Below are 134,125 nucleotides of genomic sequence, written 5' to 3'. Positions count from 1 at the left end.
TGCAAGGTGATCAATCCTACGCTCCAAATTCTTGCATATAGGGCCACATGAGAATGAAAATTAAAAAGGATAGTTGATATACAAAGAAGAATAGCAGAAGCAAAGGAGAAGGTAACCGGGGTCGCATACCCGTTCTCACTTGTGTAAGTTGAACACTGCGTTAATGTGTAGGAGTCCCCCGAAGATATCTTAGGAATACCAAATTAATCATACATGGAAATATGTGTGAACAATATTGTCTTTAAAAAATGCTTCTGGTGCAAAATATAAAGTACGCACTTACTGTAAGTACCTACGTACATAATTTTTAATAATAAAAAAATATCCTAATAGATTTTGAATTTCTCAGAAATAGTGGTATTTACTAAGTAAAGTTTGAATTAAACATGGATATACACATTTTACCACAAAGTGACTGCCTAATCGATTAATGAAATTATTTGAAACATTTTGAGTGTGTCCAAATACTTGTTCACAAATCTGGATTAAAACGGATCATATATATATAGAACTTGCAGGAATTTAAGTAATGTGGTTGTCAATCATGGGTAGAATTGGTGAATGTTACACGTGTGTAAAGTGATCACCTAAACCAGCCTATGACGGTCGTAAGCCCCGTAAATGCCCAGAATTCCATATTATTATTCTTCTATGTTGCGATGTCTATTATATTTTTTTTAATTACCTAACGTCCAAGTGACTCTGAAATCTAGCTACGGCTTATGCAACACCGCTTATCATGACCCTACTCAGGCTTAAAAGTTTCATAACCTATGCCTTCTCGTGAGTGGATTTACTTTTTATGTTTAAATTTACTATAATTTCATGTAAGTCGCGAGTGAAAATTCTAGGCAAAAACACTCGCTTTGAGATGTCAAAAAATAATATGAAACTATTTGAATTTAGGTACTGACTTTGTGACTACGTTGAGTTGGTATTTTATAGAAGTGTGTGTAGTTAGTGGCCACCCGGTGGGACGGAAACTGCCCCCCTCTCCTCCCCTCCCCCCGCGCCCGCCCGCCCCGCATCCCGTATCGGGTTACGCAGCGCTAAAAGGATCACGCACACACTAGCGCGATGCATCATCTACCTACCTACCTACCCACTACACATACACGCTCACACGCGCGCACCGCGCCGTGACACGTCACGGGGAGACGTGACATAATGTTGACAGAGCTTTAGTAATAAAAATGTGCAAAAACGTACTTCAATTTACATTCGCTACGAAAAACGATGTCGATGCCGCTCCGTTCAAAAATCAATGCCTACTCGGCTGTCCAAACTCAAAACACAGTAAGGGACATTTTTTTGTAGTACGTTTTTTTTTGCATTTTTGGACTAAGTAGATTCTACTACTACTAAGTTTGGACAGCCGCACTGCAGAGGAGAGACATTGTAAATAGTACAAATATTTATTTTAACTCTAATTATTCTCATTCAAAGTCTTATCCGCATCCGATGGTGCATAGGGCACTGCATCATATAAACGCAGTGTTATTTTGATCGTTAACACATGAAGGAAAGGTGATGAGCCATCCCTTCAGCCCAGAGTGAAAAATCACTTATATTTAATCAATACGTATAATAAATGTATATATGAAATGAATATGTATATTGAATGTATCTATGTATTATGAAAATAAATAAATAAATTTAAAAAATATATATTTTACCCCTCCCTCTGGGAATCGAACCCGGGACCTCCAGTACGGTAAACGAGAAGGCTGACCATGACACTAATAATTATTTTTACAATAGCGTGATTTTTATTATTGTCAATATTGGTTAGAATTGGTGAATGTTACACGTGTGTAAAGTGATCACTTAAACCAGCCTATGACGGTCGTCAGCCCCGTAAATGCCCAGACTTCCATATTCCTCATCAACTTTGATGAGATGTCAAAAAATAATATGAAAAATAACTCCTATAATTGGAGATAATCCAGAGAAGTATTTTAAAGCACTCAAAATGTTGTAAATATCATTTTATTATCTCAACACACCAAATACTTTGGTTGGTTTGAACATAATCGCTTCTTAGCAATAAGCCCGCCAATGTATTGTACATATCGCTCACTCCTTTCAAGAACGTCATATGTCAAAAATCGTCAATTTTCAGTTGTGCGTGTTTTCGGAATGCCCAGAAAATGTACTTTATCCCAGCAAAAGAGGCATATATTTAACTTAATATTTACCCGCTACAGGGCAGAAAGTGTTGTTTTTGCATTTTAAAGAAAAAGTATTGTTTAATTATTTTTTTTAAATATACTAAATATTTTTCAAATGGAGAAAGAACCTTCAGGTTATACCTAAAAAGATCTGTTGCGCAACATAAAGTTCAGTAAGTGGCTTGATATTTATTTTTAATACATTGTATTATATTTTTAAACTTCAAAAACGTTCTTCTGAAAAATCAAGTATTTTGATTTATGACGTTCTTGAAAGGAGTGGGCGATATACATAATCGTTGATTGGCATCACACAAAAATCAGTCATTAAACGTGATTCCGAAAACACAGTCAATTATACTCGGATATGATACGCGGACACTTGTAAGTGTCTCATGCGAGTGTTTATAGAGCGCCATCTCTGTAAAATACTACCGCGAGAGCATTATAACTAACGTAAATTTACGTAGAGAAAAATTCGTATAAGTATACATGTTTCTTCATTTTATTTTCAACACACCCTATTCTACTCTAAATTTTAAATTAAAACATTTAACTTTACGATTTTAAGCAAATAAAATTCGGAAACTGAAGGAGTTGTATTGTATTTTCAACCTTGTCATAAAAATCGGATAAAAACCTACAAAAAATGAACTATGTATATCCACTCAAGTCCTATAATACTGTGAAGTGACTTGAGTCAAGGGACCCTCACCCACCCACGCCGCATTATACTGTATATCGCACAGTACAGTTGGCAGAAATCTGTTCTGGGATAATGCTGCGAGCTGGTGACGCGAACCAGCACAGCGCAGCAGCTGGCGAGGAGCACGTCACGACATGAGCACATGGCGTCTAGCACTTGTGTCTTGCGACTGCGGACTCTACCGGCTCTGTTGGCAGAGTTGCAGGCGCCATCGCGCGGTCGCGCCAGGTTCTGCCCTGAATGAATCCGCGAAACAAAAAACCACGATCCATAGTGCCACGAGACTACTTGTGGGTTGTAAGTCACGACTTATCCGGCAAGAGTAACCTCTGTGTGAGGATGTGTGGCCTCTGCGCGTATCTGGACCGATCCTGCACCATCCTCAGGGCTTTCAAGAAAGCGAGCCCTGTCGTTCTATGGCACTCTAGATCTCTGATCTCTCCATCTACTAGTAGTACTATAAAGCCACTCAGGCAGAGAAGTTGGAACGCCACACGCCTGACCTAACTAACTCCAAGCATGCTCTTACTTTCGTGGATTTTATTATCTATTCATTCTTAACAACAGAAAATAATAAAAATTACATACATCGCTCACTCCTTTCAAGAACGTCATAAATCAAAAATTGTCAATTTTGAGTTGTGCATGTTTTCGGAATGTCCAGAAAATGTAATATATCCCAGCAAAAGCGGCATATTTTCAACTAAATATTTACCCGCTACAGGGCAGAAAGTGTTGTTTTTGCATTTTGAAGAAAACGTATTGTTTAATTATTCTTTAAAATATACTAATTATTTTTCAAATGGAGAAAAAACCTTCAGGTTTTACCTTAAAAGATCTGTTGCACAGTAAAAAGTTCAAGAAGTGACTTGATATTTAATTTTAATACATTGTGTTATATTTTTAAACATTAAAAACGTTCTCCTGAAAAATCAAGTTTTTTGATTTATGACGTTCTTGAAAGGAGTGAGCGACATATACATACATAGTTTGGGAATACATTCTCCCTACCTAATAAACACTAAATAACAAATAACAAAGTGAATGGTGCACTGAAATCAGTTATAGCAAATAAAAACCTATCAGCGGAAGCTAAACTGGCAGTGCACAACGGAGTCCTGGTTCCAACTCTAATGTATGGAAGTGAAACATGGAGTTGGCAAAAGAAGGATGAAAGTAGACTGAATGCAGTCGAAATGCGATCTCTTAGAAGAATGAAATAAGGAAGGAATGCAAAGCATTATCGATAAAATTAAGAAAGGTGTGTTGAGATGGTTTGGACATGTGGAACGAATGAGTGAGGAAAGAACGGTAAAACAAATTTATGAGGCGAATGTTAGCGGGAAAAGAAGCAGAGGAAGACCGAGAAAAACATGGCACGATCAGGTATACCAAATACTTGAAAGTGGTCAGGTTAGGAGTCGTAACAATCGGCGGGTATGTATAAGGAGATGCATGAACGTGGAAGAGGCGAAGAATGTTTGCAAGGACAGAGTGGTGTGGCGCTCTATTCTCTCTGCCTACCCCTGCGGGGAAGTGGCGTGATGGTTAGTTAGTTTTTTAATAAACACTAGCAGCTCTATTAAAGAGGTAACTTGTAATTATTATTTGTATTGTATAAATTAATATTACTTGTATTCATAACTTATATTTAAACACTCAAAGTTATCAAAAATAAAACATTGATTTCAATACCTGTAATTTAGACTTAAAAATCTGATTGGTCTTTCTTGGTCTTCGCCGTCTCATACTCATTCATTCATTTTCGCCATTATTTCGTCGTCCATACATACGCTCCACGCAAATAATGTACCTACTCGTATCTTAGTAAGCCAGTTCCTGCCGCGATCCAGCGTGTTGAGGATGTAAATTTAAAAACCCCAGATACGACAGGTATTCAGGAGGGCGACAATATGTAATTTATAACTCATTCGGGTTCTTTTTCCCTATTAAGGTGTACTTTTTTGTGAAATAAAGTGCTATAAATGGGTAATGTCTTCAAACAATTGAATAGTAATAGCCCGCGGAGCTGCCTGCTTCCAGGTGTAATCAATAACTTTACTATTTAATATTACATCTCTCCGCTCGCCAACTGCCACAGACAACAGACAACAGACCAACCCTTTCTAACTAAAACAATAAAGGACCTATCCAACAATGTAGCGATGTAAAGAAGTAGACACTTCGAGATATCCTATTTTACATATATTCATACGTAACTCAAAATTCTGTTTATAACGTCAACTTGAAGCTCCAGGCGGATGTAGGTCTCCAATATGGCGACTCAATAAGATTATCGAATTTTTCGTAGGTGCGGTTTATGTTTCAAATGATATTATATAAGCATGGGATGGTATTTATGAAAATGGCGCTTCAAATATTTATTCAATTCAAACCCTGGACTGGTACCTGAAGCGGAGGGCTGGTCACCTTTCCTTCGTGTGTTATCGATCAAGATAACACTGCTTTTATGTGATGCAGCGTCCTATGCACCATCGGTGTCCGATGAGGGTTTGAAGAGAAGTCTTCTTCAAGAAGAATATAAATTATAAAAAGAGCAAATTTCGCGATGTCACTGCTGTTGACATTGAACGGCGTTATGTAGAAAGGAGCCAGTATACTCGTACTTTAAGATTACAACATATATTTCAAATTTAATCCTTAAAGTCTAAATTTTAGAGTTGTATCCTAGGGACGGTGAAGTTTGAATAAACACATACACACCTTTGTCTATCAATATACACTCTATCTTCTTCTTCTTCCTCCTCTTCCCATTGGATCTCTCCAGGCTGCAGGACGTTGGTTGGCTGAAGCACTTTGTCGAACTTCACTTCGTCTGCAGCCGCCCTAGAACACGAAAGTGATATGTAAGTCCTAAATCAGGATATACGTCTTCTTCCTTAGCTGTGGGATTACCTTCTATGGAGCTGTTTTGTACTTTTGTTCACAAACTATTTAGTAGAATAACACGAAACGGGAGGACATCATCAGGACTGCATGATTTTACACAGACAATGAGGAAAACTAACCATCACGCCGCAGAGGTAGGCAGAGAGAATAGAACGCCTTACCACCCTGTCTTTGCAAATATTCTTCATTCAGGCATCTCCTCATACATACCCGATTATTTCGAATCCTGACCCGGCCGATATCAAGTATTTGACATACCTGATCGTGCTAAGTTTTTATCACGCTAACTGAAGTGCCGGACGGTAAAATTCCGTGTAGTGCACAAACGCCCTCAGAACTCCACGCACCACTCCGCTCGTGGTCTATGTCTACGTATACGCTCCAACAACCTTAGAAGGTACAAATCTTAGCCACCAACGTCAGTCTGTATCGGTTGGTTTGAAGATGATATCGCTTCATATGTGCAAAATTAAAAAAAATACAAAAAATAAACCAAGTAACCAAGGTTTGTCCCAGGGGGGGGGGGGGGTCAAATAAATATAAGTGATTTTTGTCGCTCTAATATTTATTCAATATCACCCTGGACTAGTACCTGAAGCGGAGGGCTGATCACCTTTCCTTCATGTGTTAATGATCAAGATAACACTGCGTTTATATGCAGTGCCTTATGCACCACTGGGGTGCGGATAAGGATTTGAAGAATGAATATATATATATATATATATATATATATATATATATATATATATATATATATATATATATATATATATATATATATATATATGTATATATATATATATATGTATATATAAATATATATATATATATATATATATATATATATATATATATATATATATATATGTATATATAAATATATATATATATATATATATATATATATATATATATATATATATATATATATATATATATATATATATATATATATATATATATATATATATATATATGTATATATATATATATATGTATATATAAATATATATATATATATATATATATATATATATATATATATATATATATATATATATATATATATATATATATATATATATATATATATATAAATATATATATATATAAATATATATATATATATATATATATATATATATATATATATATATATATATATATATATATATATATGTATATATATATATATATATATATATATATATATATATATATATATATTTATATATATATATATATATATATATATATATATATATATATATATATATATATAATACATACACATAAAAGAAGAATACACCAATTATAGTAAAAAAAAAGTGAAGATAATTGTCTTCAGGTCGACAAAAGGATCTTAAATATCATTGGAATTACAATCGGATTGTTCCATAGTTCCGCAGACTACCCTCATTGATTGTGTATTGTTATTGGGTCCTTTTGTGGTCCTCTTGTTACACTTGAATGGTCCCGAAAAGGGCCTACTTACTACTATCGGCTGTCACTTGAAGGTTGGCAAATCTAGGATACGTTTTTTGCGATCAAACCAGCGGTTCTTAAGGTAATATTTATAAAAAAATAAGAATAAAATCAGAGTTGGTCGAAGAAATGTGCACAGTAGTGCCAGCGTAGACTATTAGTCTAGCTTCCGTAAGATTTTGTATACTGCCATGGACTTCGATGCACCATTTACTTTATTCCTGGCAGTATACGGCGTAATCGGCGTGTGTGTACCTATGAGGAGATGCATAAATATGGAAGAGGCGAAGAATCTTTGCACGGACAGAGTGGTGTGGCGTTCTATTCTCTCTGCCTGGGTAGGCAACGTGATGGTTAGTTAGTTACTCATGTACGTTCTTTCAATATCCTTTTGAAATATATTTTTTTGTGGAATGGGAATTGCATTTATTATTTACTTTGCTTATTGTGGACAAGGTTTATATGTAGATCATTAAGTGGGCTTTTGTTTCTTCTAACTAAATAAAGATTTTAATTTAGACAGTAGATTTTAAGAAATAATGGTATTTACTAAGTAAAATTTTAATTAAAAATGGATAAATTTTACTACAAAGTGACTGCCGATTCCATTAATAAAAATGAAAAAGATGTTTAATTTTCATATGTGCTGGGAACAGAAGGGACATTATAGTGTGGACCAAAAATTAGAACTGACTAACTAACCATCACGCCGCTTCTCTGCAGGGGTAGGCAGAGAGAATAGAACGCCACACCACTCTGTCTTTGAAAACATTCTTCGCCTCTTCCACGTTCATGCATCTTCTCATACATACCCGACGATTATTACGACTCCTGACCCGGCCGCTTTCAAGTATTCGACATACCTGATTGTGTCAAGTTTCCTCGGTCGTCCTCTGCTTCTTTTTCCAACTACATTCGCCTCATAAATTTGTTTAACCGTTCTTTCTTCACTCATACGTTCCACATGTCCAAACCATCTAAACGCACCTTTCTTAATTTTATCGATAGTGCTTATCTCAGCCTTACATTCCTTCCTTATTTCATCATTCGAACATCTATCAAACATCGTTTTGCCACACATTCGTCTGAGGGATCGCATTTCGACTGCATTCAGTCTGCTTTCATCCTTCTTTTGCCAACTCCATGCTTCGCTTCCACACACAAGGGTTGGAACCAGAACTCCATTGTTTACTGCCAGTTTAGCCTTTAGATATATCTTTCTAAGGAAATTACAATTAGGTACTTTAACAGTTTGGGGATGTTCGTTAGGGGTCGTTATAGAGTGCACGCTGCACGGTGTTTATAAAGGAAGTGTCACACAAAGGAACCAAACAAGATGTCACAGGGTACTGTCGCTAGTCACCAGCACCGGGAGGGCGTGATGGCTCCTAAATGCGATCATCATTATTATCTAGTTCTGCAATACAATCTAATATGTACTATGCGAAGATATTTTGTGGGAGAAAAAGATCTAATTTTGACATCATATGCTAACAGCCCGACTACACGTGACTGCTTTACCTTAAATAGATTGCGCAAGTACGCGGGTAGGTTTGCGCAATTAAAAAAAGGAGCAGAAGAAGACCGAGAAAAACTTGGCATTATCAGGTCTGTTAAACATTTGAAAGTGGTCAGGTCAGGAGGCGAAATAATCGGCAGGTATATATGAAGACAGCATGAATGTGGAAGAGGTGAAGAATGTTTGCAAAGACAGAGTGGTATGGTGCTCTATTCTCTCTGCCTACACCTGCGGTTAGTGAAAACAATTATTCAGAGCCATACGAATTTGGTTACGAGCAACAACAAAAAATTGAAAATAATTTTGAAACTTGACTTTGCTAAATCAACCTGGTTAGGAATTCATCTCGGATACTCGGCTGTCCAAACTCGAAACACAGTAAGGGACATTTTTTGCATTTTTGGACTAAGTAGATTCTAAGGACTAAATAGACTTACTGTGTTTTAAGTTTGGACAGCCGTACTATGTTCTGTGTAATGGGAAAAAGGAATAATTTAAGTATTAATTTTAAATCAAACACAGATATTTTGAGTCAACTAAGTTGTATTTTATTAACAAAAAACACATAAAAAATTATATTGTGACAATTGTTTCGCCTTGTTAGGGCATTATCAAACGAATGTCAATGACATTCGTTTGATAATGCCCTAACAAGGCGAAACAATTGTCACAATATAATTTTTTATGTGTTTTTTGTTAATAAAATACAACTTAGTAGACTCAAAAAATCTGTGTTTGATTTAAAATTAATACACAAATTAAAATGGAGTTCTACAAATTAAACGCCAAGTCAATAAATAAAAAGGAATAATGATTCTTTCCCTTGCACTGTTTTTTTAAGCTTCCTAAATTTTAGGTAAACGCCCTGCACTTAGATATGAATGTAGGTAGCAAATACAATAGGATTGTGTAGTTTGGATACAGGGCACAATGGCCGGAGAATGGGAGGCATATTTTCCACCAGTTGCACAGATGACGAGATAAACGTATTACATTTAGTTTAGGGGTACAATGCCGCCAGAAGGTGGTGATTTGTCGTGTTAGCAGTTAGAGAGAACCGAGTCATGATAAGGCAGGACCTTCTCTCCTTAGTAACTGACTAACCATCACGCCGCTTCTCCGCAGGGGTAGGCAGAGAGAATCCAACGCCACACCGCTCTGTCTTTGCAAACATTCTTCACCTCTTCTACATTCATGCATCTCCTCGTACATTTATCCCCGACTATTATTACGACTCCTGACCCGGCCGCTTTCGTATTTTATGTATACTAAAATCAATTTTAGCAAATAGAAATCTATCAGCGAAAGCTAAACTGGCAGTACAGAACGGAGTTCTGGTTCCAACCCTTATGTATGGAAGCGAAGCATGGAGCAGACTGAATGCAGTCGAAATGCGATCCCTCAGACGAATGTGTGGCAAAACAATGTTTGATAGATGTTCGAATGATGAAATAAGGAATGAATGCAAGGCTGAGATGAGTATTATCGATAAAATTAAGAAAGGTGTGTTGAGATGGTTTGGACACGCGGCACGTATGAGTGAGGAAAGAACGGTTAAACAAATTTATGAGGCGAATGTAGTTGGAAAAAGAAGCAGAGGAAAACCTGGCGCAATCAGGTATGTCAAATACTTGAAATCGGCCCGGTCAGAAGTCAAAATAATCGGGGATGAGGAGATGCATGAATGTGGAAGAGGCGAAGAATGTCTCTGCCTGCGGGTCAGCGGTGTGATGGTTAGTTAGTTAGTTAGTTAGTTCTAATGACATTGTAATTGATTGAAATAACGCTATCCTATTTTTTCTACGGAGTGGCATAGGTGCAGATAAAAGAAATATAGAAAATGCATTACATAATATGTAATGCATTTTCTATATTTATTATATTATAAGTATGTACATATAGAAAACGTCGGCAAAAATATATTTATGTAAAAATGACTGATATGCGCCGGCGCTTGTGTTCACTGCTCAGTGACTTCTAGTACTTACTAAATATAATACACACTCGAGTTCAGGTACCGCACAATGCAGATTCAGGTGACGAGGGGGCGCTGGAGGGGGCTACAAGAGGCCCTATGCCGTGCGCCAACTTCCCTTATTATTCCAAGGGCACTTCGCCATTATAGCGCCAACAAGAGTGAGTACTTCACACGCCCAGGTTAATGTAGTAAATACTGTATCTTAAAATCTATTGTGTATTCAAAACATAAATTTAAAATGGACAGATTTTACCACAAAGTGACTGCCGAATCAATTCATGAAATTAATGTAGTAAATTTGGTTGTCATTCTTTTGACATCTCAACATAGATGAAGAAGAATATAGAAGTCTGGGCATTTACGGGGCTTACGACTGTCATAGACCATCTATGTTGAGTTGACGAAAAAATAATATGATAAATAACTTATTTATTGTAACTCCAGACTGTAATGGCAGAATTCCATATTGAATTGTTGGGTAATAAGTATATCATAGGTATATGATAATATGTGATGCGTTTCCTCTTATGACGACATTGTAACATTGATAATGTACTAATAAGACGAAAGGCGTCACATATTATCATATACATATCGCTCACTCCTTTCAAGAACGTCATAAATCAAAAATCGTCAATTTTCAGTTGTGCCCAGATGTCCATATTTTTGGAATTCCCAGAAAATGTTCTATATCCCAGCAAAAGCGGCATATTTTTTACTTAATATTTACCCGCTACAGGGCAGAAAGTGTTGTTTTTGCATTTTAGAGAAAATGTATTGTTTCATTATTTTTTTTAATAAATCAAATATTTTTCAAATGGACCAATATCTAAGCGACTTATACGAGGACATGGGCCGCTCGACGTATGAGGAGCTGAAGAAGGTTTCGGAATAAAGACCAGAATGGCGAAGGAGATGTCATTTGTTATTGCGGACCGATCCATAGGATTGAGACCAGAGAAGAACATTTCTAGGAGTTCCAAAATGTTGAATAGGGTGTTTGTCAATCATGTAAAGTGATCACTTAACCAGCCCATGACAGTTCATAAATTTATGTATTAATATTTAAATCAAACACAGATTTTAAATTAAAATGGAGTTCTACAAATTAAACGCCAAATCAATAAACAGTTCATAAACCCTGTATATACCCAGACTTCCTAATTATTCTTCATCTATGTTGAGATGTTAAAAAAATGTAAAAATAACTCCTTATTGGAGATAATCCAGATTTGTGAACAAGTATTTGGACATACTTAAAATATTATAAATTGGTTATCATTCATAAGTGTCTAATAATTACATAGTTTTTTCTTCTGATCCTCGTCCTCTTGGTTAGGTGGCGTCAGGAAGACAGTGACGCGGTGGACGTCCTCTCTATTTGCAGAGATTCTGCGCCATCCTCTTCTGGTTCTGGTAACGAGAGTCCTGCGGGACTCCACCTGGTCCACTTCCATCGTACATCAGCTGCCGGCGACCAGGTCACTGCAATCACAAATCCTTCTCCATCAGATGGCGCATCTTACAACGGCTAACTAAAGTTTTGTAAATTACGACATATAGAATGTGGATAGACGTTATCTTTCTTCTGATGATGTGATCATTACAGTTACTAGTGAATTTATTTACATTTTCCTGAGGTTTGGTTACTTAATAAATAAATAAATAAGAAACCCTTATCCGCACCAAATGATGCATAGGGCACTGCTTCATATAAACGCAGTGTAATCTTGATCGTTTACACATGAAGGAAAGGTGGTCAGCCCTCCGCTTCAAGTACCAATCCAGTATTAAATAAATATTACAGTGAAAAAATCACTTATATTTATGTTACCCCCCCCCTGGAAATCGAACCCAGGACCTCCAGAACGGTAGCCGAGCGTGCTGACCATTACACTACGGAGGCGGACAAACCTTGGTTACTTAGTTAATTGTTTTTTTTTTGCACATATTTCTATTGACGATCTTATTGCTATAAAGCGATATCATCTTCAAACCAACCAATAACAGACTGACGTTGGTGGCTAAGATTTGTACCTTCTTAGGTTGTTGGAGCGTATACGTAGAGATAGACCATGAGCGGATTGGTAGGTGGAGTTCTAAGGGCGTTTGTGCACTACACGGAATTTTACCGTCCGGCATTTCAGTTAGCGTGATAAAACGATGATTGGCTTGGATTGGCTTGTGCTTTTGTCCATTTTTCTTCGAATTGGTGTTCTTGATCGGTGCGTGAACGCGTTGCGCGTAAATTCGATCACGCTAAACTATCGTAGTCGCTTATATTTTTCAAAACCGGACTGCTGGAAAATTCCGTGTAGTGCTCAAGCGGCTTAGCAAGGTATTTTCCTGTCCTGCTGTCCTGTAGGCTTATCCAGGGCTTTTTTAACAAAAAAAAGTCCCAGAACTTCATGTCAGGCTATTTACTGAAACAAATTATATTCAAGTATCATTTAAATAAAATTTTAAGCAACTTTTTCTATCATTTTGACGAATTATAAAAATACAAATTGTAATTACGTAAGCGTAAACACTGTTTCGTCTAATTTATATTGAAAAAAAAATGTCCGTGAAAAAAAGATGCCGGAACGTTGTTCCACCGCGTTACATGGAAAAAAGCCCCGGGCTTATCAATAATTATGTAAAGTAGAGAGATTGTAGGTTATGATTAAAGATAAATAAATAAAGTTTTTAAAAAATCAGACACTAATGTATGGAAGCGAAACATGGAACTGTCAAAGGAAGGATGAAAGCAGAGTGAATGCTGTTGAAATGCGCTCCCTCAGACGAATGTGTGGAAAATCATTGTATGACAGAATTAAAAACGAAGATATAAGAAAGGAATGTAAGGCTGAACGAGGAATAATTGAAAAGATTAGAAAGAGCTCTTTGCGGTGGTATGGACATGTGGAGCGAATGGATAGCGAGAGAATGACTAAGAAAATATATGTGGCGAATGTGAGAGGGAAAACAGAACGTGGACGACCGAAAAAGACTTGGCACGATCAGATCAATCAGAACCTAAAATCTGGCGGTGTCAAAAGTCTGCGTAATCGGAGGGCATGTATGACTAGATGTATGGATGTGAAGGAGGCGAGGAGTGTATGTCAGGACAGAAGAGTGTGGCGTTCCATCCTCTCTGGCTACCCCTGCGGGGAAACGGCGTGATGGTAGTAGTAGTAGTAGTAGTAGTTAAAAAAATCTTAACATTTTAAACTAATTAACCATCACATTGCCATACTACCCATATTTTTATTAGGTACTTCAACTTCCATTTGAAAGCATCATTTAAAATGACAACCATATTGGCAAAAGAAATCATGAAATTCACTGCTTCAAACGGCCTTTGTGTTGTTTTTTATATTTGTCTAACTCTCTTCTTCATTCCCCCTTTCCGACCTGTAGGCAAGCCACCAACACCGGGGCTTCGCGGGTTACTATCTCATCGTCCACAAAGTATAGAAACTTTTGAGAAAGTTTGTCGATCGCTACTCTATACTCACACTGCTCCAGTGTGGGTACCGGGTGGGTACCTCTCCTCGACCGTATCGAGTTACAACAAGTAATAACTAAATGAATAATTTACGTTTAAAATATTAATAAATTACTCCCATATTAATACAGAACAAAGGAGGTATTCGTTTCTTTCGCTTTACGACTATATCATTAATTTTATATGATGTAAATTTTTGTCTCTGCCCGTTGCGTTAATTTATTTATATTTTTTAATTTATCGAAATCAAATGAATTTCTTCTTTCACTAATTGATTCGGTCACTTTGTGAAATCCATTCATGTTTAATATTAATTTTACTCGGTAAATACCACTATTTCTTAAAATCTATTGTGACACGTGTTTCGATGCCTTCCGCATAATTTCTCCATCAATATGGTGTAAATAACGCGGAATGAATGCATCGGAACACGTGTCACAATAGATTTTAAGAAAATAAGTATTTACTTATTTAACTAAATTTAGCGAATTTTTATATCAAGGAAGCATGTTCACAAGGGATGGAAAAGTGGATAAGGATATTGAGAGAAGAGTGAATGCAGGGAATAGAATAAATGGTGCTTTGAACAGAGTGATTGGGAATAAGAATATGTCCATGGAAGCCAAGCTAGCGGTTCACAACGGCGTGCTAGTACCGACACTAATGTATGGAAGCGAAACATGGAACTGGCAAAGGAAGGATGAAAGCAGAGTGAACGCTGTTGAAATGCGCTCCCTCAGACGAATGTGTGGAAAATCATTGTATGACAGAATTAAAAACGAAGATATAAGAAAGGAATGTAAGGCTGAACGAGGAATAATTGAAAAGATTAGAAAGAGCTCTTTGCGGTGGTATGGACATGTGGAGCGAATGGATAGCGAGAGAATGACTAAGAAAATATATGTGGCGAATGTGAGAGGGAAAACAGAACGTGGACGACCGAAAAAGACTTGGCACGATCAGATCAATCAGAACCTAAAATCTGGCGGTGTCAAAAGTCTGCGTAATCGGAGGGCATGTATGACTAGATGTATGGATAGAAAGGAGGCGAGAAGTGTATGTCAGGACAGAAAAGTGTGGCGTTCCATCCTCTCTGCCTACCCCTGCGGGGAAATGGCGTGATGGTAGTAGTAGTAGTAGTAGTATTTACCTAGTAAAAATAAAATTAAAACTAACCATCACGCCACTTCTCCGCAGTGGTAGGCAGAGAGAATAGAACGCCACACCACAATGTTTTTGCAAACATTCCTTGCTTCTTCCACATTCATGCAACTCCTCATACATACCCGCCGATTATTTTGACTCCTGACTGACAGTCGCTTTCATGTATTTGACATATCTGACTATGCTAAGTTTTCCGTGGTCTTTCACTGCTTCTCTTTCCAACAATATTCGCCTCGTAAATTTGTTTTACCGTTCTTTCCTCACTCATTCGTTCCACATGTCCAAACCATCTCGATACACCTTTCTTAAGTTTATCGATAATCCTTATCTCAGCTTGAATTATTTCCTTATTGAACATCTTCATACATCGTTTTGCCGCACGTTCGACAAGATCCAATTGCACATTGAAAGCTGTCCCACCGTATTCCCAGATCTTATACAGAAGCATCTAGGCTTCCTGACAGTCTTCTCTTGCAAAGCATTAAAAAAAACTAATTTGCAATATTGATTGATAATAGAAACAAAATTGTATCCCAAAGCTTTCGATATCCTTGTCACTGCCAATCGAAATAAATACAATAACTAATTGTACCAGAAGTCTAATTAAGTAAGAAATATTAGAAGGTGTGCAGAAAACATTAGATTGGAGATGTGTTGGATAAGATAGTGAACTAGGCGCCGAGAGACAATGAGACCTCCCAAACAGCGGTGACACGCGATGCGACATGGCCTCAAGAACATCTCGACTCGACCAACTGGCAACTGGTCACCGGTCATTGGTCATTGGTCACCGGTCACCGGTCGCTGCTAATCGGCCATATAATCTTACTCTTTACTTTATTCTGGCAATACGCATCGAATAGCATATCACATTCGCTTACTAAGATATACATATCGCTCACTCCTTTCAAGAACGTCATAAATCAAAAAACTTGATTTTTCAGGAGAACGTTTTTAAAGTTTAAAAATATAATACAATGTATTAAAAATAAATATCAAGCCACTTATTGAACATTTAACTGCGCAACAGATCTGTTAAGGCAAAACCTGACGGTTTTTTCTCCATTTGAAAAATATTTAGTATATTTCAAAAAAATAATTAAACAATACATTTTCATCAAAATGCAAAAACAACACTTTCTGCCCTGTAGCGGGTAAATATTAAGTTAAAAATATGCCTCTTTTGCTAAGATATAGTACATTTTCTGGGCATTCCGAAAACATGCACAACTGAAAATTGTCGATTTTTGATTTATGACGTTCTTGAAAGGAGTGAGCGATATTATGATTTTACATTTTTTCAATCTAGCAGATTTTCGTAACACAAATTGATGAACATTTCAAGTGGAAAACATGTCTAGAATCGCCCATTTATTCTGTTACATTTAGAGGTAATATTTTACATAAAACCTTGGAACGCCCTTTAGGAGTATTTTACGAAAATAGCGCTATATGTATAAATCATCGAAAATTATTATCGTCATTATAATGACTAATAAATAAATTTTAAAAACAACGAATATAACACAAATATTATTGATAAAGGTATGTTGAAATGGTTTGGACATGTAGAACGAATGAGTGAGGAAAGAACGGTAAAACAAATTTATGAGGCGAATGTTAGCGGGAAAAGAAGCAGAGGAAGACGGAGAAAAACATGGCACGATCAGGTATGCCGAATACTTGAAAGTGGTCAGGTTAGGAGTCGTAACAATCGGCGGGTATGTATGAGGAGATGCATGAACGTGGAAGAGGCGAAGAATGTTTGCAAGGACAGAGTGGTGTGGCGCTCTATTCTCTCTGTCTATCCCTGCGGGGAAGCGGCGTGATGGTTAGTTAGTTAGTTAGTTCAGTATTTTTTATAAAAAGAGAATATATTTCGAAAAACAGGTCATCAAAAATGTTCTTGGAAATGAAACGCTTATTACAATAATCTTAATGTGTAGAATAAGCGATGCTAAATGAATATGAGCCTTCAATAAAACGAAGACAAAAACAAACTGTGATGGCTACCTTACTCCCTACTTCAGCCACAAGAGCATTTGAATACTCAATTTATTAATTATTAGTAATGTCAGCACGTAAAATCGACATGAATCGAATGATATTTCACAATATTTCTAACCAGATTAAACATGAATGATTTCTGGAATCCTAATGCTTTCGTTTATCCAAGATGTCGGTTTGTCTCCGATTTTTCCATTGAATAGTTCCTGTTTATTGAACTATGTACATTCAATTTCTAACCAACATTAGATGAACAAACATCGTTTTGATCTATAAAAATGTTCAATTTTTCGTGTAGTAAAAAAATTCGAAAATTTATGGCAATATCTATAATGACAGATTAAAACAGAGACCTTTTTCACAGCTTTTGATAGAGGGTAGACGGGACTTAGGGCGTAAAAGCACATCTTCTTCAAACCCTTATCAGCACCCTAATTGTGCATAGGGAACAGCATCATTTAAACGCAGTTTTATCTTGATCGTTACACGTGAAGGAAAGGTGATTAGGCCTCCGCTTCAGGTACCAGTCCAGGGTAATATTGAACAAATATTAGAGAGAAAAAATCATATATAAAAATCATATTTGACCCCCCCTGGGAATTGAACCCGGGAGCTCCAGAACGGTAGCCGAGCGCGCTGACCATTACATTACGTAGTCGGAAAAGAACAACATGGCTCAATGATCTTGGACAATATTTTAGAATACCGGAGGCAGCAACCCTCAGCAGGATGGCCCGGGATCGTGTGTAGTTTAAGGAGATGGTCGCCAACTTCCGATAGGGTGGCATGAGAAGAAGAAAAAGAACAATTTGGAGTTATCTGAGAGGAGAGTGAGTTTGTGGCACCGCGGATAGGCAAGACCGCGTATAGCGAGTCCTGCAGTACAGTGTGTATATGGCTTTATACTCGTCTCGCTGTGAGACTGTGAGCTCTGCAGGTCTGGCAGTATAAATACTGTCAAGTGACGTGTTGGGAACACAACGCATAAACATTAATGGCCGACCCGCTGGGAACTGGGAACTGGGAACTGGGTGACGTGGAAATATCTACACTTTTTACTATTAATTTATCGACTTTTTTACTCTATCTATATCCGCGCCTAACTGATGCACAGGTATTAGCTGCATTATTAATTATTTTCATTAATTGATTCGGCAGTCACTTTGTGGTAAAATCTATCCATTTTTATTTTAATGTTTTACTTAGTAAATACCACTATTTCTTCAAATCTACTGTGACACGTGGCTCGATGCATTCCGCATCATTTTCAAACACTGAAAATGATGCGGAACGCATCGAAACACGTGTCACAACAGATTTTAAGAAATAATGGTATTCACTAACTAACATAAATTAAAAATGAATTATTTTGTAAATTTCACAGAACAGCTACATAAATACATTTGCATTACATGAATTTAATGGCTAATTACAAGAATGTGAAGGTGGTCGATCTTGCTCTGAATATTCTTGGATCTAGGATTTTTCAACATGCTCGTATTTTATATAATAAAGTAACATCTTTATAGTTTTTTCCACATACATTTTTTAAACAGGTTTCGTTGTTTTCAAAATCACTAGTCTGATGGTGTCGGTGATGACAAAACCCAGTCACTGGTCAAATACAATATATGTCGAAGTTGTTATTTTATTATATAAAATGCAGTCCCTCCAAGAAATGACAGTCTAAAACTGAAATCCAATACTCGTATTTGATGGGATATAGATGGCGTAAATGAAGGAAGTCTGGTCGAAAGACACGTTATATGAGTTATATCGAACAACTGTTATATGAGTTAAGAAATGAAGGTGGAACGTTAGGTAGGAAAATGAGAAAAGCTGTAATAGCTAGGGCACTCAGGGTTGCATACCTGTGGTCGTACTAGCTTGTGTAACTTAGACTGCTAAAAGGATTAGCTACATATGTATATAAGGTAATTAATCCTATGATGATACCCTTGGGGTCAAATAATGTAATATGCTTGTTTTAGATATTAGATGACGGAGAAGTTGAAGTTATAGTGGTTACCAATGCCATTTTAGGATCTAGGAGGATAATGTCATTGATAAAATACAGATGATTTCAATAAATATCAGAATCATAAAAATATTAAATATATAAGTAAGTATAATTAATTTATAGATTTTGCGTGTAATTTGTAGAACTCCATTTCAATTTATTTATTAAATGTTGAGATCAATATTTCATCAACACTCCTCGCTCGGAGACCTCACACTGCAGGGGCTAACAACCTTCGGGGCATCCTGTGGTAGTCCTACACCGTTCGATAAGCATCTTCTCGGAACACGAAACTGTGATAATTGACGATGTAAGATTTGATAATAATAATATAAAATGTATATTATTACACTACAAGTCCTGCGAGACACACGGACACACGGACACACGGACACACGGACACACGGACACACGGACACACGGACACACGCACACAGCCACGCACTCGCACACACACTCGCTGACTAATTGTTATTGGCTGGGGCTGTCGATATTGGAATTATTCCCAACATTAATTCATTTGTCTAATATTTATTCCGTATAAACTACTAGACCCAGACGCATACTTGGTGTGAGCATATTAATATTGTATAAATTTAATTAACAGCGATTACTTTAAGTCCTTTCTTATTTCGGCGTGATGGTTAGTTACTTAGTTCTTAAACTTTATAAAATAAGACAACTTTGTTTTTAACATTATTTTTTGACATTTCATCAAAGATGAAGAAGAATATGGAAGTCTGGGCATTTACGGGGCTGACGACCGTCATAGGCTGGTTTAAGTGATCACTTTACACAAGTGTAACATTCACCAATTCTACCTATTATTGACAACCACACTACTGAAATCTTTGGAAGTTCTATATATATATATGAACCAATTTAGAAACCTTGTTCTTGAATCACTAGAACCACTATTCTATTTAACCACTTTTTCATTGGTACATTTTCTCTCCAACCGGTTTCGACAAGAACCTTGTTATCATCAGGGTTAAATGTATACTAAATATGTACAAGGCTAAATACAGTGGTGGGACTCAACGGGTTCGCACCGGTTCGCTAGAACCGGTGACTAAAAATTTTACAGTTCGTCGAACCGGTCCTTAACCTTTTGTTGTCACACAATATTCCGATTGAGATCATGTATTGGAGCATTCTCAGTTGTTATGTGAATGTTCTGTTTATGTGCAGAATAAAAAACAATTGAATAAATAAATGTGAAAACTATTTTTTATAGGGGGATGGGGTAGAGGTACTACCTAAAGGGCAAACCGGTTCTTGAAAACTTGGCGTGGCGCTCTATTCTCTCTGCCTACCCCTGCGGGGGAAGCATTGAAAGCTGTCCCACCGCATGCCCAGATCTGATACAGAAGCATCTAGGCTTCCTGACAGATCTGCTCTTGCTAAGCATTTTTTTTTTAACTAAGTAGCGAAATTTATTGAAAATGTGAAACCACATAAAATTGTGTCCCGATGAAGCGGGGAAAGCAGCGTGATGGTTAGTTAGTTAGATAGTTAGCTTTTAATATGTAATTACTTTCTTACCCGAAAGCGTGAACATCTCGAATTTCAGCAAATTTTCTTAGGCGCGATGTAGTTGTAGTAATATGCTCAAATTGTCCTTGTCCATAGCCACTGCCCATCATAATAAATAGAAATAAAATAAGAAATGGTTGAAAAATACTTAAAACAATGAGAGAAAAAAAAAACTGGATTACATTACACCACAGGGTGATAATGCAAATACGGATTGTCGCATTTCACTTGCACATGCAACGCCTGATACGGAAGGTAGAGGGGGGGATGAGTCAAGTATAGACAATAATATAGAGTGGAACCTCTCATAACGAGCACCTCTCATAACAAGTAATTCGCATAAGGAGTAAAAAAGTTAAAAAGTTGCTCCAAAGGACATTTCGCATTATAACGAGTTACAGAGAAAGGGCAAGTGTCTTTTTCACGACATTCACTTGTGATCCGGGTCAAAACAAAAAAATGTTTCGCTTAACGAGTAAGATTCTTGAACGAATTATGCTCGTTACGAGAGGTGCCACTGTATTTCGGGCATGAGTCTTTACATTTCACCTGTTGCATTACCAATATTAGAATAAGTGGATCACTCCGGTGACGAAATTTGTTGCCAACTTACGAAACTTACATTTTTGAGAAAGCTAATTTTTTTAATGAAAATAACGCATAAAATTATTAACTGTATACGAGTATGTGTTGTTATAAGCACAAAAAGAGACTCCATTATAGTATAGTACGTTATATTCGATATTTCTACCGAGTGAAACAGTCCACAATCGCTATATAAGAAGTCTTTTTACTTTAGCGGTGTTTTTTTTTCTGCTTTCCAATTGTACATTAAGATGTTTTAGTATGGACACAAGGAACGGATTTCACAATAGACTGAAAGAAAAATGTAAAGAAAACCAACTGCCCAACCTGATAAAATATACAGTCGAAAATATCATTTGTAAATTTCTAAACTAACAAACTAACTAACCATCACGCCGCTTCCCCTCAGGGATAGTAATCTGCCTTTGCACACAGCCTTCGCCTCTTCCGCATTCATACATATTCTCATACATACTCCGATTATTCCTACTCCTGACCTGACCACGCCGATTTGAAATACTCGATCATGCCAAGTTTTACTCGGTATTCCTCTGCTTCTGTTACCAACAACATTCGCCACATAAACTTGTTTCACTATTCTTTCTTTCTATCATTCGATTTACATGCCCAAACCATCTCAAAACACCTTTTTTAATTTGGTGGATGACGCTTATCTCATCATTGCATTATTTCCTTATATCACTATTGGAACATTTACCATACATGGTTTTGCAGTACTGAGAGATCGCATTTTGACTGCATTTAGTCTTCACCCTCTTTCCTTATACCACCACTTTGCCGCACAATTTGTAAATTTCTTGTTGAAAAATCTAAAATGGACAGCCGCGAGCTGCGGCAACCCTGATGAGATGATGAGAAACCAATATTTAAATTTAAATTCAACTAAAATTATATTTTAAATTTATTGCGCCGCGATGTAGGTAGATCCTAAATGACAGATGGTTACTCGGTCATTAAAAAATCCCTTCATTAATTCGTAAGTAATAAATATGAATGTACACGAGTCGTTATAAAAACGTGTTGATAAACACTGGGAAAGGTTCGTCATAATTGCGGTTCCACCTCTTATACTTATATTTCTACACCTCCGTAATTAATAAATCGGTTCGGGAAATCAATTCCCAGCAATTATTATAATATTCTCGCGTCAGGTGTTACTGTTGCTGTTAGCGTGGCGGAGAGATTCATATTTATGAGGGTGCTCGGTTATTAATAGTGATTTATGGCGTTTCAAATCCGGTTCTTTTCGGGCGATGATAGATAACATTATGATTCATCGGTGAAAAGAATCGATTATTTCTATCATTAGATCGAAAGGAATCGGTACAAAATGGCTCCTGCTTTTGAGAAAAATCGTTTGGCTGTCACACTAGGCTGGAGTTGCAGCGAAGAGATAACGCGTTAACTATGTAGTTTAGATTTAACGTGGTGACGAAACAATGTGTCATTTGTTTTGTATATTAAAAACATTGTTAACTTTGTGGTATGGTAATATAACACTATCCTTATCATTTATCGTACTCTTTGTAATACCACTTTAAAAAACACTATTTCGTTACTACTGGGTTCGGAACAATCCTTCCATCATCAGGTAGTCAGTCTAATTTCAATGGAATGATTATCAACGAAACCGTTAGTTATGAAGTAGGGTTTTTTAAGTGGTATTACACAAAGTGAATGATGAATGAATGATAAGGAGGGTGTTAATGTGTAATTTGAACACTTTATAATTAGAAAATAAAACTTAAACTGATAACTACGAACGCATGAATATTTCGTTCGACTGAACTTATTACAAACACGCAATTTTTGTACATGAACGTTTTTAAAAGAAATATTTGTGTTATTTTCAAAAATACCCAAATTTCATACTATTTATGTGAACCTAAGCGGTTCATTATTAAAAATAGGCAAATTGTGGTAGAGTAGGTTCGAACCCAGAAACTCTGACTTAAGAGTCCGCGACACTAACCACGAGACAAAGACAAAGAAAAAAATTAGAAATCTAATTTCTTATACTCTTATATACATGCATTAACCACAAAAACATATAAGAAACGAAAGAGTGTACCAGTACACTTGCATTAAGCTCTTCAAAATATTAGGTATATTTTTGAAGCGTACAAACTTGAGTTTGTCAGTTCAAATATGTGCAGGTATTTTTTTTAAAATCACGAATCGATTCCTTTCGTTCGTTCGAAAGAACTGCTATTTTGAAATAATCGATCCGCGTCACGAATCCGGCTGATCGCCGCGGGAAGAGAGGTTTGCTCGAATGGTGGTTTAGCTGTAGGTAAGGCAATCAGCAATTAGTATTCAATATTCCCGTGGCGACTTGTAATCGTTGGCGGTTTAGTTTATGGCCTTCTCCAGCCCCCCGGACGGAGAACGAAGAACGAAAAGATTCGACTCAAAATATTTATGTAGTAGCTAAATTTATAATGAATCATCGTTTATCTTTCGTTAAATAAAAAAAATCTAAACGGACTTCGAGGAATTTCTATTTCACATTCTTAATTATTAATCAAACAATTTGCCTTTTATTTATTGCGCCATAGATTATTTGATAGTTTTATTTATTCTTTTTCTAAACATTAAAAAATAGCTTTCGAAAAAGGCGATATTAATTTGTAGGTGTAGATCTAGGAGTGTACTATAAACATGTCAAACATATGTACTCGTATGTTGATTTAATCAATCGAATGAAAGCTTTTAAATGATATACGATGGGATACAGATATAAAAATTGATGCAGGAAGTAGACATATAACATATTATTTATATGAGAGGGAAAAATAGCCTATAAAAATATGATCAAGATAGAAAAACAGATATAAAAATAAAGCAATATAGAATAAAGCTCTTAGGTACGAAAACAGAATGAACAGATATTAGAAATAAACTGAGGAAAAATAAAAAAATAAAAAAAATAAAAATCGCATCGGGAGATATTATTAAAAAAAGACGAAAGCAAATAAGTGCGATTGTGTGCGTAAAAGGAAATAAGAAAAAAATAATCAAATAAAACAAATGTAAAAATGGTTTTAAAAATGAACGAACAGAAAAGGAAATTTAAAAAAAGGACAATTTTAGAAATCTTGTTTTTTCTTTGACGATCCATACCCAGATGGTGCATAGGGCACATCATCTGATCGATTACTCCATCATTATTTATACGAAAGCAAGGTGATCAATCGTTCGCCCTAGATTCTTAGACAAAGGATTGGCATATCGCTCACTCCTTTCAACAACGTCATAATATGAAGTATATAAAAAAACTTGATTTTTCTGGAGATCGTTTTTAAAGTTTAAGAGTATAATGAAATGCATTAAAAATAAATATCAAGCCACATATTGAATTTGTTACTGTGCAACAGATCTTTTTAGGTAAAACCTGAATGTTTTCATTCAGAATTTTTTTCTCCATTTGAAAAATATTTTGTTTTTTTAAAAAATAATTAAACAATACCTTTTCTTCAAAATGCAAAAACAACACTTTCTGTCCTGTAGCGGATAAATATTAAGTTTAAAATATGCCACTTTTGCTGGGATATAGTACATTTTCTGGGCATTCCGTAAACACGCACAACTGAAAATTGATGATTTTTGATACATATGACGTTGTTGAAAGGAGTGAGCGATATATTTGATGGGATATAGACAGACGCGTGCACAGATGATTAATTAAGGTAGGCAGTAAAAATGGTATTAAGGTAAGCTGGTTACTTACCTCTAGGGTAGGCAGTAGAGGTAGGTAGTAAGGTAAGCTGGTACTACTGGTTGCGTTTTTATATGTAGTGACAGCAGCGGCTTTTTTGACAGCTGCCAATATGCAAGGCACGCCCCTGGAAACAGACGACTCAAGTGAAGAAGCTCCGGGCAGGACATTACTGCTATTTGGGAAAGGAAATAGATAAGTAAAAGTAAGTGAATAAAAAATGTGTATAACAAAGAAAAAAATAATAATAATATAAAAATTCAGACATACAAATGAATAAAGATGTCAAGGGCCCTAAAAAAGCTATTGTCAGAAAATTAAAATCAAATTGTTACATTTTTTTACTATTTTTAAGGTGTCTAGTGAATTGAGAGGCTTCAATTAATAAAGCTATTATGTCACGTTCGTCGCTCGTCTAATTATTTTCCTTTTGAAACTTATCAGCTGTCTGTTGCCGGAAGAAAGATTCGAGGAAGTCGGTATTGTATGGGCAGAAGTGTCGCACAATGCAGTGATAATGGACGGTTAGCTAGTTAGGGGTAACTGCACAGGAGCGAAGGGTGGGTAAAATAATAAATAATATGTGGAGTAATGGGCGGGGCGGGTAGCGGGACAATGCGCTAACTAACCCCGGTTATTAGGCGCCATTGTGCGAGTGACCTCCTCGTGAAGACACGCCATTTAGCTACTTGACAAATTGTTCACGAGATACAGGGTGTACTTTTATTTATTATTTGCAAACATTTTGAAATTTATGTGTCGCATTTTTTGATGAGAAGAAGAAACTGCGGATAGAATGGACGACTTATGAAATATATTAAGCGACGCCTGGGACATCTACATGATGATTGACAGTCATTTGGAGAGTGATACTAATATTGCTCATTTGGTGCAACAATGGCGTAATTACAGTTTTAGAAATATTACAGGAGATGCCATTCGGACGTTGTAGCAACAGAAATGGTGCCATTTTACTCAATTCTACAATGACACTCGCGCCATCTCGCAGAATTTCACCACAAAATCAATTCTGTCTATGTTTCTTGTGACGAAATGGTCTTTCAGCACATTTTGGCATATTTAACTTGTTTTAAAAAATGTAATTACGTCATTGTCGCACAAAATGAGCGATATCTGAACTGATCCTAACATAAATTTTCTTAATTAAGTTTTGCTTAGTAAGTACCACTGTTTCTTAAAATCTATTGCGCCACGTGTTTCGATGCATTCCGCACCATTTTCAAACACCGTATGTGAGGCCTAAATTTTATAATTGTGTTCTTGAGACCTTGAAGAACGAAGAAGCGGTAGGAGCTGTTTCTCATTTCCATTTATTCATTGATTATTTATTATTTTTAGTCAGTGGGAACATTAACAATTGAAATTCACATTACTATAAATAATAATGAACTTACAATTAACAATATGATAACGAGTAAAACCTCCCCTTAATTTTCTATTTTCCACTGTTAAATAATAAAAATAAGGAACAGCTTCTACCCCATCTTCATCCTTCAACATCTCAAGGACGCAACTCTAAAATTTAGACTTAGCTGTTTGTCCAGTGTTTGAAGATGATTCGGAATGCGTCTAAACACGTGTCACAGTGGATTTTAACAAAAAGTGGTATTTACCAAGTAAAATTAAAATAAAAGAAATTTACATTTTTATATCATTAAAAAAAAATTAAGCAAATGTATTTGGAAAAAGGAGCAGAGGAAGACCGAGAATAATTTGGCATGATCTGTGTCAAATACTTGAGCGTGGTTAGGTCAGGAGTCCAAATAATCGGCAGGTATGTATGAGGAGATGCATGAATGTGGAAGAGGCGAAGAATGTTTGCATAGAGAGAGTGTTGAGGCGTTCTATTCCCTCTGCCTACCCCTACGAGAAGCAGGGTGTTGGTTAGTTAGTTAGATAGTTTGTTTTTATTAATATGTAATTACTTTCTTACCCTAAAGCGTGAACATCCTGAATTTCAGCACATTAAATTTGGTCTTCCGTGCGAGTTGATGGCAATGTGCTTAAATTGTCCTCGTCCAAAGCCACTGCCCATCATAATAAATCGATATTAGTTAAAAATGGTTGAAAAATACTTAAAACAACGAGTGAGAAAAAACTGGATTACATTACACCAAAGGGTGATAATGCCAATTAGGATTTCACTTGCCCATGCAATGCCTGGTGCAGAAGGTAGAAGAGGGGGGGATGAGAGAAGTATAGACAATAATATATTTTGGGCACGAGTCTTTATATTACAAATACCGTGGGTGTACTGGCAAAAAACTTTAACTCAAAAATATTATACACAATTTTGACTCTAAAATGCATATTAAGGTTATAACGTTATATATATATATATATATATATATATATATATATATATATATATATATATATATATATATACTAGCAAAATACACTAAATAGTCATATATATGTGGTATTAAAAGTAAATTCAACTATAAGTTGAATTGCGGGTATTTTATTCAGGCCAAAAATATTATGGGAATCGAAACCGAGACCTCCAGTTCGGTAACTAAACACGCAGACCATTAATCACGGAGGTGGACACACTTACACTACGTCAAACGAATTTTAACGTAACTCAACAAAATTGGAATCCTTGATAAATTATGGATGTTCTAACTTGACATTTTGTGGACAAATATTCCGACCGTAAAAAACACCATGTATATGATGTAGAGCGTCCTTGAGGAGAGACGGTAGACGGTAGATACATGACATAATGCAATAATCGTAATAATAAAATGACAATGCATTGTTATTGCAACTTCCTGAGCGCCGTTCTCTGCCTACTCACCGGATAGAGAGGGGAAGGCATGAGCCGGTATCGCCCCGTACCCTGTACCCTGTTCCTAGTTTCCCCGTTCTAGTACTACTATACCATAAAGCAGAGCTTCACAAACTTGCGTAAAAATAATCATTTAACATATTTTATTTATTGTTTCGGCATTAACTTTCGGCATAAGACATGTTACAATGATATGATGTTAGAAGAAGAAGAAGTACTTATCTCCCTTTGTCAATTACGATTTTGATATACCAATTTTTCACAATCGAGGTTCTGCAATAAAAGCTTTTTATAAAAAATTATAAGTATGATTAAAGGAAACACTCGTTTTTATACCACTTGAGTTTTATTTAAGACTACTAGTTTCGGAAGCTTAACTTCCATCGTCAGGTCTGAATAATAAGTGATCAATTATTATTCAGACCTGACGATGGAAGTATAGCTTCCGAAACTAGAAGTCTTTAATAAAACTCAAGTGGTATAAAAACAAGTGTTTCCTTTCATCATTTAACATATTATTTTTTGACATCTCAACGTAGGTGAAGAACAATATGGAAGTCTGGGCATTCACGGGGCTTACGACCGTCATAAGCTGGTTTAAGCGATCACTTGTACACAATTGTAACATTCACCAATTCTACTCATGATCACGTCTATAATAATCTTCTTCATATCTGTTGATATGTCAAATAATTATATGATAAATATAGTCTGTTCACATTTTACCTCTGGGTTTTTTTTTATTTATTTTTAATAATAATATTTTTTTTTTTTAAATGCTTACAGTTATTTAAACTCTAGTTTTTTTAAAGTTATTTATACTGCCAAATAAATAATTAAAAAAAAAACTAGAGGTAAAATAACTGTGAACAGACTGTAACTCCTATTATTGGAGATAATCCAGATTTGTGAACAAGTATTTGGACACATTCAAAATGTTGCTAATAATAATTTAACCCTAGATTACTAAACTATCCTACGAGTTGTTTATGTTACTAAATGTTGCTGTTGTTGTTGTTGTTGTTACTAAATGTTACTAAACATTCGTAAAAAATACGAGATGGAAATAAAATAGGAAGAAATAAGATAGTCAAAAACTTTTATTTATTTTAGAAGTAATAGTAACATTCTTCGGATTTAAGAAATCACGTAATAATGAAAAAATAAAGATACATAAGGCACTGGGAAGCAGGGGCGCGGGAATGACGGGAACATCAAATTTCAAAAATCGTCATATTGCAGTCGTAATTTTCACGAAGGTTTAGTATTTTAGGGTTGAAACTCATTTACATGGGAAATGTGGTTCGACACGTGGCAAAGATTTCCTGAACTCAATTTATTGGACTAGTCTGCATTGTTGGATTAGTTGACCTGACGATGGAATGCTTATTCCGAAACTGGCAGTCGTGATTTACAATTTTTGTGTGGTATTACAGAAAGTGAATGATGAATGATAAGGAGAGATATTACCAAAGTGCAAAGTTAATAATGTTTTTAAAATACAAAATACCAATTTATTGAATCAGGGAATAAATTTAATTTTTATTTATTGATACACAATTATAAATTACAATAATGTGCCCTCGTTAAGTTTTCCTGTGCCGAGGGCACATTTTACAATATTTATTCAAAAAAATTAATGAAAGAAAATCGTTCATGACATGCAATCAAATAAAATTTATAAAATGACCAGATAATTTATTTACAACATTTTGAGTGTGTCCAAATACTTGTTCACAAAATCTGGATTATCTGCAATTACAGGAGTTATTTTCATATTATTTTTTGACATCTTATCAAATTCTTTTGAAATACCCTAAAGTTTAAATGCAATATGATACGATGTAGTAGCGGAAAATCTTAAGCATTTAAAATGAAAATGATATTTTCTGGCATTTCTCATGTGTGTGTAAAATTTATAAACGTGAAAGTTTTGACTATTTAAAATAAAAATTTAAAAGGGTGTTAATTTGTTTTTTTTTTTAATGAAAATTACGTGATTTTTGACAATTGATCATTGATTTATGTATTAATTTTAAATCAAACACAGATTTTTTGAGTCTACTAAGTTGTATATTATTAAAAAAAAAACACATAAAAAATTCGACATTCGTTTGATAATGCCCTAACAAGGCGAAACAATTGTCACAATATAATTTTTTATGTGTTTTTGTTAATAAAATACAACATAGTAGACTCAAAAAATATGTGTTTGATTTAAAATTAATACATAAATTAAAATGGAGTTCTACAAATTAAACGCCAAATCAATAAATAAATTGATCATTGATTTTGTGAAGGTTAGATGATCAATATTTGGACTCAGTGTAATGATATTTTTTTTGTTGCATTTTAGCATTATGGCAATTCCCGAGTCCACAGTTTCCAGAGCACTGCAGTATGATGGGTAGGTACCTACATCGTGAATGTGATTACTTGAAATGAAATTGTGTAATGCGGAGTTCACAGTTTACGGGAAAGGAAAGGAGTGATGTCGAGGGAAGGACGGAACGAGGGGTGATCACATCGGCCGATGGAAGATAGAAGCCATTATTCGCCCATTACAACTAACAATCTGTATCGTCACTGATAAAAAACATCCAAAGGGGGAGAAATTTATTATCTTTTTTACCTTTTTTCCTGCGCCTCGTGGCAAATGCTACGTAGGATATATACTAAAAGAATATCGTAAATTTATTAAGTAGAAAAGTGAAAAATTGTAGAATATATGAGGCTGTCAGCGCAAAAGTGGCTTACCCTCAATCAGTGTTGCCATAGATACAGATTTATCTGTATTGGTACAGATTTTAGGTTGCCGTTACAGATGACAGATTTTACTCTTAGGTAGTACTTTTAGTTTTATACACATTTTTGGAATTGGACATAGTATATGATAAAACAGAAGAAAGAAAATATGTATGGATTCGGGCATGATTAACATTTGATAATAAGTACTGAAACGTTGGAAGGATTATTACTATCAAAACAACTACGATGAACGAAAATATGTATAGATTCGAGCATGACTAACATTTGATAATAAGTACTGAAACGTTGGAAGGATTATTACTACCAAAACAACTACAATGATCCATGCTACAAACTAAAAATATAAAAGGATTTGATTCCTAAAATTGATGAAAATGTGTTTAAAAAGAAATTTTATATTTCGGGTTATTGGTTCTATACAGATTTTATATAGATTTCTAGACTGTTTGATTCAGATTTTTTGGTTTGGCTTATGGCAACACTGCCCTCAATTTTTCATGTCCTGACATACCTACTACAACTTATTTAAAATGTGTAAAAATTTACGTAAATGATTTTATTATTCAATTACAAAGAGACAAATGTACCAGTTAATACACCAAAGATAGGATTTTATCATTTGCATTAAATTTTGGCACGTTTTAAATAATTTGTAGTAGGTAAGTCAGGATATGAAAAATTGAGGGATTGCCCACTTTTGCGCTGACGGCCTCATATTTAATTATAAAAAAAACATAATATGTACATGTTTTCCATATCTCGACTTGCTAAAATATTATTCTAACCCTTATCCGCATCCAATGGTACATAGGGCACTGAATCACATAGAAGCAGTGTTATCATGGTTGTATATTACACGAAGGCAAGGTGACCAGTCCTATGCTTCAACTGCTAGTACAGGTGAAAAAACAAACATTTTATTATTATCTAAAAATCACAAATAAACTGTTATTTAAAAACGCGTCAATCCGTTTTTACGTTTTAAAAAAAAAAATAACAACAAGTTAACTTTTTTTAAATTTAAGAAATAATGATTGATAAAATAAAATGTTAAAACTGTTTAGTAAATAAAATTCCATTAAAAAGATAATTAGAATACTCCCCATTAGGAATATAATGGCAGCCAAGATTGTTTAGGGTTGTAGAAGGCAAAATATAAATACAAACCACCCTCACTTCTTCTCGAAATCCTGTATTTCCTTGTAATGTACCGTTTCAGAGCGGAAAAACTGACCCATTCATTATCGGCTGCACATTTCTAATCTGGCTTACAGTCCTAGATTGAAGTCACGCGTGCATTTTAACATCTAAACCAGTGATTTTATAAATAAAATACAACATTTTAAGTGTGTCCAAATACTTGTTCACAAAATATTTGGACACACTCAAAATGTTGTAAATAAATTATCCGGTCAAATTATAATCTTAAATAATAAAAATGAAAATGATATTTGCTGGCGTTTCTCACGTGTGTGATTATAATCCAGGATTCGGACCTCACATACTAATAAAAGAGTTTCTGCTCAATTAAAAGCTTCTTTTCATCTCATCAATAGATGTCTCTAGTGAAGTTCTAGTGATTCAATAACAATGCTTCAAAATTGGTTCATATATATATATAGAACTTCCAAGGATTTGAGTAGTGTGGTTGTCAATAATGGGCAGAATTGGTGAATGTTACACGCGTGTAAAGTGATCACTTAAACCAGCCTATGACGGTCGTCAGTCCCGTAAATGCCCAGACTTCCATATTCTTCTTCATCTTTGATGAGATGTCAAAAAATAATATAAATAAAATATGTATGGTAGAGTGGAGAAAGAAAAGATACTTATTATTTAAAACTAACTAACTAACTAAACTAACCATCACGCCGCTTCCCGCAGGGGTAGGCAGATAGAATAGAATGCCACATTACTCAGTCTTTTGCAAACATTCTTCGCCTCTTCCACGTTCATGCATCTCCTCATACTTACCCGCCGATTATATCGACTCCTAACCGGACCGCTTTCAAGTATTTGACATACATGATCGTGCCTAAATATATAGAAAATGTTGTACACTACTTTCATGAGTGATTTAAACTGTTATTTCTCAAGTAAAGGCAACCAATAGGTACTTTCAGTCCTGAACACGCTCGGTAGAGGGAATTCGCCTCCCTTATAGCCGTTTCGCCATAGCAACACCACAAGCGACTCGTCTGATACAGTTTAATTTGGGCAATCAACCGGCTAACGAGATAGGGGGTATCTGCTACCCTGTTACCCTGTTACCTGGTACAGTGCTGCAATCCCCAGTACCCAGTACCTACCCTACAGTGGCAGGGAATATCCACATACTAAGGCAGTTCGATCTTTGGAAAACGATACCAGACTCAATTATTTCAAGTCATACTACAGTTCAAGCAATAAGCTATTGGAAATCTTTAGTTAAAGTTATAAGAATGTGAATATGCTTGAAAGGATACAGATGCCGTAAGGATGTTACTGCTGTGGAGTAAGGAAAATTTAGGAGAAAAATATTGGGCATACTTAACCAGTTCCCTGACTAGTCCGAGCGTGACTCGGCCAAGTATTCTGACTTGTCAGTCCTGCTTTGCCAGAGTTAAATATTTACCCATGTTTTTATTGAATAACCTGAACGGTGTTCGGACAGTCTTGTTTCGACTTATTGATGACGATTTCTTGCACCGGCAAATTTTCTCCCCAAAACTCGTCAGTTAAGTGGTTAGTTAAGATGAAGAAAAGGAACATACCAGTAATGTCTAAAGCACTCGAGGTTGCTTGCCCGTACTCGTACAAGCTTGTGTAATTTGGACAAGCTACTGCCAATATGTCCTTGAGGTAGAAATGTACAATTTTAACAAAATTAACTAGCTTTAAAAATAACTATTTTAAGTACGATTCTTAAATTCTTTGTCACTTCACACTAAATTCGTTAACTGTTACGTTTCTTTCTGTCGTTCCTATTGTGCGTCATATTGTGCGGAGGTAGACAGAGAGGATACAACACCACATTTTTCAGTATTTGCGTGCATTCTTTACTTATTCCATATTCATGCATCTCCTCATACGTACCGGCATTATTTTGACTCCTTACCTGTCCACTTTCAAATATTTTACGTATTTGATCATGCCGAGTTATTCTCGTTCCTCCTCTGCTTTCATTTCCAGCTACACTCACTTCATCACCCATACCCAAATCACATTCTCGCACACACCTTTATCGATCATGCTTATCTCGGCCGTGCATTCGTTTCGTATTTCACCATTTGAACATTAATCATACAGTGTTGTATCTGTATATTGCTTGCCAAAATTTCGTATAATTGTATTTACCTCCTAGATCTTCTTGGTCGAGATCGGCACATCTCCCCTGTTATTACAAATAACAGGCGTTTAAAGTCCCAATGATGCATTGATGTACCTATTGGCCGAATCGCCAAAGTAACGTTTGACGGAATGTGAGTAATTCATCCTTGTATATCGAGCCCTCGGGTTAGCTAGCACATTGGTTGGCAAAGTGTGGCTCGGGAGCCGTATGCGACTCTTTGACGTTTTAATTGGGGCTCCGGTACAAATATCCGCGGGAAGACTCTTCAACTCTACGTATTCATGCGAACAACCTTTTTGAAGCATGACCCTTATTAAAAGTAAACTGAGAAATCGTTTTATTACGAGAACCTGGAAACATGCTAAAAATAACGACATGTAAAAGAGTTACTTCACAAAAGAGATGCAATGACATTATTCGCAATAAGTAGTGTTCTTATTATTTTTTGACATCTCATCAAAGATGAAGAAGAATATGGAAGTCTGGGCATTTACGGGGCTGACGACCGTCATAGGCTGGTTAAGTGATCACTTTAATCTTGTGTAAAATACGTGTAACATTCACCAATTCTACCCATTATTAATAACGACACTACTCAAATTCTTGGTTAATTAAAGTTCTATTTATATGAACCAATTTTGAAACATTGTTCTTGAATCACTAGAACTTCACTAGAGACATCTATTGGTGAGATGAAAAGAATTCCATATTCATATCGATATTCTTCTTCATCTTTGATGAGATGTCAAAAAAATTATATGTAAAATACTCCCATGATTGGAGATAATCCAGATTTGTGAACACATATTTGGGACACACTCAAAATGTTGTAAGTAGTGTTTTTATGGAGACCTTACATTGGAAAGATTTTGGTCAATGAATAAAATCCATTTTATGTGTGTATTCAACATTTATTGAGTATTCCCGTAATTTATTATCTCAAGAAAAAAAAATCTTTGTAATGTGCATATTTGGATATCTGAATAAGTTCGCCGACCACTGGCACTGGGCTAGGAGAAGAAATACAAAGACGTAGATATAAGATAAAATTGGGCTGTAAAAACATCAAACAATCACTTATTGGAGAGTTATCTGTTGGCTGTTAGCTAGAGGTGTGAGATACGATAATAATGGTTAGCGCTCGCCCGGAGTGTGTACCACACACCGAACACCATACACCATGCACCATACACTGTAGCGAAGTGTAAACGTAGATCCCGTCATATGATTACAGCCCGATTTATGGGATCTCTTATACAGCGGGACAAAAGTCCGACTGCTTCATTTAATTCGAAAAAAATCTTTAAATATTATCCAATTTATTCCATGGAAAAACAAACACTAAGATGCACTACCCTGTCTGGCAGTTAGGATGAGCTTCATCTTTTCTCGGTGGTCCAGAGGCTGGCAATGTGTCAGCGCCAGCTTGCGGGATTCTAGGGACAAGCTATGTGAAGCAGAGGAAACAAGTTCGTCCGTTCGTATGTTCCTAATGTCGTGACATAATGCTAAATGTATTTATTTATATTTATAAAAATTAACCTGTAAATTAATTCTTCAAACCCTTATCCGCACCCAATGGTGCATAGGGCACTGCATCGTATTGACGATATAATGTTATCCTGATCGTTACTCACATTAAAGGAAGCTGAACACTCCTGCGCTAATTAAATAAATATTTGAGTGTAAAATCACTAATATTTATTTTCACAAGGGAATCGAACCCAGGACCTCCAGCACGGTAGCTAAACACGCTAACCACACCACGGAGGTGGACCAAATTGATACAAAAGGAAAAATTAAAATTATAGTAAATAATAACCACTATCAAACTAGAAAACAATTCTACTGCGGAAAATCTCCTCGGATACTTAAAATTTATCAATATCCTATGTGATATCTACATAATCTTGTTCCTCACTTATTATAAGAATGGAATAATTCATAATTTCTTAAAAATAAGTGTTAAATGATTCGTCCATTACTTTAGCCCTTCTGTATAGGGCTATGAATACATTTTTTGTTTCCATTTTGGATGCGTTTGTTTATTAATTTATTTAATATTCGAGAACGAGCGGGGTGTGAAGGGGAGCGGGGAGGAGGGGACGGGGACGGGGTCGGATCGATTATGATTATTTATGTTGTTTATGAGTTGTGGGTTGAGACAACACACCTCTTAACTCAACGCCAGGGTTGTCACAACGCACCACGAAGCACGAAATTCGGGATTATCAGAGAAATAAAGGTAGAAAATTTAGCGTTCGCATTGTTCGGATTAAAGGCTATCAAATCCAAAATTTGCAAAATCTGGATTATCTACGTAGCATAGTATTGTTATAAGTAATGACAGTTTGGTTTTAAATAATAATCATTATTATCAATACTACAAATAAATACACATTATATATTCCTTAATGCATACATAATTTTTTTTATTCATTATTTCAATATTTTTAAATCACATTTTCTCGGTGATTATAGCAATAGCAAATATTTTATTGTGCAATAAAAATGGGAATATCTCTTTCGGGTGTAATTTTAAACCATAGTAGTTCGAAAATCAAATTACTAACCTTCTCTACTATTGTTAAATTTTGGGGATATATACTAAAGGTTTGAAGATTGTGGAACATAGATACTAATTTATTTCACTGGCAACATTGAAAACAGTAAAATGAAATTAGTTGATGTATTAATTGTTAAATCAAACACAGATTTTTTGAGTCTACTGTATTTTAATGTTCAAAAAATGAATATTGTGACAATTGTTTCGCCTAGTTATGGCATTTTTAAACGAATGTGAAGATTAAATGGACTGCCGGTCCTTATATAGCTATACAATTCTAGGTACTTAAGTTATAGTTTTAACAAGTGCAGTAATAATTTACGGGAGAATACAATAGTTAATGGGGCATGTAGGTACGTACATTTATATTTATTTTCTGGGAAAGGAAGAATCTATTGACATGGCAATTGTGAGAGAATTAACGCCAAATCAATAAAAAAATAAAAATAGTTAGATGAATTCGTAAGCGATTGGAAATATGAACATATAAAAGTAAAAATGGTTCGTTGACTTGTGTTTTTTTTTTTATTCCCTAAAGGGAATAAATCTTGTTTGCATATTTACAAAACACAATTCTTTAAATCATATCCGGGTGTAGGAGAAAGCCTTTTAATTGTGCATTGGGGTAGTGAAAAATATCATAAAGTAATGGGTGAGATTGTTTATTTATGCGCTGATTGAAACGAAGCCATTTTAGTTCAGTGCTATAACACATGGTCATATATTTTAGGTTCCAACGCTCCTAACCATGGACAAATTCAGTATTAGGGCCTGATAGTAAATTGATGTTAGCGTAGCACATAAAAATAAAAGGAAAGATTCAGACATATATTATTGCTATGATTGGAAGCATATTTTGTATTCTTTTTCAGTATTCGGGCGATTTTTTACAGCCTTAGTATTCTACGCATGCTAGCTTCAATATTGATTCATTATGTCAAAATTCATTATGTATTTAAAAAATATTTTTCTCTCAGAATAAACCAAAACTCGGTGTTCTTTTATATTTGTTGGTTGTGTGCTTTGTGTGTGTGAAGTGGCAACCCTGTCGCCAGCACCGCCACCCAAACAGCCGTGGCGATGAGTGATAGTGTTTAATTATTAGTCGGCACCACCGCCACCTGGGACCTGGGACTTGGGCAGCGGGACTGACCGCCCGCGCCTGCGCCCGACTGACCGCGGGCACTGTACTACTACCAGCGCAGTCCGACGCATGCCTCACCCTTGCGTGCGAGTTCAAAAGTCAATCTAGAAAAATAATAGAACCGTTTGTTGGACGCATTTTATGAGATTGTTAACAGTTTTTACGACCTTACAATGAAAAAACCATGTGAAATAAGAGATTAGGCCGAATTTTTTGCATACATAATGTCCAAGGGACTCTAACATCTAGCTAGAGCTTATGCAACACCGCTTATCATGGCTCTACTTACATGGCTTCAACTTTATAAGCCTTTACCTATTCGTGAATGGATTATGTTTAAAGTTACTAAAATTTCATGTAATTCATGAGTGAAAATTCTAGGCAAATACACAGATTAGTCAGATTATTATTCCCTGAATCCTACATTCAAGCATATATAATCATATTTGTTTCTTTTTGACCAACTCGGGAACCATGCATGAAAAAGTTCAAATAAAAATCGTAGCCGAATCCCGACGGATTCGGATGTGTATTGAATTAAAATAAATAGGTATATAATTTAAAACTTAACTCCACGAAATTTCTACTTTCTCTATACTTTTATTTATTTGACAATCGACTTTTGCTATTAGTCCTAATTTATTTAAATAGGTACCTTAAATTCCTGACGAACATTGAATAAAAAATATCGATAATTTTCCGAAAATGCCACCCGCGACACCTATACGAAAAATAGGTGGTATTATGACAGTTGAAGACGAATGACATTACGGCGATGCGGTTTTTACTGTATGTCTGTATCGTTATGTTAAAAGTTAATTGTTACGTAAGTAGTTTTTTCGAATGGAATCGAGTCAACGCTTGTCAAGTAAAAAACGATTTTAGCGATTAGTGTAAATCTTCAAATTGACGCAATTCGAAGTGACGCGACTTAGCAGTTGCAAGTAGGTACATGAAACTCTCGTTCCTAGTTAGTCGTGTGTAGTGCATAGTGTACGGCGCCCCCGAGGGCCATTAATAAAATTAATCGAAGTTAAAACAGCGGAACAAAACGTAATAGCGGCCTATTTGTAATCAGCCGTCAGCGGTGATCGCATCGCCACTTCTCCACACTAGACTTGCTTGTTTACGCGTTTTATTAGACAACCGATACCGAGGGCAGTTAGTGGTTACCTACTGCGTATAGTTACTAAGGGGGAAGGGCTGCAAGTGCGATGGGGCGACTCTTCAATCATGACGGAATAAAATAATTAAATTTGTACAGGTGTTTAATAAATTACCCGCGAGTAAAGAGTATCATCTGCCAAACCTTTTTAAAAATATATAGATTACATATAATGTATTTTCCCTGTATATTTTAAGGTACTTTTTGTGCTAGTACACTTAAATCAGTTTAACAGCTGATTTTTTATATAACAAAATACTTATGATAGCTATATGGTATTTGAAGCTTGATATATTTAAAAATCCATAGAGTAGAGAGAAATGGTGAAAGGTTATGCAAATAATACTGTAATTTTTACAGAGAGTATCATAATCTCCAAGCATTCACTAGCAATAAGATAACAACTGAAGAAGATGTTTCTGTCTTTTACAAAAAAAAAGAATAACAAGAAGCCCAAAATCTCAACTCATGATGTGTTTGTTCTTTAAATTTTTCAGTATGAAGCTGAAATGTGGACAGTGAGGCAGATGGAAAATAAATGCACTGGAGATGTATTGTGGAGATGAAAATAAACGCACTGGAGTATTGTTTCTCGCCTTAATGAACTATATTTGGGAGAAAGGCTTTTGTCAACATTGACAGGAATGATCCTGTGGATGGTTATCAGCTCGATGAACGGACCTCATCAAGCCAGCCACAAAACGTTCCATGATGATGTACAAGGAATGCTACCAGCAGAACACACTCTGTCAGGACTGTTGAACTTGGAAAAATGTATATTTATTAAGTAACTTGCAATAGAATAGAGTTGAATGAAGACACTTTTGGACAAGATAATCGGATAGAACATATTCATGGAGGTATTTTCAATTTTATATATTTTTTTAGTTCTAAGTTCAGTCTTAAATATATTTAGTCATGAGAACAAATGTGCCTTTGGTATTAAAATATAATCATAATTACTAATTTCATTACCAATCTATCAGCTTCTTGGGAAAGTTCTGTCCTTTTTTATTACATGAAGATGTATAATATATCGCCTTAAGTGGATGTGTACATAATATATCGCCCGAGGCAGAAGGCAGAAAGCAATAAAGCCAATGAGTTAAGAATTTAAAATTTAATAAAAAATACATAATACTCTGGTTATTATTTTGATCACTTTGGGATTGGTTAGTTTTAAAACAATAACAGGCTGATAACATTAGAAAAAAAAATTTATATGTAATTTAGTACAAAAATATGTACAATTATTATTAAAAATAAAATAAAATTGAATTATTAATTCTTTGATGATCAGCTGCTTATTATTTAAGTTTAACAACGATTGGAAAAATATTTGGGAAGTATAATACAGTGTATTGTATACTGAATAGCATGAAAAGATTCAGAAAGAAATTTTAAAAAATCTATAAAACTCAAAAATAACTTAATCACCATCAATATGTCCTATATTCTCAAATAATTAATATGGTATACTGAAGACTTGTGCTGAATACTAACTAGGAATAAGAGAGTTTAAAGTACCTACTAGTAACTATCGGTATTGCCATAGCAATTAAAAATCCCTCCACCTACTTACTTATTTTCTAAGAATAATTGTCAGAAATTTTATTACCATATTGCGGGAATACACCATATTTTCTATCAATGTATAACCACCAGACAGTACAATAGGTGCATTATTTTGAAAAAAAATATACACCTTTGAGGGATTTTTCACAAAAACAGCGGTATATAAATTATGAGATAAATAAAAGGTGGGATTTTAAAACCGATTTAATATGATAACAATTTGCAAATCATAACATTGCCTGCAATTAGAATAAGCGAAATTTGCCATATTTTTATTTTCCTTCTCATAAATGTCTTTCCAAATTTTAAATCTACTTTTAAACAAGTCAATATGTACACAATATCATAAAAAAATCTTTTTAAATGTGTTATTTTACACTCCCTAATGATTTTTAAAAAATGGTGAGGAATGAGTGTTTTTGATTCACACTTGAATGAAATTACGGTAACCATGTTCCCGAACATGTCCTAACACTATTGTATTTTAAAAGTACCTATTTTTTCTTTTGCAACAGAATTGATTCAGATCTGAGAGAGTTAAACTATGCACATAAATTTGAAATTACTTTCAAAATGGACATATGTCAGCCATTTTATGTTAATGTTGTTTATTCTGCCATCGTAAAACTAATACCCAAATGCTCGTTTTGCATTCAAATCCAATCAACCCGACAATTATTGGTGAGAGAAACATTTAGTAACGGAGATAACATCTCGGGGGGCCATTTGCAAATTAGTTTATTGTCCCGCTCATTATCAATATGGTTATGTTAGAATAAAAAAACACGCATTTAAAATCAATGGCCAGCATTAGAAATACACAAATGTGACGGGAGTTTGCAGATTCCTATAAAATTAAAAATTCACACATGCCGGGTGATTGGATTTGATTGGGAAAGCGATAAAATAGGGAAATAAAAATATTTTTATGCAAATATATATTGTATTTATTCAAAATCTTTGTTTTTTTAATTATAAAATAATAAACATAGTATAACAATAATAAAAAATCTTAATATATTAAAGCATTCATGAAGATTCCTAAAAACATTTTTAAAATATGAACACACAAATTTGGTGCTTGGATTCTTCCAAATGGGATCTGTTACGTTTATTATTATATAGTAAAATAAATATTTGCAGGAGACGTAAAATGAACCAATAAGAAAAGGAGTTCAAATATATTTTTAAATATAAATTTGATTGCAGTGACATCTATGAAATAAAATTGTAACATTTCAAGCTCTCCTATATTGTTTTAACAGAATTAAACTGGCCTTTACAGTCTCAAAGGTATAATATCCTTTTTAAATCAAATATCTCTTATACTGCTTTCTTGAAACACTGAATCTCCAATCACTTACATAGTATTACAGCATAGTTACAAATTTAACACTACACACATATTAATTGAAAATTATTATCAGTTATCAGACAGTTCTTTGCAATACATAGTTGAGCAATTTTAATAAAAAAACTGTCTAGATTTGGTTGAAGTAAGGCACTTTTTCGAAGTAAGTCTTTACCTGCAGTTGGCACAGTCTGTGCCAGTTTAAATAGTGCCCATCGCGTATTTGACACACGGTTTATGCAGCGCATAGCACAGTACCCAACATTCAAATTTAAATTTCTTCAACCGACTACATATTGACATATTTGGCTTAAAAACACATCTCCTTCATACTGCTGACATCTCTGGAAATAATGCCAAGAAAAATATCTAATTGTAATATCTCCCTTCTCTACAGATTTCAATAAAAATGTTACTGATAGTCTTGTGATTTTTCATATTAATTTATTAGCCAATAATAACACATCGTGAGAAAAGTCCATTACATGACAAAATTGGGCTGTATTGATCTCAGCATCCGCCATAATCCAACAAAATATCTGGATCTTGTTTGGGAGAGTAATTTGGGTTTGCACAGTAAAAAATTTTGTTTTGCAGTAATTACAAAGTATATTAAATGTCATTTTCTTCGAAGCTTGAGTAGATAATGAATTATCTTAATGGTTTTTAACTAACATTATCTGTTATTGTAATAAAAAATAATGGTTCTCGGAAAAATTTAAAAATAAGTTTTTATAATAATAAATAAATATGTCACTATCCCGCTGCATGGCGGAAAGGTTCCAACTGATTTGAGAGCCATGATGGGATTAAAGATATGAAAAGTTTTAATTACACCAATAATTTTTTAAAATTTATTTTAAAAGGAATAACCCGCAAAGCGTCTATTTGAGATGCTTGTCTGCGGGTAGGATGGTCAGGATATATATAATAATATAATAAAACCCTCATCCGCACCCAATGGTGCATAGGGCACTGCGTCATATAAACGCAGTGTTATCTTGATCGTTTACACATGAAGGAAAGGTGATCAGGCCTCCGCTTCAGGTACCAGTCCAGGGTAATATTGAATAAATATGACAGTGAAAAAATCGCTTATATTTATTTTACCCCCCTTGGGAATCGAACCCGGGACCTCCAGAACGGTAGCCGAGCGTGCTGACCATTACACTACGGGGGCGGACAAACCTTGGTTACTTAGTTAATTGTTTTTTTTTTTGCACATATTTCTATTGACGATGATGGTCAGGATAGGGAAGGTAAATGTGAAAAATACACCACAAACACCCAGACCAATTGAAAATAAGTCTTTCTTGAATTCATTTTGCTATCGGCGGAAATCGAACCCGCGACACCAGTTTTGCAGTTGAGCATCTCAATAATAATAGTGTTAATAATCGTAAAAATTTACATATACATTGCATCCAATATCGCTCACTCCTTTAAAGAACGTCATAAATCAAAATACTTGATTTTTCAGGAGAACGTTTTTTAAGTTTAAGAATATAACACAATGTATTAAAAATAAATATCAAGCCACGTATTGAACTTTTTACCGCGCAGCAGATCTTTTTAGGTAAAACCTGAAGGTTTTTTCTCCATTTGAAAAATATTTAGTATATTTAAAAAAAATAATTTAACAATACCTTTTCTTCAAAATGCAAAAACAACACTTTCTGCCCTGTAGCGGGTAAATATTAAGTTAAAAATATGCCTCTTTTGCTGGGATATAGTACATTTTTTGGGCATTCTGAAAACATGCACAACTGAAAATGGTCGATTTTTGATTTAAGACGTTATTGAAAGGAGTGAGCGATATATATATTTAACTTCATTTTTTTTTTGTTTTTTACATTCATTCATATTATGGGAGAGACTTATTAAGCCACATTTTATTCAGATTGTTTGGGTTGAAAATACAGAGAAAAGATAAAGGCGTTAACTACGTAGTGCCGATAACTTGTAAGCACTTTTATTCCTGAGGACTGTAGCATTTTTAAACCGGTTGTGTATCTATATTATCAGGAATTCAATGATATCAAAAATAATATTGGTGAGATATTTTTTCTACAAGTAGTACAGTAAAGTTGCACTATGTATGTAGTAAGCACATCATCTTTTCACTATAATTCCAACTCTGATATTGTCAACATCTTTGACTCCCTCTAGAGAACTCATCATCTGGACTGATGTATTCATGGCATGAAGTACCAAAACACCCAGAGAAACGCTATTAGAATTTGAAGATTGTTTTAAAAGATCTATAGTTTATTCCCATCCAAATTCACAAAATATTTCGATACACTGGGGATGTAGTGATTAGAAAATCAAGCCGTTAGTTCAGCGATGGTGTTAGAATTGAATATCTCAATCCAGTAGCCATCGGGATCCTTAATGAAAGCCAGTCCCTTCATCTTACCGCTGTCTGGCCGCTTAACAAACTCTACTCCCAGCTTATCAAACCTGAAAATAAAATATTAGTAGTAGCAGCAATCTTAACACATTGTTTGCGGGAAACACTTAAAACTGACTTTTACATACTGTTGGTCGAGAGCGGGAGACGCTTATAAGCGTTCTATTTGCTTACTTTTGGTAGAGTGCGAGAGACACTAAAAAACATTGTACAGATGGGAATTGGGTTTGCGGTTACTTGTGATTAGTATACGAACCTAATTAGTATACCAATTAGGGTCTGGGTTGATGAAAAAACAATGTGTCAACACACTAAGGACGGGAAAAGTATTCATACCTTTTGCACTGGCTTCATTTCAAAGTCAGAATAAAAGAAATTAAATATTCAATGTTTTTATATGAATATTATGTACCAATCTCTTTGTTTAGGTCTTAACTATATGTACATAATTATCAAATCCCGTTGCCAGCGGTTCGCAGGCGTATAAAACATTCGTCCCAAATATGTTAACAGTAAAAGTAGCCTTAGCATATTTACTATTACCTTTCACAAGCCGCCGTGACGTCGGGCACCATGATGCCGATGTGCCCGTACCCCCGCGGCTCTGAATTCCCATTGTGATAGGTCGTCCCGTCGGTCTCCCCCCCCCAATTGTGCGTGAGCTCTAGCGTGGCTTTGCGAGAGAGCGCCCAGCGAGTGCGCTCCGCCGCCTCCGCGGGCACGTCCCCCGGTGCCTCGTAGCCCAGGAAGTACAGGGAGAAGCGCATGGACGGGAAGTCCAGCTTCTGCAGCAGGGTCATGCCGAGGACGCGCGAGTAGAACGGCAGGGTCACGCGAGGATCCCTGATACGGTACATGGTCTGTTGGAATAGGAATTCCTGGAAAAAAAAAACAATAATAAACTTATGTTATAGAAGTACAAAATAAAAGGCAAAATAGAGGGTCGACGAGGTGTGGGCAGAAGGTAGATCTCCTGGCTCCGGAATATACGGGATTGGACGGGGATCAGGACTGTTTAGATCTGCCCGAGACAAGGACAATTACTCTCAAGTGATAGTCGACGTCGGGGGGACCTGACATGACACAAAAGAAGAAGATAAAAGTACAACTATATTTAAAATAAATAAATAAACATCTTATACAAAAAAGGGGCGATTTGTGGGAAAATCAAAATGGCAATATTTTAAAATTATTCACTGACAAAATTTAGATACAAAATATTTGGAGGCAAGGTCCTGTGCTCCAGATTCTGGGTTATAGAATTGGAATGTATGTAAAGGATACAGAGGACGTAAATGAAAGAGATCAGGGTGAAGAATGTTACTACAGCAAGGAAATAATTCCGGTGGCAACAATATCGCCAAAACTACATAAATGTCAGTTATAAAATGAAGAGTGATTTGGCGTTCCATCCTTTCAGCCTACACCCGCAGTGATCAATCGATGAGATTAAAAATATGTTTTACCTTGGTATCAGCATCTCGCACACTGCAGAGTTGATGTGCTTCTTCGGTAGATAGACCACCTTCCTCAGCCATGATTCTAAAATCAAATAAAAAATATCATTCACTATTTGGGAAATACAATAGTTAAAAAAAGTGATATACAGTGAAACCTCTATCTATCGTTTTTAAAGGGACCTATTAAAATAAACTATGAATGCCTGAAAACAATGAATGCGGGATTAAGAGGTCAATACGCAAGTAGATATGACCGAGTAAAGATACCGTCCTTCCAATCTGCATAATCATTCGTGGGCTAAAATTCTAAGAAGAATACGTATTTCAGATGCAAATGTATTTATTTAAAGGAAAATACACACCTGAATAGAATTTTAAAAAATACTTAAGTTTATTGATCAAAATTTGTTTTTTAACTGTTTTATTTTCGTAAGTCAATAGTATATTTTCGGCTTTGCAATTGTATTTTTTCAGCATCGGTTATTGAATGTGCATTGTAAAAGTTTTCTTTCAAAAAGTGTGCATGCTTCTGGAAATGCAGGTACAGGCAGCGGCTCCTTTTCATCAATATCGACCTCTCCTGCTATCGGTTACACAAGCTTTCCATAGTTTCTATCCCATACGTTGCCGTTGAATGTAAGAAAATTTGACCCACACTAGATGATCCCTCCTGTTCCCAACACAGATTCAAATAAAAACATATTGAATTAGCTAGAAGAAACAAAAATCCACTAAATGATCTATAAACCTTGTACATAATAAGCAAGGTAAATAATAAATGCAATTCCCATCTAAAAAAAAAAAATGTAAGAAAATTTAAAAGAATGTAAAAAAACAGACAAAATGTATCAAATATGCAGCTTAATTCGAACGATAAATGCGGTAAATGGTGATACAGAAACGATCGATGCGGTTTAGTTTAGTATGAAATTAAGTCGGGATAGAAGACATAAACGACACATCCGGGAAGACGATTATTCGAGGAACGATAGATAAAGGTTTCACTGTATTTGTAATTGTACAGGTATAGCTCAAGTAACCTCCTCCAAACCTTGAAATTGGGTAAAGAGAAGTATAATGAATATTAAAAGCTGTTCACTGTTGCATTTGTCAAGGCTTTTGATTGTGTAGAATTGTGGACTATTTTATATTTTATATACACCACACTTAGGAAAACATCTATGATGCTACAACAGCTATCAGATTCATGACTTGATTCAGTTATCAGATTACATGACTTGTTCTATCAATTATTTTTATAAAATTTAGGGCATCACCAATTCGCTTCTCACATATATATTTATTTGAATAGCAGCCATCTTTGTCCTACGCAATAGCAATAAAACCCATAGTAGTAGGTTCATTCAGAAAACCAATATTCCAATCCTCATTACCAACTTATATTTTTTTTTGCTGACCACATTTTTCTTTTAACCCTTATCCGCATCTAATGGTGCATAGGGGACTGCATTGTACAATGTAGTGTTATCTTGATCGTTACTTATATGAAGGCAAGGTAATCAATCAAGTTATTAAATAAATAGTGTGAAAAATCACTAATATTCATTTTGACCCTCCCCTGGGAATTGAACCCAGGGTCTCCAGCAATATAACTTAACTTACTAACCATTACACCACGGAATAGGACTCATTATTATAATTAATTTACAACATTTTGAGTGTGTCCAAATACTTGTTCACAAATCTGGATTACATCCAATTAGGAGTTATTTTTTACATTATTGGTTGTCAATCGTGGGTAGAATTGGTGAATGTTACACGTGTGTAAAGCGATCACTTAAACCAGCCTATGACGGTCGAAAACCCCGTATTTACGGGAAGTCTGGGCATTTGCCCAGACTTCCATATTTTTCTTCATCTATGTTGAGATGTCAAAAAATAATATAATTACTTTATTTATTTATTTTTATCAACAATCTTCCACTTCTAACCGTTATACATATTTATTGGTAATAACTCGGATTGATGCAGTCGTAACTTGAACATTGATCACACGAAGGCACGATAATCAATGACTTGTCAAACAAATATAAGAGTTAAACAAACTTTTTGACCTTGCCGGGGATCAAACCAAGGACCTTATGCACGGTATCAAAATGTGCTACAACAACATGCGGTATGGAAATATATGCACGAACCCAGCTCGGGTCTTATCATTAAAATATTAATAATAAATAACGAAACACTGATAAGCCGCGATTACCGCGATAAACAACTGGGTAAAATAATTCGAACGTGTAAGTTACCTACTGACATGTGGCATACACATGTGTTTGCAATTGAATATTAAGTTGTAACATACCTTCTAGAAATGTAAAAGTAATTAGTATAATATGCGATCTGATGCACTTTTCCGAATGCAGTATTTTCAGTATTCACAGATTAGATCCCTTTAGACGGACGACATATTGCGACGATTTCTACGATCTCCGGACCAAATCGGCCGACAGCGCGAGATATCGTCCGCGTCAATATATAAAAGACCCCGTTGGTCGCTATGACACGTCGCGACAGACGGTGATCGCTAAAAACATTCGAGCAATCAATCTCTCGTGGGTAGTATTAATATTCGATATGACAGTTCGATCGAGCCGCAAAACAGAAGTGATTTGCGTTTTTTTTTTGGCGATACGAAATTTGTGGAACGAATGGATAACGAGAGAATGACTAAGAAAATATATGTGGCGAATGTGAGCGGGAGAACAGAAGACGGCCGAAAAAAACTTCGCACGACCAGATCAATCAGAACCTAAAATCTGGTGGTGTCAAAAGTCTGCCTAATCGGAGGACATGTATGACTAGATGTATGGATGTGAAAGAAACTAGGAGTGTGTGTTAGGACAGAAGAGTGCGGGGTTCCATCCTCTCTGCCTACAAACGGCGTAATGGTAGTAGTAGTATTGTTTACCTTTTGCAAATAAAAAACAATAATATTATAATAAATTTAAATAGCAATAATATTATTCCATACTTATTGATAAAGCTAAAGAAGTATTTCTTTTTGTTTTTTTTTAAGAGCTATCGTTTAGTCCTCGAGCTTCTTTTTTGTTCGTTTAGCTTTTTTATAATACGAATATCATTGCTGAGTTATATGAAGTAATTCATTCTTCATTCATAGGCGAAACTCCTCTTTGACTATAGAACATTAAAACGGAGAAATCGACTGATAAATCCAATTGTGGGTGGGCAAGATTACTGTATGGCCGGGAACTCAAACCTAAGCTCAATCGGCCGATCAAACGCGAACAATAATCGCCGGCGCATATCATCCGTCTGGAGACCGCTAGTTAAAGCATGTTCGTAAATTGTTCGGATTATTGCAAACGTCAAAAGCTCACTAGAGACATTTCGGGGTAGGTTGTATATTTTATTATTCTTGATTTTTCGTGCGGAAACATAAATCCCAAAAACATGGGATTAATTGTGACAAATAAGACATTTTCCAATTTTTTTACAATAATATCATTCCGCGCATGCTTTCCTGCAAGTTGATTTACAGTAATTTTCAATTACAACGGCTCCATACACTGATGTACGTAAAGTGAGACTGCAATTTTTTTATTATATTGAAACTGAGAATTTCTCAACTTCATTAAATTGAATACTGACTACTTCAAGTTGCTATTCTATTTGCTGCTTTAGGAATTCAATCGATATATTTAATAAATCTATAATGAATTTCGTCAAAGTAATAATTCAATGGTATTTTATGAAAAAAAAAACTCATTTGGTTACCGGCAGAAAAACTCACATTAAAAAAAAATATGTAATATGTTTTTCTCAAACAAATTTCTATAATAATGACGGGAAAATGAGTATCCTAGTTTGAATCCAACCTACCCACAAAAAAATTGACAAATATTAGAGCGTGTTCGTAAATTACGCTGCATTATAGAACAGAACAAACATTGCCGCTCGTACGTTGTCTTCAGCTCCGTTACGGCGCGAGGGAACTAAATACTGTTTTGATTTCCTTGATAAATCACAAATCACTCGCAAATATCGTCACAAGATAGCTCACACTACAGGTAATCCGTTTACTTACCAACCCATCTCGTGTTATTGCGTATTTCGTCTTATTGGCGTCCTCAAAATCTGCCGCCGAGGAGGCCATCATAGATGATAGCATTTTGTCATTTTTTAACAACATAACCTCATTTGCTTGTTTGTCATTGAAAATACGCAAATCCGACGAATATAAAACCTTACAAGTAAAACGACCGGCAAAGGATTTAATCCTGAAATAGAAGCATTAATTCGATTAACGGGTAATGTATTTCTACTTCGTTTAGTTCGAACGCTCGTAGGCGGGATTTCGTGACATATTTTGCCGCTCTCGGGAATTTTTTTGACTCGCATTAATGTTTTTGGTTTATTTTAGAGAAAAATGCCGGCGGCAAGAGGTGTAAAGCGATCGGCTTCCAAGGCGGAAGCAAAACCGGCGGCGGGAGCATCTAAAATAAAGAAGAAACAAGGTAAATCGGTTTTCCATACCCACAACCGCCTTAACGCGCAGTGTTTATAAACTTATTTTCGCATTGTCCGCGTGGATTTTCGCAATGAAAAATAATAAAACAATTTGCTGAAAAGAATAATGCTAACCGCAACGATCTCGTAATAATTATTTGAAATATAATCAAAGCATGGTTTTTTAACTGACAATCAACAGTTTGTGTGATATTATTTTCTTATATTAATTAAGGTGTTTACTTGCAAAGATGGCGTAATCTAAAAATAGAATATGAAATCAACTAACTCCAAATTGTTTACTTTTTTTATTATTATTATTTCAAAATATATTGAACTCAATAAAAATTTTCTTGGAAAATTAAAGCAAAAATGTGACTGACACAAAAGTGTTATGCAGTTTCCTAAATGAGATTTAAAATGAAGCAAGGCAATTTAAAGGTGATTACCATGTTCTAGAATTTTCCAAACACATAAAAATATAAATAAAAACAAAGATATAAGAAAGGAATGTAAGGCTGAACAAGGGATAATTGAACAGATTAGGAAGAGTGGACATGTGGAGCGAATGGATAACGAGAGAATGACTAAGAAAATATATGTGACGAATGTGAGTGGCATTCCATCCTCTCTGCCTACGGCGTGATAGTAGTAGTAGATATAAATATTGGTGAGATGAAATAAGCTTTTTACTGTGCAGAAACTCATTTGTATGTGAGGTCCGAATCCTGGATTATAATTACATGAGAAACACCAGAAAATATCATTTTCATTCTATTAATTTTGCTTATAAAAAGTTTTTTTTCATCTCACCAATAGATGTCTCTAGTGAAATTGTATGATTCAAGCGCTATGTTTTATAAACATAGGTAGCTGATTGATGATATTATTCCAGGATACAGATGTCAGTAGAGCCATGACGCGGTATAGTTACAGTTGACCCTAACCCGGGGTCACTGGCTCCATGAAAGCATTTTTATTTATGGTTCACAAACAATGAAATACATGAAATACAAATAAATGTATACGTTTTTCATCAATAGATGTGAACACAACTAATTTAAGGATGTAGATAAACGCTTAGGTTTTGAATACATGCCTAAGAAAAGTTTTCTTTTTTGTCTTTTTGTTAATTTTTTAAATGAAATGTTTTCACATATCACTCACTCCTTTCAAGAACGTCATAAATCAAAAATCGTATATTTTTAATTGTGCATGTTTTTATAATGGCCAGAAAATGTACTATATCCCAGCAAAAGAGACATATTTTTAACTTAATATTTACCCGCTCTACAGGGCAGAACATGTTGTTTTTGCATTTTGAAGAAAAGGTATTGTTTAATTATTTTTTTAAGTAAACCAAACATTTTTCAAATGGAGAAAAAACCGTCAGGTTTTACTTAAAAATATCTGTTGCACAGTAAAAAGTTCAATAAGTGGCTTGATATTTATTTTGAATACATTGTATTATATTTTTAAACTTGAAAAACGTTCTCCTGAAAAATCAAGTTTTTTAATTTATGACGTTTTTGAAAGGAGTGAGCGATATGTGTAGGTCCTCACCAAAACGTTACATAAAATAATATATGATTTTAAGTGTGAAATTGTAATAGTTTTAGGTTAATGACCTGACGATGGAATGATTTTCCAAAACCGGTAGTCACGAATAAGTGTTTATAAAAAGGGTATTACACAAAGCAAACAATGTATGATAAGGAAATTAGAATCACGCCCTAGTTGAGCGATGAATGGGAGTGAGATAGTAAGGAGTGTGTGTTGCGTTGCAGATGGCGCCAAGGCCCCGGCGGGGAGCTCCGAGCTGAAGGGGCTCACCAGGAAGGGGGAGGTGTTCACCACGGGGCAGGGGGACGTGGGCCAGCTCGGGCTCGGGGAAGACCATCTTGAGAGGACCAGGTACCTACCAGACTACTAGATCTTCCTTATTCCAATAACAGTTGATCCAAATTTTTCCTCTTTATAATTTTTTATAAAAACCTTGTATTGCAGAAATTAATTGTATAAATTTTATTGTGAAAGATTGGTATAATCTAAAAAAAAACATAATTGACAAAGAGAGGCAAGTACATTCAGTCTTAATTATGTATTAGTCTAGATTTACAAATGGCTTCAATGATAAAATGAAAAAATTGAAAAAATCAATCATTAATTTCCACTTCAAGCCAGCTGTTTTGGATGCTGCCAAATTGCGAATACTTTAAAGATATTAAGTTGTCCTCTTCTTGCCTCTTAAATCAAGACATTGTTTTAGAAGAATGCATAAAGCAACTACTAAAATGTTTTGCGTCTCATACGTAAACAACGGTAGATGCAATTTGCCTTGCGCAAATCAGCAAATTCATAAAAAAATGTTTTAATGGCTCCCAATAATTGAAGTTCTAGAGTATAAAGATTTTGTTGGGTAATATATCCAAAATTCAACACGGTTTTTGAATTGAATTCTACTTTTATTTACATATATATGATAATATATGACACATTTTGTCTTAACGTGTCACATTTTATCATATATATGTAAATAAAAGTAGAATTCAATCCAATAACCGTGTTTAATTTTGGAAATATTAGCCAACAATTCAATATGGAATTCTACCAACTGTCTGCAGTTACAATAAATATAAAGATTTTAGTCTTCTCTTCCTCATTACTGAGGGTTGTGACCCGTGTGGAAGCCAGAAAGATTTAAGTAACAGATGAAGATTCACGTTTACAGATATGCGTAGAGAGTGACAGAAACTTCCGCTTTGAACCAAATTGACTCGCACGGTTCTATGAACGTATTTGGATATTTTTCTATTTATATATTGCATGACTCATCAAAATACTAACACAAAACATATTGATGCCAAACAAAAGAAAAGCATTTTACTGAGAAAAAATACGTTATCTTTGTTATTTGAGATGTTGTGACATTAATTTGCATCAGCATAAATCTAATGTCTCTGAATTTGTTAACCTTACTGTGAACTCGACAGTTTCGGGGGTGACTGTTGCTTTATGATGCAAATTCTTCCTTTTATAAATACCAAATTGTATGAAATAAAATAATAATATTAACTTGTGTAAAAATATGACGATATGTGATTTAGAAAGCAAAAATTATCGCTTCTTAAGGAGTTACCAACCATCGGTCAATCAGAACACTCGTCACTCTTTACCGGGGACTTAAGGACGGGAAGGGTATTTTCACTTTCGCGTCGACCTCATTTCAAAGTCAGAAAAGAAGCAATTATTTAATGTTTTTATATGAATGTTGTGTACTAATATCCTTGTTAAGGTCTTAACTATATGTACACAATTATCAAATCCCGTCGCCAGCAGTTTGCAGGCGTAAAAAACGCCTTTCTGAAATGTGTTAATGGATAATTGTCAGACGGGAGGAATATCTAATTTAACATACTCGACCTATAAAGGACTATTAGACTATTAGACTCGTTTTGTGTTTATAACAGCCGATATAATCAATACTTTCATTCATCATTTTCTTTGGGAAAATTCGCCTTCGTAAATACGTTGTTTTCGTAAGTTGGTAATGATTGGCGTCACAGAAATGATGGACTTATTTTAATATTGGTAACATTGCTAAATTATTGGCGGCTCTATTTATTATGTCTGGTCCACCCTCCCCTTATATTTGTGTAACACAAATGGTAGTGTAGTGGTAAACAAACAATCCACACTACTACTATTACAGCTCTATAAACCATATGACGTCATAAAACGTTAGATGATGGAAATTTGATGACGTATGCGAAGGCACGTTTTTCGTTTTATTCAAATATCTAAAAATGATTAAAGAAAACACTTGTTTTTTACCACTTGAGTTTTATTATAGACTACACGTTTCAGAAGTTTAACTTCCATCATTCAGGTCTGTATAATAACTGTTATTATACAGACCTGAATGATGGAAGTTTAACTTCTGAAACATGTAGTCTATAATAAAACTCAAGTGGTAAAAAACAAATCTGATGATGTCGGTAACGACGTCTGATGTCAAACCAGTCGGTAACGATGTCAAACCAGTCTGATGATGTCGGTAACGACGAAACCCGGTCGCTGGTCAAATAAAAATAAAGTGGAAAAGCTAAAAATATTGGTTTTAATCTAATAATATATTAAAAAAACAAGTGTTTTCTTTAATCATTGTACCATGTCTTACCACAAAGTTAATGCCGAAACAATAAATAAAATACAAATATCTAAAGTTTAAACCTTCATATCTCCCTTAGTTCCCTACAGATTTCAATAAGAATGATACCGATAGTCTTGTGATTTTTCAAATTAATTTATTAGTCAATAAACCAACATCGTGACAAAAATCTATTGTTCACCTGCCAATATTGAGCTACCGATAATGTGCGTTCTTGTTCTCTCCATAATGCGTAATGCGGATGTGTTATTCCAGATTCACTCACGTGAAGGCTCTGCGCAACATCACGGACATATGCGCCGGAGGGATGCACACCGTCGCCATCGATGCTGAAGGATCGGTGAGCCCTCTACACAATCCACCTTTATGCAGTCCTCTGTTATTAACTTCCGTTTTTCACTTATTAGCTTTTTATTATTAAATTTTGTAGTAATATGTCGGGCCCCTTAATACAGGGCGACAATAAGGTAATATTAGAATGAATATATATGCTACCATTTAGATGATACGAGGTAAAGTGATGGATACACGCTGTTTTGAAATTGAATAGTCAGTATTTAGAAGGAAATATATGTACATATAAAGATATATAAATATCGTATGAGGAGCTGAAGAGGATGGCGCATAATATTAACCTTTCCTCCCGTATGGACGTAAATAAATGTCAGTGCGAATTTTCTTCAGGAGGGAGTATTGACGTTAGTGAACGTCCAAGTCCGTCTGTCAGTTAGTATGATTTAACGTGTATAGCAATGACATCTGTGGATATTTCTATGTAATTTTGTCTTAAAATAAAACCTAGAGATGGTGAGTATTTTTTATTATTATTTTTAATAATTTCTCACTTCATAATACGTATATTTTTTGGAAAAATAATTAATATAAAATGAACCCACTCTCCAGAGTAAGTCGGACATCAATTATTGTACCCCCGGAAAGATTAATTATTCTATTAGTCTATTTAGACCGGAATGGCGAAGGAGGTGTCATTTGTTACTGCGAACCAATCCGCAAGATCGGATGCGACTGCATAGTAGATGATGTCTCAATGTACCGGCGTGGAGTTTGGTGTCTCACATTGTGTGTGTGTGCGCGCGCAGGTGTGGACATTCGGGTGCAACGACGAGGGCGCGCTGGGGCGCGACACGGAGCAGGCGGGCGCTGAGTGGGTGCCGGGGCGCGTGGCGCTGCCGGGGCGCGCGGTGGGCGTGTCGGCGGGGGACAGCCACAGCGCGGCGCTGCTGGCGGGCGGGCGCGCCTTCGCGTGGGGCTCCTTCCGGGACTCGCACGGCTCCATGGGGCTGACGCCGCGCGGGCCGGAGCGCGCGCCCGTGGAGCTGCTGCCGGGCCGGCGCGTGCTGCAGCTGGCCTCGGGCGCCGACCACCTCGTGCTGCTGGCCGAGGGCGGCGCCGTCTACACCTGCGGCTGCGCCGAGCAGGGCCAGCTCGGCCGCGTCACCGTGCGCTCCTGCGACCGCAACAGCCGCAACGGCATCAGTGAGTATCCCCTCCCCCAACATCCTCTCACTCGCTAAATACAGCAGGCCCTCTATTATCCGAATGCCCAATATTTACCTTCTGTTCAGACTAGTGGAGCGTTCAAATCACACTACAGAGAATCTCTAGGGTATTTTTATTAAATAAAACAACATATCGTAGTCGTACAGGAGAAAGTGACTAACTAACAAAACGTAAAATGTTCAGGAGGGCCATTTAACTCACTTTTGCTTGGCATCAAAATAAACATCAATGCAGTTAGTCATTTTGAACAAGTCAATGTATTATACTTCCAAGTTTGAAATCCTTTGGGATTATTTTTCAGGGCAATATTAAGCTAGAATAGATATCAAATAGTCAATGATCAAGATTTTGTAAAAAATGCACTTGGTCACTTTCTCCTGTATGACTACGATATATATAAAGTGAGATTTTAAATGTATTTACCCAACTTTTTTTAAAGGAATCACATATTTTAGTTGGTTGAGATTTATTTATTAAATAATGACTAAGTAAAAAGTCTGGCAAACTCTGTAAAAGTATCTTCTCTGGCACAGGAATATCCACGGTCAGCCCATTCTAGGCGTGTAGTTAAGGCAGACACCGCGCTTGACTGAGGAATACTTGTACTGGTTCTGCGTCAAACATTTCTTGGTATGTAAGCAACTGGCGCTATGTTGGCGCGGGAGGGATAAGTGGACATTCGGATTATAGAGGTCCTGCTGTATGACCATTCATGGTTTACTTCAAAAATTTATATTATTGGGACGAGAAAGGTATTTCTCGTTGGGCAATTGATGCCAAGCCGAGGCCAAGGCCAACTAGAGTATTTTAAACTTCTGCGACCTCATTTCAAAGTCAGAAAAGAAGGGTTCATCCAATGTTTTTATATAAATATTATAGGCCAATCTCTTTGTTAAAGATATTGAAAATTTAACAAGTGAAATAGGAATGGCGGTTTTGTATTTTTTATTAAATATTTTGTGGTTGGAGCGCTACGTTCAGCGCAGTCAAGGATAACTGGAGAAGAGTCATTGCTTCTGCAAGGGTCACAACCCTCAGCAATGAGGAATAAGATTAATTTTTTTTTTCTTTATAATATTCTTTTGCATTTTACAATAGAATATAATTACAAGTACAAAAAAAATATGTAAATACAAAAAAAGATCCCACAAAGGCATAGGCCTGTGTGTGGGTATTATATTTTATGTTACTGAAAGGGCACTGGCAAGAAACAATAGAAATTATCAGAAATAAAATTAGATTAAAAGTGTTAATATAAACGACAAATATTTGATTTTAACAGAAAACACAAATATGAAAATGCAAAAAGTTAGCAAATATTTACTATATAAGTTATACCTTTAAAAGAAGAAGGAACTTAGATCTGTTTTTTTTTTAAATATATAATTTAAGCAAAATTTTAAATGGAAACAAACTTAATGTCTAACATATAGTCTTTGTTGTATTGTGTTTGAGTAATGTGTGGTGTGTTTGTGTGTGTGTAGACTCGCTGCTGGTGCCGGCGCCGCTGACGCTGACGCGCGAGGCGGCGCGCTTCAGTGCGGTGTGGGCGGGCGCGCACTGCACGTTCGTGCGGCGCGAGGCGCGCGCCGGGGAGCTGCTGGCCTGCGGGCTCAACAATTACCTGCAGCTGGGAGCACCGCGCGCCGGCCCCATCTTTGCGCCGCTCGCGCCGCCCGCCTTCCGAGGCGCGCACTGGACCGCCGTGGCCGGCGGCCCGCACCACTCCCTGGCGCTCGACGCCGACGGCCGCTGCCACGCACTCGGCCGCCGCGAGTACGGCAGGTACCTATCCATGCTCATCATTAACTCCGTCTTACTCCTCATTACTGAGGGGTGTGACCCTTGTGGAAGGCTTCTCTCTGCAGTACCCCAACATCTCGCTGCCCGCCTCAAGGTAAACCTCATGGTGGACCAGATCCTCAACCTGCCGGGTAACTTCACGCTCTCCCGCTGCCTACTAATCTAATACTTACTTCTTCTCCATCTTACTCCTCATTACTGAGGGTTGTGACTCTTGTGGAAGCAATGACTCTTCTCCAGTCATCACTTAACTGCGTTGCACGTAGCGCTCCAACGGTCTATCGTATGGGGGATCATCCTTTCCCTCTCTTCCCCTCCAGGCTACCCATCACAACCAGTCGCTATCCTCTTTGCCACGATCAAAGAGCTGAAGAATCCGTCGTGTACAGACACTGGCCGAGCGAGTTGAGCCATCCAAGTGCAGTTCCTGGCGAATGGACTCGTTGGTGCGTCTAGGTGTCCATGGAAAACATCACATTTCAAAAGCATATATTTTTCTCCTTTCTGCGGCTTCTATGGTCCAGGTTTCAGCAGCATAGAGAAAAATGGAGTGAACCAAACTCCCGACAAACTTTATCTTGGTGATGTTACTCATAACCGAGGAGATACTAACATTTAGCTTGACACTCACACTGGAGACTTGCTCGTTCCAGGCTGGGGCTGGGAGAGAACTGCGAGGACGCCACGCAGCTGACGCTGGTGCCGGCGCTCAAGGACAAGAAGTGCGTCTCCATCTCCTGCGGTTCCGCCGCTTCCTTCGCCGTCACCGACACTGGTGAGTCCGCACCCACTACCTCTCACTGATCAGAGATATCCTTAAACGCAAATATGTTTTTCAATTTATTTATGTACCAATTTGTTTAATGGCGTTTGAAAATGATGCGGAATGCATCAAAACACGTGTCACAATAGATATTAACACACTTAGGACGGGAAAGATATTTAAATCCGTTCAGTCGCTTGATGCTTAAGGACGGGAAGGGTATTTTTACCTTCTGCGCCAGCCTCATTTCAATGTCAAAAAAGAAGGAATTATTTAATGTTTTTATAGGAATATTATGAACCAATCTCTTTGTTAAAGCCTAAACTATATGTGCACAATTATCAAATCCTGTTGCCGGGAGTCTGCAGGCGTAAAAAACACCCGTCTGAAATTGTTGAGAAATAGTGGTATTTATTAAGTAAAAATTAAATTAAAAACCATTTTGTTTAGATAGGAAATAAAGTAATAATTTAAGGAAATACAATTTTTCTTAATAATTATGTTCTGACTTGCTTCTACAGAAATGTGAAGAGCTCTACAGACAAGTGTATAGTAAGCGCGGTCCGTCCATACATGCTGTGGATGCGCCGCATCCCTTGCATTTTAGAGTAAAAATATTTGGACTTCTATCCGTAAACAGCAATACTGCAATTTAAATATTTTGGTATTTCTACAGTGACCTTAATATGAATTTTTTTTTACAAAAACGCCGCTTTCCAGACTATACAAATATTATTATTATAAAACATTGTGCATATATCGTCCCGTCTCAGCGTACGCGCAGCAAACGACACGATACAAAGATTGCGGGCGAGTCTAAATACACATACATTCACAAATACTGTGAAATGCGTAAAACGCACGTACGCAGGAAATACTTGGACTGGAAGCGATGTGTAAACCACATGCAGTGCTAGAACCTACGTTCTTTCCGCGCATGCGCACTGAGATCCGCAAGCCAACATCCATATAAACTGTATACGATATTAATGACAGCATCCAACATACAAAAAACGTCTTTAATACCAATTTCTATAATGAACAGAATCACATACTCTATTGGATTGTTCTTAGTGCGCGCGTTGCTTTGACAGTTTGCTGCTTTTGAGCTCGAATACTAAAGTCAAATTGTTATTAAATATTATTAACCTGCGATTTACTTCATAATTTAAATAAATAAAAATGAACTGATCATGTTTTGTATCTGTAATTATTGATTTATGGATTTATGGATGTGGCGTCTAGATGTGCATATTTGATATCTAGTACGTAGTAAGTACGAGTATAAACATTTGATGTCCAGCATCCCTTCTACAAAAAGTCACCGCCCGCCACTGGTGTATAGCCATTATGCTTACGTTTGGGTTTAGTATCCTATTCAAATAGATGCCTGAGGCGAATACTGGGTATAAAGTGGTATGACTTCGTCAGGAATGACGAAGTGAGGAGAAGAACTCAACAGCCCCTCATACTGGAAGTCCTGAAGAGAAGAAGGTGGACATGGTTGGGACATGTCCTTAGAATGCCACCTGAGGGCATCAATCCCTCGTGTCTCTTCTTCCAACCCCGAGGATTCCGGCGCCCCGGAAGGCCGCTGAAGACCATTCACCGACTATACTCAGCGGAACTTCGAGACGCCGGACTGACCTGGGAGGAAGCCAAGGAGATGGCGCGTGACAGAGTGACTTGGAGACGACTCGTGTTGGCCATATGCTCCACCTAGGGAGCGAACATGGATAGAAGAAGAAGATCCTATTAAAGCGCTAGAATGAAATTAAAAGTGTTTGTGTTGCAGGCGAGGTGTGGGTGTGGGGCATGGGCAGCTCGGGGCAGCTGGGCACGGGCGCGGAGGAGGACGAGGCCGAGCCGCGCCTCGTGAGCCACGGCAAGCTGCAGGGCCGCAGCTGCCTGCGCGTGAGCGCCGGCGGCCAGCACACCGTCCTGCTAGTGGTGAGTGTGTATTAGGCACCCCCTACACAATTGGTTTATGTCTTTAAATACTACGATTCTTGGAATTCTTGGAAACTTTTCGGATTGTATCATATTTGATGGATTTTACCTACTACTTATTTCCTGCTATCCCGACCTACGACAATTAGGGGCGTGGTTTATTAAAAAAACATTCTATTTACCAATTTCAAGGGTCAGTTTTATATGTGAAACGTTCCAGTTATTTTAGTTAGCGAATGAGTACAATTTTTCCTGTACTTTTCATCTAGTCTTCATTATTTTATATTAAAATACCATGAAAACGTGATTTGAGTGAAACTGAGCGATCTAAAATAATTTGATTGAATTCAGAAGGGTTAGCCCAGGTTAAAATAGCAAAATTAAATGCTTCCAGTGCGCAGTCCAAACAAAAATTAAAATATTTTTCGAATCTGGTTCTTATAAAAACCGCCTAAGAATGTCTCACCGCAAGTCGCAAAGACTGAATTTCAGTTAATGAATCATTAAAGTATAGTCTCAGTATGTTTTTAAAGCTATCTGCTGATTTTTATGTGTTTTTTCAACAATAAAATATAACTTAGTAGACATTAGTTTGAAAATGCCATAGCCAGGCGAAACAATTGTCACAATATTAATTTTTGTGTTTTTTAAAAAAAAAATACAACTTAGACTCAAAATCAGTGTTTGATTTAACATTCAATCTCTTCTTCTCCGTCTTATTCCTCATTGCTGAGGGTTGTGACCCTTGCAGAAGCAATGACTCTTCTCCAGTTATCCCTTGACTGCGCTGCACGTAGCGCTCCAACCACCGAGGTGCCTGCTGCTGCCTTAACTTGATCGGTCCACCGTGCAGGGGAACTTCCTCTCCCTCTCTTTCCCTCCAGGCTATCCATCACAACTAGTTGTTCCATTCAACTAGTTGTAACATTTAATACATAAATTAAAATGGAGTTCTACAAATTAAACGCCAAATCTATTACCAAATAAATATAGGCAGGAGAGTAGTGCCTACCCTGGATTACTCGCGTTCCATATAGAAACATGACTAGTGCCTACTGTGCCCTATCCTTACCCTACCCTACTACTAATAAACTAAAATCTGATCACCCGTCGGTTTCAGGCCAACACGGAGGAGACGGAGGATGCCGTGGCGGAGCCCGCCGCCGGCACAGCGGAGGTGACGGACGCGGCGCCCGCCGTCTCCATGGAGGTGGAGGAAGGGGAGGGAGACAAGAAGGAGGAGGAGGAGGATAAGAAGAAGAAGAAGGTCCCCGCGCGGAGAGGTCGCAAGGCCTCCACCGCCTCCACAGAAGGGAAGCCGCAAGCCTCCTCCAGCGTGAGTATAGTCGCTTGTTAACATCACCCACTGCTGGCTAATGTGTCTTAAAGACGGAGACTGACCGGAGCATTTGGTCGCAACGTAACACGTTACGATGCGAGTATTCAGGCAGTCAGTACACCGGGCCGAGCGCTCTATTCATAGTTTCGGATGCTCGCCGCGAGCGATGTTATGACGAAATGCTCCGGTCAGTCTCCACCTTAAGATAAATTGTATGTCATTGGATTCCGGCGGGGGCGAGTGGAAGGATGATTTCAATTCAATTTATTCCATAATCTATACAAACACGACAAACTTACATTTAACCTGTTAACCGGGAAGTTCACTTTTTAACTACGCAACAAACAACGGGCACAAACTCTTTCACTAGGACGTGTCAGTACGTCAAAGTGGCCCCCAAATCATGGAGCCACTCTCGAGTCTATGTACTTCGCACCGAGGAGTTATAAAGAGTTCTCAGTACGCAGAACAAATCCTAACATTTTCAGTGCGCTACCACTGACCACGGAGAGCTTTCAATGTACATTGAAAGCTGTCCCACCGCATGCCCAGATCTGATACAGAAGCATCTAGGCTTCCTGACAGATCTGCTCTTGCTAAGCAATTTTCTTTTTTTTTTAACTAAGTTGCGAAATTTATTGACGATGTGAAAGAATATAAAATTGTATCCCGATTTTACTCTGAATTTACACTTAAAAGCTTTCAATATACCTGTCACTGCCAATCTAAATAAATACAAGATTGTAAATCCGTCACCAAATTTTCTAGAAGTACCCCAGTGTAGGCAGTGAAAGGGATTAGTATTTAGTTCAATTAGTTAGCTAGCTTTCAATGTACAAACAATCGGTACATTTTTGTACATGTAATTATACTATATTGTGAAATGCAAAAATAAAATTCTTTCCAGAAACAAAATGGCGGCAGCCCCGTGCCCGAGGAGGCCGAGCAGGCCGAGCAGGAGACCGAAGAGAAGGACGGGGACAGCAAGCCCGAGGGGGGGGAGGGGGCGCCACCGCCCGCGCAGGAGGACAAAATGGAGGTGGGGGGCGAGGAGCGCACGGAGCCCCCGGAGCCCGCGGAGCAGCAGCAGGACAAGGCAGCGGAGCAGCAGGCCGACAGTATGTGTGTTGGGTACTTGGCTTGCTTCTCTACCTAACCCACTAACCACATAGCACATTCGGGATGTTGTACATAATGTCAGGAATTCTGCACTTAAACTCCGCCTCATATCCGGGCTATCCATATATCGCTCACTCCTTTCAAGAACGTCATAAATCAAAAAATCAGATTTTTGGAGAACGTTTTTAAAGTCTAAAAATATAACACAGTGCATTAAAAATAAACATCGAGCCACTTATTGAACTGTTTACTGTGCAACAGATCTTTTAAGATAAAACCTGAAGGTTCTTCTTCCATTTGAAAAATATTTAGTACATTTAAAAAAAAAAATTTAACAATACCTTTTCTTCAAAATGCAAAAACAACATTTTCTGCCCTGTAGCGGGTAAATATTAAGTTAAATTATGCCTCTTTTGCTGGGATGTAGTACATTTTCTGGGCATTCCGAAAACATGCACAACTGGAAATTGACGATTTTTGATTTATTACGTTCTTGAAAGGAGTGAGCGACATGTAATATAATTGATAATTGAGGATGAAATTTCAAAGACGGGTCACTTTTAGGCACATTTCGTTACATGAAAATATTGTGATCAAGTCGTGGTGGTTAGCACAATTGGCTAACATGCTGGGCTGACGTGTCGGGTTGTGGTCCCGTGGTTAGTGTCGCAGACTCTTAAGTTAGAGTTTCTCGGTTCGAACCTACTCTACCACAATTTGATACCTATTTCTAATAATGAGCCGCTTAGGCTCACAGAAATAGTATGAAATTGAAATTTTTGTGTAAATAATAAAAATCTTTTAACTAAAAAAAAAATGCTTGTCCCGGGTTCGATTCCCAAGGGAATAAAAAAAAATAGGAATTTTTCACTCTAATATTTATTCAATATTATTTTAACCGTTACTCACATGAATGCAAGGTGCTCCTGCGCTTCAGGGGGCACCTTGAAAGGTGAAGCGCAGGAGCACCCTGCATTCATGTGAGTAACGATTAAGATGACATTGCATCAATACGATCCGGTGCCCTATGCACCATTGGGTGCAAACGAGGGTTAGAAGAGAAGAAGAACACACAATACACAGGCATTCTTTACAATGCCTGAGTGTTGTGCGCAATGTTAGTAAATGCATAATTCCTGCTAATTTCGCACAATGTCCCAAGTGTTAAGCTTAATATCCGGGCGTTGTTCACAATGCCCGGATGTTGGTGGCTGCATGAACCATCTTGCCAAATTTTAGCACCACTCTTTGCTTGAAACTGCATTCTTTTATGTGTTTTCGCACGACTTTTTGTTGTCTGACTGTTTTATTGTTGTAAAATGAAAGGTATGGATAAGGGAAATAATTTATTGGTCTTTATTGTAATGGTCAGCACGTTCGGCTACCTGGAGGTCCCGGGTTCGATTCCCAGGGTGGGGTCAAATAAATATAAGTGATTTTTTCACTCTAATATTTATTCGATATAACCTGGACTGGTACCTGAAGCGGAGGGCTGATCATCTGTCCTTCATGTGTTAACGATCAAGATAACACTGTGTTTATATGAAGCAGTGCCCTATGCACCATCAGGTGCAGATGAGGGTTTGAAGAAGAAGTAATACTAATCAGGATCGTTGTTGCATGATAAAATCCAATATGGCAGGTCTGATTCATAACAATTGCTCGAAGACTGGTCGTATATATTGTCCATTAGCGAGTGTCGGATCGTTGTGATGACTGGCCATTTTTTTTATTTTAACTGTGAAATGTTCTTGGTTTTGGTGTTTTTGTGTTTGTTTTTTTTTTTTTTTTAATATAAATTATGTATAGAATTTCCGTTTGTCTTTCAAGCATGATTGTTTTTATTATAATCCTGTTTATTTATTCGGCTAAAAGTTGAAACACCTGTTTATATGAAATTTCCTCAAATCAGTCAAAAGCTAATTTCTTCACAGAACCTTTTCCGATGTATGAACATTTTAAAATCCTTTTTTAACAGCGCTTGTGCACTATACGGAATTTTACTCTCCGGTTGTTTTACGGTCCAATGTAGCATGAAAAAATAACGGATGATTGGCTTGTGCACTTGCCCGTCTTTCTCCGGATCGGTGCGCTCAATATGAACTCAGTGTCAGTTTACTGTCAACTTCGTAGTAGTTCTGCCGGACAGAAAAATTCCGTGTAGTGCACAAGCGCCCTAAGGTAGTAATGTTTTTTTTTTATAACCATAAAAATTTTAAAAAAAAAAATTCGTATACCGTTGTCTCACTTTATTTTTTTTTTAATGTGACTAATCAAAAATTTTTATTATAAAAAATTACAAATCAAAACTTAAAATAAATGATAATTATTAAAAATGATAATTTAAAAAAATGCTCAAATCAAAACTAAACTTATTGTTAGACAGTAAGCACAAGCACTAGTGTACTATGAATGCCACTTTTAATTTAACAATGCTATTAACCAGTGCATGATAAACCTATTTGTTATGTGTAATTTCTGTAGGTTAATATGTACGTAAGTTATGTTTAAAAATATGTTTATCAAGTCTTTGAAAGAAAATACCCCACAAAAGTCAATTATGAGCTAATACTTGAAAATATTAAAAAAAAAATTGGTTTCACAAATGAGAAAAGCTTTTATTAAGCAGACTCTTTCCATTTGTATGTGAGGCCCGAATCCAGATTTAGACACTTTCAAAATGTTGTAAATACTATATATACTATGTCTGGTGACTCCAGCGGCCGCGCCCCCCCCCAGCGGGCCAAGCGAGGCGCACCCCGCGGCCGACGCGGCGGCGGCCCCCGAAGCGTGCCCCCCGGAGGCCTCCCCCATGGAGACCGGCCTCCCGGAGAGTTGCCCCCCGGAGAGCGGCCCCCCGGACAGCTGCCCGGCCGCAGAGCCGACCGCCGGGAGCCCCGAGAAGCGGCGCGCTAGCGAGGAGCTGCCCGACCAGCCGCCCGGCAAGCGGCCGCGCGCCGAGCTCGCCAACGGGGCCCTGCCCTCGTGAGCTCCGCCCCCCCCGCGCCCCACACCGCCCCACACCGCCCCACACCGCTCCACACCACACCCCACACCGCCCCACACAACCGAGTGACCACGCCGTACATTCAACAACGCCAGTTTCTTGTTCTCCTCCAAAGTAGCGCATCTCACTGTCTGACAGCCGGTTCGTGCATAGTTATTGGTTGAAGGGCTTAACTTTTGCTGTTTCTTCATATTATTTATTGATAACATTCATTTAAATATAGAAAAGAAAAAACAAACTGTCGCATTTTAAGAAAATTGCTGAAATATTTCAATGACATTTTCAAATTGTAAAAGAAAAACACTTGTTTTTTACCACTTTAATTTATTTTATTACGACTAGTTTCGGAAGCTATGCTTTTTCGACTTCAGAAACATAAAGTAGTCGTTATAATAAAATAAAATCGAGTGTTTTTCTTTTACAATTTCATCATGTCTTATCACAAAGTGAATGCCGAAACAATAAATAAAATATGACATTTTCAGTGTTGGAATCTTTGTACACAAATACTGGATTTGATCCCGGACAAGAGGATGTTATCAACATTTTTATTTTTATCTCTACAAGAAAATCCGATTTGTGTTCGAAAATTTAGACATGTGTACTCGAAATATCGGGAAACAGACCTTCAAATGTGGTGTCGCAAGAACCATTTTCCAATTTCGTCCAAAGTAAATGCATGTAGCGCAACCCAATGTATGGCCGATATTATTGTACAAGTCACTTGTTAGAGGCCGCATTCTGTAAACATTTTGGAGTGTCGGTCCCGCACGTCACCCTAGCTTGCCCCGACCATTGCCTCTGGATTTTAAATTCTGACACTGTTCAACTTCTCTACTAATGTGCAAAGGCAAAGAGCCGCTAGTTAAAAACGGTCGTTTTGAGATAAACGCGTTTATAGTAAACTTTAAATGATGATTTTCGCCAATACATGTATCAAATTAATACAATTTTGCGGCTACTTGGATAATGAATATCTCGGTAAAGGAAAGAGATAGAGCAAAATCTGTGATTGTATATGATAGAGGCCAGTTATAAGAATGCTTTGAGCCGTGTTACGCCAAACAGCCGCAATTTGAGTTACGGCTAGTTGCCTTTACACACACATAAGTTTACAAGGAGCGCATATTGTGAAAACAGCGAAGATTCGCTTATAACACATCAAAATCATTCATCAAAGAAAGTCAATTGTTTAATTTGTTCGCGGCTTCATTTTTTTTCAACATGTAACTCCAAAGGACCAAAATCTGACAAAGGCACTTCTAACACTAGAACCTACAAATAGTCGTTAAAAAGATAATATATTAAAATTCTCAAATTAAGAAAAAAAAAATAAAAAACTTACTTTTTCTTTCTAAAATAATACATTTGTTCGAGAGTATTTTTAATATTTTAAAATTGTGCCACAATTTTCTTCTTCCTTTTTTTTTGAGTTTGACGATTTGGGTACACGCGGTCACGTCTCCGAATGTTCGCTGTTCGCGACTTTGAAAATATTTATTATACTAAGATGAATCGGAATGTTATAAGTTTACGTTTTTAAGATGTTATAAATAAAATATGCGCATAATTCTTATTGTTCGTTCAAAATTAAATTTAAGTGGTATTTTTATGAAATTTTAAATAAAATAAATAAAAAAAACATTTATTTTTCTCAGACTTGATCTACTTTGCTTATTGCTTTTAACAGGTTTAAAATTTAAATTGATATTGTGCACTGATTAATTTTTTAAACGGAATATTGACAGATTAGTTTTGTGGAGTTGTGTCTATCCGGTGGTAATTCTTCATAACTTGCACAATTTAATTATATTATCGAGAGAAATATATTCTTTTAAATTTTGATCCATGCGCCGTCATACAAATAACCAATACTAAAAACGAGACCTCATTTTGTGTGTTTAATAACCATCATCAACATGTCACTGTTCTAGTAATTTACAATTAAAATTTTAATTCTAAGCTTCGAGTCGTTCAAAATCAAAACCATGTTTGATATTTTGTATTGATTTAATCAGTGCCCTATACATCGTTGGATTCAGACAAGAGAACTATCGATTTTCTGTTGTGTATCAGCTAGCGTATTCGGCTACCACACGGGAGTTTCCGGGTTCGATTCCCGATAACCCTTGTATTTCTATTTGACACACTACCCTGAAATGACAGCTGAAGCGTGCCCTCGCAATCTTGCGCAGTGCCCTGTGCGCCATCTGTTGCGTTTGTTGTGTTTTCGTAAGTTAGTTTATGGCGGCGCATCGATGAACTAATATATTAAATAAAATTGATTAATTTTTGAAAGTTTGTAAAGTCGCGGGGAGAGTGGGAGTGGGAGTGGGAGTTGGCGTGGAAGCGGCTGCTGTACATATGTTGGGACGGTCCACTAAATTACTATTTTTATCCTTACAATAAAGTTATATTGTAAAACTATATTATTATGTGAATAGGTTAAGTGACTTTATGTAGATCACAACTTTACGTTTCATCGTCTCCGGGTGACCGGTGCAGGGGGTCCAATCAGCTCCGATATACCTTCCCTTGTAATGCGGTTAGTATTGTTTTATCCATTTCCATAATGCTGCTCCGCGTTGTATAGGCACAGACGTCCTGCACTCTACTCATTAATCAAGAGACCATCGCTATAAGATGCGAGTTTTGTAATTCATCTCCGAGATCAGACACTTATTGATCTATATTTTTTGGTCGATTTTACAAGCGTCACATGAAGTAAGTCGCGGAAATTGAACACTGTCTATTTTCATTGGTAAACCAACAAAAGCCATGTCTAATTATGCGGTGAAATTAGACGCTGACTATTTTCATTGTCAATTTAACGAATGTGATGTCAAAAATTATACAGTTATCTCTATTTTGACTGGCCAATATTAAGAAAGTAACACGAAGTTGACCACCTAAATTAGAAACCCGGGTCCTTACTTGGTATTATTTTGAGTATGTCCAATACTTGTTCAAAAATTCAGGGTTGTACTCCGCTTGAGATTTTATTGATAAGTCTGGGTATTTATAGGGCTTACATTGGCTGGTTTAAGCGGATCCCTTTATACACTCACCATTATATTCGTAATTGACTTCCATAACATCGGCATAACTCAAATTTCGGTTAGGCTTATATTTTGAGTGGCAAACACACATTTTTTCCTAATAAATATCACTGGCAACATCTATGACTTTTGTCTTGTTACGAAAGTGAAATTTTGTATCTAAATCCCAGCTTAAGTGTATCACTGATTATCTTACCTTTTAGCATCCACCAAATACAGTGCTTTGTGTACCTTTGTTCTCCTCGCAAGTTCTCAATAATTCGGTACATATTTTGAAAATTTGTTATCGTGTGAAGGTGTTTATTTATTTTTGAATAGTACTGTGTACAGCTCCCAAAGTCTTCAGGAATTTGATCCACTTATAGATTAAATTGTTATGTAATATATTGTATTTTTTGTATGTTTGTAATTTTTTTTTGAGCACTAGTTACGGACTTCAACAAAAAATACATATCAAAAATAAATTAAATATATTTTTTAAAAAGAAAACTCGAAAATTTGAATTTTAAAATGTCCAATTTCTTATCGTTATAGTCTTCGCCACTTGCTCTTGCATTTTTATAAATCGATTATGTATTCCATAGTTCCATTTCCAGCATGATGTTAGCTATATTATTGTCTTATTTTGTAAAGATTTAAATATGAATGAAGATGTATTATTGAAAAAAAAACATTTTTAAAACATGTAAAATTTGTTTTATTAATAGTTTAAAATTAATGAAAAATATAGCTTTTAAGTACATTTTTGGTGTTGTAAATTTTAACGTAGATGTGTAATGTGTGTTTGTTTTCGTAAAAGAACCGTGTCGAATGAAAATTGTTAGAATATGCCCTTACAATGTAAAACAGCCATTGCTTAAATGCAATTAACAAGTAGAATCGTAAATGTTTCTATCCATCCTTCCTTTATAATGAATACTATTCAGTTTGGACGAATGACTGCTAATTCAATTATTAATACCTGCATGTAACTATTTATTTTTTTACTCCATTGACATTTTAATAAAATTATTTATTAAAAAAAATATATTAAAAATTGTTCTATTCCACAATCCAATTTTTTTTTTTAATTTTCGGTACTTAAAATTATATTATATTTTAAAATCCCTTTATATATAATATAATTTTCAATCAATAAGTTAATTTAATCATGAAATGACTCGAAAAAATTATGTACTGTTCTGGGATACAAATCCAGGCCATTTAAAAACTTTTTGTCCACTGAGCATTGAAAGTAATGCAAGATTCGTAAATTGATTAGTGAATTTAGACGTAATGACTAATTTCATTGATCAATTTTACGAAACTGACACTAAAGGTAACACGACTCTCTAAAAGTGGAATTTTTCAACCGACCTAATAATGTATATGTAATAAATAATATATTTCTTTTGTTGGATTTAGTATGTAAAATGTAAATGTTCTCAGATGAATTAAAAAATAAGTTAGCGTCGTTGTTAGCAAATGTATTAAATAGGATGTGAAATGTGAAGTTGTGAAGCCCTATTTAATGACTGATGACGCAGGACGACGGTTGCATCTGAGAAAGTGGTATAATAGCGCGGCGTGGCAGTCTATCCTCCGCGAGTACTGCTGCGTCGACTAATATTATTACTGTCGTAAAGAGGATAATTGTCACTGTTAATTTACGTGGAAAAATGAAATATGTTCATGATTATTTTAAGAAGTGTTTGAAATAATATTTAGAATAAAAACTAAGTTTGATAGAAATTTGCGTTATTTATTTTACTACCTCATTCCCAAAATCCTCCAATTTCCAGTCCAGTCCAGGGTAATGTTCAATAAATATTAGAGTGAAAAAATCACTTCAATTTATTTGACTCCCCCCGGGTATCGATCCGTTGCTCCAGGCTACCGTACTGGAGGTCTCATGTTCGATTCCCAGGGGGGGGTCAAACAAACATGAAAGATTTTTTCACTCTAATATTTATTTAATATATCCCTGGACTGATCCCTGAAGTGCAGGAGTGATCATCTTGCCTTCATGCAAGTAGCAATCAAGATAACACTGCGTCAAAATGATGCAGTGCCCTATGCACCATCGGGATAAGGGTTGGAAGAAGAATACAGTATCTTTACTTTAATAGAAATGAAACAAATGCGAATTGGAAAAAATACATACATGTTTATTTTATATTACATTTGAGTACGGTACAAAAGATGACTTCATTTTATACAATATACATACCTACAGCAAAAAATGTGATTTCTGTTTTTATAAAACAATACAATGTTGGTTGGAAAAGACTCCATATTATTACTACATATTAGCTTAAAAAAGAAATATGACTAAATTCCGTCTGGTAATACGTATCATGAAATAATTTGGAATGAAAACGAGTTCATAAAAATATTGGAACTGCTCTTTATAAACTTTTTTTTACAAATTAGTTAAAAAAAACCATCAACAAGTGTTCACACATTCTTCCAACAGATCATGATCGGTTATCCATCACAGACTCGGTACTATTATAGTAATTATAGAATTGAAAAATCCTTTTTAAATCTGGTGGGCCTTCATCTTTAACCTTCCCCTCCCGGTGATATGTATTTACTACAACTTGACTTTAAAAATGAGAATACCAATATAAAATATAATAGATACTGGCTCACAGTTTTTGTATGCCTCCGTAATACATAAAAGTATTATATTATAAAGTAATGTGCAGCAACGGAAATAAATAAATTGTAAAAAAATTGGGGATAGAATCACAAATACACAAATGTTTCTCAATGTGTGCGTGCGTGCCATGCTTTGCATACACGCGCACGCGGCTTCATACTGTTTCCGACCATCTCCTTTTAGTTGCGTACAAGTCGTCCTTCGGGGTGGTTGTGCCACTATACCAGCTAGACTACTAGAAATGTTTTTTTTGTTTTCAGAAGCTTACCAGAGCTAACATTACAAAATTGATACATTTCAACTTCAACTATGGTCAACAAAAGCAACAATTAGGAATATTCACATTTTTCAACCACATTTCCATATGATATACAAAATACATATCACCGCTGCATGCGGATGCTTTTAATACCGTAAGGGAAAGGTTACTAATATAGGTGTAAGATGGTACCCAAACCTCAATTGATTGAGATCAAGTATTCAGATCGTAATGATTTTTTGCTGAAAACGTAGCTAATTTTTCATTCTGTAGACATATCGCTCACTCCTTTCAAGAACGTCATGAATCAAAATACTTGATTTTTCAGGAGAACGATTTTAAAGTTTAACAATGTATTAAAAATAAATATCAAGCCACTTACTGAACTTTTTACTGTGCAACAGATCTTTTTAGGTAAAATCTGAAGTTTTTTTTCTCCATTTGAAAAATATTTAGTTTTTTGAAAAAAATAATTAAACAATGCCTTTTCTTCAAAATGCAAAAACAACACTTTCTGCCCTGTAGCGGTTAAATATTAAGTTTAAAATATGCCGCTTTTGCTGGGATATAGTACATTTTTTGGGCATTCCGAAAACATGCACAACTGAAAATTTACAATTTTTGATTTATGACGTTCTTGAAAGGAGTGAGCGATATATAAAAATATCCTCGGTTACATTAACAAGTGAAAATGGGGCTATGTTGATCGCTGCCGTACTTGGGCAAATTGTATCAGCATCTCACTTACACACTAGTAACTTGAGCATTCATGTTTGAGAAAGAGAAACACACAGAAATGTCTTTTTAATAAGTGTTGAAGTAATCATTAGTGGATAATTTATCACCATAACAATTTGTGACTAACTTACATCTTGTTTGTTAAAATTTATAAAAAAAAACATTTCTCAAGAAAAAAAGACGTGAAAATAAATAAATACATTATAACTCCTCCGCGCAGTGGAAATGTCACAACTGACGTGACTAACCCTAAAATGTTTTATTTAGAGAACTTTCTTCAGGTGAGAGGGAAAGCAAAATAAATTTAAATAAACCTTTCCTGAATTTTTCAATTGGTAGGAATCGAACCCGCAATAGCAGTTTCACAGTTGAGCATCTCAGCGCTAAGCTATGCCTCGATACTATTCACTACAAAGATCTTCAGGAGGGTAGAGCATTACAGATACGGATGTGTCTACTTAAGAGAAAATAATTTTAGATATACATATATATTTTCTCTTTCAAAAAGAGCTTTCATAGTTATAAAAAATATGTTTCGATAAAATTCATAGTTTTTTCCATAATTAACCAACAGTGAACTCGCAACTAAATGCATTTAAAAATAACAGCTAGCACATGGCATTATCTGATAATAAAAAATTCCCTTCTAACCCTCATCTACACCCAGTGGTGCATAGGGCACCGCATCGTATTGACACAGTGTTATCGCGATCCATAATTACGCGAAGGCAAGGTGTCCTGCGCTTCGGGTAGGGTCAAGTCCAGGGTGATATTAAACAAATAGCAGAGTGAAAAATAACTATTATACCAACTGCAATATTCCATCGAGGCATCTCATTTCAATTCTGTTAAACCAGAATATGAACTTTTCATCTAGCGAAAGCAAAGTTGGTTGTGTAGAAATATTTTTTCTACCTCCATAGTGTATTTGTTAGCAGTGGCGTGCACAGAGTTTCTAATCAGGATAGGCAGTAGGGTTGGGTAAGGATAAGGCATAGTAGGCACTGCTCGTGTTTCTATATGGAACGCCGGTAATCCAGGGTAAGCACTGCTTTTCCGCCTATATAGAATGCACGCCTCTGCTTGTTAGCGCGTTTGGCTACCGCGCTGGAGGTCTTGGGTTCAATTCCCGGTGATTTTTTACCTTAACATTTATCAAACACCCCAGACTGGTACCTAAAGAGCAGGACTGATCGCCTTGCCTTCATGCCATTAAAAATAAAATAAAAATTGGGTTGATACGATGCACATCCCTCGACATCATCGTGTGCGGATAAGGGTTAAAAGAAGAAGATAATGGTGCGGATATGGGTACTAAGAGTTGCTAGATGTTGCGAGTGATCCAATCCCAACAAGTTTCCAAATGTCGCAACACGTTGCAAATACCAACAAGTTGCCAGATGTTGGAATTGACAGTTTCTCTTAATATTTAAATTGGCATCCCGGCGGTGCGGCGGTTGGCAGTCAGTCATCGTCGGCAAACTGTTCGGGATCGTAGTCCATTTCGGCTTCTGCAAAGCAAGGAAAGAGTTAGTGATCTCGCTAAAAGCGCACAGTACTGGAGGCACGATCTGCCTGGACTACTAGAGGCACGATGCAGAGCATACTAGAGCGGTGGTTCTTAGCCGTGTTGGAGGTACCCAACCCCACCAGTCCCACAATTGGAAAAATATAATATGATTTTTCAAATTCGAAACACCCTAACCCTTATCCGCACCCCAATGGTGCATAGGGCACTGCATCATATAAACGCAGTGTTATCTTGATCGTAAACACACAAAAGAAAGGTGATACGCTCGGCTACCATACTGGAGGTCCCGGGTTCGATTCCCAGGGGGGGGCCAAATAAATATTAGTGATTTTTTCCCCTTAATATTTATTCAACATAATCCTGGACTGGTATCTGAAGCGGAGGGCTGATCACCTTTCCTTCATGTGTTAATGATCAAGATAACACTGCGTTTATATGATGCAGTGCCCTATGCACCATAGGGTGCGGATAAGGGTTTGAATGAATGAAATTATTTTTATTACTCATCATCATCTTCTAAAGGCAGCGCCTTGTAGTGTCAGCCACTTGTCTCTGTCAGTCGCCATCCTCTTGAGCTGCGAATAGGAGGAGACGTCCATGAGCCGCTTCAAATCCTGGAAGTATGAAGTTCTTGGGCGGCCTCTTGTTCGTTTTCCCAAGATTCTTCCTTCGAAGATGTTGCTAAGAAAGGTGCTATTTCTAATTGAGTGCCCTATTAGCTTGGCCTTCCTCTTCAAAATATGATTTAAAAGCTCTCTTCTTTCTTTTACGTCCTGCAACACCTTTTCGTTGGACTTCCTTACAACCCATGATGTCTTGGTCATCTTCCTCCAAACCCACATCTCAAATGCTTCAAGCCGGTCTTTTTCGTACTTTTGGATGGTCCAGGTTTCACACCCATACAACAAAACACTCCAAACAAAAGCCTTTATGAATCCTTTTCTTACTTCAATTTTTAAATGTTTGTTTGATAGGAGGCTGTACTTTTTCATAAAAGTTTGCTTGGCTAGCGTTATCCTCTTTTTTATGTCTAGGGTACATTTATTGTTATATGTTAGCGTGCTACCCAGATAACAGAATTGATCCAACTGTTGAATTACTCTATTTCCGAGAAGTATTGTTGGATGGAGGTCAGATTGCTCTTTTTCAACGATCATTGATTTTGTTTTGGCGGCATTAATTTTCAAATGGAACTTATCCAGAGCATTAGAGAGAGTGTTTAACATGTGGTTCATGTCACTCTCGTCCTCTGCTATCAGGGCGATGTCATCAGCGAATCTTATACAATGTATTTGTTGACCGTTTATTTTTACTCCATTTGTTTTTTCCTTCAACTCTTCAATGGCCTCCTCTATGAACAAATTGAATAGATAGGGTGACAGCGGACAACCCTGTCTCACACCTTTTCTTATCTTGGCTTCTTTTGAGGAACCATTAATATCTATGAGAGTGGATTGGTCCTTGTACAATTTGAGGATGATTCTTCTGTCCTTCCAATCAATTCCTCTTTTCTTCATGACTTTAAACAAGAGGTACCAATCCACTCTATCAAAAGCCTTCTCTAAGTCTATAAAGGTCGTGTATGTTATAAGATTCACATCCAGTCGTCTTTCCAGTATCTGTCTCAGTGCCAAAATTGCCTCTCGTGTTCCCACTCCACTTCTAAAACCAAACTGATCCTCTCCAAGCTGTTCCTCCACTTTCTTTTTCAACCTGCCCTTTATAGTGTTCAGGAGCACTTTGGATGCGTGGGATAGAAGTGTTATGGTTCTATAGTTGTTGCAGTCTGCTGCATTTCCCTTTTTAGGTATTGTTATAGACTTACTCTTTACGAAGTCGTTGGGCAATTTTCCCTTTTCGTAGCACTCACTTATGATGTTATATAGTGCTGTCTTCGTCCGTTCGTCTACATTCTTTAAAACCTCAGCAGGTATATCATCTATCCCAGTTGCTTTTCTATCCGTTAAGGCCTTCACTGCAAAATCGAATTCAGCCCTTGTCAAGGGTGGTCCTTTGCAATCGGGATCTACTTCTTCTTCTGGTTCCAAATAAATCCTTTCGTCTTCGATATCATTTCCACAGTACAGATCTTCTAGATATTCCTTCCATCGCTCAGCTACCTTTTCATTTTCAAATAATAGGTTTCCGTTTTTGTCTTTAACAATATTGCTCTTTGTTTTAGGTGTATATTCTAGGCTTTTAACTCTGTTATATGCTTTATCGATATTGTTTTTGTGTAATAGGCTTTCGATTTCTTTACAGTTTTCACGTAACCATTCATTTTTTGCATTGCGACATTGGTCTGTAATTTGATTTTTGATCCGTTTGTATTTGACATAATCTTTACTCCTTAGTTTGTTTCTCTCCTTGATTAATTCTAGTATTTGTTGATTCATCCATGGTTTCCTGGGTTCTAGGACGTTTTTCCCAATACTTTCGTCACATGCTGCATTGATGTTTTTTTTCATTGTCTCCCAAGAAGTTGGTTCTGTCTCATTATTAATCTTTACTAGAGTTGATTGGAAGTCTTTTACTAATTTTATATCTTTTAATTTTTCCAAACACCAGTGCTTTTTCTTGGCCATGATTATTTTCTTAAATCTAATATTTTTATTACTAGATTGATATATTTCTTTCAAATAATATACTAAATCTATAGGATAAATGGTTCCATTCCCATGGGGGAGTCAACAAATAAAAGTGATTTTTTAATTCTAATATTTATTCAACCCTCAGCTGATACCTGAAGCAAAAGGCCGATTACCTTTCCTTCATGTGTTAACGATCAAGATAATACTGCGTTTATATGATGCAGTGCCCTATGCACAATCGGGTGCGGATGAGGGTTTGAAGATGAAGATTGGATAAATGAATATATGATATGTCATATCATTTTACATAATATGGTATAATTTTCTTGTAGTACATGCTTGCTAACTTTTTACTTTTTCATATTTTTTTGTGTTTTTAAGTTTCTAATTTTATTTAAAAAAAAAAAAATTGTTTTCTGATGGTCAAGTATTTTTTGTATTTTATATTAACACTATTATTCTAGTTCTACTTTAATACCTATACCCTTATACCCTTTACTATGACCTAAATTATATTGTATACCCACACACAGGCCATGCCTTTGTGGGATCTTTTTTTGTATTTATATTTATATTTTATTAATATTTTTTTGTATTTGAATTTATGTCATGTAATGCAAAAGAATTTAAAATAAAGAAAAGAAAATAAATGAAATGGTACAGTAAGTCGGGTGTGTTTTGGCCTCCGCCGAACCCGTGAGACTGACTCACGGAACCCCTGGGGTTGGATTGAACCCAGGTTAAGAACCACTGTACTAGAGGGTGTTACCGTCTCCTGAGTTGCCCGCGTTGTCCGCGTGGCCGTTGCTGGAGCCCAGGTGCAGTCCCTGCATGCCGTTGTCCTGCAAAAACTGCAAATGTACTCCATCAATCCTTCATATTCATCTGTTTTCTTTTTTATTCTCCGATAACATGTTTCAAAATACCTATGTTTAAAACACAAATGTGAGTGAGTCCAAATCGGCTGTCCAAACTCAAAACAAAGTAAGGAACATTTTTTTGTAGTACGTTTTTTTTGCATTTTTGGACTAAGTAGATTCTACTTAGTCCAAAAACGCAAAAAAAATATCCCTTACTGTGTTTTAAGTTTGGACAGCCGAAATCCTTTACAATTCTGGGTTTTTTCCACTGAGGAGTTATTTTTACAATTTCATTAATTGATTCGGCAGTCACTTTGTGGTAAATTCTATCCATTTTTAGTTTAAGTTTTACTCAATAAATACCACTATAAAAAAAAAAACAATTGTGGCATGTGTTTCCATGCATTCCGCATCATTTTTACGTACGGTGTATGAAAATAATGCGGAATGCTTCCAAACACGTGTCACAGTAGATTGCAAGAAATAGTAGTAACTATTATTACATTTTGACATCTCAACATAGATGAAGAATATGGAAGTCTGGGTATTTACAGGGTTATGACCTGTCATATGCTGGTTGAGTGATCACTTTATATACACGTGTAATATTCACCATTCTAACCAAAAATGACAACCACTGTACTAAATTTTTTGGAACTCATACATAGATCATGGATCTCATGACGCTTCATCATTGAGTTCATAACAGCCATTTATGTATGGTCGGATCGAGCTCAATGCTGTTGTGAACCCAACGACAAAGCGTCATGAGATTGATCATATTTTCAGGCATCTCCCAGTATGTAAAATAATCCGGTTAGGATCTTACGTACATTTAAAATAGAAGGCTCTCTGCTAAATAAAAGCTTTCTTAATCCAACCATAGATGGCTCCAGTGAACTCACATGTACAGCGTGGTGAGATATATGCATGAGTTCCAAAATTGGAGAAGTGTGGTTGTCAATCATGGATAGAATACTGAAAGTTACATGCGCATAAAGAGATCACTTAACCAGCCTGTGACGGTCGTAAGGCCTGTAAATATCCAGACTTCCATATTCTTCTTTGTCTATGTTGAGATAATGTAAAAATTCATTGAAGAAATGAGATGATTAGAGAAATACTCACTTCCTCGAGGGGCGGCAGTGGTTCAAAGTTGTCCGGGTCGATGAACTGCTGGTCCAGGGCGTCTTCATACATATCTAGATCTGAAACAACACGTCACCGTAATGTATTTAATGTCCAAAAATAATTCAACATGCCAAACTGGGGCAACAGAGTGCACTATTGGGAGTATGCGTTAATTCAACATGCCAAGCTGGGGCAACAGAGTGCACTATTGGGAGTATGCGTTAATTCAACATGCCAAGCTAGGGCAACAGAGTGCACTATTGGGAGTATGCGTTAATTCAACATGCCAAGCTGGGGCAACAGAGTGCACTATTGGGATTATGCGTTAATTCAACATGCCAAGCTGGGGCAACAGAGTGCACTATTGGGATTATGCGTTAATTCAACATGCCAAGCTGGGGCAACAGAGTGCACTATTGGGATTATGCGTTAATTCAACATGCCAAGCTGGGGCAACAGAGTGCACTATTGGGATTATGCGTTAATTCAACATGCCAAGCTGGGGCAACAGAGTGCACTATTGGGATTATGCGTTAATTCAACATGCCAAGCTAGGGCAACATATATATATAATAAATCCCTTACCGCACCCCAATGGTGCATAGGGCACTGCTTCATATAAACGCAGTGTTATCTCGATCGATTACACATGAAGGAAAGGTGATCAGCCCTCCGCTTCAGGTACCAGTCCAGGGTAATATTGAATAAATATGACAGTGAAAAAATCACTTATATTTATTTTACCCCCCCTGGGAATCGAACCCGGGACCTCCAGAACGCAACATAGTGCACTATTGGGAGTATGCGCTAATTCGTGCAGGTGAGAGAGGGCATTACTAGTATTATTTCTCATTGTGTTCATCCGTAACTATATTCATTTGAAAGCTACTGTCATTGCGCATCTTTTTCAGTAAATATCATTTGGGTTAAGCATAAACAACAGTTATTCTATTCATTTGAAAACATCAAACTTTGTGCCGGATAAAGTGTTTTTGCAGCGAGTTCTTTTTCATCACTTAAACATGAAGAAAAATGCAGACGTTAAAATACTAAACAATAAATACACAATAAAAAATGACTATTGATAATTCTGATCTTCTAACCCTTATCCGCACCCAATAGTGCATAGGGCACTGCATCATATTGACGAAGTGTTACCTTAATTGTTACTCACATGAAGGCAAGGTAATCATCCTGCCCATCATGGATCAGTCGAGGGTTATATTAATTAAATAAATATTAGAGTGTAAAAATCACTAACATTTATTTTCACCCCCCCACCCCTGGGAATCGAACCCGCTAAATACGCCAACCATCATACCACGCAGACAAAAATGCAAAAACACACAACAGATTGAAAACGAGTTCTTGTCATTCATCATTTACGTTGTGTAATACCACTTTTATTAAGTGGTATTACAGAAAGTAAATGATGAATAATAAGGAGAGTGTTATTATCATACTACAAAGTGATCAATGCTTTTAATTTGCAAAATATGAAAACAAGTTACATGGTTGCTAACTTTTTACTTTTTCATCCATTTTATGTTTTTAAGTTTTTAACTTTATTTAAAAAAAAATTGTTTTCTGATAGACAAGTATTTTTTTGTATTTTATATTAACACTATTATTCTAGTTCTACTTATAAAACCTATACCCTTATACCCTTTACTATGACCTAAATTATATTGTATACCCACACACAGGCCATGTCTTTGTGGGATCTTTTTTTGTATTCATATTTTATATTTTATTCATATTTTTTTGTATTTGAATTTATGTTATGTATGCAAAACAATTTAAAATAAAGAAAAAAAAAGATCTTCTTTAGATTGTCTTGGCAACTGGCAGTCTGGGCGGTGGTAAGGTAGGTAGTCGTCACGGTTACCGGCGTCGTCGTCCGGGTCGGGGTGCATGGCCTGGCACTGGTTCATGGCCAGGAACATGCGGTGCACGAGCGTGTCGAGCGGCGGCGCGAACTGCAGCTCCGAGTACTGCTGCCCCTCCTCCTCCTCCCCGCCCCCCTCTGCGCCCTCCGGCGCCGCCAGCCCGTTGCCCTCGCCCTCCGCCGAGCGCGGCATCAGGCCCTCTGCAGACACACAACCACACTATTCCTTCTTATCCTTGTATCAATTAATGGAAGAAGAAAGCCAAGACCAAAGATGGTTAAACTATCGAAAAAGTGAATGAAATGAAATATTTGGGTGTAATATTGGATTCAAAATTAACCTTGCGAAAAATTCAAATTTAAAAAAAAATATTCTCTCTTCTTCTTCTCTGGTTTCAATCCTGCCTTTCCTGAGCAGGTGCCTTCCTCCTTCGATTCCTTGAAGAACTTCCTCATTCGTGATGTGGTCTCTCCAGGAGTCTTCTATAGGACCACATCTCAAAAGCCTCTAGTCTCCGCTTATCCCTTTCGGATAGGCACCACGTCTCGCAGCCGTACATCAAGACACTCCATACATAGGTTTCTCTCTCATCTCATTCTCTCTGACACTACTCAAATTCTTGGAAGTTCTATACATCGCTCACTCCTTTCAAGAACGTCATAAATCAAAAATTGTAAATTTTAAGTTGTGCATGTTTTCGGAATGCCCAGAAAATGTTTTATATCCCAGCAAAAGCGGCATATTTTTAACTTAACGTTTACCCGCTACAGGGCAGAAGGTGATGTTTTTGCTTTTTGAAGAAAAGGTATCGTTTAATTATTTTTTTAAATATACTAAATATTTTTCAAATGGAGAAAGAACTTTTAGGTTTTACCTAAAAAGATCTGTTGCACAGTAAAAAGTTAAAAAAGTGGCTTGATATTTATTTTTAATACATTGTATTATATTTTAAAAACGTTCTCCTGAAAAATCAAGTTTTTTGATTTATGACGTTCTTGAAAGAGTGAGCGATATATGATCCGCTTTTGAAAAATTGTACAAGAATCAGTAGAATTTTCACTAGTGACATCTATCTAGACTTCCATATTCTTGTTTATCTATGTTGAGATGTCAAAAAAATATAAAAAGGATAGAATAGTTGTCAGTATACGTTCACGGGAGAGTGTGAAGTTACCCGGCAGGTTGAGGATCTGGTCCACCATGAGGTAGAGGGCGGGCACGGGGTCCCTCCGCACGGCGTGCAGGGAGATGTTGGGGTACTGCAGCGAGAAGCCCAGCTGCTTGGTGCTGTCACACCACGACAGGATCCTGCAGAGCCAATAGTAATTAGGGATATATACTAATATCACAAGTAACGGCAAACCCAACATCCATCTGTACAATATTTTTTAGCATTTCACGCTCTTCCAAAAGTAAGCAAATAGAACGCTTATAAGCGTCTCCCGCTCTCTACCAAAAGTATGTAAAAGACGCTTTTAAGCGTTTCCCGCAAACAATGCATTAAGGTACTCATTTAAGGAAAACACGCTTTTTAAAAACAACATTTACTTATTAAGTTACATAACTATTGTTTTCAAATTTTCCATTCATTATTTATAGCATGTTCTAACAGCAGAAAAACTTACTCTTTTGCATAATAACAAATATGGCTTCCGATTTCTTGCAAAAACAATGCAGAATATTAAAAAAAGGAATGAAATTAACCCCCATCTATTCTAATTCTATGCAATATTGAAACAGGCATTGAATTTTCTTTTTTTTAAATTCACTGTCCTTAGTTATCATTATTGGTACCTAGTACATTAACAATAATATTTATAACACCGCGACATCCAAAAACTTTAAATTTACTACAGTAAATATCATTAATTTTATTGAATCCATGCACAAAAACAATAACGGACGATTAAATTGTTACCGCCATACCGGTTCTAATTTCTACTTGTCCAAAAATTCGCCGGCTGTCATGATTTCTTACCGCATGAAAAGCCGTAAAAACTACGGACATCAAATAACATCCAACCAAAACGACTTAAAATGAATATTTAAACAATACATAACGATTCTTCTTACGATTCTGCGATGTAAAGGGTTCCTTTTCCAATTTCTTTGTCGTTTAAAAAGGCGCGTGTATCTGGCTGCTCCACGACAATACGACTCGTCGGCACCGTAAATGTATTAATAACAACCATTTTGCTATTAAACCAAGCGCGAAAATTAAAATATGGAGATTTTACTGTAAAATGGATAAGTTTTCAATGCAAAACAGACAACTTTATATTTATTTTTTACGAATTCATGATTCGCAGACAGGAAACACATTCAAAATGTTTTCGCTATTTTTTTTCGTTCTTCGTCCTTTTCTCTTCGTGTTTTTTCGATGGCTTTCAAGTTGAAATCTTAATGGTCAGTTAAATCAAGGGTACTGATTAGGTATCAGGTAGGCGCCGTGGTGTAGTCGTAGACGCACAACTGCTAAACTGGTGTTGCGGGTTTGATTTCCACTACTTGCAAATCGAATTTAAAAAAAATTATTTTCAATCGGTTTGGGTGTTTCAAATGTTTCTAATTTTGCAGGTGGCAGCGGACAGCAGCATAGGCGGGATCAGACTCCCAGGAAGACCACCTAAACGATGGAAGGATAGCTGGTCTTCCACCTCCCAGGAGCGACCCGAGAATGACAGGACCTAGTCCTAAAAGAAAAAGAAGAAAAAGAAGAAGATCCGTACCCCATTAAATAAATTTCACACCTACAACCCTGGCCATATCTATTAGACACCCCCTACATAATTGGTTTATGTCTTTAAATACTGCGACTCTTGGAATTCATTAAATCTTTTTAATATAATTGTATCGTATTTTAATGGATTTTACCTACTACTTATTACTTGCTATCCCAACCTACGACCATTAGGCGCGTGGCTTATTTAAAAACACCCTATTTACTATTTCAAGGGTCAATTTTATATGTGAAACGTTGCTCTCCAATTATTATAATCAGTGAATAAGTGCAATTTGTTCCATGCTTTTCATTTAAGCCTTCATTATCTTATTTTAAGTCCAAAAAACGTGATTTGAGTGAAACTGAGCAGTCTCAAATATATATATATTTAATTTGGAAGGGTTAACCCAGGTAAAAATAGCGAAAAAAATTAAATGTTCCCAGTGTGCGGTCCAAACAACAACGATATTTTTTATAAATCTAGTTATTATGAAAACAGCCCAAAAATGGCAGAAAAACAATCACTTCAAGTCGCAAAGACCAAATTTTAGTTAATGAATCATTAAAAAAATCGTCTTAGTATGTCATTCAAGCTATCTGCTGAACTGGTAAGTGAATGCAAAGTGACACGCATCTGAGACTAGGAAAGGAATGTAACGCTGAACAAGGGATGATTTATTTATTGTACCTGCAGACAGTTGGTAGAATTCCATATTCAATTGTTGGGTAATATATCCAAAATTAAACGCAGTTATTGGATTGAATTCTACTTTATTTACTTGTATGATATGTGATGCGTTTCGTCTTATTCAAACACTGAATGTGTTTGATAATGTCTTAATAAGACGAAACGCGTCACATATCATATATGTAAATAAAGTAGAATTCAATCCAATAACTGTGTTTAATAAAGGATAATTGAAAAGATTAGGAAGAGTTCTTTAAGGTGGTATGGATATGTGGAGCGTATGGATAACGAGAGAATGACTTAGAAAATATATATATCGAATGTGAGCTTTGGCACGGTCAGATCAATCAGAATCTGAAATCTGGTGGTGTCAAAGGTCTGCATAATCGGTATGTTTGAAAGAATTGATGTATGGATGTGAAGGACGCGAGTGTATGTCAGGATAAAATAGTGTGGTGTTCCATCCTCTTTGCCTACTCCTACAGAGAAATGGCGTGATAGTAGTAGTTAAAGGCAGTATTTTTACAGCGTAAAAAGTCATCTAAAAATGTTAAATTTGTAAACTTGCTCAAAGTCATAATTTGATTTTTTTTACAAACCGGAAAGAGAAAAAGTATATGGGGCATAACAAAAAAGGTTAAAAATTTAAAAACTTTTATTGTAAAATTTAAGCATACAGTTCCTAATTATTATTATTTCCATATAGTCATTGAATTTGGAGAATATTTACAAATAGTGAAGAAAAAAATAAACAGATTTGTATATGAGATTGCATAAAATAAACATATGGTATTATATTATAATAAGAATTGATACTTCAAAAAGGAGTACTACAGTTGGTGCAACTTGAGCATGGATAAGTCCACAACAGTGAAAAAAGGACTTTTTATCGTATTTTAAGCTTGAAAGCCTTATCTGATTGTAAATATAAACCTAATCACGTTGAAAATCTGTGGTATAAACATTTACATCGTGCGGCATAATTATGACATCTTTTACATATTATTTTAAACACTTAAAACATTATTTTTATACAACAACAGATATCGCTCACTCCTTTCAAGAACGTCATAAATCAAAAAACATGATTTTTCAGGAGAACTTTTTTAAAGTTTCAAAACATAATACAATGTATTAAAAATAAATATCAAGTCACTTTTTAAACTTTTTACTGTGCAACATATTATTTGCAGTAAAACCTGAAGGTTTTTTCTCCATTTGAAAACTATTTAGTATATTTAAAAAAATAATTAAACACTACCTTTTCTTCAAAATGCAAAAACAGTCAGAAACTACCTTTTCTTCAAAATGCAGAAACAGGCAGAAAGCTGCCCTGTAGCGGGTAAATATTAAGCTAAAAATATGCATCTTTTGCTGGGATATAGTACATTTTCTGGGTATTCCGAAAACATGTACAACTGAAAATTGACGATTTTTGATTTATGACGTTCTTGAAAGGAGTGAGCGATATGTAAATAAAACCATTTACGCCATAATTTAAGCTTTTTTTTGACATCTCATCAAAGATGAAGAAGAATATGGAAGTCTGGGCATTTATGGGGCTGACGACCGTCATAGGCTGGTTTTAGTGATCACTTTACACACGTGTAACATTCACCAATTCTATCCATTATTGACAACCACACTACTCATATTCTTGGAAGTTCTATATATATGAACCAATTTTGAAACATTGTTCTTGAATCATTAGAAATTTACTAGAGACATCTTTTGTTGAGATGAAAAGAAGCTTTTTATTGACCAGAAACCCTTTTATTAGTATGTGAGGTCCGAATCCTGAATTATAATAACATATATGAGAAACGCCAGTAAATATCATTTTAATTTTTAATATTTTAGCTTATAATTTGAGCAGTTAATTTATTTACAACATTTTGATTGTGACCAAATACTTGTTCACAAATCTGGATTATCTCCAATTATAGGAGTTATTTTTCATATAATTTTTTTTTGACATCTCATCAAAGATAAAGAAGAATATGGAAGAGAAGTCTGGGCACTTACCATAACTCCTATAATTGGAGATAATCCAGATTTGTGAACAAGTATTTAGACACTCAAAATGTTGTAAACAATTTAACCATTTAAACATTAAAGCAGACGACGTTGGTAGTAATTCAATATGTAATTATTGCAAAACAAACATTAACAGTGCGTCCTTCTCACTCTCAAACACAAGTGGTCAAGTTACTATCGCGATACACATCGCAGGTAACACAAGAAAGACAAATACGTTTTATCTGATGGTTACACCAGATACAAATCTTGAAAGGAACAGGCAGTGATTACTCGTATAAATAACTATTTTACTCATAAGTCGCTTATGCACTGCACGGAATTTTAAATTAAATTAGTCGGACTACACGGTAAAATTCCGTGTACATAGTGCACAAACGCCCATAGGCTGTCCAGTATGATATGGTACCAACTATATAAAACTAACACAGCGATATCATTCTAAGAATGTTATTATTATTTTTTATTCTGCATTCATATTATTTTTGCATGTTTTATCACATTGTTTTACATAGCATTTCTACTCAATTCTGCAGCTAACATCAATAAAAAAAATTATATTTATATTTATAAAATTTAATCCATACAACTATTACTAATATAATTATTTCAATGCACTTTTTGATATGTCATACATTACTAACAATTTTATTGCTAAGTTATCGTAGGTACCAAGTTACAAAATGGTATTGATTTATTTAGCGTATGTACGCCAAGTGGGCTTTTACATTGAAAATGGGCAGTTTAATGAAACTAAATTAAACAAATTATTATGCAATACAAAAAACTAATAGCACCTCCAGAAATACAGAGGATATTGCTTCACCCTAACAAGGCTTTGTATTCAATAAGAAGTTTCTTGTTAAAAACGTCTTATTCTTTATATTAATTTACGTTGAATTGATAAATGTTGTCAAAAATTTAGCGCACTTTTTTATGGTACTGGCAACACTTGGCAACACACAGAGGGATGTTCTTTTTAGAATTTTAAATATCATAAAACACTCCAACAGCCTATTGACATAAAAAAATATATATAATTAACACACATGACAGCTGCACTGCATAGGGAACGAGTCGAGGTTCTTACAAGTATTAATTGATATCTTGATACATATTATGATATATAAACAGTGTAAAACATACACAAGGATATTTATATCATCAATTAAAATATGTACAGCTTTTATCTGAAAAAAATGACCATAAAGTTGAATTACGTCTACGGATGTAAACTGCAAGAATTGAAAGTTTAATCTTTACTCTTTTATGAACGTAAATTGCAGCATAGTTAAAAAAGCATTGATGTCTCAACAACATCAAATATATCATGTTTCTTTGCCAAGTGTGTTACACACGCATGTACAGGTAGCAGCGTGTGGAGATCCCAACGTCATAGACCCATTGCAAAGCAACATATATCGTTTTGACAAAATTTATCATTGTTTTAAAGTAATAATAAAAAATATACAATTATTTAAAAAAAAAAAAAAAAAATATGAATAATATGTGAAAAGACCCAATTATTTAATTTTATTTGGACAGTAACAGTATATATGGAAACTTTTAAGTGGGCCAAATAATTTGTTGGTATTCTAAATTAACCCTTACTGGTCCAAGGTCGGTATTTACACTGTGTTATCTAACATAGCTAAAAAACTTAACAGTTCTTAAAGAGATAGAACTTTGCCAATACCAGAAATTATAGCTAGAAGTGATTAAGTGTAGTGGATATGCAGCTTTAGATATCGCTGGTTAATGCCAAAGAATCAAAATGCAAAAAAATTAAACTCTTTATTCCAAAAATGGTACGTAAATCGTCAACATTTTCATATTTGAAAAAGACACCCATGACTCTAGCGTTAGAAATGTCCATTTCTATCGCTAGAATCATGGGTGTCTTTTGAATATGAAAATGTTGACAATTTAGATACCATTTTTGGAATAAAGAGTTTAAATTTTTTTTGCATTGTGGCCCTTTGGCATTTAACCAGCGATATATTGAGTCTAGTCCATCCTAGTCATCCCCCATTAGCTACTGATGTCTCCCATAAATTATTGCTGCACGTGTTAAAACTGTCCCTTAGAATTGTATAGCTACATAAGGACCGTAGTCCATTTGATCTTCACATTCGTTTGATAATGCCCTAACAAGGCGAAACAATTGTCACAATATAATTTTTATGTGTTTTTGTTAATAAAATACAACTTAGTAGACTCAAAAAATCTGTGTTTGATTTATAATTAAAACATAAATTAAAATGGAGTTCTACAAATTAAACGCCAAATCAATAAATATATTGAGTCCATTGGCGTTTCACCAGGGTTAAGAAAATGTACATATTTACTACGATACACATGTTTGCTACAATAGATAAGTGAAGGCATTAACTATCATATATTATAAAATGCATGGATATTATGTCATATTATAAAATAAGACACTGAACAAAGAAACACAAATAATGACTAGCGAATCTAGTAAAATAATTCTTCAGAAGAACACTACGACTTTGGTATTACATACACAAATTATACTATACTACATAATCAACATCTTTCATGTCAGGATATTTCTGGATGATATTTTGTAATTATACTGTACAAATTAAACAGTGTGAGTTTATTTTCTCAAACTGTTCTAGATCGTACATTGTCCAATGCCAAAGATCAAAAAGATATTCAAATAACGCCTAACCAAGTTTTACAAGGTACAGAATGTTATTTTGAAAGATGAATAGTACTTGGGTATTTTAGGTAGAGGGTGTTTCCGCTTGACTTCACCCATTAAATTGATGACCAAAAAAAGTCTAGAACAGTCAGAGCCGAGCGAAAACATCGGAAGTGCGACTCACCCAGTAAAGGTTGAAGCAAATATAAATGTCTAATTTTCATTAATTTCTATTTCGATGCAACTACGAAAATATTTTAAGTCTCTCTGACAGCAAGCAAAAAAACCAGGGTCAGTCTTCTTTTTTATTAGGACTTTCTGGAACAACGTCGCAAGACGTGGTTTGCACCGTGTGAGTGAGCGATTCTTCCTTCTTTTTTTTCAAAAATCGGCCGCCAGTAAAGCCTAAAGCCGTCCCGCTCAAAAACGCAAGCCCTCCGACCTTTAAACCAGTGACTAGTCCTATGGGACCGGCCACGCAACCGCCTAGAACTGCCCCCATAATGGGATACCATACGGTTTTGTATTTCTCGGCTCTAGCGAGGGTTTCCGTGCCCGTTTCGACATTAACAGCGGAAAGTTCTACATTTTTATCTATCGCATTGACCTTGTCTTTCTGCGTTTCGATAACATCCTGGAATTTGACAAATATCTCGTGCAAGTCTTGGACTTCGTCCTGGAGGGTCTCCCAGGACTTGAGGCAGGACTCCCGTTGCCGGATCTGCTCCTCGCTAAGCTGGTCTTCGTCGACTTGTAACAGCATGCTCTCGGTGCCCGGCATGAAGTCGAATTGCTCCGATTTTCTCTCCTGCGAGGTGTTGGGAGAGTGGGAAGAGTAGCCGCTCGAAGGAGAGGGTGAAGGTTGACTATGGCTGTATTGGGGCATATCTGAAATGGAATACACAACATTTTGAGTGTCCAAAGAAAATTAAATCATGTTTTCAGGTGGGTCTCAAGTATATGAATTCATTCCAGGATTCGGACCTTGCATACAAATAGAAAGAGTCTTTGCTTAATAAAAGATTTCTCTATTCCAACATAGACGGTTGTTATTCCGAACATTCCCATCCATCTGAAGAGCAAAACATTTGATGCATATGTTCTCCCAGGGCTCACATATGGATTCGAGACATTTACCCTAGCAAAACGAATCATATATAAACTCCGGGTATCACGAAGAGCAATGAAGAGAATGATCCGAAAAATGAATGTTTGGATAAGGGAAAAAGTGAGATGACGAGAGAGAGTGTACCTTGTGTCACCAGTACTTTTAAAGGCGTGGTGACGTTATGCTGTCCACGATAGCGCCGTCGCGTTCGTTCTTGGTACATCTATGGTTTGTCATCATCGGTTCGTTTATGGTGGTCGGGGCCGAATGAGGCACCACAATGGTAATAGATGTGGCTCAAAAAATCAGTGGAACTGGGCAGGTCATGTGGCACGTATGTCTGAGGATAGATGGACGTAGCAGGTACTTCACTGGAGGCTTAAGAGTGTGGGTAGGTCCCAGACAAGATGGTGCGATGACATTGGGAATGTGACTGGAAAAGAGTCGCGTTCAACAGACAACTGTGAAAGCCCAAGAGGGAGGCCTTTATCCAATACTGGACACTAGAAGGAAGCTGAAGAAGGATATTACCGATATATTCCTGTATGGCCTTGCTGGTGATCTGGCGGGAGCGCTCGGTGAGGCGGTCGAACTTGGGCAGCTCGGGTTCCGCCACCTGCCGCCGGAGCCCCTCCAGCTCCTCCAGCAGGTGGCGTAGCTGCACGACGGTGCGGGTGGCGTTGATCTGCTCGCTGCGACTGCGCTCCATGTCCCCCGCATTCTGGAACTACCAACCCAAATATTTTATTATTATTATAGTATAGTGCTGCAGAAAGATAATATGATTCGAAGGCATGGCCTAGGCCAAGGTAAGTGTTCCGCAAACTTTTTCTATTCGAGGTACACCTACCAAATTAAGAAATTTCAGAGGTGCATATTTACCATATTATGGTAACATATTTAACACACTATCTGCGGGCAGATTTGCGCCCATAATAGAGATAAACATCTCTGAAAAGAAGTGATAATATTTAACCATACTGTATACATAGGTATGAGATCAAAAGATGCCACGAAAGTCATGCGTAAAAATAACTTACAAGCAATTTACGAGTCGAGTGAAAAGGTAAAATTACCTTTCCCGCAGATAGTGTGTTAAAATATTATGTTAAATGCGAAATGTGAGCCTACTTAACTGAGCACAGGCAATCAAAATTTGGAGCAATTGTGTTATCTTCACAAAACTAGACTTTTTCCGCGGCACACCAATAAGACTATAAGTTGGGATATAGCCAGGAAGAATTTTTTTTTAACCTTCCCCTCCCGGTGATATGTATTTACTACAACTTGACTTTTCAAATAAGTATATCAATATAATAGATACGGGCTCAGAATTTCTGTATTCCTCCGTAATATAATTATGTATTACATGAAAGTATTATAATATAAAGTTATTCATTCGCAGCGACGGAAATAAATCATTTGTGAAAAAATCAGGAATAAAATCACCAATACACAAATGTTTCTGTATGCTGGTGTGTGGGGTGCTTTGTAAGTATACGCGCATGACGTAACGTGTTTACTCCAGTAGTGCGCAGATCGTCTTACGCGGCGGTCGTGTCGCTACGCTAGCTATTGCGGCTATGGTCAATACAAGCAACATTTAGGAATATTTACAATAATTAAAGAAAACACTTTGTTTTTTACCACTTGAGTTTTTATTAAAGACTACATGTTTCAGAAGTTAAACTTCCATCATTCAGGTCTGTATAATAACTAAAATATAAAATATAAAATTTTTCTATAAATAAGGAGAGGGGAAAGTAAGGGGAAGGGGTTAGTCAAGGAACGGAGTTTGAAAACAAAGGAAAAATTGAAAGCAATGGCGAAGAATTTTGAAACAATATATTATTTAATAAATTATTATTAGAATTCAGGTTTTTTTGTATTTCTAAATTTTCAAGATAATTCATGATTTGGCCTTTATATGGAACAAGGTGTAATAATTTTAATTTATGAGAGTGAAATGAGTGATTAGTATCTATTATATGATTTGCAAATTCCGAAAAATAATTACTAACAAGACCGCTATGATGTTCTTTAATTCTAATCTTCAAATTTCTCGCAGTTTGGCCAATATATTTTCTATCACAATCTTCACACGAAATTTCATAAACACCACTTTTTTGTAATAAATCAATTTTAGATTTTGAGTTATCGAGGATTTTATGTAAATTATTATTTGTATAATATGCAGGTTGTATATGGGAGGGTAAGATTTTTGAAATATTTTTAGTTATTGAACCCGTATATAAAATTTTTCGCCAAGATTTATTTTTAATTGAATCATTATTAGGAGCTGAATATATGTATTTTTTGGTTAAATTATTTTTAATTTTATTTTTATTTTTATAAACATCATAGCGGTCTTGTTAGTAATTATTTTTCGGAATTTGCAAATCATATAATAGATACTAATCACTCATTTCACTCTCATAAATTAAAATTATTACACCTTGTTCCATATAAAGGCCAAATTATGAATTATCTTGAAAATTTAGAAATACAAAAAAACCTGAATTCTAATAATAATTTATTAAATAATATATTGTTTCAAAATTCTTCGCCATTGCTTTCAATTTTTCCTTTGTTTTCAAACTCCGTTCCTTGACTAACCCCTTCCCCAATTTCATACTATTTTTGTGAGCCTGAGCGGGTCACTATTAGAAATAGGTATCAAATTGTGGTAGAGTGGGTTTGAACTGAGAAACTCTGACTCGAGAGTCTGCGATACTAACTACGGGACCACAACCCGAGACTTTTAATTTAACTGTTTAGCTACCAAATTTAGTTAAAAAAAAATTAACACTCGTATAATACCGGTTATTGAGTTTTATTTCATTACACATGATTAGTTTCGAAAACTACAATTCTTTTCGTCGACAGGTGAATAGTAAAACATTTCTATTCAATTGTAGATGAAAACATCTGTAGATTTCGAAACTAGTCGTGTGTAATGAAATAAAACTCAATAAGTGGTATCATACAAGTGTTAAGTTAACATGTCGCTCACTCCTTTCAAGAACGTCATAAATCAAAAATCGTCATTTTTTAGTTGTGCATGTTTTCGGAATGCCCAGAAAATGTACTATATCCCAGCAAAAGAGGCATATTTTTAACTTAATATTTGCCCACTACAGGGCAGATAGTGTTGTTATTGCATTTTGAAGAAAAGGTATTGTTTAATTATTTTTTTTAAATATTCTAAATATTTTTCAAATGGAGAAAAAACCTTCAAATAGTACCTAAAAAGATTTGTTGCACAGTAAAAAGTTACATAAGTGGCTTGATATTTATTTTTAATGCATTGTGTTATATTTTTAAACTCTAAAAACGTTCTCCTGAAGTATTACGTTTTTTGATTTATGACGTTCTTGAAAGGAGTGAGCGATGTCATTCCACAAAGTTAATGCCGAATCAATAAATAATATAAATACCTAAATAACTAAAATGCCACATAGCTAGATTTATACCATATATATAAATTAATCTCGATTTCATACACATATTTTATTATTTAAGAAATATGTTTTTTTTTAATAGATAAAATTATAATACTTAGTAAATAAAACAATCACAATCCAGTATGTTTATACATCACGACGCAATATCTGTGGTGAAATATTTAACATAAAGATATAATGAAAAAAAAAACAGTGAACAAAATATGATGACAGTCATAAAGGAATATTTAGTGTATGATTAAAAAAATATTACCTTAGATATGTTGGCTTTATGCTTGTTTAATAAGTCTATGTGATGAGGTATTGCGATTGCGTTGAAATTATTGAGGGAAATTTCAACTCTTTTTATGGAGAGTTTCCTATTTGCGTCCATTTTATTCCTATTCCTAAAATAAACTTGCGTATTTTGACAGCTGTCAAAGCACTGCCTGGCACTGCCAATTATTTACTATTTTTACCAAGTCAACTTTGCCATAGACAAGAAATAAGCTTCTTTTAAATAAGAGTGTGAAATATGGTAAATGGGGAGATTTTGGAGCAGGTAGATGATTTCGTATATTTGGGCAGTATGTTTTCTAGGGATGGAAAGATTGATAAAGACATAGAAAGGAGAGTGAATGCTGGGAACAGAGTGAATGATGCACTAAAATCAGTTTCGGCTAATAAAAATCTATCAGCGAAAGCTAAACTGGTGGTACACAACGAAGCCCTGGTACCAACCCTTATTTATGGAAGCGAAGCATAGAGTTGGCAAAAGAAGGATGAAAGCAGACTGAATGCAGTCGAAATGCGATCCCTCAGACGAATGTGTGGCAAAACGATGTTTGGTAAATGTTCCAATGATGAAATAAGGAAAAAAATGCTAGGGTGAGATAAGCATTATCGATAAAATTATGAAAGGTGTGTTGAGATGGTTTGGGCATATGGAACGTATATGTCAGGAAAGAACGGTTAAACAAATTAATAGTAGTAGAAAAAGAAGCAGAAGAAGACCGAGGAAAACTTGGCACAACCAGGTATGTCAAATACTTGAATGCAGCCGTGTAGGAGTCGTAGTAATGTAGGAAATGCATGAATGTGGAAGAGGCGAAGAATGTTTCCAAAGTCAGAGTGGTGTGGCATTCGATTCTCTCTGCCTACCCTTGGCGTGATAGTTAGTTAGTTAGATATTAGAATCACTTGGACGTTAAGTAATAAAAAACGGCAGTCAGTATTGTCGAAAGGTGTATATATAATTACTTATAAATAAAAATGATTTGAGATTTCTCTTTTCAGTTTGAACAATTGGTTTCTTTTCCTGTTGGAAAGAAACGAAAATAAATAGTATTTTTCTGTTATTAGATTGGTATTATGATTACTAGACTACAATGTAGGTACTATTTCCCGCGCAAAGTTAAGATCACAGACTATAAAATGATTTTATTTAAAAGAACTGGCAGCACAGTCAGCATCTTCATTTTTTTCGTCGATCTCCGAGAAGTTGCAAATGTCCGTGTAGTGGGTTTTTGTTGTGTGCTCTAATTTGTTTAAATTCGGTTTTCTCGGCCGCTCCCAATGGCGAAGAGAAAGGCGTTGATCGATTCGGATTCCAGCAGCGATTGCTCGGATTTAGACGCGGTAAAAATAATAAATTTAGATGTTTTTCTTAGAATCCTACGTATAACTTGTGTGTCATGGACGCTCTTGTACCGTGTTTTTCTACGTAATTTTGACCATATAACTACGCAATTGTCACATGGCCGACGCTTACACTGTTACGGAAAGACATTATTACTATGCTTCGATATTAGTATTATGTTTTTGTTGGTCAATATATAGCGATAGAGCTCTTTGATTCGTATTTTGCTGGGTGTCCGACCTAATTTTGAGGTTAGCTTAACGGAAATGCAAAATTCTAATGCATTTTACTATGTTATCATGACATTATTCGATATTTTGCGTACACCAAATATAAATTCACAATATAAATTATGTCTTTATTAGTTTTGAAGTGTGGGTTTTTATATCAAAACATTGTCAATTTTTTTATGTATCTTAGGCGCCTTTTAATAGCTGTGTCTTTTATATCAAGTGCGTCAATATTTTATAGCAAGTGCGGGTCATCTGCCACTTCATACAACAAATGAAGAATATAGCAGTATTGGCTAGGGCACTCGGGGTTGCATGCCCAAACTCATACTCATAATATATACGAGCCTCCATTAAATACATTTCATACCTATATAATTGAGAATCAAGTCAACACTACATTGATCCAATACTGTGTCCTATGTATCGTAGAGTGCAGATAGGGTCAGAAGACTTTCAAACTGGTGAACGTATGCTTATGTTTACTGCTTACCATCATGCGTTTTAGCCACCATGGTAGGCAGAGAGAATAGAACGGCACACCACTCTGTCTTTGCAAGCATTACAAGAAGAGGCGAAGCCTCTTCCACATTCGTGCATCTACTCATACATACCATTGAGAATAAGTGCCCTTGAGGTAGTATTTTACGAAAATGGCACCATATAAATTATCCAAATTTATTATTATTATTATACCCGCCGATTATTTCGTCTTCTGAAATTCGAATTCTGCACGTGAACATATCAATAATGTGTAATGTATTGATCCAACGAAATTAATGAGGCAAGTATTTTTCCAGCAATTCCTGAACTTGGCCAAGAAGAAGAAAAAGCCGGGAGAAGTGTCTCCCCGCGGTAGGCGGCAGCAGAAGCCCGCCGAGGACTCGGACTCCGACGACTCCGACGAAGGAGAAGACCGGGACAGCCCTCCTCCTGAAGGTAATCTCGCTCCATTGACAGAATGAGGTCTTAATAGACTACAACGGCTGCTTTATTTCTTAGCGCATTCCATATGGGTATTTTTTATGCCTCTGGACTGCTGGCGACAGGATTTGATAATAATGTTTAATGGTTTAGACCTTAAAGAGATTGGGACATAACATTCAATATGTAATTCCTTCTTTTCTGCCTTTGAAATGAGGCCGGCGCTGAAGGTAAAAATACCCTTTCCGTCCTAAAGCATCAATCCACCCAACAGGTGGAAATGGCTTTCCCGTCCAAAGTGTGTTCACACGTTGTTCATCAACCCCCACCCTAATTATACTCTGGCAGTCTGCCGCCCGACCCTCAGTATGCTAATCACAAGTAGCCGCAACACCCGATTCCCATCTGTACAATGTTTGCAGGCGTCTCTCGCGCTCTACCTAAAGTAAGCAAATAGAACGCTCGCAAGCGTCTCTCGCTCTCTACCAACAGTATGGAAAAGGACCCTAATTATACTCTGGCAGTCTGCCGCCCGACCCTCAGTATACTAATCACAAGTAGCCGCAACGCCCAATTCCCATCTGCACAATGTTCGCAGGCGTCTCTCGCGCTCTACCTAAAGTAAGCAAATAGAACGCTCGCAAGCGTCTCCCGCTCTCTACCAACAGTATGTAAAAGCCGCTTTTTGCGTCCTTTTCCTGCAAACAATGTGTTAAGATGAATACAGCCATTGTTTACTATCACCAAGTATAAGATAAAACTCCCATTATTTTAATTTTATTTTATTACATTCTGTAGAGGTGGTTTTGTAATAGCAACACCAGCATAGATTATGAATATTTTTGCTAATATGTAAATTTCAAATGACTAATTTGTGCCTTGTTATTTCACGCAGTTAAAAACAAGCCGGGAAAGATTCCACGCAAGAAATCCACCGACAGCACGGGCTCCGGAGGAAAGGGAGGAAAGTCTAAAGAGAAAGAGAAGGAACATAATTCTGAACCTGAAGAAGGTAATTTTATCAATGTGATCGAGATAACACCGGTTCAATGCGATTTAGTGCTCTATCCATCGTGCTGACAAACTGCTTATTTAAAAAATTCATTAATTATACATATCAACAGATTATTTATTTTGTAAACGTATTTAAAATTTATTTATTAAATAAATTTACAATTTATCTTGAATATGTATAGGCTGTGTATTAACCTCTCCCTTACGGTACTAAAAACTTATGCATGCACCGGTGATATGTATTTTGTACACCATATCAAAATGTGATTAAAAAATGTGAATATTCCTAAATGTTCCATTTATCGATTATAGTTAAAGTTGAAATGTACCAATTTTGTACAACATTTTGGGTGTGTCCAAATACTTGTTCACAAAATCTGGATTACCTCCAATTACAGGAGTTGTTTTCATATTATTTTTTCACATCTCATCAAAGAAAATAGTGAAGTTCTAGTGATTCAAGAACAAGGTTTCTAAATTGGTTCATATATACAGAACTTCCAAGAATTTGAGTAGTGTGGTTGTCAATAATGGGTAGAATTGGTGAATGTTACACGTGTGTAAAGTGATCACTTAAACCAGCCTATGACGGTCGTCAGCCCTGTAAATGCCCAGACTTCCATATTCTTCTTCATCTTTGATGAGATGTCAAATAATACCGATTTTGTAATGTTAGCTCTGGTAAGTATCTAAAAAAGAGAAAAATTACATCGCAAGTAGCCGCCGTAGCTAGTGTAGCGGCACGTCAACCCTGAACAACGATTTGTGCGCAGCTAAAATGAGATTTTCCTTTTTTTTTTTTTTTATTCTTTTAATATATTTACATTTTTATTTATAACATAATACATTTGAATCATTTATACATATGGAGAACTTTTATATTTCGATTCGCTGTGCCTCTCCATAAAAGAGTCTGTGCTCTTGTGCTTGGAAAGGGACTTACACTCGTGGTTTAATGTTATATAATAAAAGATATAATAGTTTTTTAATTTTTTTTTTTAAGATTTAAATGTATAGAGCTTTAATTTTTTTCTTAAGGATTTGTATATCATCTATTTTTTTTATTTCTTTAGGGAGTTTATTGAAATGTTTGATTGCCAAATATTTGAATGAATTATTACGAATTAATTATTTCTCATTTAAACTGGAATGTTGTACCATTTCCAGTTTAAATGAGATCGTCGGATCGTTGTACCATTCCAGTCACCACTAGTACTTTTTATAAGTTGTACTTAATCCTGCCTAAACCGACCTTAAATATTATTTACTGTTCCTTAGTAGAATCCATATTAAGATATGGAATCGAGTCTTGGGGACATTCGACGAAAACAAATTTAAAAATGGTTCAAAATCTGTAATATTCCATAATGAAAAAAAATTGTACCCAGTCATTTATATAAATATATAATCAAAGGGACAGTCCAATCTTGATACATAAACATTTAAAATGATTGCCGATATGTGGAATATTGTGGATGAGTATTATGGTGAGCAAGTGTGTTTTGGTGACGGAATGCCAGAATAGGAGATTCAAAAGAAATGCTTACTTACAGTTTGTTTATTGATATAAAATTCTTACACGATTTGATAACGATTTGATATTAACTTATTATAATTTATCTAATTGATTATTGAACTTTGAATGAAATATGAAGCTAAAATATACGTTCTTTAACAATCAAGCGATGGCAGGCGATTCTCGCCCCCGCGCTCCGGTTGGCTGCTTTTGTTGAATCCGCTCAGTGTTGTCAACCTGACAGTAGCAGTATAATTCAGTGTTGTCAACCTGACAACACCAAATGGCGTGGCCGGACGGCTACAGTATCATCGTTGAACAACAAACTAGACAAAAATATCGAAATCTTCTAGTATACAACCATAATACACAATTTAAACACAACAAAGGTTTGATAGAATTAACAATAAATATGAGAGTCGAACACTGCAATATATCATTCTGAACATTTTTAATTTGTTGCCGACGGAGGTTAGAGGTCAAAATAAAATATGGAACAAAGGCAAAATAAAGGAATGATTAAATGATCAAGAGTGAATTTTATGAATTGTAAATTCTTAATCTTTATCTCTTTTTTGTGTGTATATTAGGTTAAAATGTTTAAAAACAATAAAAAAATGTATTAAAAAAGAACACCACTGACACACAAGGTGACTTAATAGGTCTCTGCAATTTTTTTTAAAAAAATGGGTTAAAATTGTTATTGAAATAAATGCATACAATTTATGTTAAACAAAAAAAAATTACAAAATATCACATTTGTAATTCAATATAAATGCCTAGAAGAGAGACGGGGGGGAGAAAAAGGAGAAAAGGGAAAGATGAAAGCTCAAATCAAAGACAATTTATGTGAAAATAGGGACACACCACGTTATGAATATTGACTTACAATGTAAGCGATCTCAGCGCTGACAATGTCAAGTAAAATATATCAAAATTCTCATATTCATCATAGACCAATTTTGATGAACGATAACTATAGGAACCTTGTTTAGAGTTTGTTCTACTCGCGGGAAGCACTGAAGTGTCAGTTGTCCTGGTGATCGGTGAAATTGCAAAATATAAAGAACACAGAATATCAAGGTATTACTTTGTAATTAATTGAGGCGTAACATGTGGCTTCCACATTCTATCTTTGCAGGAGAAGTGTCTTCCAACTCCTCTGATGATGAGGGGGACAAGAAGTCCGCTGGGTCAGGGCACGGTTCCGAAAGTAGCGGCTTCGATACCGACGACTCGGAATTCAATGACGGGTAAGGTGTACTCCAGCTTATTCCCTTTTAGAATCTCAATTAAAAAATAATGAGTGTTATTATTTTTAATTGTGCCCGCCTCCGAAGTGTAGTGGTTAGCGCATCTGACTACCGTGCTGTAGGTCCCGGGTTCGATTCCCAGGGGGGGCTTTGTTGTTTGTTTGGAAGTTACTGCTTTTTAGCAATGAGCCCGCCAATATACATATTCCTTTTCTGTACATGAAGATTAAATAAATGAATAAAATAATTAAATAAAAATCAATGTGGCTGGTTTTCACTTTCATGTTTATTTAATGTACGCCTCCGTAGTGTAATGGTCAGCACGCTCGGCTACGGTTCTGGAGGTCCCAGGTTCGATTCCCAGGGGGAGGGATAAAATAAATATAAGTGATATATTATTGGATTAAAACCAATATTTTTAGCTTTTCCACTTTATTTGAAATACACTTATTACTAAAAATAAAGTGGAAAAGCTAAAAATATTGGTTTTAATCCAATAATATATTAAAATGCAATTCCATCACCAAGTGTCAGTGGATAATATAAATCTATTAAATATAAGTGATTTTTTGACTCTCATATTTATTTAATATTACCCTGGACTGGTACCTGAAGCGGGGGGCTGATTACCTTTCCTTCATGTGTTAACGATCAAGATAACATTGCGTTTATATGATGCAGTGCAAGGGTTAGAAGAATAATTTTTAATTATGATCAGGTTTAAAAAAATGCACATGTTTTAATATGTATGAAACCTTCATTTCATCTTGCTAACATTTCATCAAATCATTCACTAACCAGACCATACCATCATCATTATCTAACCCAACTTCATCAATCATTCATTTTCACCTTCATCTTCATCATCATCGACTAACCAAATTATCTTATCATTCATCATACGTCATTCATCACCATCATCATCCATCCTTCATCCTCGAATCATGGCGCCCGTCCACAGGGGCGATCATGATGACAACATGTGCGACATTAACATATGTGATGTGAGATTACAGGGCTGGAATCTGTTAAGATTGGATCTCCAGTAGTAAAAAATCTCGTACAACCCTTACATAACTAATCAGTAATGTGTAGATTTTTCCAAAATACCTCGTACGGTTCTGTTTTATTATTGTGCTATCGGCATTATTTTATAAATTCAAATGATTAAATTTTCTATTGGCTTCATTTTATAAATTCAAATGATTAAATTTTCTATTGCCTTATTTTATAAATTCAAATGATTAAATTTTCTATTGGCTTCATTTTATAAATTCAAATGATTAAATTTTCTATTGCCTTATTTTATAAATTCAAATGATTAAATTTTCTATTGGCTTCATTTTATAAATTCAAATGATTAAATTTTCTATTGGCTTCATTTTATAAATTCAAATGATTAAATTTTCTATTGGCTTCATTTTATAAATTCAAATGATTAAATTTTCTATTGGCTTCATTTTATAAATTCAAATGATTAAATTTTCTATTGGTTTCATTTTATAAATTCATGTGATTGATTTTTACTTTTAATTTGAGTTTTACTTAATAAATACATACCATCATTTCATTAAATCTATTGCGACACGTGTTTCGATGCATTCCGCATCATTTGCAAACATAGTATGATGCGGAATGATGCTGAATGCATTGAAACACGTCACAATAGATTTTAAGAAATAGTGGTATTTAATAAGTAAAACTTGAATAAAAAATGCATAGATTTTACCACAAAGCTACTGCCGAATCAATTAATGATATAAGTTTTTAACCTAGCCAAAAACCTCAAGTCTCGCAAAGGTATTCTTAAAATGTAATCCGATGTTGCCATCATTTTTCATATCGTATTACGATACATGAGGGCATATTGTATATTTTTTCCATCTTATATAGGTTTGTAATTATTTTTGTTCCCAGCATTCACTCTCCTTTGAATGCTGAATGCTGGGAACAAAGTGAATGGTGCACTGAAATCAGTTATAGCAAATAAAAACCTATCAGCGGAAGCTAAACTGGCAGTGCACAACGGAGTCCTGGTTCCAACTCTAATGTATGGAAGTGAAACATGGAGTTGGCAAAAGAAGGATGAAAGTAGACTGAATGCAGTCGAAATGCGATCTCTCAGAAGAATGTGCGACAAAACGATGTATGATAGATGTGCGAATAGTGAAATAAGGAAGGAATGCAAAGCTGAGATAAGCATTATCGATAAAATTAAGAAAGGTGAGGAAAGAACGGTAAAACAAATTTATGAGGCGAATGTTAGTGGGAAAAGAAGCAGAGGAAGACCGAGAAAAACATGGCAGGATCAGGTATGTCAAACACTTGAAAGTGGTCAGGTTAGGAGTCGTAACAATCGGCGGGTATGTATGAGAAGATGCATGAACGTGGAAGAGGCGAAGAATGTTTGCAAGAACAGAGTGGTGTGGCGCTCTATTCTCTCTGCCTACCCCTGCGGAGAAGCGGCGTGATGGTTAGTTAGTTAGGAATTATTTTTAAATTTTTTTAACTATAATTCGGTAGTTTAAAGGCAAAGTGGTATACCTGTCTCAGACCAAATTTTACAGGAGAGCAAAAAAAAACTTGTGAAATTAAATAACTCATTTGTTTTATGTATTTTTATATGTAAATATTTTAAGAAAACTAAATAAGAATCGCAACTACAGCTATATTCTTTTGGCAGATTATGGAATACACTATTTTAGACATTTTGTGGAACAAACTTAGAAAAAGAAAAATTTGACAGATTTTTGCCTTTACACTACCGAATTATGCTTTTTAATTTGTTTTCCAATGTTATTTGTGTTCTTTAATGTAAAATTATAATAGCTAAAATAGTGTCTTTGTGGTATATAGTAAAACCTAATGAAATGACAAATTTAAGGTACCAAAGTCAGAACACTATGTGTAATCTATAATAGGTATTGTGAATCTTTTAGCTCCGCTGACGGTATTCTTGTTGTGAAACCTCCTCAGGTACGATGAGAACCTCATGGGGGACAGCGAGGACCGGGCCCGACTGGCCGGCATGTCCGAGAAGGAGAGGGAACAGGAGATCTTCAAGAGGATAGAACGCCGAGAGCTCATGAAGACGAGGTATGGATCCTTAATATCTGTGATATATTTTGAATATTTTAATAAAGCACTGATTTTTAAGTTGCATGTATATTTTTTAAAAATATATAAACAAAAAAATTGAATTGTCACAATTGTTTTGCCTTGTTATATACAATCTAGTTTGATTTTAATATTTTACATATAGATTATGGAGTTCTTAAAATTAAACGCCAAATCAATAAATAAATCAGGTATTTGTGTTATTTATTACACGTTAATGCGAAATCAACCTTGTTCGATCAGATGGGAGATTGAGCGGAAGTTGCGTCTGGCGCGCCGCAAGAAGGGGGCCCCGCGGACCCCCCGGGCGCCCCGCCCGCGCTCCCTGTCCCCCCGGGAGCCCGAGCCGCCTGCCGCCGCCGCCAAGCCGGACAGCGAGGACGCCAGCGAAGGTGGGCCCATCTCTATACTTGTGCTTTTGCCGCCGAGAGTGTCCATAAATGCATTTTTTTTCATTGTCCAGTCACGAATAAGTGAAGGATGAATGATAAGGAGAGTGTTATATTACAATACCACAAATTTAACAATGCTTTTAATATATAAAATATATTAAGGTGGAGACAGACCGGAGCATTTCGTCGTAACGTAACGTCACATCGCTCGCGGCGAGCATCCGAAACTATGGATGGAGCGCTCGGCCCGGTGTACTGACTGCTTGAATGCTCGCATCGTAACATGTTACGTTAAGACGAAATGCTCCGGTCAGTCTTCGCCCTTAGATTTAAGTTTTGTATTGACATTTTGTGTTGGAACTGCGTTTTATAGAATAAAATAACAACTGTGTAATTTTTTCCACATGAATTTTATTTGACCAGCAACCCGGTTTCTGGTCAAATAAAATTCATGTGGAAGAAATTACATAGTTGTTATTTTATTCTAGAATCTGCATTACACATCATATGGTCACCCTTGTGGTGAAAATGGCGCTATTTAAACCAGTCATTTTTATCATTATGAAAAAATTAAAAAACACCAGCTTATTGTGATGCCGCCTCTCTGCAGGGGTAAGCACAGAGAATTGAACACCACACCCATCTTATTTATTATTTTGTGTATAGTTTAAGCATTTTTGGGAGTTTGGCTCAATTTAATTGAAAGAAACAAACTAATGATAAAATATTTGCATTTACACTGCAATATATACTGTATGAATGCAAACACAACCTGTTTTTTGTACAGTATTTCACATATCTGAATGGTAGATCAATGCCTCGGTAAGGTTTAGTCTCAAAAATAAGAGGTTTAGTTTTGTTTAAAGGGAGGTTGGCATACCATTTGTATCGGTCAAGTTAGTCATAATGCCGATGTTTAAGTATGACGTGTTGGTAGATCGCAAAAGAGTTTATTGACACATTGTTGTCGGGGGTTTTTTAATCAACCTCGTGCCTAATTAGTATACTAATTAGTGTCGTATACTAATCTAACTCCGATCTGTACAATGTTTTTTGGCATTTCTCGCACTCACTAAAAGTAAGCAAGTAGAACGCTTATAATCGTCTCTCGTTCTCTACCGACAGTATGTGAAAGACGCTTTTAAGCGTTTCCCGCAAACAATGTGTTAATATCAATTTGTAAATTACAAAGTGCGTTCAAATCACACGTACGAATACTTTTTCGAATTGATTTGTTCCCCTGAAACGCTCAAGAATAACGCCTTGATCAAGTATGTATGTTTCCCGCAAACAATATGTTAATATCACTTTGTGAATTAAAAAGTACGTTCAAATCACCCGTACCAATGCTTTTTCGAATTGATGTGGCCCCGGAGGAGCTTCGTCTCATCAATGAATGATCACCACGATCAAGATAGCACACATCACTAGATACTCCTTCAGGCGTGGTCGACGGTGAGAGGAACGCCCCAGTCTGCAGTGTCAAGTTCCGTTTGTAGGTGCGGGTGACGGCGTCAGGGGCAAGGAGGAGGGGGGCCGCGCCGCGGGGGCGGCCGCCAGCAGCGCCCACCTGTCCGCCGTGCAGAGAGACATGGACGACGCAGCCGGTAACCCAACCCGACCCCTCCCCCGTCTGGCCTCCGGGACTTGCTGCTATTATTTCTGCCGGTTTTTCATTTCGTTTGGACTCCTGATCCTCACCTAACCTAGCCTTACCTTACCTTACCTTATACAGGTTTTTCACTTATACAGGAATTGGACGTACTACTAACAAAATTGGATGCCTTACATATTTAAAATTGTACGTTTAACAAATCAAATTGGACATTTTACAAAACGAATTGGACGTTGTATAATTTTTTTTTCAAAGTTAGATTTTAGAAATATATTCATATTATTACTACATATACCGTCAGTATGGCATATAGTTTACTGTGCAACAGATCTTTTTAGGTTAAACCTGAAGGTTTTTTCTCCATTTGAAAAAAATTTATTACATTTAGAAAAATAATTAAACAATACCTTTTCTTCAAAATGCAAAAACAACACTTTCTGCCCTGTAGCGGGTAAATATTAAGTTAAAAATATGCCTCTTTTGCTGGGATATAGTACATTTTCTGGGCATTCCGAAAACATACACAACTGAAAATTTTTGATTTCTGACATTCTTGAAAGGAGCGAGTGAAATGTCTAATTTAATTTGGTTTGTAAAACGTCTGAATTGAAGTGAAAAATCTGTATTACATGACAGTTCGTCATCCATTCCGGACCTAACCTAGCCTGACTTTTCCCTAATACTCTCACTGGATAAGATCCTGTATTCATCCAGTGATCTCGTTCATCGCATGCCACTCCTTGCGGTGCTATGATCTGTCCGTTGTGCTTTTTAATGACAAAAATTTCTGCATCCATTGGTTGACTCTTCAGTTGCCATCCTTTCTTGATGAAAAAGCTCTCTCCGATTCAAAATAACATCAAGTAACATGCCTCTTCCTTCGGTAACATTCTTATATAACATAAACAGTGAATTTTAATTGATCTAACATTATATTAAAAGCCATTCTTACTCAGTCTAACCTAACCTAATCTTGCGGGCTTTTCTAACCTAAAAAAACCCAGTTTTAATTCTTTACCCCCAGTTGGCACAGTCTGTGCCGTTTTGAGTAATGCCCATCGCACCAATTATAATACTCAATCCACAGGCGCTGCGGCGTAGTTGGGTAGATGCTTGATTGCGAAACTGGCATTGCAGGTTCGATTCCCACCGATTGCAAAATGAATTCAAGATATATATATATATAATCTATAAAGATTTGGTGTATAATTTGAAGAATTCCATTTTAATTTATATATTAAATGCCAAAATAAAAAACATTGATTTTCCGAGTCTACTAAACCATTTTTTATTGTTGAAAAGCATGTAAAAAAATATTTTGTAATAGATTTATATTATCCACTGACACTTCGTGATGGAATTGCATTTTTTAATTTATTATTAGATTAAAACCAATATTTTTAGCTTTTCCACTTTTTTATTTGACCAGCGACCGGGTTTCGTCGTTACCGACATCAGTCTGATGATGTCGGTAACGACGAAACCCGGTCGCTGGTCAAATAAAAAAGTGGAAAAGCTAAAAATATTGGTTTTAATCTAATAATAAAATATTTTGTGCCAAGTTTTTCGCCTTGTTATGGCATTTTCAAACAAAATTTATTTTTATGTGTTTTTTAACAATAAAATACAATTTGGTAGACTCAACAAATCAGTGGTTAATTTTAACATTTAATATATATTAATTCAAAATATATTCATTTTCAATTGCTCCGGGTGTTTGTGATGTATTTTTCACATTTACCTTCCCTATCCTCAATATCCTACCTGCAGACAAGCCTCTAAAATATGGACTTTGTGTTATTCCTTTAATAATAAAAATCTAAATTCTCCCATTTTTTCTAACCCCATCTGGCTGGATTCTTGGCTTCAAACGTAGCTTATTCTCCATACTATCGACATCTGGAAATAAATCCCGTAGAAAAACATCCTATCTTTCAGTTCTATGATAAAATTGGACGATACTATTATAACCTAACCTAACTGATCTGATTTCACTGAGTGACCTTACCCGGTCGGCTTCCATTAACCTTCCTGACTTAACACGACCCAACTCATCTTTTCACTTTTCAGTTGGCGCTGGATTATAATACAGTTGGCAATGCACTCCCGCTTTTTCTATTTTATCTATGGTTTCTATTAACTAACTTTTCTTTTTACAGCACCCTTCTAACCAATGATTCTTGTTCATTTTCTTAATATTGTTTTTCCATTATTTTTGCATGCAAATTTTATTTAGATTTTTATTATTATTTCGCTTCAAAAATTCATATATCTTTATAAATTTTGTTTTTTTTGGACGATTACAAATTGACGAAGACAAATCTTTATCTATCCTAGTGAAAAATAATTGTAGATCTAAATTCATATAAATAAATCTAAAATAATTCTTTATTTTTTTTACATCTCAAGATAGATGAAGAAGGATATATGGAAGTCTGGGCATTTACAGGGCTTACGACCGTCTAAGGCTTGGTTAAGTGATCACTAGCCTGATTCTAAGACTCTAACTCATATTTGAAGCACTAACTTTGTGATTTTCCAGTTTATAATTAAAATGTAACTTTGTTTTAAAATCACTATTTATAGTGATTTTAAAACAAAGTTACATTTTAATTATATGTTTCTAAGACGGCCGTAAGCCTTGCAAATGCCCAGATATCCATATATTATTCTCCATCTATGTTGAGATGTCAAAAAAGAATGTTAAAAATAATTCTTGACTGGAGATAGTCCAGATTTGTGAACAAGTATTTGGACACACTCAAAATGTTGTTAACTTAATTTGTTTATATGAATTTAAATTTACATTTAAAGACATTTAAAGTGGCTGATTGAAATGTTTCTAACAATATTAATTTTAATTTTAGTTGAATTATCCATGGGATGGAATTGATATACAGTGGAACCTCTCATAACGAACTTAATTCATTCCACAACCTAACTTGTTATGCGAAAGTCCTGGCTCGATAGTGAATGTTGCGAAAAAGGGACTTGCCCCTTTTCTGTAACTCGTTATGCAAAATTTTGCTCTTTAGCAACCCTTTTTGCTCTTTATGTGAATTACAGTAAACCCTCCTATAACGTTGATATAGGTACCGCATTGTTGGAGGGAACGTTACAAGGGATTTAAGTTTTAAATTGCATTTTTACATACTACGGAGGCGGACGGATCCGCCTCCGTAGTGTAATGGTAAGCACGCTCGGCTACCGTTCTGGAGGTCCCGGGTTCGATTCCCAGGGGGGTGTCAAATAAATGAGTGATTTTTTCACTCTAATATTTATTCAATATTACCCTGGACCGGCACTTGAAGCGGATGGCTGATCGCCTTCCCTTCATGCGTTAACGATCAAGATAACACTGCGTTTATATGACGCAGTGCCCTATGCACCATTGGGGTGCGAATGAGGGTTTGAAGTGAAGTGAAGTTTACATGTATCATTATTGTATCAAAATACAATTTAAAAATATTTGCCTCTCCTATAACGCGATACGTACTTATCTCAACGTTATAAGGGGGTTTAATGTACTCGTTATGAGAGGTGCTCGTAATGAGAGTTGCTTGTTACGAAAGGTTAACTGTATAAGATATACAACTGAAAGCGAAGTATTATTATTTTGTTAACGTATGTGTTTTGACAATGTGTCGGCGTGTTATTGCAGGCGAGTTAGATGCGAAAGAGCGTCCGAAAGAACGCAAACGGACCGTGGACGACAAGCGCGTCAACGCCATGGCCGCCCTCAAGGCGAAGAGGGAGGGCAAGCAGCGGAGGGAGCAGGACAACATCCGCAAGGAGGAGGAGAGACAGAAGCAGGAACAGGTGAGACGCAAAATAGTGCAAAAGTGATCAACGTACTGCACTTTACTCACTTGAGGCTTCTTCTTGTGTCAAGTAAAGCGAGTGTTTTTGCCCAGAAATTTTCACTCATGAATTACATGAAATTATAGTAACTTTAAACATAAAGAGTAAATCCACTCAGGAGTAGGCATAGGCTATGAAACTTATAAAGTTGAAGCCTGAGTAGGGACATGATAAACGGTGTTGCATAAGCCGTAGATAGATTTCAGAGTCACTTGGACATTGAAAAAAAAATTGTGTCAAGTATTGAACAAACTCCTTCCTCTTGGACTCTCTTCAGAGAGAATAGAATGCCACACCAATCTGTTTTTGCAAATGATTGTCGGCTCTTCCACATTCATGCATCTCCTCATACATCCCCGCTGATTATTCTGACTAATGACCTGACCACGCCCGAGTATTTGACATACTTGATAATGCCAACTTTTCTATGGCCTTCTTCTGCTCCTATTTCCAAACTACATTCGCATCATAAATATTATTTACGTTTCAATTTTAAAATCAAACACAGTTTTTTTGAGTCTAGTAAGTTGTATTTTATAAACAAAAACACACAAAAAATATATAGTATAGCTACATAAGGACTGTCAGTCCATTTGATATTCACATTCGTTTGAAAATGCTTTAACTAGGCGAAACAATTGTCACAATATTAATTTTTTTATGTGTTTTTGTTAGTAAAATACAACTTAGTAGACTCAAAAAGTCTGTGTTTGATTTAAAAATTAATACATAAATTAAATTGGAGTTCTACAAATTAAACGCCAAATCAATTAATAAATCACAAATTCAAGATGCCCAAACCATCTCAAAACACCTTTCTTAATTTTATGGATAATGTATTATTTCGAGAAATAAAAATACTTTGTGTTTTGATCCACTCGCATTTTTATTAACCAACTAGTTTCGGCAACAACCTGTTGCCCTCTTTAGGGTTTAATTTATGACTTATTATTATTTATTATTTATGTCATAAATTAAACCCTGAAGAGGGCAACAGGTTGTTGCCGAAACTAGTTGGTTAGTAAAAATGTGAGTAGATCAAAACACAAAGTATTTTTATTTCTCGAAGTAATATATCCATATGATCCACAAAGTTAATGCTTTCAATATTCAAAACATTATGGATAATGCTTTACATTTTCTCCTTATATCACCATTGAACATCTGTGTACATGGTTTGGACACACTGAGAGATGGCATTTTGACTGCATTTGACTCTACTTTCTTCCTTCTCTTGCCAATGGATAAATATCACGATGTATGATTATTGGCTAATGAATTAATATGAAAAATCACAAGACTATCGGTCTTGTGATTTTTCATATTACAAAATATGTAGAGAAATAAGGGATATATGAAGGTTTAAACTTGAGATATTTTTATAAAACGAATAACATGCGTTTGCATACGTCATCAAATTTCCATCATCGTACGTTTTATGACGTCATATGGTTTCTTGTCTATGGTTTATAGAGCTGTAATAGTAGTAGTGTGGATTGTTTGTTTACCACTACACTACCATTTGTGTTACACAAATATAAGGGGAGGGTGGACCATAGACATTAACAAATAGAGCCGCCAATAATTTAACAATGTTACCGATATTAAAATAATTCCATCGTTTCTGTGACGTCATTCATTGCCAACTAATGAAAATAACATTTTTTCGAAGGCGGATTTTCCTAACGAAAATGATGAATGAAAATATTAATTATATCGGCTGTTATGAACATTGCACGAGTCTAATACAATCCTTTATAGGTTGAGTATGTTAAATTAGGTATTCTTTCCGTCTGACAAAGATCCATTCCATGGTTCCCTTCCATACATTAGAGTTCCACCTTATTAGCATGTTTTGAGGATTATTGCATTTGTTACAGGATAATGAGGGAGAGGACTTGATAGGGGGCTCCAATAAGCAAAGCGTCAAGTTGAAGGCTTCCGACATCTACTCCGACGATTCGGGCTCCGACTCTGACGACAACAAGTCACAAGGTAGGCCTTCCAGTCCTCTTGCTGTGTTGACTCTCGGATCCACTACCCATATCCCTAGCTGGGTGTGATCATATACATACATACTGCTGTCAATATGTATTTACATACAACTAAGTGTCTTCTTCAAATCCTTATCAGCACCCAATGGTGCATAGGACACTGCATCATATAAACGCAGTGTTATCTTTATAAAATTAAATATAAATTCTGTCTATAATTAGTAACTGTATGACAGTATAGTATCAGGGTTACATAAAGTAATATGTGTGCGTGCAGGATGGCAGCGCTCGTCGGACAGCTCTAAATATGAATTCTGTCTATAATTAGTAACTGTATGAGAGTACCAGATATCAGGGTAACATAGAGTAATATGTGTGTGCAGGACGGCAGCTCTAAATATGAATTCTGTGTATAATTATTAACTGTATGAGAGTATCGGGTATCAGGGTAACATGAGGTAATGTGCGTGTGCAGGACGGCAGCGCTCGTCGGACAGCTCGCGCTCCTCGTCGGACTCGGAGAGCGACCGCAAGTCGGCGGCGGGCGCGCAGCGGGCGCGGGCGGGCGCGGCGGCGCGGCGCCCCACCAACATCAGCACCAAGGAGGAGCTGAGCCGCATCCGCCTGAGCCGCTTCAAGATGGAGCGCTTCCTGCACCTGCCCTTCTTCAGCCGCGTCGCCAGCGGCTGCTTCGTGCGCATCTCCATCGGGAACAACAACGACAAGCCCGTCTACAGGGTGAGTACCTTACCACTCAAACTAGATATTACTCATCTCTCACTATTTTCGCAAAATCACCTCGTCTACAGGGTGAGTCCAAACCTTACCTCACACTTGCCGACACCTGTCGGCTGCTCAATCTATAAAAATTACTTTCATCACATGTGGCGACACCTGTTGGCCAGCCAAACTACATATTACTCATTTTTTACTCTTATATTTATTTCATATCATCTGAAGCACAAGATCACCGTGTCTTTGGTAGTTAAGGTTCAGGTACTTCAGGTACTTAACTAATAGTTTACCTAGAATTATATAGCTATATAAGAACCGTCAGTCCATTAAATCTTCACATTTGTTTGAAAATGCCATAACTAGGCGTAACAATTGTCACATTATTAATTTTGATGTGTTTTTAACAGTAAAATACCACTTAGTAGACTCATAAAGTGTTGATAATATGATCCGGGTGTTGTATCGGCAGGTGGCGGAGATCGTGGAGGTGTGCGAGACGGCCAAGGTGTACGTCCTGGGCAACACGCGCACCAACAAGGGGCTGAAGCTCCGCCACGGCGCGCAGGACCGGGTCTTCCGGCTCGAGTTCATCTCCAACCAGGTCAGGATACTACACACAATCTACTTCAAAACTTGTGGGCTTATTCCTATTAGTGTTGCGCGAGTTAGGTACAGGCAAGGTGAAGGACATTGGCACCATAAACCGAGCTAGGACAAATGCCGAACCCTCTTCTAGTGGAACGGAAGGTCTGCTGATGACTGTCAGCAGTCCTGCTTCTCCTGAGGAGTGCAACGTGGTTTCCTCCCAGCAATTAGCAAATGCTGACAAGTTCCCGATTGGCCCACACTAGATTATCCCTCCTGTTCCCAACACAGATTCAAATTAAAACATATTTATTTAGTTAGTAGAAGAAACAAAAATCCACTAAATGATCTATAAACCTTGTACATAATAAGCAAGGTAAATAATAAATGAAACCCACATCTAATAAAAAGGTACAGACCTGTGCGCTTTGTAGAATAGAAGGATCACAGATGTTTGTTACGGATCGGGTTAACCTTTCCCGTACTGATTATACAAAAAGTACATGTGATCCGAAGCGGCGTACCAAAAGACCCCAGTTCATATATGTATGGAAATAGTAGTACACAGCTCGTAACTCAGTATTCACAGATCCCATGTCCTTTACAAACGCGCAGCCGGATGCTGACTGAGCGAGAGCGAGACGATAAACGAGAGGCTGGAAATTGGATCAAACGTAAGCTGAGTAACGTGGTTGCGTCGCTTTCTCCTTGTGGTAATACCACATTTATTAGGGTCAAAGAAATAACATGTTACTAGCAAACAAAAATTAACATCCTGATAAATAAGTACATAGATCTCGTGGTACTGACTAAATGTGCTTTTTATCAAAATCAATATTTTGAAATGATTTGAAATTATAAAAATAAAAAATGGAAAATTTTCTATAATATTATTTTTAACATTACAAAAAACATGGAGAAAGTAGCTCTTATAATACTAAAGTTATCGAATGAAAAATTGTATATAGGGGATTTCAATCCCCCTATTAGAGCCAAGAGCCAGATTGTGTCAGGATTTAGACTACTTATAACCCTTACCCGCACCTTATGGTGCATAGGGCACTGCATCGAATTGACGCAATGTTATCTTGATCATTACTTACATGAAGGCAAGGTGATCACTCTTGCGCTCAGGAACCAGTCCAGGGTAATATTAAATAAATATTAGAGTGTAAAATCACTAATATTTATTTTCACCCCCCCTGGGAATCGAACCCGGGACCTCCAGCACGGTAGCTAAACACGCTGACCATTACACCACGGAGGCGGACAGCTTTAGACTACTAGCCCCATCTATTGATGACACAACACAATTAAATCATTTATCGGCTAGTTACATGTTTGACTGACTGAACAAACAATGTTTTAATTTAAAATGTCAGTAATATCTTACTACTGGAGAGATTGATATGTTAATGAATAATTTTTACAGGATTTCTCAGACACGGAGTTCAACAAGTGGAAAGACGCGTGCGTGTCGGCCGACAGGGCCCTCCCGACACTGGAACACGTGGACACCAAGATCAGGGACATCAAGGAGGCACTGGCCTACGAGTTTAAGGTAACATCTCGGTACCGTGCTGCCATCGCAGTTTCGCGTGGATTTTTGCAAACCTCGAGATGTCGGGATTGACGTATGGTGTGTGGACGTTGCAGGAGGAGGATGTGGAGAAGATCATCCAAGAAAAGGACCGGTTCAGGGCGCACCCGACCAACTACGCCATGAAAAAGACCCAACTCATGAAGGACAGGGACGCCGCCGTGCTCAGGTACACTTCTCTCTCCTCATCCGCTCCTGGTACTTAACCCTTTCAATGCCGAAAGGTAATATTTGTTTTAACCACCCTACTCTCGGGTTTTTTTCTGAATTAATTCTGTAGAAAAAAATCACCTTTTTTCTACAGAATTATGAAAACAATGTTTGTTATATTCATACTTGTTTTTTTTTTGCCATAATAGTTCGACTGTCCAAACTTAAAACACAGTAAGGGACATTTTTTTGTAGTACGTTTTTTTTTTGCATTTTTGGACTAAGTAGAATCTACTTAGTCCAAAAATGCAAAAAAAACGTACTACAAAGAAATAGTAGAATCTACTTAGTCCAAAAATGCAAAAAAAACGTACTACAAAGAAATATCCCTTACTGTGTTTTGAGTTTGGACAGCCAAGGTGCTTTTAAGACAGAACTGATGTACTTTTTCGTTAGCGTGTTCCCTCTCTCTGTCTCGCGTTAAATATTTTTGGCACAGGGTTAACGCAATGGTGCAGAAAAAAGACGCGTATCACGTACGCTCGTATGTGTAGGGCGGTTAATATGGCTGTGATTTTTTCGACAAAAATAAAACCTAAAACAAGTATATTTTTTGTATACAGATATGAAGGATATTATGAAAACTTAATATATACACCGAAAAACCAAATATATACACCGTGTGGCGTTTGATATGCTGTTTACTCAGAAAACACAGTTTTAATATTCAGGGTTATCACAACTTGATACAGAAAACACATTTACTTATAAATATGGAGGAATATAACTGTGTTTATAAAATATGTTTATTCATTTATTTATTTATGGGGGGCAATGCTGGTCTTCTTGTTGTCTCTGGCGGCATTGCCGAGCATCTCCAACACCTCGGCAGCCAGGCTCTCCATGACGGGCGCACAAGCCCCAACTTAGCGCTGATTCCTTTAGCTTGCTACTTTGCTGGCAGGGTATTACTGTAGATATATACAGTAGGCTGTAGTTCTGCCACTTGAGAAGGTGTGATTATCTGAGAGCAATGTCGGGTTGCAGGGGCGACGAGACCATCGGCAACGACCTGACGCAGAAGATCCAGGAGCTGGAGGAGCGCGCCAACCAGCTGGACAAGGTGCGCACGTCCACCATCCAGAGCATCTCCTACATCAACAACCGCAACAGGAAGCTCAACGTGGAGGGGGCCGAGAAGGCCATCATGGAGGAGGTCAGTACACACCTCAACACCTCACACTCAAATTTAGACTTAGCTTCACATACGGTGTTTGAAAATGATGCGGAATGCATCGAAACACGTGTCACAATACATTTTAATAAATAGTGGTATTTACTAAGTAAAAAATCTGAGAAATATTTGTGTTTTTTTTATTTACAAAAATACTGATGCTTAGCCTTCGAAACTAGTCTTCATAAAATAAACTCAAGTGTTAAAGAAACGAGTGTTTTCTTTAATAATTTTAATTAATATTTCAATTATAAAATGGAAAATCACAAAGTTATTGCTTCTAATGTAAATTATATTCTTGAACATCAGTCGCTCATTAACTGTGTCAGATCACCACACCCTTCAACACGAACTGACTTGAAGTAAGGCCCTGGTGGTGTGTGTGTGTGTGTGTGTGTGCTAGTGACTGTAACGAGTAGCATGCGTGTGTTTGCAGATCCGCGCCAACAAGGGCAAGAAGGTGGACGACCCGTTCACGCGGCGCTCCACCAAGCCCGTCATGAACTTCAAGTCCTTCGCGGCCATGGAGCTGCTGGAGGAGGCGCGCGCCCAGGAGGCCGACAAGGAGGTCGCGCACGAGGCCAAGCAGCAGCTGGTATGTCCTTCTCATTCCACCCACAATATCTTGCCTCCAACTATAATATCGTAGTCATACAGGAGAAAGTGACCAAGTGCATTGTTTTACAAAAACGTGGTCATTGACTATTTGATATCTTACTAGCTTAATATTGCCGTGAAAAACATCCCAAAGGATTTTAAACTTGGAAGTATAATATATTGCGTTGAGCGCCCTTGAGGTATTTTTTTACGAAAATGGCGCTATATAAGTTATCCAATTTTATTATTATTATTATTATTATATTGACTTGGTAAAAATGAGTATCTGCATTGATGTTTATTTTGTTACCAAGCAAAAGTGACTCAAATGGCTCTCCTGAACATTTTACGTTTTGTTTTTACGTTGGTCACTTTCTCCTGTACAACTACGATATGTTAATTAGATCAACCTTCCCCTCCCGGTGATGTGTATTTACTACAACTTGACTTGTACAATGTATACAACTGTGTACATTATACAATAGTACAATGTGAATATCAATATTAAATATTAAGGTGGAGACTGACCGGAGCATTTCGTCGCAACATAACGTCGTAACATCGCTCGCAGCCAGCATCAGTGAGCATCCGAAACTATGGATGGAGCGCTCGGCTCGCTGTACTGACTGCCTGAATGCTCGCATGGTAACGTGTAACGTTACGACGAAATGCTCCGGTCAATCTCCACCATTATAGATACAGGCTCACAATTTTTGTATTCCTCCGTAATACAATTACGTTTTACATAAAAGTGGATAGAATCACCAAAACAACTATCTAATAATTCAACTTTCTAAGGCTTATTCAAAGTTTGCTGCATATATTTAATCTCACTTTTCATTTTTGCATTTAAAAAATAATGTTTTTTGTTTTCTTGTCTCAACAAGAAACTAAGGAAGAAAACACCAATTAAAACGAAAACAAAAAAAAACATTGGAAGGTTAATTTCAACCAATCAAATAAGGTTAGGTACTAATAAAATCAGATCAATTCAGCTAACCACTTGACGGTTGAATTTTGGCAAGAAAATTTGTCGGTGCAGAAATCGTCTCCACAAGTAATAAGTCGAAACAAGACTGCCCGAACACCACTCCGGTTAGTCTATAAAAACAAATACCGAGAAGTCAGAATACTCGGCCTATCATCGCAATGCAAAGGTGTTGCCAGAGCCACACTCCGGCTAAATTAGGAACTGGTTGGTTAGGTAACGTTTTAATCGTATAGCCCAATTTTTTTTCATGTAAAGAAGGTTATTTTCTATGGGATTATTTCCACGGATGTCTCGATCTGATGCATTTTTCTATTGTCTATTTCTATAAGTATTAATAGTTGGATGTTGTATTCCCATGCAGAAAGAGGACACGGCCCAGAAGGACAAGAACAGATCACACGAGAACAACCTGTATTCTCTCCATGACTTTGAAATTAATATAGACCTGGAAGTGCCACAACCCAGTGAGTATTCATTTGTGATATCTTTATTTAACCGGATCCACGCGGCTCGCATAACCGTATGTGTTTTAACAAGACATGCCCCATACGCGGCTGACATAAGCGTTTGTGTTTTCACTTTGCTCCAAGTTTCCAACCTCAGTTCAACTTGGAGGGATTTTTTCATGGTGTGGAACTTTGGATAAAATAATACGTCAATCCTCGGCCTTATGACATCTGATGAAATATCTGACTAATAATTTGTAACATCACAAGGATAAATAAAACAACAGCTCCCTGATTTTTCTTGCGGTCGGTAATTAGGCCGCGCCATAATCATGCCCTATATCTGTCTCACTCTCGACGCTACGCATCGCCAGTGGGTAAGAGTGACACACGATGCGTGCTTTGATTTATTTATGTTACGATCTAATTTGTTTATATTACGATATATTTCAAGAATAATGTGACACACGTGTATTATAGAGTACCAAAAAGGCACAATGAATCCCATTGAACGTTTTTGTTTAGGAAAATAAATCGTTTCATAACTAAATACATGATAAAAGTAATAATTTAAAAAACGGCGAAATACAGCCGCGCACGAGCGTCTCTTAGGAACAAAGTTAACGCGTTTAAAAGGTTAACTATTTTTCTATACATATTTGCATTCTGCGCTCATATGGGAAAAAGGCCGCAACTTTCTCTTGCACTCATTCGGTAGTGGGTAGTTTAGGCTCTTAACCCCGATCAACTAACCAATCATCACGCCGCTTCGCCGCAGGGGTAGGCAGAGAGAATAGAATGCCACATTACTCTGTCTTTGCCTCTTCTGCATTATGCCTCTCCTCAATACATACCCAACGATTATTCCGACTACACCCAAGTATTGGACATACTTGATTAAGTTTTCCTCGGTCTTCCTCTGCTGTTATTTCCAACTACATTCGCCTCATAAATTTGTTTTAGTGTTCTTTCTCCACTCATTCAATCCACATGTCCAAACCATCTTATTTTTTATATTTTTTTCAAAACATATTATATACATAAGTCATGTATATAATATTCCCTATGAGTAATTTCTATTTCTCATTTTGGGACATGGGATTAAGGTTAACAAGACTGGAACACAAATAATAAAGTTACAAAAAAGATTATTTTTAAATAACCAAAACTAATATGTACATGGCAAAATATAAAAACAATAAACAGGTATAATAAATAGGCATAAGACGCATATTTCAAAGAAATAAATGAGAAAAACATAAGGTAAGAAGCATATTTAAAATAAACAAATGAGAAAATATAAAAAATGAGAAAATATACAAAACACAAGGTAAAAACAAAATAAGAAAATATACATACATCGTAGTCATACAGGAGAAAGTGACCAAGTGCATTTTTTTACAAAATGTGATCATTGACAATTTGATATCTTACTAACTTAATATTGCCCCGAAAAAAATCCCAAAGCGATTTTAAACTTGGAAGCATAATAAACTGACTTAAAAATGACTAACTGCATTGATGTTTATTTTGTTGCCAAGCAAAAGTGACTTAAATGGCCCTCCTGAACATTTTACGTTTTGTTATTTGGTCACTTTCTCCTGTACGACTACGATATGTGTAGTGATTAGCCCTTCCTTAATTTGATGGATAATGCTTATCTTGGCCTTGCACCCTTTCCTTATTTCACCGTTTGAACATCCATCATACATCGTTTTGCTGCACTTTCCTCTGACTAATCGCATTTCGACTGCCAACTCTTCATATTGCATTTTTTTCTTCCAGTAAACGCAGTCTCTGTGCTGCCGAAACCTCTCCTGCCCAAAGCCAAGGACACGGGCCCCAAGCGGGCGCTCAACCTGGAAGACTACAAGAAGAAGCGCGGCCTGATCTAGCACCCCCCCCACTCCTCCCGCTCCCTGTACATACGCCGCCCCCCTGTCCCGTGTAAATAAACACCAAGCCTAGGAAATTGTAGAATATTTATACAAAAAATCTATAAATATTTTAATATAGTGTGTAATTAATTAATTTAGTAATTATTTCTAATACGGGTCAATTGCGAGGCTCAATTACTGTAACATTTTGAGTGTGTCCAAATGCTTGTTCACAAATCTGGATTATTTCTAATAAGGAGTTATTTTCTACCACATTATGAGTGTCCAAATACTTGTTCACAAAATCTGGCTTATCTCCAATTACAGGAGTTATTTTCATATTATTTTTTGACATCTCATCAAAGATGAAGAAGAATATGGAAGTCTGGGCATTTACGGGGCTGACGACCGTCATAGGCTGGTTTAAGTGATCACTTTACACACGTGTAACATTCACTGATTCTACCCGTATTGACAACCACACTACTCAAATTCTTGGAAGTTCTATATATATATATGAACCAATTTTGAAACATTGTTTTTGAATCACTAGAACTTCGCTATGACTGTCGTCAGCCCCGCAAATGCCCAGACTTCCATATTCTTCTTCATCTTTGAAGAGATGTCAAAAAATAATATGTTATTTTTTTACATTATTTATTGACATCTCAACATAGATGAAGAAGAATGTAGAAGTCTGGGCGTTTACGGGGTTTATGAGGGTTGTCATGGCTGGTTTTAAACCAGCCTATGACAGTCGTAAGCCCCATAACTGCCCCAATTTTCGTATTCTTCTTCATATATGTTGAGACGTCAAAAGATAATATCAATTACTATGATTCTAATCAATGAAACGGGTTTTACAAAAAAAAGTTTTTTTTTTGTGTTTATATATTTTTTTATTATTAGCAACATAAATTTTTATCTCGCTATACAAATTATTCTTAAATAAGTTTATTTTAGAAAATACATTTTTTTGTATTAAAAGCATTGTTAACTTTGTGGTATGGTAATATAACACTTTCCTTATCATTCATTATTCACTTTGTGTAATACTACTTTAAAACATTCTACATTGCCTCCGTGGTGTAATGGTTAGCGTGTTTAGCTACCGTGCTGGAGGTCCCGGGTTCGATTCCCAGGGGGGGGGGGTGAAAATAATTATTAGTGAATTGAAACTCAAATATTTATTTAATACTACCCTGGACTGGTCCCTGAAGCGCAGGAGTGGTCACCTTGCCTTCACGTTATTAATGATCAAGATAACACTGCACTGGTTAGTGGTTTTGGTTTATAACACTGCATCAATATGATGCAGTGCCCTATGCATCATTGGGTGCGGATAAGGGTTAGAAGAAGGAAGAAGAACAAGACTTAAAACATTACTTCATGACTACAGGTTTCGGAATAACCATTCCATCATCAAGTCATCAGGTCATTTACAGTTGACCGGATGATGGAATGGTTTTTCCGAAGCCAGTAGTCGTGAAGTAGTGTTTTGAAGTGGTATTACACAAAGCAAACGATGAATGATAGGGAGTGTCAGATCTATTGCCCTGTCACAAAGTATCTTTTTCTAATATTTATTTTAATTGAATGTTTTTATTTGACTAACCCTTTGAGACCCAAATGAGTCTTATGGAGAGGTATAATAAAATGTGTGCTCAAATTGGTTCGTGAATTTTTATAAAATTTATCTCTTTTTAAGCGTTAAAGTTACGAGTCGTTGTTTTAAAACGACACGCACTCGATGATTGTTACATTGGCAGTGATGATTGGATAATGACACCATTGAACAGCGAAACTAAACAAACGGTCGGTCTCAGAGGGTTAAAGCCATATCTAAGAAGTTTACTTGTGGACGGGTTCAAGTCAATTTTGACATTTTTTTTTCTCCAGTTACATTAATTTCTTATGCAATTTCAATGCTCAATTTTACCAACCCTTGGATTTCATATATCGCTCACTCCTTTCAAGAATGTCATAAATCAAAAAACTTGATTTTTCAGGAGAACGTTTTTAAAGTTTAAAAATATAATTAGAATGTATTAAAAATGAATATCAAGCCACTTATTGAACTTTTTACTGTGCAACAGATCTTTTTAGGTAAAACCTGAAGGTTTTTTTCTCCATTTGAAAAATATTTAGTATATATAAAAAATTATTAAAACATACCTTTTCTTCAAAATGCAAAAACAACACTTTCTGCCCTGTAGTGGGTAATTATTAAATTTAAAATATTCCACTTTTGCTGGGATATAGAACATTTTCTGGGCATTCCGAAAACATGCACAACTGAAAATTGACATTTTTTGAGTTATGACGTTCTTGAAAGGAGTGAGCGATATGTCTCATAGTTAAAATAAGCTGTAAAGTTGACACTGTCAGTCTTGAGAAGGAAACATTTTTCTTGTTTAATCCAATTTAAAAGATGTTGTTTCCCTGTCTATACCGCGCTGGAGGTCCTGGGTTGATTCCCGTAGGGTTCAAAATAAATATAAGTGATTTTTCACTCTTATATTTATCACCTTGGACTGGTATTTGAAATGCAAAGCCAAATAATTAATTAATAATCAACATAACACCGTATCGATGCGATGCAGTACCTTAAGCACCATTGGGTGCGAATAAGGGTTAAAAGATGTTTTAAAATATGTATGGATAAAATATGTCCGCCTCCGTAATGTAATGGTCAATGGGGTTCAAATAAATATAAGTGATTTTTTAACTCTAATATTTATTCAATATTACCCTGGACTGGTACCTGAAGCGGAGTGCTGATCACCTTTCCTTCATGTGTTAACATTCAAGATAACACTGCGTTTATATGATGCAGTGCCCTATGCACCATTGGGATGTGGCTAAGGGTTTGAAATTTGAAAAATGTATCCTAGAATGTCAGTTAACAATGAAAATACTTTCACAGCATGTGTCCGTATGAGTGATCTTGATGTAAAAATGTCTTTAAATATGTTAAATATATAAAATATTTTCATTATTTTATTCGGCAGTCACTTTGTGGTAAAATCTATCCACTTTTGATTTAAGTTTTACTTAGTAAATACCATTATTTCTTAAAATGTACCGAGACACGTGTTTCGATGCATTCCGTATCATTTTCAAACACTGTAATACGGTGTTTGAAAATGATGCGGAATGCATCGAAACACGTGTCACAGTGGATTTTAAGAAATAGTGGTATTTACTAAGTAAAAGTTTAATTAAAAATATATAAAATATAATAAATATATGAAAGAATCAAATCCATTGTGTCAAAATTGACTTGGAACGTTTAGAAATGAATAATTAGTTCCGCGGAGCTCGCAACACCCAATTTTAGTAAATATCTGCCTTACTTAAAGCAATGAGTAGCAATAAGTCTAATTTATATACATATTTGAAAATAAGATGTAGTATGTTATCGTTACTGATAAAACGATCCATATATATTATTAAAATATACTCGCAAACCTCTTGTTATAGCCGCTATACACGGCCAATGAAAACACAAATACAAAAGGCGGGTCATGCGGTCTGTGTACGATCAATAGTGCTGGTGAAACTACATCTCTGTTCAAACAAAGATTTCAGTGATTTTTATCAGCAATTACAGTGTGTTACAATTATTAACCAGATTGCCCGCCCTTTGCGTTTGGGAATTGGTCCATCCGGTGTGGATGGATTTTTAAATAACCTATCAACTTCCTAAATGTTATTTAGAGTAGAAGAATGTAGAGCAATAACCCGGCAGGTTGATTCAGACATTGTTTAGCAACCGACTCATTAATTATATGAAAATTTGTATAATTAAATGTTTTGTTTTGTAAATTAATTATGTTCAGTTAGCGTAAAGCAAGAATTGTAAAAAAAAAGTGCTCAAAACAATTGATATGTAGACAAACAATTTAAACATTTTATTTGGTTAGACACACTCAGTGGCGTGCAGAGTTTTTTTAACCAGGTAGGCAGTAGAGTTGGGTGAGGACTTAACAGTGCCTACTATGCCTTAGTATAGTAGGCACTGGTCGTGTATCTATATACAACGCAAGTAATCCAGGGTAGGCACTGCTTTTCTGCCTATATAGAATGCACGCCTCTGGACCACGCTATACTATCATCAGCCACAAAATGCAATTTTAGATAGGATTTATCTCTTTATCACCTCGATAAAATGCCTATTGCGCAGTTGGTACACAGTTCCTACCACAATTTTTCCAGCCTGAGTGTTGTCATCGTAAAGATATAGCTATTTCTTTATACTACTGCCATCTGTGGAAATAATTTTTAGGAAAAATATTCTTTCGGACAGTTGCATGAATTGGGATATATTGATCTTGGCGTCTGGCGAAATTGCACAAAATATATCTGAATTTCACTCGGATATCGTGATAGTAATCTGAGTGCTTGTGTTGAAGAGTCATATAACACAGTAATTATGTATGTTTGGAGTAATTTCATATAATCCACATCCCCATAAGCGTTCTTCAGGTAGTATTTTACAAAAATGGCGCTATATAAATTATCCAAAATGATTATTATTATTATCTATTTAATTAAATATGTCGCCTTTTTTAACCTTTTCATAGCCGCAAATAAATTACGCCGCAGTGCTCAACAGGCCAAGTATTTTTTTGAAAAAAAAAAGTTGTCTAAAGATTTTTTTTTTGTTGTTTTTATTGAATTATAATTTACTTACCAAATATTATATCCCGCATCGATTGTTAGAGTTTTATTCTTGAAGTTAAACCAGTTTCAAATTTTCAGGGTTGTCAAACTAAGTCGCACACGCAAGTTTTTATTAAATTTAATATTAACACACAACTATTATTTATCAATGGAATATTTTAAAATAATAAGAAAAACACAAAAAAATTGAGCAAAATAAAAACCCCTGGCGTTCAAAACAATCGATTAAAATAATCAATATTTCAAGTGGTTTGAGTGGTAGCCCTAATGACATCTGTCAACTGTCAGCTGAAAGTGATACCGATAAATCACTTAAAAGTATTTAAAAACTTTATAAAATATTTTGTGACAACTTCAACTGATGGCAATGTATGTTCCGTTTTTGACAGATTGTCAATATGAGTTAAAACTGCGGAGTAATACGTCATCAAAAGTACTGACGAGATATCTCGTCTCTGGCCATACGGGCACTCCGCCATTTGCCGAGATATCTCGTCTCTGGCAACCATCGGGTTAAAGCTGAAATGCATAATTTATCTGAATGGATTGTAATTTACATACATTTCTGTGATTATAATAAAATGTAATTGATTCTCAAGAAAATAAGTGTTAAAAATCATCATTGTACCATATGGCAGAAAGTCGCAACTGATTTGAAACCTGGTGATCAGGATAATGATATTTTATCTGTACATTTCTACTAGGTTGCTCAAGTTCGAAGTATAGAGATAAAATGAAATACATACGTACATAATACAAATTTGTCAATTTGTGGCTTGCGATAGTATACGTGGAGCGGTCGAAGAGTGTAAAATAAATTGTTTTAACAACCGTCTTGAAGCGCATTCTGAATGTCAGATTTTGGGCCACTGTTTCGGTCATTACTACCCGCATATTGTGTGTATAACTAGAACTGATTTCTCCGGGTAACCGAGTCTCCCGTAGCGCCCTGAAGATGGCCGATGTAATGGTGGAAAAATACTAGAGGATAATAATTATTACATTATTATATGTAGATAAACATGCATTTAAATTTTGGTACTTATTGACCATTGTCTTCTTCATGAGCCCTCTGTCCTCCACTGCTGGATATAGACCTCTTCCTCTTCTTTCTATTTCCTCCGGTCGGTTGCTGCTTGCAGCCAGTTTCTACAGCGACTATGTCGTCGAACCATCTCTTTTGGGGTCTTCCGACACCTCTCTTGCTCTCCCAAGGTCTCCATCTTAAGAATATCTCCATCTAATTTTCCATTAGATGTTCATTTTATTCAGGGAGGAGTCTGCACTAAAGAGATGTGAAGAGAGTCTATTATGAGTAGTTCCAATTTCACTGTTACTTCTATAAAGATATTTGCATTGTTGCTGTGTTTATCCAATAAGATGTAACTTTTTAAAAGCTCTTGGGCTAAAAATGATTATTACTATCTTGGTCGGGACTTTTAAACTGAAATTTTGGAATATTTTTTACAACTGGGCTCTATATCTCCATTCTCAGTATTGACTGATCAATTTGTTGGAAATTTAGTACCTTAAAGTCAGGCATACTTCATATGTTATTATGACATAACTAAGCAGGACAGTGATCTTCTATCCACCCTGTAGAACACAGGTTCCCAAACTTTTGTAGTCTGGCGCCCCCCTATCAAAATTTCTCGTCAAAGGGGAAAATAAAATCGCCAGATTGTCCCATCATAGAAAGAGGGAAGGAATAAAAATATATATCTTGCTTCTAAGCACTTCTGTCTCTTTGGGCTTCTTATGCCCTGTAAAAGTCTTCTAGAACGCCCACTTTGAGAAATACTGCTGTAGAAGATGTGTGACTTTGTAATGTCAAATGAGAAACTAGTAAAATGTAACAAAATGGGATATGAGAATTGACCAAACTCTTTTATATGCTCGCTACTGTGTTTTATTGGTTGAACTACCTATCAATATTTTCTCCTAGTAATATTTCCGCCTCCATTACAGGGCCCATCTTCAGGACGTTGTGGTACTTAATTTGTGTAATTTAAATGTATTTTTTTTAGTTCTTTTGAACAAGTTTTTATGAAGGTAAAAAAATTATTACGGAATATATTGTAATAGACTCACAAAAGCACTATTACGAAGATCGTAAGTTGGAAGCAATAAGTACTGTTCTTAGCTGTAAATAATATTGTAATGTATAAATCGTTATTTATAAAATATACTTTTTTAATAAAACATGTTTTTTATTTTATCCATGCCATGATCCTACTACTACTACGAACTACAAAAGTATTCAGTAACAAATATTAATATGTACTAGTTGTGCTGCATGCAATCTAAGTAGACTGGACGCAGTCGAAATGCGATCTCTCAGACTAATGTGCGGCAGAATGATGTATGGTATATATTCCAATGGTGATATAAGAAAAGAATGGAAGGCTAAGATAAGCATTGTTGATAAAATTTAGAAACGTGTATTGAGATGGTTTAGACACGTGGAACGAATGAGTGAAGAATTCTTTATTCAGTAAAAGAAATTTATGAGGTGAATGTGGTTGAGTTGGAAATAGGAGCAGAGGATGACCGAGGAATACTTGGCACCACCAATTATTTCAAATACTCGGCTAGTATGTATTGTCCCCCTCCGTAGTGTAATGGTCAGCATACTTGGCTACAGTACTGTAGGTCCCGGGTTCGATTCCCAGGGGTGGGTTCAAATAAGTGATTTTTTCCACTCTAATATTTATTCAATACTACCCTGGACTGGTACCTGAAGCGGAGGGCTGATCACCTTTCCTTCATTAACGTTAACAATCAAGATAACACTGTGTTTATATGATGCAGTGCCCTATGCACCATCGGGTGCGAATGAGGGTTTGAAGAAGATGTATGTAGAGATGCATCAATGTGCAAAGTGTGTAAAATTGTTTGCAAAGACAGGTTGGTGTGGCATTCTATTCTTTCTGCCAACCTCTGCGGATCAGCGTGTTGGTTAGTTAGATAAATGTACTGCAAAATTTTGTATCAAGAGATTCAAGAGTACAGCTCTTTAGTCCGTAATAGCATATTTTATAAAAATCAATTAACGTAATTTCTGCTTCTCTGGAGCGGTTCTGCTTTTAACTTACACTGAAAAAGGGCTGATACTAGACGGTATGACACTTGTAGGGTAACACAGCCGATCAAGATCAGTGCCCTATGCACTATTTGGGTGCGAATAGGGATCAGACGAAATAAAATGGAGTAAATAAAGATAAAATATTTATTAGTAAGTAATTATGATTATATTTTACAGTTAAACTTTTCATTCGTCTTAATACTTGCTCCACTACTATATCCTCAGTTCGGCACTGGACACTGGAATGGGCACACCTTGCTAATCCCCTAGTCTGGCACTGTCTCCCCAACCTCTGCTGTATGACAAAAATGCACTTAAAAAGAAAGTTAACCTTCCACTCCCGGTGATATGTATTTAGTACAACTTGACTTTAAAAAATGAGAATATCAATATAAAATATAATAGATACGGGCCCTTAATTTTTGTATGCCTCCGTAATACATAAAAGTATTATAATATAAAGTAATTTGCAGCGACGGAAATAAATAAATTGTAAAAAATAATCGGGGATAAAATCACCAATACATAAATGTTTTTCAATGTATGCGTGCGTGTGATACTTAATGTACACGCGGCTTCATACTGTTTCCGACGATCTCATTTTAACTGCGCACAAGTCGTCGTTCAGCGTGGTCGTGCTGCTACGCTAGCTATGTCGGCTACTTGCGATGTATTTTTTTATCTTTTCTAGATACTTACCAGAGCTAACATTACAAAATTGATAAATTCTACTTCAACTATGGTCGATAAAAGCAACAATAAGGAATATTCACATTTTTCCCGTTTTTAAATCACATTTTCATATGGTGTACAAAATACATATCACCGGTGCACGCGGAAGTTTTTAGCACCGCAAGGGAATGGTTAACAGTAAACGCAGCAAATTTTCTTATGGCTGCATTAAACGGTGATTTTATATAATATTACAAAGGTTTTGAGCAATGGGCGTTTCATACACGGGGAGATAGGTGCCGTGGAAAGTAGAGAACATCACAAATATAGTAATATATGATGGAACTATAATTAGCTGGCCCGGGGACCGAGCTTCCTCAAGCAGTTGAAACCCTGAAACAAAAAAAATAAATAATCAGTTTACAAAAAACAAAGGTGAATGGTACACGGTGCGTATGATGATCACTTAACACAGTCAAAGAGAGGTCATTAGCCCTGTAAATGTAAGTCCTGACTATTGTATTCCTATCCAATAACTTCTTTGTCTCTATTGGGACATCAATACATTTCCTTTATTAAATCCACAATTATTATTAAATACATAATTACATTCAGATTTGAAGACATTCAATGATGTTTGTGCACTACACGGAGTTACATGGAATTTTACCGTCCGGCACTTCAGTAAGCGTGATAAAATGATGATTGGCTTGTGCTTTTGTCCATCTTTCTTCGGATCGGTGCTCTTGATTGTGCTTTCATTTTTCATTTTTCAAAACCGGACTGCCGGACGGTGAAATTCCGGGTAGTGCACAAGCCCCTAAGGCTAGCAGCAAAGTTATGTAATTTTTACTATTGTTGCTTTTTTTGTTGATACATCTCTTCTTATATCCGTTATTTATTGTTATTACAATGTATTTTGTTTGTCAGAGCTAAAATCACTCGTAAATGAGTAGAGGCTTAATTCTGACACAGTGCCCTAAGTACCAAAGGGTCAAAAGGAGAATAAATGACCTGGGAGGGTTCAGAAGCCTTTTTAATTTTTTTTTAAAATTAAAGGGAAATGTTTGCGCTTTTATCATTTACAAAAATACTTAAATTTCATACTATTTCTGTGAGCCTTAGCGGCTTATTATTAAAAATATAAAAAATAGGTATCAAATTGTGGTAGAGTGGGTTCGAACTCACAAACTCTGACTGAAGAGTCTGCGACACTAACCACGGGACCACAACCCAACACAAACCTTGGCCTACACTTACTATTCGAACAGTTAAATAGTTTGTTCATTTTTGTATTGCCTCTATAGTGGAGCGGTAAGTGCGGTACCTTGAACAGAAAAAGTTTGCGGAACACTAGTCTAGATAACACTGCGTTGATAAGACGCAGTGCCAGACGGATAAGGGTCGGAAGAAGGGGAAGTTGGCGTTACCTTCTCGTTGTACTCCGCCTTGGAGATCCAGAAGCTGTCGCGGTCCTTCATGACCTCGGCCAGGACGGCTCCTCCGATGAACACCATGTCCTTACGCATCGGCGGGTCTTCGATGCGGATCTTGAATTTCTGCAAATCAGACGATCCATAGTCACTCTGGCATCCATAGTCTGCAGCCCGACCCTCAGTATACTAATCACAAGTAGCCGCAACACCCAATTTTCATCTGTACAATGTTTGCAGACGTCTCTCGCGCTCTACCTAAAGTAAGCAAATAGAACGCTCGCAAGCGTCTCCCGCTCTCTACCGACAGTATGGAAAAGGACCCTAATTATACTCTGGCAGTCTGCCGCCCGACCCTCAGTATACTAATCACAAGTAGCCGCAACACCCAATTCCCATCTGTACAATGTTTGCAGGCGTCTCTCGCGCTCTACCTAAAGTAAGCAAATAGAACGCTCGCAAGCGTCTCCCGCTCTCTACCAACAGTATGGAAAAGGACCCTAATTATACTCTGGCAGTCTGCCGCCCGACCCTCAGTATACTAATCACAAGTAGCCGCAACACCCAATTCCCATCTGTACAATGTTTGCAGGCGTCTCTCGCGCTCTACCTAAAGTAAGCAAATAGAACGCTCGCAAGCGTCTCCCGCTCTCTACCGACAGTATGGAAAAGGACCCTAATTATACTCTGGCAGTCTGCCGCCCGACCCTCAGTATACTAATCACAAGTAGCCGCAACACCCAATTCCCATCTGTACAATGTTTGCAGGCGTCTCTCGCGCTCTACCTAAAGTAAGCAAATAGAACGCTCGCAAGCGTCTCCCGCTCTCTACCAACAGTATGGAAAAGACAATTTTAAGCGTTTCCGGCAAACAACGTGTTAGCTAACCATTAGGTCAGAATGCTAGTCCTGGCTAGTGGACGAGCTGTCATTGCCTGGCTTGATAAATCACATTATACACTGTGTTACATTCACCACCCTACCCATGATTGACAACCACATTACTTAAATTTCTTAAAGTTGTATTTGTGTTTATGCGATAACAAAATTCACACTCTCAAAATTTGAGTAATGAGGTTTTTCATTGTGAATGGATAAAAGCTATAAAATACCAAGGCTTCCACATTCCCAACTCCCATATTGGTAAATAGCTCCTAAACGGAGCAAATCTAGCATTTCTGAACAAAGATTTAGGCAAATATTGTGAGATTAACGTCTTTTAATACTTGATAGTGCTTGATATGGGGGTATAGTGCTGTTCATTCATTGTTGGTAATAATTTGGTAAATTAAAGTGAGCAGGGTACATTCTTTTTCTTCTTCTTCGGCTTACTCCTCATTACTGAGGGTTATGACCCTTGCGGAAGCAATGACTCTTCTCCAGTTATCCCTCGATTGCGCTGCACGTAGCGCTCCAACCACCGAGGTGCCTGCTGCTGCCTTAACTAGATCGCTCCATCGTGTGGGGATCTTCCTCTTCCTTCCTTCCCCTCCAGGCTACCGATCACAACCAGTCGTTCCAGGCTATCCTCATTACAAAGAACTGAAGATCAATAGCTGATGATTACTTACGGCGAGCTTGTCGGTGTCATTCTTGAGCACCCTCTCCAGATAGAGCTGCTTGATCTCCCGCTCCAGGCGGGAGGGCAGGCCCGGGTACATGGTGGAGCCGCCCGACAGCACGATGTGCTTGTACAGCTCGTTGCGGATGTCGATGTCGGCCGCCTGCAACATGGAACGACCCGCTCAACAAACTCCCGCAGCCAGAAAGTCAAATATTGCATTTGGATATCATACACTAGTAAAAAGTATAAAAATCCTCTAGTGCACTACTATGTAACCGCTTCACCCACAACCAAGGGTTGATGGTCCCAAAAATTGTCAAATTTCAGTTGTGCATGTTTTCGGGATGTCCAGAAAATGTACTAATGTCCCAGCAAAAGCGGCATATTTTTAATTTAATATTTACCCGCTACAGGGCAGAAAGTGTTATTTTTGCATTTTGAAGAAAAGGTATTGTTTAATTATTTTCTTAAATATACTAAATATTTTTCAAATGGAGAAAAAACCTTCAGGTTTTTCCTTAAAAGATCTGTTGTACAGTAGAAAGTTCAATAAGTGGCTTGATATTTATTTTTAATACATTGTATTATATTTTTAAACTTTAAAAACCATCTCCTGAAAAATCAAGTTTTTTGATATATGATGTTGTTGAAAGGAGTAAGCGATATAATACCTGAATGGTGTTGAAGACCATTTCCGCGATGCCCTGCCCTTCCACGTTGATGAGATGCGGCTGGAACAGGATCTCGGGAGCTTCGAACCTCTCCCCGCCCACCTTGATCACTCTCCCGTCTGGCAACTAGAAAGCAAGAGAGATAGTTGCCCGTAGTTATATATATCTTCTTTTTCTTTTCATAGATCCTCAGGGTCTGTTTGTGCCTTAACCGCTTAACTGCCAAAAGCGTCTTAAGACGCATAATTTTCTGTGAACGGAGCGCCGCTCATACAAAAATTACGTCTTAAGACGCGCCGTTTTAAATGGGCTTTTACTAAAGAAAATCAATTATTTAAAATGTACAAATACATTGAACGCATAGTGACATCTATTGAGAATATCTTTGCATACATAGAATTGAAACAGAATTTGTTTTTACTACTTTAAACGTAAATTAAAGAGAGCTTTGTTGTCGGAACAACTGATAGCGCTCAGGGTTGTCCAATAATCCCCGAGTTGCCGTCACTGCCGAATATGATGACAGTGATTTTAGTGTCGATTCTGATGATTTTTAATTTTTAATTATTTTAAATCATAGTGTGTGTGTGTGAGTGTGTACTTTTAATATTAAACTAACATAAGCAATTACTTTTGACATATAATTTAGTTTTCATATTTTCTATGACAAATTTTGTGACAACCCTGCACCGTGAATAATTAATTTTATGATTATGGATAAATGACTGCATGACTGGCGCGCTTTTCATTTAATTGGTAAGTTTTATAAATAAACGTTATTACACTTTCAATAACGATATGTTTAGAAGGTTTTATTTTTGTGGTAAAATTCACGGCGTGCTGGGTACCTGGGTACGTTAATAAATACCAATTTGTAAAACCATTTGGTTTCAAAAGTGCCCCGTTGTAGACAGTGAAAGGGATGAGTATGTGGGTCGGCAACACCAGTTGCATCCCGATCATCGAGGCTGAAACCCGGGACCCGAAAAGTGACGAGAATTGTTTGGGTCGTCGATGAAAGCACATGCGTAATTTAGATTTTAACTTCACTTCTTTAACTCCATATATTATAAATTATTTGTCATTATTTGATTTCAGCATTGAGAGTAAATTTACATTTAATTCGATAAAGGAACCAACTGTAAGTACATTGTCTTATTTTCATTCTGGTCACTAAACCCTTACATCACAAACACGAGGTCACCAACAAGTGACCACGTCACCACGCCACAATAAAAGTAGTCGGAATCACGACACAACCAGCTATAAGTATAAAGTTAGTTAGATTAGTTATTTGGCTAGATCCGATTCGGACCTGACGTTGGCCGGTGCACAGGGTGTCGGGATAAAGGAACACCAACTTACGACATAAGGCTCCACAAGCACCGTAGTTTCGAGGGCCAACTTCTGCTCCTGCTCTATGTTGTAGCCGATGTAGCAGAGCTTCTCCTTCATCATCCGAACCGTCTCAAAGTCGGCCGAGTGGTTGAAGGCGTATCCTCGTAACAGGAGCAACTGAAAAATAACTTGTTTATTCAATGGGGTTTTATCACCCGGGAGGAATATCTAATTTAACATACTCAACCTATAAAGGATTGTATTAGATTAGAGTTTTATGTTTGTGATAGCCGATATAATTGATATTTTCATTTATCATTTTCTTTTGGAAAATTCGTCTTTGAAAAAACGTTTTCGTAAGTTGGCAATGAATGACGTCACAGAAACGTTATTGTCATTGCTAAATTATTGGTAGCTCTATTTGTTGATGTCTATGGTGTACCCTCCCACCCCCCCTCCCCTCATATTTGTATAACACAAATGGTAGTGTAGTGGTAAACAAACAATCCATACTACTAAGCGAGGTTTTACCTTGATCAGGTATCTGGTGATGTCTCTGCCAGCCACGTCCATCCTCCGGGTGAGGTGGGGCAGAGAGAACTCCTCGTACACGGGGCAGATGTGGGTCACCCCGTCGCCTGGTACAAGTAATGACATTAGTGGTATTACACAAACTGAATGATGAATGATAAGGAGAGTGTTATATTACCATACCGCAAAGTTAACAATGCTTTAAATATATAAAATACAAAATAATGCCATTATTTCATGCTTCACATCAAACTCTAGGTATGGAAGAGGTATATAGTGATAGTGCTGATAGTGTGTGAAGGAGACGTGTATTTACCAGTGCTTACTATTTGTTATTTTATTATGATTTTATGTTCTAAGACTTTTTGTTTCTCTATTAGTGTATTCATTAGTGTATTTTTATATTAGATATGTCCGCTTCCGTAGTGTAATGGTCAGCATGCTCGCCTACCGTTCTGGAGGTCCCGGGTTCGATTCCCAGGGGGGTTTAATAAATATAAGTGATTTTTTCACTCTAATATTTATTCAATATTACACTGGATCTGTACCTGAAGTGGAGGGCTGATCACCTTTCCTTCATGTGTAATCGATCGAGATAACACTGCGTTTATATGAAGCAGTGCCCTATGCACCATTGGGGTGCGGTAAGGGTTTTATTATTATTATATTAGATACTGTATACATGTATTATCTTAAAGGCTTCAGCCGTTCAATAAATAAATAAATATTAGATAAACACAACAACAATGCAAATATCTTCATAGAAGGAACAGTGGAATCAGAACTACTTGTAATGAACTCTCTTTACATCTCTTTAGTACTCCTCCCTAAATGAAACGAACATCTAACGGACAATAAGATGGAGATATTTTTAAGATGGAGACCTTGGGAGAACAAAAGAGGTGTCGGAAGACCCCAAAAGAGATGGTCCGACGACATAGTCG

At 36.4% G+C, this 134,125-nt stretch overlaps 6 protein-coding genes across 16 annotated transcripts in view; 2 read left to right on the top strand and 4 right to left on the bottom strand.

Moving 5' to 3' along the window:
- Positions 1–39,941: 39,941 nt before the first annotated feature.
- Positions 39,942–67,702, top strand: Rcc1 (Regulator of chromosome condensation 1). Of its 3 annotated transcripts, none has more exons than XM_088270513.1 (11): positions 39,942–39,960; positions 50,302–50,395; positions 52,175–52,301; positions 54,814–54,898; positions 55,659–56,055; positions 57,564–57,864; positions 58,536–58,657; positions 60,441–60,595; positions 61,716–61,931; positions 62,842–63,052; positions 65,774–67,400. In XM_088270513.1, the coding sequence occupies exons 1-11, from the start codon at positions 39,955–39,957 to the stop codon at positions 66,040–66,042; spliced, it is 1,983 nt and encodes a 660-aa protein (XP_088126639.1). In that variant the 5' UTR covers positions 39,942–39,954; the 3' UTR covers positions 66,043–67,400. The 3 variants fall into 3 exon arrangements, with proteins under 3 accessions (XP_088126639.1, XP_088126640.1, XP_088126641.1); XM_088270514.1 differs by lacking the exon at positions 39,942–39,960 and adding an exon at positions 49,812–49,948 and having other exon boundaries at positions 65,774–67,702; XM_088270515.1 differs by lacking the exon at positions 39,942–39,960 and adding an exon at positions 50,042–50,188.
- On the bottom strand, positions 44,277–48,963 carry Glo1 (Glyoxalase 1). 6 transcript variants are annotated; one of them, XM_088270521.1, is made up of 4 exons: positions 48,892–48,963; positions 45,906–45,981; positions 44,983–45,317; positions 44,277–44,489 (listed from the first exon to the last, which is right to left on the bottom strand). In XM_088270521.1, the coding sequence occupies exons 2-4, from the start codon at positions 45,975–45,977 to the stop codon at positions 44,354–44,356; spliced, it is 543 nt and encodes a 180-aa protein (XP_088126647.1). In that variant the 5' UTR covers positions 45,978–45,981; positions 48,892–48,963; the 3' UTR covers positions 44,277–44,353. The 6 variants fall into 6 exon arrangements, with proteins under 6 accessions (XP_088126647.1, XP_088126643.1, XP_088126642.1 ...); XM_088270517.1 differs by lacking the exon at positions 48,892–48,963 and adding an exon at positions 48,223–48,451; XM_088270516.1 differs by lacking the exon at positions 48,892–48,963 and adding an exon at positions 48,167–48,214.
- A 3,541-nt stretch (positions 67,703–71,243) lies between the features above and the next one.
- icln (chloride nucleotide-sensitive channel icln) lies at positions 71,244–83,121 on the bottom strand. 2 transcript variants are annotated; one of them, XM_088270511.1, is made up of 6 exons: positions 82,836–83,121; positions 81,937–82,070; positions 80,762–80,962; positions 78,871–78,950; positions 77,652–77,724; positions 71,244–74,271 (listed from the first exon to the last, which is right to left on the bottom strand). In XM_088270511.1, exons 1-6 carry the CDS (start codon positions 82,952–82,954, stop codon positions 74,225–74,227), a joined length of 654 nt encoding a protein of 217 aa, XP_088126637.1. In that variant the 5' UTR covers positions 82,955–83,121; the 3' UTR covers positions 71,244–74,224. The 2 variants fall into 2 exon arrangements, with proteins under 2 accessions (XP_088126637.1, XP_088126636.1); XM_088270510.1 differs by having other exon boundaries at positions 77,652–77,733; positions 82,836–83,097.
- Positions 83,122–88,387: 5,266 nt separating this feature from the next.
- Positions 88,388–93,911, bottom strand: Syx17 (syntaxin 17). The gene is made up of 3 exons (XM_088270495.1): positions 93,706–93,911; positions 90,520–90,715; positions 88,388–89,768 (listed from the first exon to the last, which is right to left on the bottom strand). Exons 1-3 carry the CDS (start codon positions 93,823–93,825, stop codon positions 89,173–89,175), a joined length of 912 nt encoding a protein of 303 aa, XP_088126621.1. The 5' UTR covers positions 93,826–93,911; the 3' UTR covers positions 88,388–89,172.
- A 1,008-nt stretch (positions 93,912–94,919) lies between these two features.
- Positions 94,920–124,633, top strand: Rtf1 (RNA polymerase-associated protein Rtf1). Of its 2 annotated transcripts, XM_088270488.1 has the most exons (17): positions 94,920–95,069; positions 96,101–96,239; positions 97,120–97,236; positions 99,896–100,007; positions 102,984–103,103; positions 103,368–103,516; positions 105,016–105,123; positions 108,793–108,950; positions 110,873–110,987; positions 111,462–111,724; positions 112,191–112,322; positions 113,739–113,867; positions 113,963–114,075; positions 115,104–115,272; positions 115,727–115,885; positions 117,240–117,342; positions 119,110–124,633. In XM_088270488.1, the coding sequence occupies exons 1-17, from the start codon at positions 95,007–95,009 to the stop codon at positions 119,217–119,219; spliced, it is 2,259 nt and encodes a 752-aa protein (XP_088126614.1). In that variant the 5' UTR covers positions 94,920–95,006; the 3' UTR covers positions 119,220–124,633. The 2 variants fall into 2 exon arrangements, with proteins under 2 accessions (XP_088126614.1, XP_088126617.1); XM_088270491.1 differs by lacking the exon at positions 105,016–105,123.
- Positions 124,634–127,104: 2,471 nt separating this feature from the next.
- Positions 127,105–134,125, bottom strand: part of Arp2 (Actin-related protein 2) — a 19,433-nt gene continuing 12,412 nt past the window's right edge. For both annotated transcript variants that reach the window (XM_088270526.1, XM_088270527.1), the window contains 6 exons: positions 133,182–133,288; positions 132,678–132,827; positions 131,313–131,438; positions 130,649–130,801; positions 129,075–129,203; positions 127,105–128,037 (listed from right to left, as the gene is read on the bottom strand). In XM_088270526.1, the coding sequence (XP_088126652.1) occupies positions 127,996–128,037; positions 129,075–129,203; positions 130,649–130,801; positions 131,313–131,438; positions 132,678–132,827; positions 133,182–133,288 (707 nt within the window). In that variant the 3' untranslated portion in view covers positions 127,105–127,995. The remainder of the gene's footprint in view (positions 128,038–129,074; positions 129,204–130,648; positions 130,802–131,312; positions 131,439–132,677; positions 132,828–133,181; positions 133,289–134,125) is intronic.

This window comes from Brachycentrus maculatus, unplaced genomic scaffold, assembly GCF_059751285.1.
Source record: "Brachycentrus maculatus isolate JH-2025_06_01 unplaced genomic scaffold, ASM5975128v1 h1tg000387l, whole genome shotgun sequence".
Lineage (NCBI taxonomy): Eukaryota > Metazoa > Arthropoda > Insecta > Trichoptera > Brachycentridae > Brachycentrus > Brachycentrus maculatus.
This window is presented reverse-complemented; position numbering and strand designations above follow the sequence as displayed.

Coding starts and splice junctions, on each gene's coding strand:
- Rtf1 (XM_088270488.1), top strand. CDS start 95,007: ATGGCGAAGAGAAAGGCGTTGATCGATTCGGATTCCAGCAGCGATTGC. Junction 97,237..99,895: donor TAATTCTGAACCTGAAGAAG/GTAATTTTATCA, acceptor CTATCTTTGCAG/GAGAAGTGTCTTCCAACTCC. Junction 111,725..112,190: donor ACGACAAGCCCGTCTACAGG/GTGAGTACCTTA, acceptor TTGTATCGGCAG/GTGGCGGAGATCGTGGAGGT.
- Rcc1 (XM_088270513.1), top strand. Junction 50,396..52,174: donor TAAAATAAAGAAGAAACAAG/GTAAATCGGTTT, acceptor GTTGCGTTGCAG/ATGGCGCCAAGGCCCCGGCG. Junction 58,658..60,440: donor CTTCGCCGTCACCGACACTG/GTGAGTCCGCAC, acceptor TTTGTGTTGCAG/GCGAGGTGTGGGTGTGGGGC.
- Syx17 (XM_088270495.1), bottom strand. CDS start 93,825: ATGGACGCAAATAGGAAACTCTCCATAAAAAGAGTTGAAATTTCCCTC. Junction 90,716..93,705: donor ATAAAGCCAACATATCTAAG/GTAATATTTTTT, acceptor TTGGGTTGGTAG/TTCCAGAATGCGGGGGACAT. Junction 89,769..90,519: donor GGCCATACAGGAATATATCG/GTAATATCCTTC, acceptor ATTCCATTTCAG/ATATGCCCCAATACAGCCAT.
- icln (XM_088270510.1), bottom strand. CDS start 82,954: ATGGTTGTTATTAATACATTTACGGTGCCGACGAGTCGTATTGTCGTG. Junction 78,951..80,761: donor CGACCCGGACGACGACGCCG/GTAACCGTGACG, acceptor GTGTTGTTTCAG/ATCTAGATATGTATGAAGAC. Junction 74,272..77,651: donor CGCGGGCAACTCAGGAGACG/GTAACACCCTCT, acceptor CTTGCTTTGCAG/AAGCCGAAATGGACTACGAT.
- Glo1 (XM_088270516.1), bottom strand. CDS start 48,189: ATGTGTATGCCACATGTCAGTAG. Junction 45,318..45,905: donor TGCGAGATGCTGATACCAAG/GTAAAACATATT, acceptor TTTTTTTTCCAG/GAATTCCTATTCCAACAGAC. Junction 44,490..44,982: donor GTCACGGCGGCTTGTGAAAG/GTAATAGTAAAT, acceptor TTTTATTTTCAG/GTTTGATAAGCTGGGAGTAG.